The 142,139-nt window shown below is 50.4% G+C and overlaps 2 protein-coding genes and 1 pseudogene across 5 annotated transcripts; 2 read left to right on the forward strand and 1 right to left on the reverse strand.

Moving 5' to 3' along the window:
• Positions 1–6,629: 6,629 nt before the first annotated feature.
• On the forward strand, positions 6,630–6,832 carry LOC129403766 (small nucleolar RNA U3; annotated as a pseudogene).
• A 12,835-nt stretch (positions 6,833–19,667) lies between these two features.
• Positions 19,668–38,356, forward strand: PRKAR1A (protein kinase cAMP-dependent type I regulatory subunit alpha). Of its 4 annotated transcripts, none has more exons than XM_055130923.1 (11): positions 19,668–19,867; positions 23,005–23,186; positions 27,056–27,226; positions 28,015–28,106; positions 28,508–28,569; positions 29,999–30,045; positions 31,290–31,448; positions 33,094–33,154; positions 34,168–34,289; positions 35,557–35,638; positions 35,917–38,356. In XM_055130923.1, the coding sequence occupies exons 2-11, from the start codon at positions 23,013–23,015 to the stop codon at positions 36,087–36,089; spliced, it is 1,143 nt and encodes a 380-aa protein (XP_054986898.1). In that variant the 5' UTR covers positions 19,668–19,867; positions 23,005–23,012; the 3' UTR covers positions 36,090–38,356. The 4 variants fall into 4 exon arrangements, with proteins under 4 accessions (XP_054986898.1, XP_054986894.1, XP_054986896.1 ...); XM_055130919.1 differs by having other exon boundaries at positions 19,669–19,867; positions 23,002–23,186; XM_055130921.1 differs by lacking the exon at positions 19,668–19,867 and adding an exon at positions 20,155–20,314 and having other exon boundaries at positions 23,002–23,186.
• A 3,934-nt stretch (positions 38,357–42,290) lies between these two features.
• Positions 42,291–104,379, reverse strand: FAM20A (FAM20A golgi associated secretory pathway pseudokinase). Its single transcript, XM_055133757.1, has 11 exons — positions 103,507–104,379; positions 52,653–52,837; positions 51,842–51,892; positions 50,919–50,997; positions 48,690–48,782; positions 47,572–47,687; positions 46,850–47,030; positions 46,062–46,171; positions 45,123–45,204; positions 44,191–44,250; positions 42,291–42,885 (listed from the first exon to the last, which is right to left on the reverse strand). Exons 1-11 carry the CDS (start codon positions 103,884–103,886, stop codon positions 42,636–42,638), a joined length of 1,587 nt encoding a protein of 528 aa, XP_054989732.1. The 5' UTR covers positions 103,887–104,379; the 3' UTR covers positions 42,291–42,635.
• Positions 104,380–142,139: the final 37,760 nt, after the last annotated feature.

A 142,139-nucleotide genomic window follows, 5' to 3' on the forward strand; every position in this document is an offset into this window, starting at 1 on the left:
CTGTATTATTGCTCCAGCCTGATTAATTGCTGTGAATAATAGAGTTTCAGGCATACTATGTTCCACCTCTAAACCCGCTTCCATTTCTAGGGGCTGGAGAAATAGCCCCAGGAGCTGAGTTTATGCTGTGCATGCATGAAGCCCTAGCTTCAGTCCCCAGCACCCCAGGGTCCCCTAAGCACCACCAAAAGTGACCCCTGAGGACAGAGCCAGTCGTAAATTTGCCAGGTGTGGATCAAGAGACAAAAATAAAAACTCATGCTCTGATCACTGTATCACTGTCATCCCGTTGCTCATCGATTTGCTCAATCGGGCACCAGTAACGTCTCCAAGTGAGACTTATTGTTACTGTTTTTGGCATATCGAATATGCCACGGGGAGCTTGTCAGGCTCTGCCATGTAGGTGAGATACTCTTGGTAGCTTGCCGGACTCTCCGAGGGGACACAGGAATCAAACCCAGGTCAGCTGCATGCAAGGCAAACACTCTACCCACTGTGCTATCGCTCCAGCCATATATATATATATATATATATATATATATACACATATATATATGTGTGTATATATGTGGCTAGAGCCACATGTATATATATGTATATATATTTATTTATATGTGTGTGTGATTACAGAACTGAGAATGCCAAGTCAGAGGGGAGTGGGTGAGCAGAGTTGGGGTCAGTGAACTAATAGAAAATAATGATATTGGTGAAGTGTCTTGGGCATTTTGATGGGGATAAGGTGAGGTAACTGTGTACATCAAAACCATAACATTAACATTACTATGAACAGGTTACTCAAATTATAATAATTACTTCTTTAAAATGGGTTTGCCAAGGCCCTATGTGGAGTTATTAGAGGGGTCCTTGAGGTCTCGGTGGAATAACAAAGAATGACATTGGCAGCAAGTATCTGGAACATTAGCTAAAATGTTCTTATTAATGTTACAAATCACGGCTTCCAAAGAGATGTTGAGAAAAATAAAATACAAAATTTAAATCTTATGTGTATATATATATACACATACATATACGCACACATATATGTGTATGTATATTTATGTGTGTATATGTATGTATGTATGTATCTAGCTACACCTTTGATCAAAACTGAGAGAAAAACTTTCCCCAATATTTTTACATGAAGTATTCATCATTCTATAATTTTATAAATTCATAATTTTATAGTATGAATACTTGCTCTGATAGTTTATTTTATTTTATTTTATTTTTATTTTTATTTTTATTTTTTTTTTGCTTTTTGGGTCACACCCAGCGATGCTCAGGGGTTACTCCTGGCTTTGCACTCAGGAATTACTCCTGGCGGTGCTTGGGGGACCATATGGGATGCCGGGGATCGAACCCAGATCGGCCGCGTGCAAGGCAAATGCCCTACCCGCTGTGCTATTGCTCCGGCCCCAGTTTCTTTTATTTTAAACTGGTTTTATAGTCTCTGGATGCCAACATCCAGAGACAATAAAACCAAGCTCCTGGAAGAGAGCGATGCAGAGTCTCTTGCCCCCGCACCTGGCTGTCTTCACCGGGGCCCCTTGGAGGAGGTGGGTTGGGTTTCCTTCGCTGCCTCAAGCAGAGACCCCGCAGCCGAAGACCTCTGGAACCCAGCCACAGCCATGCTCAAGGCCACTCTCCACACATTCGGACGAGCCTCACTCACGAAGGAACCGGCAGAGAATTCCAGGTATGTGGGACCCAGGCCTGAGATCTCCAAGCCTGCTCAGATCAGGACTGGGCCTCTTCTGCCCAGATCCCCCATTTTTCAGTAGCTAGGCAGTCACACCCAGAAACTGCCCCCGGCACCGTGCAATCCCATCAATGGCCAACATCCAAAGACTATAAAACCAAGCTCCCGAAAGCGACATCTTATACCCTAGTTCTCCCTCTGGGAGAATCTGGCAAGCTACCGGGAGTTTCCTGCCCACATGGGAGAGCCTGGCAAACTCCCCGTGGCGTATTCATATGCCCAAATCAGTAACAAGCTGGGGCTCATTCCCCTGATCCTGAAAGAGCCTCTAATGCGGCACCATTGGGAAGGACGAGTAAAGAGAGCTTTCTAAAATCTCAGGGCTAGGATGAATGGAGGCGTTATTGAGACTGCTCGAGAAATTCGACGATCAAGGGGATGATGACGATGATGATGATTTTAAACTGGTACATTTAGGGCCAGGAGGTAGGGTACTTCCCTTGCATATGGCCAACTAGGGAACAATCCCGAGTACCCCGTATGGTCCCTTGAGCTCAGCCAGGAGTGATGCCTGAAGGCAGAGCCAGAAGTAAGGCCTGAGCACTGCTGGGTGTGGCTCCACATCGAGAGGAAAAACCCACCAAATAAACAAAAATCTCCAATAAAAAGTTCCCTGGGTCAGGGCTTGAGCGATAGCAGAACGAGGAGGGCGTTTTCCTTGCACACGGCCAACACGGGCTCAACTCCCAGCATCCTATATGGTCCCCTGAGCACCGCCAGGAGTAATTTCTGAGTGCAGAGTCAGGAGTAACCCCTGTGCATCACCGGGTGTGACCCAAAAAGAAGAAAAAAAAAATTCCCGGGGTGTGTGTGTGAGTGAGTGAGTGTGTGTGTGTGTGTGTGTGTGTGTGTGTGTGTGTGTGTCTGTGTGTGTGTTTTGCCTGACAGGGCCAGAGATAGTTCCAAGCATGGTTTGCACGCAGAAGACCTGAGCACTGCTGGGTGTGGCCCCCAAACCAAAAAGAGAAAGAAGAAAATACGGTAACCCTGAGATCCAAGCTTTGCACACGCTTTGTGTGTGCCAAATCGTGGAGCTAACGCCAGCGCGGCGACATATAATGCACTTCCGGAACCCATATGCCTTGCTTCGGACACTTAACTTTTATTTATTTATTTATTTATTGATTGATTTGGGGTCAACCCAATGGTGCTCAAGGTTTACTCCTGACTCTGGCTCAGGGATCACTCCTGGGGGTGCTCAGGGGTCTATATTGGGGTGCCAAGGATTGAACCCTGGTTAATCAGGCCCCCCATAACTGACACGTTAGACATTGAATTACAATATTCCATTCCCCTCCCCCAGCCCTTGCTGGGTGACAAATACCAGCGTCCTCCTGACCCCCCTCAACCCTCCATAGCCCGGTTTCCTCACCCCCAACTGCTGTATTCTCTGCTTCCCTGGGATGGATGTCCCATCTCAAAAGAACTCCTCCATCTAACGGCTTTTTTTTTTTTTTTTTTTTTTTTTTGCTTTTTGGGTCACACCTGGCAATGCACAGGGGTTACTCCTGGCTTTGCACTCAGGAATCACCCCTGGCGGTGCTCAGGGGACCATATGGGATGCTGGGAATCGAACCCGGGTCGGCCGCATGCAAGGCAAACGCCCTACCCGCTGTGCTATCACTCCAGCCCCTACCATCTAACATTTTTAATTAAAAAAAAATTTTTTTTTAAAGTTTTTGGACCAAGTCCTGGCAGCCAAAAACCTCCAGAACTCAAACGTTGCTAATCTCACACCTGGCCTCCACGTGCTCGGCCCATTTGCTGCATGTGCCAAATTTGCCTCATTTGCCACGCATTTGCCATGTGGTCCAGGAATAGGTTCACGCAAATGCGGCAAATGTGGCCGCATGACACTTTGCAGGCAGAAGACTTGAGCACTGCTGGGTGTGGCCCCCAAACCGAAAAGAGAAAGAAGAAAGTAGAGTAAGCCTGAGATCCAAGCTTTGCACACGCTTTGTGTGTGCCACATTGTGGGGCTAATGCCAGAACAGCACCATATCACACACACACACACACACACACACACACACATAAAAGCACACAAGGCTGAACCTCTAACAACATGCTAGTGATCTCTTATAGAAGGGCTTAATGGCCCCTGTGTGAAATACAACAATCCTCACATTCTTCCCTCTAAGGATACTTTTTTTTGTAGCATTTTCAGCAGTTTCTCATAACAAACCACACAAAATACATTACTTCGGTCCTGCTTTGGGGCAGGGATTGGGGTTCGGGATGGAAACACCCGAAATAGGGTGGCGGGAAGGTGTCATGGTGTTTGAACATTAAATGTAATCCAATATTGTGAACTACCATGTAAAATACAAAAATTATATAAAGAAAAAAAGATTGGGGGCCATACATGGTAATGCTTAGAGGCTATTCCTGGCTCTGGGTGCGGGGAACGTTTCCGGTGGTGCTTTGGCATCACATGCTGGTCGTTCAGCTGTGTGCTAGGCTGGCTAGTGCCTTCACACTGCACTCTCTCTCTGGCTCTCCATCCACCTCACTTCCTGGATCCCCTCTCCCACCCCCTCTTCCCCCACAGGGCTCTGCATCCTCTCTCCTTGCTTGGTGCTCATCCACTCATCCCCTGGTCCCCGCGTCTCTCTCTCTCTCTCAGTCGCCTGTGCACATGTTTCCTAGGGCTGATGGAACAGATTGCACCCACCCTCGCCGCCTGCCTGAAACCAACACAGATGAATTCTAGAAGTCGGAGAGTCCTAGCTTTAGTCTCACGAGGCTAGACTCAAACGGGCGGCAGGGCAACATGTGTTTCTGGAGGCCCCACGCGGAGGTTGCTCTCCTGCTTCCGTCATCACCGAGAGGCTGCCCCCGGCCCTGATTCACAGCCTCTTTCCTCTTCCAAGCCAGCGGCGTCTGACAGAGGTCTCCACCATCCCTCCGTGTTTCCCCTTCCTCCCACTGTCCCTTGGGATGGCCGTGGGGCCACCGGATAACCCTGAGAATCTCCCTAGCAGTAGCCTCAATTTCCCTTTCCATGTCAGCAAGCTCTTAGCATAAGTTCTGAGCAATAACACACAGACAAATCCATTCTGGGGCAAGTCTCACATACGCACAGACCACAGACTGTGAGTTCTTACAATGCAGAGCCTGACATTTCTGTCTCCTCTCCCTCCCCTGGGGTGTTACAAACCTTGCTCTGTCCTTGATACTCAATAATAGGCTTTTTTTTTTTTTATTCTGGTGGTGGGTGTGGTGTTAGAACAATGAAGGCATGGAACTATCCTTAACAGTATTATAAAAATCCTGACACTGGGCCGAAGCGATAGTACTAGCACAGCGGGGAGGGCATTTGCCTTGCACATGGCCGACCCGAGTTGAATCCTTGGCATCCCATAGGGTCCCCCAAGCACCGCCACGAGTAATTCCTGAGTGCAGAGCCAGGAGTATCCCCTGAGCATCGCTGGGTGTGACCCAAAAAATCAGAAAAAAAGCCCCAACAACCCAACAACAACAACAACAACAAAACACCTCAATAAAAGTGGGAGGGGGAGGCAGAAACAGCAAAACTAGTAAAATAATATACATTTTAGGGGGCTGGAGCCATAGCACAGCGGGTAGGGCATTTGCCTTGCGTGCTGCCAACCCAAGTTCGATTCCCAGCATCCCATATGGTCCCCAGAGCACTGCCAGGGGTAATTCCTGAGTGTAGAGTCAGGAGTGACCCCTGTGCATCAGCCAGGTGTGACCCAAAAAGCAAAAAAAAAAAAAAAAAAAAAAAGAATATGCATTTTAAGCTATTGAGCTATGAGTTAGATGGCGGATCTATCCAGAGGGGCACATACTCAGGAATTGAGCCCTCCAACTGTAAAACTCACCAGCTAAGGAGAACTTGCATCCTGTGTTTAAAAATTTATTTAAAAAGTTCTTGGCTTTGGGCGCTGGAGTGATAGCACAGTGGGTAGGGCGTTTGCCTTGCACGGGGCCAACCCGGGTTCAATTCCAAGGATCCCATAGGGTCCCCCAGCACTGCCGGGGTAATTCCTGAGTGTAGATCCAGGAGTAACCACTAAGTATCGCCGGATGTGACCCAAAAAAGAAAAAAAAAGTTCTTGGCTGTGGTGTGGCCATGTTGCTTCTGTCCTGTCATTAGAGAGACCATGACTAAAAAGTCTAAAATTATACAGAGGGGCCGGAGAGATAGTACAGTGGGTAGGGTGTTTGCCTTGCACACGGCCAACCCGGGTTTGATCCCATAAGGTCCCCCAGGCCCCACCAGGAGTCATTCCTGAGTGCAGAGCCCAGAGTAACCCCTGAGCATCGCTGGGTGTGGCCCCCCCAAAGCAAAAATAGATAAATAAATAATAAAATTATACAGAAACTCAAGCCAGTTCCTGCTCTTGGGTGAGCTCTAGAGAGAATGTGTGCTATCATGGAAATGTCCACCTCTGCGGCTGTCCACAGCAGTAGCCACTAGCCACGGTACCACTCGCAAATGCGGCTAGGGAATGTTGACACCTGATTTCATGGCCTGAAAGTCAATGGGAAGAGCTTCCCATGGCTGGTGGCTACGGCATTCGGCAGCTCCGTTGCTAGGAGAAGGAAGGTTGGTGAGAGAGCGGATGGTTTTTTGTTTTTGTTTTTGCTTTTTGGGTCACATCCGGCAATACACAGGGGTTACTCCTGGCTCATGCACTCAGGAATTACTCCTGGCGGTGCTGGGGAGACCATATGGGATGCTGGGAATTGAACCCAGGTCAGCCGCGTGCAAGGCAAACGCCCTCCCCGCTGTGCTATCACTCCGGCCCCGAGAGCGGAGGGTTTTATCGTGAGCTCTACAACCTCTAGAGCATCTCATTCCCACATGACAGAGAAAATCTGAGCTTAGAACGTGAGTGTGCCCAAGACGTTGCTGAAAGGGATCATTTCTCTAAGTCATCACTGGAGAAGTTTCTCCAATAGTGTAGAGAAACCAGGGGAAGAGTCAGGTCATCCGCCCAGCGCGGGAAGCCGGTTGTAGGTGTTGCTTTGGTGACTCCCTTTAAGCACTGAAGACTGTTCTCGTCCTTCGGAAGAGTGAGAGGGAGACGATGCAGTCTGAGTGGTTCCGGTAAAGGAAATAAAGAAAGTAAGCGCCTGCAGTCTCCTAGTCGGGGAGTGGAGAAGGAAGGAGTCTGGCTGGCTGGACATTGGGCCCGTACCCAAGTGGGGATCCTGCCCCCTTAAGGTAACACGCAAGTGGGACTGGGGCCATAGCACAGCGGGTAGGGCATTTGCCTTGCACGCGGCTGACCCAGATTCGATCCCCGGCATCCCATAAGGTCCCCTGAGCACCACCAGGAGTAACTCCTTGAGTGCAGAGCCAGGAGTAACCCCTGAGCATCGCCAGTGTGACACCCCCCCCCCAAAAAAAAGTAACACACAAGCACAGAGAATTAGGACCCAGAAAACAGTTGATAATTCCAGATGGAACAGAGGGCAGGGAAGTTCAGGGGAGCCAAGGCAGTTGACCCGGGAGAATGAAATGTCTGCCTGCGGGCCAAAGCCAGGCTCTGTAATTCTGGCAGTATTGGGGGTTCCAACTCCTAGAATTCAGGAGGACCGGGTGTCCTAGCCCTGTGGTGGCGCTGAGAAACTTGGGGGATGTGATGTTATCCAGCTTCAAAGGCCCTGGCAGCGCTGTACTACTCATGTCGGGACTGGAGCGATAGCACAGCGGGTAGGGCGTTTGCCTTGCAAGCGGCCGACCCAGGTTCGATTCCTCCGTCCCTCTTGGAGAGCCTGGTAAGCTACCAAGAGTATCCTGCCCGCACAGCAGAGCCTGGCAAGCTCCCTGTGGGGTATTCAATATGCCAAAAACAGTAACAAGTCGCACAATGGAGACGTTACTGGTGCCCACTTGAGCAAATCTATGAACAACAGGATGACAGTGCTACAGTGTTACTACTCACGTTACAGCAAATCATTAGGAAAAGAAGACAGGGCAGTGTTGGAGAGAAAATACAGAGGTTAAGGCACCTGCCTCAGGCAGCTAATCCTGGTTCGGTCCCTGGCACCACACATGGTCCCTGAGTACAGAACTAGTAGTATCCCCTGAGGACCTCTGGCTATGGCCCAAAAGTGAGGAGGAGGAGGAGGAGAAGATGGAGAGAAGGAGATGGAGGAGGAGGAGATGGAGGAGGAGGAGAAGGAGGAGGAGAAATAGGAGCAGAAGAAGGAGGAGGAGAAATAGGAGGAGAAGAGGAGGAGGAGGAAGAGGAGAAGGAGGAGGACAAGGAAGAGAAGGAGAAGGAGAAGAAAGAGAAGGGGAAAGGATGAGAAAAAGCAGGGGGGAGGAGGAGAGGAGGAGGGGAGGAGGAGGAGGGGAGGAGGAGGAGGAGGAGGGGAGGAGGAGGAGGAGGGGAGGAGGGAGAGGAGGGGAGGAGGAGGAGGGGAAGAGGAGGAGGAGGAGGGGAGAGGAGGAGGAGTAGGGGAGGAGGAGGGGAGGAGGAGGAGGGGAGAAGGAGGAGGGGAGGAGGGGAAGAGGAGGAGGGGAGGAGGGAGAGGAGGGAAGGAGGAGGAGGGGAGAAGGAGGAGGGGAGGAGGGGAAGAGGATGAGGGGAGGAGGAGGAGGAGGAGAGGAGGAGGAGGAGGGGAGGAGGAGGAGGAGGGGAGGAGGGAGAGGAGGGGAGGAGGAGGAGGAGAGGAAGAGGAGGAGGGGAGGAGGAGAAGGGGAGGAGGAGGAGAGGAGGAGGAGGAGGGGAGGAGGAGGAGGGGAGGAGGGGAGGAGGGAGAGGAGGGGAAGAGGAAGAGGGAAGGAAGAAGAGGAGGGGAGGAGGAGGAGGAGGGGAGGGAGAGGAGGGGAGGAGGAAGAGGGAAGGAAGAAGAGGAGGGGAGGAGGAGGAGGAGGAGGGGAGGAGGGGAGGAGGAAGAGGGGAGGAGGAGGAGAGGAGGAGGAGAGGAGAAGGGGAGAAGGAGGAGGAGGGGAGGAGGAGGAGGGGAGGAGGGAGAGGAGGGCAGGAGGAGGAGGGGAGGAGGGAGAGGAGGGGAGGAGGAGGGGAGGAGGAGAAGAGGAGGAGGGGAGGAGGGAGAGGAGGGGAGGAGGGGAGGAGGGGGAGAGGAGGAGGGGAGGAGGGGGAGGAGGGGAGGAGGAGGGGAGGAGGGGGAGGAGGGGAGGAGGAGGGGAGGAGGGGGAGAGGAGGAGGGGAGGAAGGAGAGGAGGGGAGGAGGAGGGGAGGAGGGAGAGGAGGGCAGGAGGAGGAGGGGAGGAGGGAGAGGAGGGCAGGAGGAGGAGGGAGAGGAGGGGAGGAGGAGGAGGGGAGGAGGGGAAGAGGAGGAGGGGAGGAGGGAGAGGAGGGGAGGAGGGGAGGAGGAGGGGAGGAGGGAGAGGAGGGGAAGAGGAAGAGGGAAGGAAGAAGAGGAGGGGAGGAGGAGGAGGAGGGGAGGGAGAGGAGGGGAGGAGGAAGAGGGAAGGAAGAAGAGGAGGGGAGGAGGAGGAGGAGGAGGGGAGGAGGGGAGGAGGAAGAGGGGAGGAGGAGGAGAGGAGGAGGAGAGGAGAAGGGGAGAAGGAGGAGGAGGGGAGGAGGAGGAGGGGAGGAGGGAGAGGAGGGCAGGAGGAGGAGGGGAGGAGGGAGAGGAGGGGAGGAGGAGGGGAGGAGGGAGAGGAGGGGAGGAGGGGAGGAGGGGGAGAGGAGGAGGGGAGGAGGGGGAGGAGGGGAGGAGGAGGGGTGGAGGGGGAGGAGGGGAGGAGGAGGGGAGGAGGGGAGGAAGGAGAGGAGGGGAGGAGGAGGGGAGGAGGGAGAGGAGGGCAGGAGGAGGAGGGGAGGAGGGAGAGGAGGGCAGGAGGAGGAGGGAGAGGAGGGGAGGAGGAGGAGGGGAGGAGGGGAAGAGGAGGAGGGGAGGAGGGAGAGGAGGGGAGGTGGGGAGGAGGAGGGGAGGAGGGAGAGGAGGGCAGGAGGAGGAGGGGAGGAGGGAGAGGAGGGGAGGAGGAGGGGAGGAGGAGGAGAGGAGGAGGGGAGGAGGGAGAGGAGGGGAGGAGGAGGGGAGGAGGGAGAGGAGGAGGGGAGGAGGTGGAGGAGGGGAGGAGGAGGGGGAGGAGGGGGAGAGGAGGGGAGGAGGGAGAGGAGGGGAGGAGGAGGAGGGGAGGAGGGGGAGAGGAGGGGAGGAGGGAGAGGAGGGGAGGAGGAGGAGGGGAGGAGGGGAAGAGGAGGGGAGGAGGACGGGGAGGAGGAGTTTAGGCAGCTGCTTTTAGCTGCTGCTCTGTTCTGCTTGTTTGTGCGTAGGTGCGGATGCATGATCTAACATCATTTTATTAAGGTGCTTCTCTAGTGTCGTGCTTCTTGCGTCCTCTGGCAAACGTGTTTGGGTGTCAGGACTAAAGTTAGGCTCCTGGCGGGAGGCTCGTGGGTGAGCGCAGGAAGACGAGTCTCCAAAGATGAGTTGCCAGGCGCTGCAGTGAGCAAGGGCGTGGGTGGGCGGGGGGTGTTTCTGTCTGGAAGGAGCCTTGGGCCGGCCACACTCACAGGCTCTTTCTTGCACCAAACAGCTCCCCCGTCCTTGGAATCCTGCAGTCCCCGTCCCCGCTAATTTCATCCTTGCTGCCCTCCCACCCCACCCCTCCCCGTCCTGTCCCCGTCCAGGGCTGGCTCTGAGGCCTGCTGCCTGCGGGCATGTCTCACGGTGTGAATCCCAGTGTCCTCAGAGAACCTACTGGCCTCCCTCAGTCTCCCCAAAGCATCCCCCGCCCCAAGTGGTCCCTGTGTTCCTGGAGGTGGGTTTCCACCGCTCAGGGCTTCCGAGGGAAGGCTGAGCCCAGTGACTGGCAGGAGCACCTGTTCAGAGTCCAACTCTACCTCCTCCTGGCCACAGGACGCGCCTCCCTGTGACTGGCATTCCTGCGCTGCCAAATGGGGTATCTTTGGCCCTGGCCCAGCGTGCTCCGGGGACTGTGTGAGGGCTCCCTTGCCGTTCCTGGGGGGAGGGAGTCCAGGCTAAACGGGGAGCTGCCCTTCAGAGGGCAAGGCCCGGTGTAGACAACAAAGAGTGTGTCCGAATGATGCGGATCTGAAATGAGATGACGCTCCTGCCACAGGACGACGAAGCAGGGGTACCTCGGAAACTTGGTTCACACTTTGCCACTTGGTGGTAACGCTTTTTTCTTTCTTTTTGGCTATTTGGGTCACACCGGGCAATGCACAGGGGTTACTCCTGGCTCTGCACTCAGGAATTACTCCTGGCAGTACTAAGGGGACCATATGGGATGCTGGGGATTGAACCCGTGTTGGCCACGTGCAAGGCAAACGTCCTACCCGCTGTGCTATTGCTCCAGCCCCGGTGGTAACGCTTTTGCTAGTGACCAATGATATCCGTGGGTCAGCCCACCTTCATTTCTGTCTTGTGAACGCCGAGAGTGCAACTGGGGGTCCCCTGTGGGGCCACACTGATCTGAGAGGGGAGGGAGAGACAGTACAGGGGTGGAAGTGCATGGCTTGTGTGCAGTCAGTCATGGGCTTGTGAGCCTGGGATAGCCCAGGAGGTCCCCGAGCACCGCTGGGGTGGCCCAGACAGTCACATCCTAGCTTGGCGGGGCCTCAGTGGCCAAGAGAATCACCAGGAGTGGCCCTTGAGGTCTTAAGCCTAGCTTGGGAGATCTCCAACACACACACACATACACACACACACACACACACACGCACACACACACACACACGCACAAACACACACACGCACACACACAGATGCGCGCGCACACACACGCACAAAGCACAAACACACACACGCACAAACACACACACGCACACACACAGACGCACACACACAGACGCGCACACACACACACGCACAAACACACACACGCACAAACACACACACGCACAAACACACACACGCACAAACACATGCGCACACACACGCGCACACACACGCACACACACGCACACACACACGCACAAACACACACACTCACACACACATGCACACACACATGCACACACACGCACACGCACGTGCACGTGCATGCGCATGCACACACACTCCAGAGGGCTGGAGGTCCTGCAGGCTGGAGAGAAAAAGGGGAGGAATCAGGTAGGTAAGACCAATGCAGAAACAAGAAGGAGGAAACACTCAGAAACGGGCCAGGAGTTTTGGCGAGAATCCACACCTGGGAGCAGACGTCGCTGGAACAGCAACCAGGACTCACCCAGGCAGTGTTGCTTCAGGGGGCTTACCGGCACCGAGGCTCACTGCCTGGAGAACGTCTGTCGAAAAGGGGAGGAGATCCACAGGGGTTTTCACGGCAGAGGGTGGAAAATGTTCTACCTCCAGACTCTGTGATTGGGAATCGCTCCTAAGGGTGCTCAGGGGACCTTGAGGTTCTGGAGGTCAAATAGGGTTGGCCTCATGCAAGGCAACTGCCCCAACCCTCTCTGAGACCCTGGAGGTTACGTCACTGTCACTGTCACTGTCATCCCGTTCATTGATTTGCTCGAGCGGGCACCAGGAATGTCTCCATTGTGAGACTTGTTGTTACTGTTTTTGGCATATCGAATACGCCATGGGGAGCTTGCCAGGCTCTGCTGTGCGGGCGGGATACTCTCGGTAGCTTGCCATAGGAGAATTTTTTTTTTTTTTTTTTGCTTTTTGGGTCACACCCAATGATGCTCAAGGATTACTCCTGGCTCTGTGCTCAGGAATTACTCCTGGTGGTGCTTGGGGGACCATACGGGATGCTGGGGATAGAACCCAGGTCAGCCACATGCAAGGCAAACGCCCTACCCACTGTGCCATCTTTCCGGCCCTATGTAGGAGAAGTTTTGGTACTGACTCTACAACTGAGATGGCTTCTGTGCTGAAGACCGATGAGTGGTTAAGTCCACAGGTGCACGCTCCCAGCTTCAGGTATGGCTGGATCAGGGTGGGGGCAAGGGTGGTCAGCCAGCCTGAGCTCTCCATGCAGTTGTGAGAGTCTTGCTTTGTTTTGACCTTTGAACCACACGCAATGGTGCTTAGTGGCTCTTCCTGTCTTAGTGTTAAAAGGTCACTTCCAACAGTGTCCTGGATCAAAGTCGGGTCTCTTACATGCAGAGGATGTGCTATTTCTCTATCTAGTTTTTTTTTTTTTTCTCAATGCACAGAGGTTACTCCTGGCTCTGCACTCAGGAATCACCCCTAGCGGTGCTCAGGGGGCCATATGGGATGCTGGGAATTGAACCCGGGTCGACCGCGTGCAAGGCAAACACCCTACCCGCTGTGCTATTGCTCCAGCCCCTCTATCTAGTTCTTAACTGTGACTTTCAGCTAGCAGGCCACCGTCATGCTTTCATGCTCTTCCCTTCTCAAATGACATCATGTTTTTTTTTTTATTTTCTTGTTTGTTTTGTTTTTGCTTTTGCTGTTTGGGTCACACTTGGCAATACTTAGGGTTGCTCCGAGCTCTGGACTCAGGAATTATTCCTAGCAGTGCACGGGGGACCACATGGGATGCTGTGGATCAAACCCAGGTCGGCTGCATGCAAGGCAAATGCCTACCTGCAGTACTATTGGTTTGGCCCCACACATTAAGTTATTTCCTGATGATCCAAACAGGACTCTAGAGATTTTTTTTTTCTTTTACTTTTACTTGGAAGAGGGGGCTTCCCTGACAGTGCTCTGGAAGCCATGTGATGCCAGAGATCAAACCTGGGGGTGCCTAGAATGAATATGCACCAGCCCTCTAAGTCATCTTCCTTGGCCCCAGAGAGTCTAAGGATATTATTTTCCAGGACAAGATGAAGGACTGATAACAGTAGTTGGGACTCTTTATATCAATGTCATCCCGTTGCTCATCGATTTGTTCGAGCGGGCACCAGTAATGTCTCTCATTGTGAGACTTATTGTGACTGTTTTTGGCTTATCGAATATACCACGGGTAGCTTGCCAGGCTCTGCCGTGCAGGTGCGATACTCTCGGTAGCTTGCCGGGCTCTCCGAGAGGGGCGGAGGAATCGAACACGGGTCAGCCGCATGAAAGGCGAATGCCCTACCGCTGTGCTATCGCTCCAGCCCAGCTGGAGCGATATATATATTTATATTTATATATATATTTATATATATATTTATTATTATTATTATTATTTTTTGCTTTTTGGGTCACACCCAGCAGTGCTCAGGGGTTACTCCTGGCTCTGCCCTCAGGAATTACTCCTCACTTGGGGGATCATATTCAATGCCGGAGATCGAACCCAGGCCAGCTATATGCAGAGCAAATCCCCTCCCCACTGTACTGAGGTCTTAAGCCTAGCTTGGGAGATCTCCAACACACACACACATACACACGCGCACACACACGCACAAACACGCACACGCACATGCACGTGCACGTGCATGCGCATGCACACACACTCCAGAGGGCTGGAGGTCCTGCAGGCTGGAGAGAAAAAGGGGAGGAATCAGGTAGGTAAGACCAATGCAGAAACAAGAAGGAGGAAACACTCAGAAACAGGCGCTGGGATTGTTAACCGTAGCAAGGAAATCAATCCTGCGTGACCAAGGCAGGAAAGGGATTTATTGAACGTAATATGTTGGGGAACTCACAGAACTTGGCTTAGGGAGGCGGCGGAGGGGAAACGTCAGTGGTCAGCCTCATAACTCACGGGGGCGGGACTTGGATCCTCTCCCGGGGAGATGCAGAAAAACTGTCAGAGAAAGTAACGTAGCCTTGGCTTTCTGCCCAGTTTCTTTGGATACATGTTTCAAGTGCCCATTAAATAACAGGAGCTCCTGAGTCCTTCATTTCAAAACTGTTAAAAAAAAAAAAAGAAGAAGAAAAGACTCTGGCTAGAGCCAATGAAAGTAAGGAGCTTTATCCCAATCATAGAGAGAATTCTTTTGTGGAGGTTCAGCGTCCCAGGTGGTGCCCTGGAGACCCTCGGAGAATGCGGGGTGGAGTCTTGGATAACGGGGCTGGGGATTTGTGCTGTGCCTCTCAGGTCCTGTGGAGTGGGGGCATCAGAGTCACACTGTGGCGTTTCCCCGGGGCCCCCCAGGGCTACACCCAGGGGTGCTCAAGCCCACACTCTCTGCATCTTGGGTTCAGATCGTTAAAAGGGCTGAAGGCAAAGGATTCCAAAGCCAGATGAAATTCACGTAAGCTAAGATTTTTGGTGGGGGAGCGGGAATGGGAGGTTGGCTTTTTTGGTCACACCCGCCAATGCTCCGGGATTAATCCTAACTCTGCACTCAGGAATCACTCCTGGTGGTGTTCGAGGGACCATAGGAGATGCTGGGGATAGAACCTGGATTGGCCGCTTGCAAGGCAGATGGTCTACCCGTGGTGCTGTCTCTCCAGCCCCTAAGCTGAGATATTTTATTTATTTGTTTGTTTTTAAAAAACGAGGCCCCCTGAACCAAATGCCTTTTTGTTTTTTTGTGAATATTTCTCAGTAGCTTGCCGGGCTCTCTGAGAGGAGCGAGGAATCGAACCCCGGTCGGCTGTGTGCAAGGCATACCCCGTACCCAAACTACTGAGTATCTCGCCTGCACGGCAGAGCCTGGCAAACTACCCATGGCGTATTCAATATGCCAAAAACAGTAACAACAAATCTCACAATGGAGACGTTACTGGTGTCCGTTTGAGCAAATCGATGAGCAATGGGATGACAGTGACAGTAAACATTTATTTATTTATTTATTTATTTCTCTCTACTCATCCTTCCCAATAATGCCATATTGGAGGCTCTTTCAGGGTCAGGGGAATGAGACCCAGCTTGTTACTGGTTTTGGCATATTAATACACCATGGGGACCTTGCCAGGCTCTCCCATGTGGGCAGGAAACTCCCGGGTAAGGAAACTACAGGAGAACCGATAGTTTGCCAGGTTCTCCCAGAGGGAGAAGTAGAGAGAGGCTTCTAAAATCTCAGGGCTTGGACGAATGGAGACGTTACTGAGACCGCTCGAGAAATTTGACAATCAACGGGATGATTTATTTATTTATTTATTTAGCTCTTTGGGTCACACCCAGTGATGATCAGGGGTTGTTCCGGGCTCTACACTCAAAAATTCCTCCTGGCAGTACTTGGGGGAACCATATGGGATGCTGAGGATAGAACTCGGGTGGCCGCGTGCAAGGCAGACGCCCTACCCACTGTACTATCTATCGCTCTGGCCCCTACGCTGAGATACTCACAGTATCTGAACCGACTTGATTTTTCGCTGGTGATGCTTTATTTTGTATGCCAGCTTTTATTTATTTATTTACTTATTTTTTTAACGTTGTGGCTACCTCATGTCCCTCCTCTTCAATCAAACACTGGTTGTTGAAAAGGTCTTCTGCAGATGTGAGCATCCTCTGAGTTGAGCAAAAAGCCACCAGGTGGGCAGCCTAACCATTTGAAGGCCTCAGGGACTCCAGGCTTGCACTGACTTTGCTTCTGGATTTCCAGCTGGACCCTGCCCATCCCGGGGGCCCCCATCCTGTAGGTTCTGACTAGCTCTGTTGGAACACTGTGCCTCGACATAAGCTATTTCAGATAAAGACGTTTGCCCACTTGGAGAATTCTTGGGTAACTGCTCGGGCTTCTCACTCCTCGGGGTCTGTGGTTAACGTTGGTAGTCGGTGCCCCAGAGCAACTGGCATTTGTCAGAGGGAAAGCAGGATGACTCTGGGCATTCGCACCCCGGCTGGAATCTGTTTGAAACCACAACTGGGGAACCCACAGGAAGCTGAAGCAGCTGCAAATAGGTGGCGATCATCTGCCGAGTTCTCCCTGGAAACCTGCAATGCGCCAGCGAGAGGCTCTCCAGCCGCCGGAAACGCTCAGAGCGAGAACAGTAAGAAGCCGGCCACTGCTTTTTCTGCACTGGCTCCGGCTTCCGTTCTATTTCTGCTTGCTAAAGGCCAGGCCGATGCTTATTCGGCTGTCCTGCTGTGGGCTGATCACACGAGGAGGAAAACACCAATCAGAGAATTCATTTTTTTCCTTTTGTTTTGGGGTCACACCTGGGGACTCTAGTACTCCCAGTTCTGTGCTCAGGGGACTCTGCATGATGGGAGGTTGAAGCCGGGCCTCCTGCAGGCAAAGCTTTTGTGTGGCAGCTGGCCGAGGTCTCTCCTGCCTGAGAATTTCACTGTTTACAAGAACATTTGACTGAGCACTCTGCAATCTGAGAAACGTACAATGTTGAGCTTTAAGGCAAGGCCACAGGCCTGGGAATCCAGGACAGAAAGTCTCTGGGGAAGAAAAAAAAAAGACCAAAAATGACGTGGAGGGGCTGGAGCGATAGCACAGCGGGGAGGGCGTTTGCCTTGCATGCAGCCAACCGGGTTTGATTCCCAGCATCCCATAGGGTCCCCTGAGCACCGCCAGGAGTGATTCCTGAGTGCAGAGCCAGGAGGAACCCCTGTGCATCGCCAGATATGACCCCAAAAGCCAAACAACAGCAACAACAACAACAACAACAACAACAAATGATATGGGAACATTGTCATTCCTGAAATGCGTCATTTGGGAGCCACAGAGACTTTGGGGCTACACATGGCGGTGCTCAGGGCTTACTTTTGGCTCAGTGCTCAGGAGTCATTCCTGGTAGGGATCCTCTAGAGTGCCAGGGATGGAGTCCGTGTTGGCTGTGAGCAAGGCCAGCACCTTTCCATCATTCTGGCTGGGCTGACGGGCTTCTCACAACAGGGACCACCAGAGAGTTTGCCCCAGGCTCAGCTCTCTAACGTCTGTGTGTTTTGGGCCACCTGGTGTGGTGCTTGGGGGGGTAATCCCGGCTCAGTGCTGGGGGGCTTTGTTCCCTTGGGGGAGACCCTGTGCTGCTGGGGACCAAATCTGGCGGTCCCGCCTACAAAGCCGGTGCTCCGGCCTATTGAGCTCACGTTGGGGCTTAAGTCTTTTAAAGCCCTGGTGTCCCCTGAGAACTTGGTGGCTGGGACAGGGTGAGCATGACTAATACAGGAAATGACCCCGGCCATCAGGACAAGCATCTGAGTGCTGCTGAGCGGGAACATGCACCCAGCCCTTTCAGCTGACACTCAAAGATCAGGCTCAGGGCCAGAGAGAGAGAGAGAGAGAGAGTAAAGCAAGGTGGGGGTGCTTGCCAGGTTCGATCCCCAATACTACATATGACTCCCCCCCCAGCTCTGTGGGGGTGATCCCTGAGCACAGAGCCAGGAGAGAGCCCTGAGCGTGGGGCCCCCAAACAAAACCAAGCAAAACCAAACAAAAAAAGATCAGGCTCAATGTCACCCAGTTTGCTTGTGTCTCAGGCAGGGAACACTCGCTATGGGACATAGTGCGTCTTGATCTGGGAGCACTTTAGGAGGGGAAGGGGAGTGGAGGGAAGACTGACACTTGTTTTCTGTAACACCCCCCCACTCCCACCCCGCCCTGGAACCTTGCATAGATGCTGTATCTGAGAGGCAGTCAGATTGCGGGGCGGAAGGCCCCCGTGAGTTGTGTTGCCGTTGACAAGTTACTGAACTTCTCCCCCTCTCTGCTTCTTTCGGTGGCAAGTCTCACCACCAAAAGCGCGGCCAGAGAGTCATTCTGCTGGTTTAGTTCATTGCAATGCACGATAAACTTAGAGCTGGGCCCTGAGTGCAGTCACTCCCTCGGAGGTGACTGTCCCCCCCACCCCCCACCTGTTTATCCTTTTCCCACCAAGGAAACCGAGGCTCATCACATGGAGATTAAGCCAATGCCCGGACATGGTGGAGTCTGAAACCAAACTCAGATTTATCCGACCTCTGTGTGTTTCTGCTCGGAACAGGACCGGACCTGTTCAAGGCTATCGGATTCCCTCTCCTGCTTGCCAGTTTAGGGTTCAGTTGGTTAAGCTCTTCTTTGTACCGACAAGGATGAAACATTATATGACAGAGTCTCTGTGTATAATCCCCCTTCCACTCATCGCTCGTGAAGTATGGGGTGTGTGTGTGTGTGTGTGTGTGTGTGTGTGTGTGTGTGTGTGTGTGGTGGAGAGACAACATTCCCTACACCCCCTCCTGGAGGCCTGAAGGCCTCTCTGCTGCCTTTTGCCTCCTCTGACTTCCAGAAAGCCAGGGAAAGCCCAACTGCACAAGGGAAATACGCTGATGAGCAGGGCCCTAGCCACAGACTCGTGTACCTAGGGAGGGGGCAGTTGGCCTCTCTGGCTGGACTATGCAACAGGACGAGAACTGGAATCACACACGTAATTAAATATTGCTAATAGCTATAGTAGAACAGCAAAAATAAAAAAGGTAAAATTATCTTTCATACTTCAGCTAATCCTAACCAAAATATAACCATGTCATCCCAGAATCAGTATAAAAATGAATGCCATAATATAGATGTATTAGGTTAAATCCTCTGCGGATTGACCTGCAAGGCTCTGGACAGCGATCCCAGCTGGACGCGAGCACTGAGCCGGCCAGTCTGTGTCCAGAACTAGTCTTCCTCCCTCTGCAGCTTCTCTGATGGGGGGAAAAAAACGGCCGAAGGAGTAAATTACCCGTCTCCCTCCCCCGATTTTGCGCTCAGTTGAGATTTCTAGCGCGATCAGAGCTTAGGTGTGGACATCTGCACGTCCTGTGCTTCTCAGGCGTGAGAATGGGGCGGAGGAGGGGGGTGGGGGGGCTGCATCTCGGGCCTCTCCGGGACCCCGGACCCCGTCCTCTGCAAAGTCGTGTGGCCTCCCCCCGACGTCGGCCCCCGCCCCGCACCCGCCTCGGGGTGGGGAGGGGGAGAGGCGCCCGCGCGGCCCGCAGCCCCCGGCGGGGCTCGGGTGTCCCGCACCGGAAGGCGGCCCGGAGCCCGGAGGCTCGGCGGGGCACAGGATGCTCGGCGCGCGCCTCCCCTCCCGGGCCCCCGCCGCCCCCCGGGGCTGGCGAGCGGCCGCGTGCACCTCCCCGGCCCGGAGCCCGTCCCCCCGCCGGGGGCCGCGGGGCGGAGCCGGGCGCACCTGTCATCCGAGACACCCCACGTGGGCCGGCCCGGGTGGGGTGGGGGCTCGGAGGGAGGGAGAAAAAGCGGAGGCGGCGAGGAAGGCGGGAGTGCGAGTGGGGAGCCGAGGAGAGGGAGAGACCCCCCATAAAGCCGCCTGGTGAGACAGAGACACACAGACACAGACAGACAGAGCGCGGAGGAGCGCGCCTGGTGCGGAAGGAAGACGCTTAGGGGGCTTGAGGCATCCGGAGAGGAACAGGTAAGGGTGGGCAGGCGCCGAGCGAGAGCGAATCGAGTGGGGGGAACGGAGCTCGGGGAAGCCGGACGGGGCTGGGGATCGAAGCAAGGGGGACCGTAAAAGCACATCGAGGGGACGATGCCCGGGTGAGGCGCGCTGGGGGTCCTTTTGCGAGCCGCGTTGGCGGTGATGCTTGGCGGAGGGGGAAGGGGGAAGGAGGAGGAACCGGGGCCGCGGCGCCTTTAAGGTTGCCGAGGCGACGGCTCTGGCCAGAACGAGGCGCATTGACGTCAGCGGCCGCGCGCTGATTGGCTGCGGCCGCGCCGTTTCCGGTGGAGCCGCCGCCGCCGCCGCCGCTGCCGAGCCGCTATCGCGGAGCGGGATCCGCTCCGGGAGGGAGTCGCCGAGAGCGCCAGGCCCGTCGCAGGTCGCCGCCGCCGCAGCCCCGTGCCCGCCCGCCGCCCCCAGGTGAGAGCGCGGGCACCCGGGGGGCCCCAGCCCGGCAGGCCCCGGGCTCCGGCGCCCGTTTGGGGGCGCTGGACCGATCCAAGATGGCGGCCCGGGGAGCGGCGGCCCGCGGAGGGGGGCACGGCCGCACCCCCTGCCGCCTCCCCGGGGGCCCCGCCGCCGCGCCGCCCGGGACCCCCGAGCCCCCGCCCCCAGTCCCCGCAGTCCCCGGCTTCCCCCGCAGCCTCCGCCCCGCCCCCCCTCGGCCTTCGTAACCCCCCCCCCGCCGCCCCTGCCCCGCCCCCCGGTCGCCCCCGCAGCCCCCGCCCCCTCCTCTGCCCCCAGGCCGCCCCCGCCGCCCCCGCCGGCGGCCCCGGGCCGCCCCCATCCCAGCCCCCCGCAGCCCCCCGCCCCCAGGCCGGCCCCGCCGCCCTCTTCCGGAGTCCCCGCCCCCAGTCCCCGATCCCCCCGCCCCCCTCAGCCCCCAGCCCCTCGGCCGCCGCCTCCCCGCCCCCCCCCCCCCCCCCCCGTTTCCTGCAGGCCGGCAGCTGGGCGCTTCCCCGGGGCCGCTGCGGCCGCTGCAGCCGCGGTGCTGGTTTCCCTCCTCGCGGCCTGGCCGGAGACGCCCCTCCCCCCGTCTCTGCCCTGCCCTCCGCCCCCGCGTCCAGCCCCCCGTGGAGGGTGGGGGGGGGTCTCCTCGAGTCCCTCTCCCTTCGCCCCTCCCACCGTGGCCACTCGGGCCCGAGGCGGGTGGACGTCCCTGCGGGCCCCCGGCGTTGTTGGGGGGGATGGGGTGGACCCCCTCCCCCCACCTCCCGGGCTGCGCACTCCGCGGCCCCCCAGCCCGCACTCGCCTCTCGGGCCGGCCGTGGGGAGCCCTTCCCGGCGTCCCTGTCCTCCGGGGGGAGCGCGTTGGCGTTTTGCTGCAGCGCCACGGACTGACGCGCGGCCCCTCCCTGGCCGACCCTGGGGAAACGGGCACAGCCGTGTTCCTGGGCGAAATCTAGGGGGTCGGTTGGGGTCGGGGGCGGGGGGCGGGGGGAGGCGGCAAAATATTTTTTTTTTTTTCCTTTTTTGAGTCACGGGTTCCTCCTGGCTCTGCACTCAGGAATTAACCCCTTGGTGGTGCTCGGGGATCGAACCCGGGTTCGTGCCCCACTATGGGATGCCGGGGATTGGGAATCGAACCCGGGTCCTGCCGCGGGCAAGGCGGCTGTGCCACCGTTCTGGGCTCCCAGCCAGCAACTGTTGCGTCTGGGCGTTTGGGGGGGGATGGGGGATGGGCGTTTGGGGGGGATGGGGGATGCTCCCCAAGGATTTTGTAGCTCTTCCTTGCCTTCGAGCTTTGAAGTCTTTGAAGTCGGAAGGTCCCGGGCGGGGGCGGGGCGGGGGGACCTGGAGGTGGACAGTCGTGGCCTGAGGCTTGGAGTGCGTCTAGGAATGCTCGGTTGTCACAATTATTCCGTTCCCGCATCGGGGCGATGCCGTTTGTTTCGGAGAGCGCGGGGCTTCCCCGCGACTGCGTTCATCCCCGGGGCCTTTTCCTGCACACCTTCTGCCCCAGCCCTGGAATGTTCTCCGCTCCCTGGTTTCCCACCCAGAGGTGCCCTCGGGCCGCAGGGACGCGGGTCTCCGGTTTCTCCCCACCCGCGGCCTCAGGTTGGAAGGATCCCTGCCCGTACACTCATTTTTGAAGAATGCCCCAGTGCCTTAGCGCGTGGAAGGGCCTCGCCGTCCCGAGCCTTGGGAGGGCCTTTGCATCGCTTCGGGCGCGGAAAATTCCCCGGAAACGGGAGTCTCAGGCCCACGAGAATGGGTCTGACCTCCCCCTAGCACCCTGCAGCACGAGAACCTGCGGGCGTGTGTGCGTTTCCGTAGGGAGCAGCGGGGCCTGGGGCCCTGGGCTCTCCGGGTTGCGAGTTGCGTGCGGTCGGGGTGCTGCAGAGTCGCGGCCTGTTGGTCTGCAGCTAACCGACCCGTGTCCTGACGTTGTCAAAGCACAGTGAGGAGGAGGGGGCCCTCTCTTGGCTCCCTGCCCTGGCGGGGCTTGCTTCTGCGTCTGCACGTTTCGCGTGCGTTAGGCATGGAAAGGCAGGATTGGCCTTGGGCGCAGAGTGGGCGCTTGGGGTCGGGAGGAAAGAGTGCGAGGCCCCGCGGAAGCACTGAGCTTGCAGCCCTCGCTGCTGTGTCTTGTGTTTTGCATCAGGGCAGTCGGGGCCTCGGTAGATAGAATTATGTAAGCGCAAACAGCGGTCGGGGATCTTTTGTCCCGATGAAAATAATTTGATGACCCTCTGCCGAGTGCTTCATAGCAGATGTCCCCCCTTTCCCTCCCCACTGCCCCTGCGTATCAGCCGTTTCTAGTGCGCGTGCGATCACTCAGGATTGGAAACTGGGGGGAGATTCTGGAATAGGGTTGTTTATTTACAGCTTTTGAAGCTCTTTGAGGGTTCCATTGTGTTTTTGGACGTTTCGGTTATGCCAGGGGTTGACTAATCAGATCCCTTGTTCCCGGGGCCTGCGGGGTGACATCAGGCGGCCCCCGGGGACGGGCGCTAACGTGGCGAGGGCGCAGATGCGCCCCGTCTGCTTGCGCGCCCAGCCGGGCCCACGTCATCGCGCGTGGGGGGGGGGCTGGCTCTGCAGGGGGTGGGGGAGGGGCCGAGGCCCCCCCACGGCGCTGACCGCGCGTGGCCGTCTCCCCGCAGCAGCAGGAGCCATGGCGTCCGGCAGCAGCGCCTGCGAGGAGGAGCGCAGCCTGCGCGAGTGCGAGCTCTACGTGCAGAAGCACAACATCCAGGCCCTGCTCAAGGACTCCATCGTGCAGCTCTGCACCGCGCGGCCCGAGCGGCCCATGGCCTTCCTCCGGGAGTACTTCGAGCGCCTGGAGAAGGTAAGGGGGCGCGCGGGCCCCCCCAGCCCGGGGCGGGGACGGGTGGGGCAGGTGGGGTAGCGTCCCGAGGTGCTTGGAAGCCGCCCATGGTAAACCTTTCCAAGTGTCAGGGACCTTCTTAAAACGGCCGCAATGAAATTTTTTTAGTTCTGTCTGATCATTCTGAATTGGTATGCACTTCTTTATTATGTCTCAAATGAGTCGGCGGTTCAGTATGATGGTGCTCATCCGCTGATTCAGCTTATACAGTTTTTTTGCCACAGAAAGTTGTGGTCAGGACCTGTTTCTTCTTGAAAAAACGAACTCAGTTTTTGTGGTTCAACATTCTGGTCCATTCTGGGTCATTGTGAATTGTAGCTATAAGCTATAAGTATGTGGTAGGTGATGGTCACGAACAGATGGACGGCAGAGCCTGAATTGCTAACTCTTTTGAGTAGTTTGATTTATTCTGTAAACTCGCAAAAATAAATGTACAGGTTTTTTAATGCACGTGGAAGTTGCGATGTGGTTCATAAAGATGATGAACCGGTGGAAGCGTGTCTTAGAGATGGGATCGTTAGTTGCATAATAGAAATGTTTGTGATATTTTCCATTGGTTTGGGCTGTTTCAAGACAATTTGCTGCTAAAGTAATCTGCTTCTGTTAAGATTTAAACAGTTTGGATGATTCTGTGATTGGCTGTTTTCTCTTATTTCCACTCTTTCCTTGAAGAGACACTGATTCAAATTGAAGTTTTGTACCATGATTGGAACAATTTCAAAACAGTCGGTGAGACGCAGCCGGCCTGTCATCTAGCAGTGCTGTCTTGGAATTGTCACAGTCTGCTTTTCTCTGAAGCAGTTTCCACACAGTGAAGTACTGTAGAGCCAGGCTGCCGTGGGTGTTCCTTGTTTTGAAATAAATGCGTTCCTGGAGATCTGATTCTGAAATGGGTCACTGTAAGGTGATCCCTCTTCCTTTGGACATCAATAGAAACCATCAAATGAGGGGATGAAGGTGGTGAGAACATTGAGTGTGTCTTTTTTTAGGGAGTGTTGAATTCCCCGTGCTGGTTGCGAAGGGTGCACTTAAGATAGCACTGTTTCAGCAGCGAGGAGGAAAGCAAAAAACGATGGTTAATTTCTTTGCAGTTGGGGATTTTAGATTATATTTCGGCTTCTTTTGCCTACAGCTTAACACTTCTTTGTGATTCATGTCTCTTTGCTAACATTTAAATTGCTTTTGCCAGGATCAGATATAAATGTCTGAACTTTCAAGTAACTAGATTCTCACTTTTCAGGAGATCGTTATTTTATACATTAGGTGTTAGGTTTTTGTAACTGAAAATATGCACATTCACTCCCCCTTATTCCCAGTGTTAACCGGACTCGTTTTTCTAGTTCCCTTTTAACTGTTCAACACCAAAATCCCATTTATACTTGACCCGTAGAAAGCTACTGCATTTTAGGTCAGCCTACTGGAAGTTGGAGTATCTGGAATTTGAGACCTCTTTCATGCAAATGTACTTATTAGGACCTTGCCAGTCTCATAGAACAGAGACAGTTTAATAGCTACAGCCACTGAGTATCTCTCCTGCGCTCAGCCTTCCATATTCATTACTCCACATGTGTGAGGCAGAGGATTAGCACCGGTTCACAGAGGTAGCAGATAAAAAGAAATTAAGTGACCGAGAAACATCCCCAGCCTTAGCGTTTTATTTTTAAAATGAATTTACAGTGAATAAATTTCTGCATATGTCATTTCACGCATGTGCACACCGGAGAATAATTTTGGGAGTAGAGCTTCTCGATTATTGGACCAAGAAGTCAGTGTATTTATAATTATGTAAAAATACTAAACTTTTTTTCATTGTTTTTCTCGATGTATTTTTTTTTTCTTAACAATTTTCACATCTAGAGAAATGAAAATAAGTTGTTGCTGTAAAGTCTGATGTGATTTTACTAATGGGAATAGCACAGTTAATTCCTTGATTATTTGATTCTAGATTTTCTACATATGTATAGTTTTCATATTTTGTCTTGATGCGAAGAGTAAGACCAAGAATGATTCAGGGAACCAAATAGGCATCTTAATTTATCTTGTAATTTTTTTCCCCTGATGGAGAGAGAGAGAGAGAGAGAGAGAGAGAGAGAGAGAGAGAGGAGAGAGGAGAGAGAGAGAGAAGAAGAGGAGAGGAGAGAGGAGAGAGAGAGAGAGAGAAAGAGAAGAGGAGAGGAGAGGAGAGAGGAGAGAGAGAGAGAGAGAAAAAGAAAGAAAATACAGGGCCTTAGGCATTTACCTTGCACGAGGCCAGCCCTGCTTCTGCACCACAGGGCCCTCTGAGCATGGTGTGAAAAACCAAAGAAAAAACTCCCTTGTGAAACAGTGAGTATGCTCAGTTTATTTAGAACTTAGGTTTTTGTTCCGGCCAGGGCTGGGAGCACTGCAGTGCTCTGGAGAGGACGCTGCTGGGATGAAAGCAGAGGCCCCGCCCTGTGCAGCGGCTGGGGTCCAGCCCTGGAGCGCTCGCCCGGGCCCTCAAGTTTGTTTGTTTTGGGCTTATACCTGGCTCTGTGCTCCAGAGTCTCTCCTAAACTGTCTTCCGTGTGGCAGTTGACCTGGGAGATTCCTGGCACTGGCATCTCCCCCAGGTCAGCTGTGCGGAAGGCAGACTAAACGTTTGAACTCCTGTGTCCTCTCTGGCCTCTCAGGCCCTAGGATTTGATAGATTCTGTGGAACAGCGATGGAGAGAGGCAGATGAACATGAAAGACTCTTGGCTCTGACTCAAACAGCCGCTCTCTGCTTGGGAGACCATATAGGGTGCTGGGGATCGAACCCGGGTTGGGCGTGTGCAAGGCAAGCATTCTTCCTCCTGTTAGTATCTCTTGGGCCCCTTAAATTTCTTTTTAGTCATCTAGGTTTTAATAAAGAATAAGATGATAGGGGCCGGAGAGATAGTACAGGGGGTAAGGTGCTTCTTACACATGGCCAACGCAGGTTCCATCCCTGGTACTCCACAGGGTCCCTGAGCTCATTGGGGGGTGATGGAACCCACCAGAGATCAAATCCGGGTCGGCCATGTGCAAGGCAACTGCCCTGCCCACTGTACTATTGCTCTGGCCCCTGAACTAAGGTTTTAAAAGCAGGTGGATTTGTTTGCTTTGCCTTCAGTTGTAAACCCTGAAGGTAGAGAAAGCTCCCAGCCCTTTAGGGAGAATCACTAGCTCGTATTTATAAACTCCTGGTTCCCATCACACATTTGTTAGTTTCTTCCATTTGAGGGGGGCCAGCTAGGACCCGGGGTCTTCTGTTGCTGTGTGCACGCCCCTTGTAGATGCAGATCCTCGGTAGGACCAGGACGTGGCTTGGTGCCGGAGCACATGCCGTGCATGGGTGATGCCCTCGATTCTGTTTGCAGCACCACAGAGTTAAAAACCAGTGCAGGGTGCTGACTGAGCTAATGAAATACTCCAGTTCTCTAGATATTCTTGGCTCCCTGCTGTGACCCACTTGCTCCTTCTAGAGAGCATCTTTGTTTGGGGTAGCAGGTCTCCCCCCGCCTGCAGCAGCTGAGCGAGTAAAGAACCGGCAGGCACTCCCAGGAGTGTGTCCTGTGCTTTATTGCTGTTGTCGGTGTAGCGAGTTCCTTTTTCGTGAGTGCGTTTCTCCTCGCGCTAAGGGCTTTTGTTGATTGATAAGTACAGCATCGTTGGTCATCAGAGAAACCGTGTGACCTTACCAGACCGTGTCCTTCTGAACTCGGTGTTTCTGGAATTTAGCCCTTCCCCCTCAACTCCCGGTTACAGAGGAAGCGCTCTGATGTGATTGCCGAGAGCCGTCAAGTGTATGCGGAAGGATTTCATCTTGTGCACCTGTGATTGCTTTCAGGAGGAGGCAAAACAGATTCAGAATCTGCAGAAAGCAGGCTCCCGGGCTGACTCGAGGGAGGACGAAATCTCTCCTCCTCCTCCCAACCCCGTGGTGAAGGGCCGGAGGCGACGCGGGGCCATCAGTGCCGAAGTGTACACGGAGGAAGACGCTGCATCTTACGTTCGAAAGGTAGCTCGAGACCCAGTTAACGAGACGTTTCCAGGACCCGCTTGGTGGAGTCTAGTCTGATGAATGCACGTGCTGCTTATAAGGAGCAGAGCAGGCTGGGGGACTCTCTGTGCATTTCCTGGACACGGGAGCAGATTTCTTTAATAACACGTCACCAGAATAATCTAAAATACTGGATAATCAGCATTGTTCAACACCAGTGCCCAGTAATTGCATTGATGTGCATTTTCTTTCCCTCATTTTGCAATAGGAATAGGAATAGGAATAGGTCGTGCTCTTTTTTCCCCTGAATTATGGTGATGATCTTGAATGCCATGTATTCCTGTTGTAGCTTTCAAACCTCTGTCCTCAAACCGTGACTCATCTTCATGTGCCCATCCTTAGAGCCGGCCTGCCAGGTTAGGCTCTGCCTTGAGGAGGAACAGAATGGCCCTGGCAGGAGGCTTATGAAACGCTCACCGTGCGTGATCACAGTTTTGAAAAAATGTCATAAAATGGGCTTGGTTTTTCCGCAGCAGTTACCTTGATTAAGATGTTTTTGGTTGGTTTCTTCCCTTCCTGATGGGGAACCAGAGATGAGCCTTTTAGTACCATCCTGGCTGTGTAGGCAGGGAGCTTAATTAGCCACTGTGTGTCGAGTACTTTGTGAATCCGAGGATAGTACATTTTGTGTTGTATAAAAAATAATGAACTCAAAGCAGACTCGTTTAAATGCTACATTGAATTGAAAGGCAGCTTCTGAAAATGCGGTGTTTTTGGTTTATGAATTAGCATGCGTTCTTTTCTAGGTTATACCAAAAGATTACAAGACAATGGCTGCTCTAGCCAAAGCCATTGAGAAGAATGTGCTGTTCTCACATCTAGATGATAATGAGAGAAGGTAGGAACTTGTCTTCTGTTACATTTTTAGTACAGCTGTGGTGCCAAACAAGCCTCATTGTTGTACATCTTTTATTTTTTATTTTTTTGCTTTTTTGGGGGACACACCTGGCGATGCTCAGGAGTTACTCCTGGTTCTGCACTCAGGAATCACTCCTGGCGGTGCTTGGGGGTCTATATGGGATGCCGGGGATTGAACCCAGGTCTGCCGTGTGCAAGGCAAACGCCCTACCTGCTGTGCTATCGCTCCGGCCCCTTGTTGTACATCTTAAGGGTGTTGATAAATCATTTTTATCTGATACCAGCCCGGGCTGAAGACCTGGGAGCTTTCATTCTAAGGGTAATGTTTGGAATCCACAGAAGAGGCACCTGGAGGTAACCCGAGGCCCCTCTCTCTTGCAGTGATATCTTCGATGCCATGTTTCCCGTCTCCTTTATCGCTGGAGAGACAGTGATTCAGCAAGGTAAGGGCTGCTGCTTGGGTGCGCGCAAAGTCAGCTTGAGGAGGCCTGAGACTAGGAGTGTCCACTGACGCTCATTGCCTTTCTGTTAGAGATACTTTTTTGTTTCGTTAAAAAAAAGTTAAAGTCTTCTTAGCTAAAATGTGAACTTTACCTAAAGGACTAACATTTTTCTATGGTCTGATACAATGTTATTCATGATTGCTGTTAAAGGAGATTCATGCATTTTAATTTTGAATGTTGCATGAAATTTTAAAACCATATAGGTCTCACTTTTATCTTTTTGTTTGTTTAGTTTGATTTTTGGGGCACACCCAGTAGTCCTCAGGGGATCATGCAATGCTAGAGATTCACGTGGGCCTCGTACCTGCAAAGCATGTGTGTGCCGAGCTGACGGGGCTCTCTGCAGTCCTCACGCTTTTTACTGATGGGTACTGGAATTTCCTACTTGTAATTTGTTTTTCTTTTTTAGGTCACACCCTATAATGCTCAGGGCTTACTCCTGGCTCTGCACTCGGGGATTACTCCTGGCGGTGCTCAGGGACCCTATGGGATGCCGGGTATCAACCCGGGTCAGCCGAGTGCAAGGCAGCTCCCCTGCCCGCTGTACTATCTCTCCAGGCCCTATTTCATCCTTTTAAAGTGGGAAATGAAATATTTCTTCATTATATCACACATTTATATGTAACATTTTGTGCCTCCCACTGATTTTCACATTTCTTTGCCCACATTGACCAATCTTGTTACCCAGTTCTTTGGTAAGAAATTTTAAAGATTTCCCTTTACCTCCCCCTTATTTTCATGGGTCTTTATGTAGTTTTTATTTAGTGAGTCTATACTTACTATGTGAGGTTTTTTTTTTTTAATTGTAGGTACTATAGTTATTTTGGTATACATACGTGACTTTTTAAAAGTTATTTTTATTAGTATTCTTCACAGAAAGAAATTGATCAGTTGTAGGACCTTTAAAATACAAATTTTGAGGTTTGGATAGATATTGCAGTCGGCAAGACCCTTTGCACATGGCTGGCCTGGGTTTGATTCCTGGCACACCCTAGGGATTAAGTTTTGTACGCTGCAGATGCCAGTTTGATCCCTGGCACGGGGTAGTTCCTTGGTCCATCACTGTGTGGCTTCGGAGTAGCCCCTGAGCAGTGGCGGTTGCCTTGGGTGATCCCTGGCGCCATGTGATTTAGGAGTGCCCCATGGGCCCTCACATTGAACCACGGACCCCGTGGGCCGAGAATTGCCAAGAAGTGTGCCTACCCCCTGTGGGAAACCAAAAATAAAAATTAAAAGAAACTCTTAAGGCATAGATGTTTCCTGGAAAACTGTGTTAATTGCTAACGATTCTTTTTCTTACAGCATTACTGTAAGTTAATTAGATGGGTCGTGTTTCTTTAATTTTAATGTGTCTTTTTTACTCTCTTAGGTGATGAAGGGGATAACTTCTATGTGATTGACCAAGGAGAGATGGATGTAAGACTTAATAATAGCAGACATGCTGATAATCTGAAAAGTGAATGTGTTGATAGAATTTCTAAGAGTTTAAGGGATATTATAGAGCATTTAAGTTTGTGTGTATGTGTATGAGAACCAAGAAAGTTTTTGTTGTTTGAAGCTTATTTAGAAAGATGTGAGGAGAGAGAGGGAGAAGTCCATGTTCGAGGGCGAACACAGGCATCTCCAGAGTGGAAATAGACCAGCAAAGAAACAGACCGTGGGATCCATGTGCAGGGAGAACCTGGGCTTGAAGTGCCGGCCCATTGCAGTCAAGTGTGATCAACTTCTGCCAGAATAAAGGTGGATTCTAGTCGAGGTCGTTGGCCTGCCACAGTAGTAGAGTCGGAGTTGCTGATAATGCTGTATGAACAGTTACTGCATAGCCCCCGTCCCCCACCCTTCCCCACAGTGTCCAGGACCCTGTCCCCTTGTCCATTGCTAGGCCACCTCTAGTCTGATGTCCCTTCTCTCGCGCCTATCCCTCCATTATTTTTGATTGACAGCTGTGGGGGTTGTGCACTGTTAGCTCCCTTAGCACCGCCCATGTGCTCGAGCACCTCCACCCCTGCTCCTGTGTCGCCTCTGGTCACCTTATTCCCGCCCCTCCCCCAAGTCTCAAGAACTGACCCTCCAGTTCTCTGTTCCAGTATCCAGGGCTTACTTTGGGTTGGTTCTCTCCAGACCCTCGAGGATGTCTTCTCTATCCCACGGAGGAGTGAGGTTATCCTGTACTTGTCCTTCTGCCTCCGGCTTCGCCTGCCACCTGTATTCATGATGCAAAATCTTAGCTGTCTCCCTGGCCCAGTTGTGATTTTTCAGTTAGAACAGGCAGTTTAAACCCAGCCCGAGTAGTAGTGGTCCAGAAACTCTTCCCAGAGTGCTCAGCACAGTCCTTGGTGAATGCCAGTGGTGATTCTGCTGCATTGAACTCAGCTTTGAGCCCTGAGCACCCTTTCCAGAGCGTCCCAGGCCTGGATGCTCCAAGCTTGGTGACTTATTGGAAGTCAGCTGTTCAGCTCTGCTGTATACTGAAAGTGAAAACACCGTTTAGAATCCTGACTCCATAAAAAGGCTTAACACATCGATGCCAGTCTGTACTGCTGGTGACTCACGTGAATTTGGTTTGCTACGGATCGCAGTGCTGGTGTCCGGGTGTGACGGGGTGTACACGCTCGGGTTTGTGTGCTGGCAACCAATTCTCTGCTCTCATTGCATTCTAGGTCTACGTCAACAATGAGTGGGCCACCAGCGTCGGGGAAGGAGGGAGCTTTGGAGAACTCGCTTTGATTTATGGAACCCCTCGAGCCGCCACTGTCAAGGCAAAGACAAACGTGAAATTGTGGGGAATTGACCGAGACAGCTACAGAAGAATCCTCATGGTAAGTAAGACTCCACGGGTTTTGGAGTGTGGGTTAGAGTTCATCTGTGTCAGCAAGTGGATGGATACTGATGTGAAGTTAAAATGAGAATATTCCTTGCTTTCCGAATTGACTTGGATGACTTTGCATTAAGGCCCAGTTTGGCGGCATACATCCTATTGTTTGAGACAAAAATGGTCAAAAATTGGGGCTGGAGCGATAGCACAGTGGGTAGGGTGTTTTCCTTGTGCGCAGCTGACCCAGGTTCGATTCCCAGCATCCCGTATGGTCCCCTGAGCACTGCCAGGAGTAATTCCTGAGTGCAGAGCCAGGAGTAACCCCTGTGTATCACAGGTGTGACCAAAAAAGCAAAAAAAAAAAAAATAAAGGTCAAAAATAGCATAAGGAATTTTGAGTAGCTGTGATGGTTAGCTCATGTTTGGGAATTTCTCCATTGCTGTTAGTCTTCATTTCCCTCGTCTGTACACATTGCCGCTAATACATAAAAGTTGTTCTAGGCTGGTCAGAAGCAGTCAGCATTTTTCACAGGAAGGCGTTATCAGCAGTGCAAATGACATACTGCCTCTCCGAGAAGAATAAAACCATGAGGACATTCTGATAGCAGTAGAGCTTGAGACCTTTCTAACCAGTTCACAGAGACCCACCTTTGACAAAATTCCCCACTAATCCATTTGTAATCTGGGATGTGTCTCATCAGTGTTTGCAGTCTGTCTGACTCCGGCTGTGGTCTTGTGTAATTCTGAAAATTTTGTGTATTCAGAAGTGTATAAACTAAGGTAATTTGTGAGGAATAGTTATTACGGAGGCCCGTGTGCTTTCATCTCCTTCCCCAGCTAGGTCTGACAGACCCTGTAGCTGTGACACCTTGATTTGGGGGCCGTGGCACTTTCATGTTTTGGTTTTTGTCTTCAGTGGCTGTGTGTTTGTGGGCGCGTGTCCCCCGGGGTGGGTTGATGTTTGGAGAAGCGCCGTGGGCTGGAAGTATATTTAGTTACAGTTGCATCTACTATTTGCTTTTGGGGGGGAGGTGGGGGGGCCCGCTAATGCTCAGGGACCCGGGGTCCGCTCCTGGTGTTCACTGTTGGGTCCTGAGGCTGTACTGGCCAACTCTCCTCACCCACCTGGTGTGGCTCTTATCTCTTATCCCCCTCTCCCCCAGTAGATCACTTGCTAATTGGCGTTCACACGGTGGTGTTAGGAACCTCCCAGCCACAGGTTGTGTCTGGTCTTTTTAGGCCCCGTTTACCCAGAGCATTTTGTTGAGCTCGGCAGAGGGGCCATTCCAGCAAGAATACTAGCCGGCAGAGGGGCCATTCCAGCAAGAATACTAGCCGTAGGCCTGCCCCCACCCCCCAGCTTACTGAAAATATGTAGACTTCTTTTTTTCTTTTTCTTTTTTGGGTCACACCTGGCGATGCTCAGGGGTCGTTCCTCCTGGCTCTGCACTCAGGAATCACTCCTGGCAGTGCTTGGGGAACCATGTGGGATGCCGGGGATTGACCCCAGGTCAGCCGCATGCAAGGCAAACGCTCTACCCGCTGGACTACCACTCCGGCCCCAATAGTTATACGTCTGTATTTACTGTTGCACAACATTATGTGACGCACAGTGTTGAGATGTGACTGTGTTACCTTTCTGTTTCTAGGGAAGCACACTGAGGAAGCGGAAGATGTACGAGGAGTTCCTCAGTAAGGTGTCCATTTTAGGTGAGTTTCTGAAGATGCACAGAGAATTATCACATGCTCAAGCGTTAGTGATCTTCCAGCAGATCTTACTGTATTTCATTAAAACTAGTTCAGGTTTCTTAATTCATTGGCGGTTTATAGGCAGTAACAGAAAGCTTACGGGATTTTTATTTGCTGGAGTTGAAGTGGGACTCAGGAGTTCTCTTCAAGTCTGTTGAATTGGGCGCTGAATGCGACAAGCCTCATAATGAGAGATGACCGGGCCTGGGAACGGCTTTCTGGGTCTCTGCAGCCTCCGTTCTGGAGAGAACAGGAAGGCGAAAGCCCTGCGCTGGCTGAGGCCATTGTTCTTTCCTGTGACGTCCGTGTCTTGCTGAGTCACGAGTTCCTGGATTCAGCAAAGAGAGTGTTTACAGGAACACATTTTCTGTGTAGAGAGCCGTCTTTGCTGTCTGCTTGTGCAGATGACACAGCGGGCCTTCTCGGAGGGAACGTGTAAAGCGGTCTAACGGGAGATAGTTCGGTGGGTCGTGTGTGGACTCAGACATTTGGTTATAGCCTGCTTTTCCCTGGGAAGGGAAACGGCGAGTTCCAGAAGGTTATACCGCCCTGTGAGAACAAAAGGTTTTTTTCCTCATTCTTCATTCCGTAAATAAATTCAACTGGGGAGTTAAATTGATAAGGTATTTCTCTGAACCTTTAGAATCGAATGGATGGTGACCCTGGGTTTTAGTCCTTTGGTGTGGTGGGTTTAATTTGCACTGATGGTGGTGTCTAGGCCCAAAGGGCCGAGTCTTTAAAATTCCTTTGCCATTGGGTGCCGTTGGCTTCTTTAACCCGGTGAGTGGGCTGTTCGGGTGGGGACATCAGCGGGGTCTTTCGGTAAGAGAATGGAGCACGGGTGTGCCGTGTTGGGCCTGAGATACTGTAGGAAATTGAACGGACTTAGCTGTTGGGTGAATCTCTACAGTTTGTGTTCTGAAGCTTTTTGCGATGTCAAATGATGTGAAGAAATTTCCTTCTGATTCTTTCAGAGTCTCTGGACAAGTGGGAGCGCCTCACGGTGGCTGATGCCTTGGAACCTGTCCAGTTTGAAGATGGGCAGAAGATCGTGGTTCAGGGAGAACCAGGGGATGAGTTCTTTATTATTTTAGAGGTAAAGAGCTAAAGAACTGTGAGGGGATCACACAGGGCTGATTTCGACTTATGGCTTTGGTCTTCTAAGAGTACCTCGTTGTTTTATTTAAAAACAGCCCTTTATTTGGAAATGGCATTCTTTGGTCTTCTGCCTGGCCACTCCACTTCTGTGAGTGCGAGTCGGAATTTTGCAAGGTTTATTTACTAACTCATAGCCCAGTTCTGACTAATCACATTCGTCTTTATTACCATGCAAGTGGTAGCTCTCGGAGAGCCCGGCAAGCTACCGAGAGTATCCCGCCCGCACGGCAGAGCCTGGCAAGCTCCCCGTGGCGTATTGGATATGCCAAAAACAGTCACAACAAGTCTCACAATGGAGACGTTACTGGTGCCCGCTCGAGCAAATCAGTGAACAATGGAATGACAGTGCTACCATGCAAGTCAAACAAAATTCAACAGTGTTAACAAAAAAGTGTGATGGTTTTAGATCATCCGTGTTAAAGTCATATATTTGGGCTACTGGGCAAACTGAGATCAAAGGTCATGCTTCTGCTTTCTAAATCTTGCAGGTACTCCTTTTGCATTTTTACAGTTTGGACATGTTAGATGCTCTTGCCTGCCGTGCAGCTCCCCGCGCAGGTGTTCTGTGACTGTGGCTCTGATGCTCTCTGGTTTGATTTAAACCAGGAGTCAAGCGAATGATAAGACTGGGCCAGATGTTAGTGAGTTAGGTCTGTGAGCCAGCAGGTTTTTGTCAAGAACTCTGTCCGGCAGTAGTAGTTTTGGCAGTCTGGAAGTGACTTCAGTGTATAATTCCTGTAAAGCTGTATTCAGGGGCCCCAGTGATAGTGCAGCGGGGTAGGGCTTTTGCCTTGAACGCGGCTGACCCCGGTTCGATTCCCGGCATCCCACATGGTCCCCCGAGCACCACCAGGAGTAATTCCTGAGTGCAGAGCAAGAAGAAACCCCGGAGCATCATCGCCGGGTATGACCCAAAACAACAACAAAACTGTTTCTAAAAAAGTCATCCAAACAAGCAGAGCACTTGGATGTGGCCCTCCGGCTGTGGTTTGCTCCCGAGTCTGAACGCGTCACATCCCTGGGCTTGGTCCTCAGGTGCTGGTTTAGCTAGGAGGGATTGCGCAGGGATCTTCTTTCCCTGCTGCTTTCATCATGCTGATACGGGAGATTCGCAGTCGGGGCCTTGTGCTGCTTTGCTTTGTGCGCAGGGCGTGTTTTCCGTGCTGCCGGGGACTTGATCTGTTTCGCTCTCGGGCTTGTTTCAGGGCTCCGCAGCCGTGCTGCAGCGTCGGTCAGAAAACGAAGAGTTTGTGGAAGTGGGAAGACTGGGCCCTTCGGATTACTTTGGTACGTGCGTTCCCGCGGCGGTTTCCTGCCGGCACCCCTCAGGCCGCAGGGGAGCGGAACCCTCCCCAGCGCGCAGAAGTGGGTTTCCTGAGTTGCACCCAGTTGCCGTCCCCAGGGCCCGTAGAGAAGCTGCCGGCCACTAAGCTGGACGCTGCCGAGGGGCAGGCTGCCCGTGGCGGCCCTGGAGCGTGCGGCTGTAGCTGTCGCGCTGGCGGGGGACAGAGGCGCCCTCCCAGGGCCCGCGCCTGCTCTCACAGCCTGTGCCCCTTCCCTCCTAGGTGAAATCGCTCTGCTGATGAACCGCCCTCGGGCGGCCACGGTGGTGGCGCGGGGCCCGCTGAAGTGCGTGAAGCTGGACCGACCAAGATTCGAGCGCGTGCTTGGCCCTTGCTCCGACATCCTGAAGCGGAACATTCAGCAGTACAACAGTTTCGTGTCTCTGTCTGTCTGAACTCTGCCTCCCGTGCCTCTCCGCCCCGCCCGCCCCGCACTCCGCTCTCTCCCCCCCTCGGCAGTGCCACGCCGCCCCGGCACCGCAGCTTCTCGTCGGTTTATATTCAAAAGTTGCTTTTCTCGCACCATTTTTAATTTGGAGCACTCGCCGAGTGCTCGCACACAGTTAAATAAATAGAAAGAGTTCTCTGGAGACCTGGCTGTTCGCGCTTCTCTTTGTGCAGTGTTAGTGCCCTCCCGGCAGTGCGTGCCAGGCTCCGTGGTGCGGGCACCCTCCTGCACCAACTGAGTTACTGTTGAGTAATGATGTCACAGTGCAAGATATCTCTAAGTGACACCATTTTTCCAGTTCCATGCATAGTTTAGACTGTGGCCATCGATGCTGTGTTTCTTATAGATTCAATGATTTCTCATTAAGCTATAAGGAAAAACTGGTATAGGAGAACCTTAGTAGGAGGAAGACATCTGCCTGTATTTAGTCTTGAGTAAGGGTGGAAAAATGCACATTTTTTGGCTAGTTTCTAGATAGACAGGATGTTTCTGTTTTGTTCTTCCCTCTCCTTTTAACCAGAATTTATATTGTTGTCAAGCTACTTTGCCTGGTGGTGTTGTTTGCTCCGATTTCCAAGTAGATTTAGATGGTGGCTGTCTTACCTATGTGTGCTTTTTTTGAATTTGAAACCAAATCATAGATTGGGTTCTGATTTACCTACGCCTGCCTCAGCTCACAAATTCTGATTAGACCTTCGTTTATCCAGCTAGTGCCAAATACTGATCATCAGATGCTGAGCCGAGAATCAGGACTTGAGGTCTGCAGCTCTAGATGGTTAACTAGCCTTTGGTTCACGGCCAGCTTCAGTTAACTCCAGGGGATGCTTCTGCTGGTGACACACCGATCCCAGGAGACTGGTTATGCTGGGAGTAGCCCGCCCCGATGGCCTGAAGGAACATCACAGAAAAAGGGAGTTGTGGTCTTGCTACAGGGAGAAAGGGCAGGTGCACCGGAGCTCAGTGTTGGGAACTCTGCCCTACTCGTTGGGGTATGAGATTTGGGAAGAAATTCTTTGCTTGAACCTATTTCCTCCTCTTTACATCACCAGGACTTTATTGGGGGGGGGGGGTTGGGGGGATGGGGGGATGGGGGATGTGTCTGCATTGTATCAAATTGACCTAAAAGGCTATCCTGCTGAAAAGCTGTTTTTCTATCTTAACAACCTCTTTGTCAAACTACTTCTTTTTTTTTTTTTAAAGTCAGCTTGTCTTTTGAGTCTTAACTGTTTTTCAGTATTTTCCAGCCTTATCAACCTTTATGTGTTACATTATTCCATGTGCACCAGTGATACCTAATGGTTAACTTTTTTTTGTTATTTTTTTAAACAATCTTTCACAGTTCTGTAATGTAGGCACTTTTATTTTCATTGTGATTTATACATACGTAGGGTTATATTTGGGAGTGACTGCAAGCATTTTTCCATTTTTTGTGCAACTGGCTTTGATTACTAATCCTTTCCTGCCCTTTCCCAGGTAAATTAATCTGTCATGGTAGCTTTCTTTCCCATAGATTTGAATATTTTTTTGGTTGTTACTAAGTTCGGAGTATAAATCTGGGAGAGGAGTCTTACATTTTAGTTTGAGATAGAAAGTCACCTTATACGTTTTTAATATTCAAAATTATTACATGAGGGTTTTCTGATCTGTACTTAACCATTGTGTTTAGCTACCTTTTTATATTTAAAGTAAAAATTATGTTCTTATTAGCTTAAAGCTTAATTTGATATTTGTTTAAATGCCAAAACTGTACTTAAATGAGTTATTTAGAATGCCATAAATTTGCACAATTTCACATATGTACATAATCATGTTCTTGTATATTTAGGTCCGTATAATGCTTTCAAGATGAGTTTTGCTTTTAAACCATTGACTTGCTGTTTACTCCCTTTTGTAGTTTCTAAGAAATTTTCAGTCTAAATTGACAAATTATCACATTTAAAGCTTTATCTTTGTGCAATCTGAGTATATGTGAGAAATTGCTATCGGTATAATTTGTTTTGTTGATATCCAAGGCTTTAGAAGTCATTAATTTTGGGCTTGGTAAGTGACTTTATGAGACCTGTTGCTTTAGGAGGTATAGATGGCCAAAGGACCATTTTGTATTGTTTCCTGGTTACTAGTCTGATTATACTGTGTGTGCTAATATATTCTATTCTTTTTGTTATAGATTGTCTTAATGGTAGGTCAACTAATAAAAAGAAAAATTAATTTAAATTCTTCAGTGAATCAGTTTTTCTTCTCTTTCCTTTCCTGCTCTCTTCCCGTTCCCCCAGAATCTCCTAGCCTGTGGGTAAGAACGAAAATCGAAGTGAATTATGAATCAGTTTTGAAAGAGTAATACATGTGTTTTCCAATTCAGGATGTTGAGGAATAACCCGAATACTTCCCTCAAAGGGCAGTTGGAATGTAGCAGATGTGTTCTCTGGGTAATGGAAGGAAAAGGTCAAATGAAAAGCCAAAAATTTTCTTGATTGTGTAGACTGTTCTCTGGCCTTGGACTTCTACAGACTTACCGGGGGAACATCATTTCTGGATTAGCCTTCTCTCTGGTTTAAATTTAGGATGTGTACTTCAGTATTTAGGTGTGTTCGTAGATTTTGCATGTATACAAAGTATTTTACTCAGATTACTTTTGAGAATTGAGGTGGTTACGACAAAATCATGAATATATTGGTATTTGTTTACTTCCAATGATGTTAAAAAAAATAGGTCGTACTCTAGAACATTCTTTAATCTGTGTGTACCATGTGCCCCTTGTCCAGATTCAGTAGTCCCCTTGAACCCTGCTGACGTTGGAACCATTTTAAGTCAATAGATTGAACTAAAGAAAACTGTTCTGTGTTGGCTGTTTCCGGAGGGGGAGGGGAAGGGGAGGGAGGGATGCAGTGGAAGCTGGGATAATCCTGGTAGGGGAGCGTGGTGAGTGAATTTTTTTTTTTTCCTGAACAAAGAGGTCTGTAGGCCAAGTAATTTCTGGGAAATCTCTGGGTGAGAATTAAATTCGCCCCCTTAAAATACTGGTTCTCCTAGAATCATTTCTTTGCTTTTTTCATTGACTTAAATGCCAACCTTTGAAAGTTGAAGTACCGTGTTGTCAGACCTTGGTTCATTTGTTTTATTTGGGGACCACACCTGGCAGTGCGGAGGGATGCCCCCAGTGGTCACACCTGGATGCAGAAGTCTGTTAGTGCTCTCTCTGCACCCTGGTGCCAGCTGGCTGTGTGCCGGTTTAGGTCTAGTTTACGTTCAGACCCTAAGAGCCGAATGAACTCTTCTGAGTAGTGTTTTTAGGCACTGGCGCTGTATCTCTAGATGGACTCAAAACGGGAAGAAGCCATTTAATGTGAGATGGCTTATTAAATCTTATTTTTACCCTAGGGTTTTTTTTTTTAACATGGGGCACTATATTGTGCACGTATTGCGCTTAACATTTGTTTGTTGGTATGAGTTCAAAGCTGTGATTGCATCCTGATTCTGCCTAAAACCAGTACTGCTAATGAGTCATTTTTTTCATTTTTAACTGAGTTTGGACAAGAAAGCTTTTTCATGAGCTTTGTGACTAGAAGTTACCACTAGGTGGAGACTTTTTTTTTTTTTTTAAATTCATCGTTGTTACTCTCACTATGAATTTGTTAGTCCTGTGATCTTGATTACTTGTTTATGCTGATTTGCAAAATGCGGGCATTTTTCTCACTTTAGACCTCTGGGTCCGTCCTCTGAGCTCTTGCCTGGTGCTGGAGCCCAGGTGGGAGCGACAGACATGGCTTGTGCCCAGGCTGGGTCCAGTGAAACGACACTCTGACTTGGCTCGCACTTGAATCAGATGTTTGGTGTCACTTTTTTGCATACTTGAGCTTTCTGTTCAAGATTTCACAGTTGAAGATAGAACCTGATAGCATCATGCTAAGGGCAGGAAGGCTGTGGCGTGCCTTGCAGAGAATAGCTTCCTCCTGACTCACGTTAGAATATTGTCGGCCCTGAGGTTGATGTTAATGAACCAACCAAATAAAGCCTCTTTCTCCTTTAAGAGCGGATGCTTCCGTGTCTGTGGATTCGTAGGGACTTTTGAGACCACAAAAGTTACACGAGTAAGAGAATCGACTGCGGGCCATTTGGACTCCAAACTCAAATGGTCCTCCAGAGTTTGAGGAAGGTTAAGCTGAATTCCGCCAAAACTCCTTTCTCCCACGGCCCTCTCAGAAACAGAGCAGGTTAGCTGTCCGTAGTAATGGAAATGTTGCCATGGAGACAACGCTTGTGGCTGTGGACCACACACAGCTGGGTGCTGGGGATCGAACCTAGACCTCCCGTGTGCAAAACTTTCGCTCTTAGGTCCTTGGAGCCATCTAAGATTTTTTTTTTTTTTTTACAGGGAGCACTCTCACTGGCCTGGCAGTGTAGAGCTGGTGGCTTTGGGGTCTAAAGGATTGAGCTCAAGCCATGTATGCTCAGGGCCAGGCGCGTGTGCTCCCATCCGAACCATCTCCCCGGCCTAGGGATGAGAATTTGGATGTCAAGGAGAGTCACACACAGCCCGAGATGTTGGAAGAATTTGATGACTCAGAGTCCTAAAAGTGAAACCTTGCCCCCTTTTTGCCATCTTGACCAGTGATGGTGATGACGGCGTTAGCGGGGGCAAGAATGGAGTGTTTAAGGGTGTTGATTTGCTCTCTGTGTCCTAGGCCCCATTCTTGCTCCGTGTGTAACGGGCACTCCCACATGTGGGGGCGGGGGCGGGGGGAGGCGGGCAGCCCTGCAGACACTGGGTTCGACTCTCTGAGGCGCTGCAGTGTGTGCCGGGTCTTTGCCTGAATGTTTGTTTTTCCGTTCCAGGTATAATTACCCCGTCTCTCCTCCGAAGGGAGATCCTCACCTGAGCTGCTGCAGAATCCCCTCAGAACCAGACGCCTCTGGGTTCAGGCTCCTCTGTTGAAGAGCCCATCTTTTTATTATTATTATTATTTTTTTTTAATTTTTAAAGGGCATAAATAAAACTTCATAAGCCGGCTGAAATCCTGTTGGGTTTTTGTGTTCCAGTGAAAAAACCCCTTGCACTAAGCTGCAGACACAAGCCGCGGGGGTCCCGTGGATCTCCGCCTGGGCACTGTGTCCCCCCCGGTGGGTGGGGCAGGGGGCGGAGTCCCAAGTGGGTTCCTCCGTAGCGGGAGGGGGCTGGTCTTGGTGAGCCCTGCCCAGAGGATGGTGGCAGGTTCTGGGGACCGTGACCTGCCGCTGGTACCCTCCTGCCTCTGGACTGCCGCACATAGGTGGCAGAAGCTGGGAATGATCTCTCCAGTTCCTTACCTTGTCCCGCCTTGGGGCCAGCCGCGGCCCTCCTAGGTTCTGAGCCCCTCTTCTTGGGTGGGGTAAGGCGGGGGGAGGGGGGTTCGGGCCAGACCTAGGCTGCTCAGGGGGACCGAGTGGGAGTGACCCCTGGCAGTGTTTGGGGGGCACATGTGATGCGGGGATGGGGCGGGGAGGCCTGGCCCCAGGCCCTCGCCTTTGTCCGAGACACACACACTCCCCCACGTCTGATCGTGGCAGAGGGCGACTGCATTGTTGTTACTCGGGATTGCAGTCAGTAGGGTAAGAAAGGCTGCCCCGATAAAGGGGCTTAAGAAGGGGTCTAAGTTTCGGCTCTCAGCCCCACAGTGGGGTGATGAGGAAGGGGGGGGCCCTCCTGCTGTGAAGGGAGGGGGGGCAAGCAGGTCTTGGGAGGCCTGAGCTGGCAGCTAGGGACGGAGCCGGGCTAGAGTCGGCCAGTTCCCTGCTCCTTGGGGCCCCTGGGGGCACCCCTGGGTCTGATGAGGGGTACCCTGAGGGTCTTGGTCCTGGCTCCTCTTTCTGGACACTAAAGTGAGCATCCCCGATGGGATTTTACCCTTCAGATGGGCGGGTATGAAGGTTCTGTTAGGGCCCACCCCATTTCCTGGGGCCTCCTGTTACTGTTCCTGAGAGACGGGGGCTGGCTGGCGGGGGCGTCTGCACACAGGCCCCAGGGCCTCGTCTCAGGAGAAAGTGAAAGTGGTGCTGGGCCCCGGTTTGAGGGTTTCCGAGTTTCGATCTTTGGGATCTGGTGCCAGGGCAGATGTTCTATGTGGATCGGGAATCCCTCTCGGAGGAAGAAAGTAAGAATCCCAAGGCCAGCTCGGGTTCCGCTTGCTGTCCTTTTATTGTTACAGTTAACGCGCCTCCCGGCCCGGGGCTTCCAGACCTTCCAAGCCGACCCGTGTGAGTTCCCGGGAGAACGTCTGTGGCCTGGCGGACGCCGGTGCTTTCTGGGCGAAGGCCACCAGGGCCGTCCACGGGAGGAGCGGGGGTGCCTCGGAAAAGGGGGAGTGGTTCCCGCTTCTCTGCTAGAAAATTCCAGGGCCATCCTGCGTCCCGAGCTCAGGACTCGGCCTCCAGCCTCCATCGGGGAGGGCCGCGTGTAGCCGAGCCTGCTCTTGGCTCCGCGCTGAAATGGGCCACGGTGCCCCCCGCACCCCCCCCCTTAGCTGGTCACATCCGGGGTCGACTGTTCTTCGGGGCCATCGGCCAGGACCCACTGCTCTCCGTGGTCCTCCACGCAGCCGTCCACGGTCTTCAGGACGATCTGGAGCCTGCGGTCCAGGGCCAGCAGGTGGGGCTCGGTGAGGACGGGGCTGAGCGGGTCGTGCAGCAGGGACTCCCGCATCACGTCGCTCAGCCGGTAGTCGTCCTGGGCCAGCAGCTTCAGGTGCTGCAGCGTCTTCTTCTTGATTCTGGAAGAAGGACAACGTTAGGAAGCAGAGGGACGCAACAAAAGCCAGGAACCGGCCTGGACTCGCGGCGGAGGTAGCCCGTGGTAGCCCCGGTTCCGAGACCCAGCTAGGGCGCCTCCCCGGGGAATGGTCAGGCCGCCCGAGGCTTTGGGCTGGCAGAGGCCTTGGTATCCGCATCATTCGAACGCCTCATACCAGCCCGGCCCAGCCTGAGCGCGTCATCTGCCCTGGCAGACAGAACCGGTGCCACCCAAGGACCTTCCCAGGAGACTGAAAGCCGCTGAGACATTTCTGGTTGGTGAAATGATGCCGCATGCCTGGCTCTGGCTCTGCCTAGTGTCAGCCTCTGGCTTGTTTCTTGTCAGCTTGATGAGCGTGACAGATTCTAAAACCAGAGCGGGAGGCTGCGGTGGGCTAATCGACTTGGGGATTTTGATGTCTCTTTAAGTGGGAGTCTGATCTGGACTAGAGTTACAAGCAGCCTAATTGCCTGTTTTTTAATCCATTTTTTGATTTTCTTTTTGGGTCACACCTGGCGATGCTCAGGGGTTACTCCTGGCTCTGCTCTCAGGAATGACTCCTGGCGGTGCTCAGGGAACCATATGGGATGCTGGGAATTGAACCTGGGTCAGCCACGTGCAAGGCAGATGCTCTACCCGCTGGGCTGTCGTTCCAGTCCAACTGCCTGGTTTTTGTCATGATGATCCTCCTCTTCCTCCTCCTCCCTCTCCTCTCTTCCTCCCGCCCCCCTTCCCATGGAAGTCAGCCTAGGAAATGAGTAAAGACAACTTATGCCTTGCTCAAGTTTTTCAGCTGAAAATAAGGTGTTTGGGTTTTGTTTTTTCAGTGTATGAACATGTCTAGTTGACTCTGGGCATCATCAGTGGACAGTGGGTCAAGTCTGCCCAGAACACTGGTAGGGTATGGCATCAGGTTTGAGATTCTTCTGAGAAATGGTGGCCAGGCAAAGGTCTTCAGTGCTTCTTTTGAAGCTGATGAGGGTTTATGGGGACTTAACCAGGGTGTTGCTGAAAGGATGAGCAACTCGTGTTATTTATGAGCTGTGAGTCGGTTGGAGCAGAGGTCTGATGAGTCATATCAAAGACGCAGGCTCTGTGAAAGTGGGTGAAGGGCAGTTTCAAGCCGGCAACTGGAAGGTGTCCCAGATCACTGTAATTCACTGTGCTGCGTCTTCCTGGGAGCAACCTGGAGTAGGACTCGGTCCTGTCTCCTAGTGAGCACTTAGTTGCAGGCAGGATGTGTGTCAGAAGTGTGACCCGTCCTTGACCCCGCCCCACAGCTTACCTGCAGCACTGGGAGAGTGGCGAAAGGATGGAGAGCTCGTCGTGGGAGTGTCGACCAAACCTAGGAGAAGAAACAGCTTTCACGGTGGCCAGTGGCAGCTTCTTCCCTAAGGCTTTCGGGCTTTCTCTTGACATCACAGTGAGGGTGAAATGGCCGTGGTTCTGCCATTTCATCTCCAGACTGTCCTCGGGTCACAAATGGCAGGATTTTCCATCCATCCACCCAGCCATTCACCTACCCATTCATCCATCCCACTGACCCATCCATCCATCACCCATCCATCCAATCCATTTCTTTCCCACCCACCCATGTAACCATCCATCCATCCATCCATCCATCCATCCATCCATCCATCCATCCATCCATCCATCCATCCATCATCCATCCATCCATCCATCCATCCATCCATCCGTCCAGTCCATCTATCCATCCCACCTGCCCATGCACCCATCTGTCCGTCCATCCATCCATCCATCCATCCATCCATCCATCCATCCATCCATCCATCCACCCATCCTCTATTGATCAGTTCACCCACCCATTGATCCATCCATCCACCCATCTATCCACCCATCCCCCATCCACCCATCTAGCTATCCATCATCCATTGATTCATCCATTCACCCATTCACCCACCCATCTGTCCTTCCATCCATACTTCCATCCATCCTTCTATCCATCATCTTCTATCCTCCAACTATAGTGAGCTGGGGTCCTGTCGCTAGGAGCAAGCCAGAGTAAGTTATGAAAAGCCCTTGATTTCCACCAGTTCTCCTGGGCTCGAGGAGAGTCAAATGGTACTTAACTGAGAGCGAGAGAGAAAGGCAATGGAGCAAGTCAGGCAAAAGGGGACAGAATGGGACGGCAGAGGCCACTGGCTCTCTGCGCCCCTCCCCCCAGCAGCTGTGCGGCAGTGTGGCCGGGACACTCACCCTCTGGCGTTGTCGAGATGGATGAGGAACCCGTCATCCCCAAATTTGGTGAACATCTCATAGTGGTGACGGTCCATATTTCCTGTGAAGAAGGGGTGACACTGGGACAAGGGCCAAAGGGCCAGGGCCCAGGGCCACCTGACGTCATGAGAGGCCGAGCCTGAGCCTGGGGCCACAAGCTGCCGCTTGCCGGGTGGCTAATGTGGCGCAGAGGGAGAAGCTGAGCAAGCAAGTAGACCCAGAGTGGGGCCTGCGGTTTCCGCCAGCCGGGGCTGGAATCTGACCCCCTCTCAGCCCACAGCCCTCAGCTGGGACCTGGTACCACAGACAGGACAGACTGTCCCAGGGGGCCAGAATTGGAATGCGCGCCCCGTGACACCAGCTCCAAGTGCGTGTGTGTGTGTGTGTGTGTGTGTGTGTGTGTGTGTGTGTGTGTGTGGACCCCCCTCAGAGTCGTCTGCTTCTCCTTGTTGGAAGCTTCTCCCTAGGGGCACTCCCCTGCCCTCCCCTGCCCTCTCCCGCCCCTTCCCCTCCCCCTGCCCTCCCCAGCCCCGCCCCCTCCCTCAGGTCCCAGCTGCTGCCTCTCTACTTTTTTTTTTTTGCTTTTTGGGTCACATCCGGCAATGCACAGGGGTTACTCCTGGCTTTGCACTCAGGAGTTACTCCTGACGGTGCTCAGGGGACCATATGGGATGCTGGGAATCGAACCCGGGTCGGCCGCGTGCAAGGCAAACGCCCTACCTGCTGTGCTATTGCTCCAGCCCCATCTGCCTCTTTACTTTGTGACGGGAGAAAATACTTCAAGTTCCAGTCCCCTGGCCCCTTGTGGACCAGGTTGTGTACCCCCCAGGGTCGAGACGGCCTCTCCAGCAAGGGGAGCACGTCGACGTCTGTCCCCTGGGCCCACTGGGCTGCCCTCTGAGGTTAGCGGGGACCTACCGATCAGGAAGTCGAAGATGGCCATGTCGATGATGTGGAGTAGCCGGTGGCTGCTGTTGTACGGGTACACCTGTCGCACGGTATCGCAATACAGCGGGTTCACCTCCCACCTGAGGGGGAGAACAAATCCTGGGGCTGGAAGAGCCAAGATGGCAGGGTGTTGGGGGTCCTTGACACATGGCTCCTGTACCCCACCCCACCTGCTTCTCTCTAATCCGGTCCCAGGAGGAGCCTGGACAATGGCCCTGGGTTGGTGGGGGGTGGGGGGAGAGGCAGGGCTATAGTGTGTACACGGTGAGAAGGCTCTGGATCTTTCTAGAAGGTTCTAGATCCTTCCAGAGCTTGTTCCCTGGAGCATCCACTCCGTGGGGGTGCTCTCGTGGTGGCTGTGATACCTGCTCTGGTTCCTTCCCACCGTGACTGAGGGCACTCATGGATGAAGCGGGCTTCAGTGGGTGCCTAGTCTGGGTCCAGGAGTGGGCTAGGCCCTGGGGCACCCTTCAGAGGCTGCAGGGGGACCACCTGGCTGCAGGCTCTTTGCCTGTTGTATCCTGGCCTGGCTCCACCTGGGCCCAATGGCTGCTGGAGGGGCCAGCCCGAGGCTCATTTCCGTGGCCCCGGTGCGGGGACACACCAGGTTCTTCCTAACTCGGAGGAGGAGAGACCCGGCCAGTTGGGTGCACCCTGAGACAAAGCAAAGAAGGACCCAAGAAGGCAGGCGGGGGGAGGCGGAGGGGGGTTTCCGGAGCCAGGCAGGCCTTGGCCTCGGGGCTAGGGGCTCAACTCACTCCTCTTTCCCTGCCAGCGAGTAGGAGCGGATCCAGGGGTTGGGCATGGCCAGGCGGGGCGCCAGGTTGAGGGACGGCAGGAAGGCGGACAGGGAGCCCTCCAGCAGGTGGGGGTTGCCGCACACGGCGTACTCGGTCTTGCACATGTACGGGCACTTGGCGAAGAAGCAGACGTTGCTGGCTGGAGGGGGAGGGAGAAGAGGGGGGGAAGAGAAGGCTCGCGAGGCCGGGTCCCCCAGGGCCCCCCGCGGAGTGACGGGCACCCCTGAGCTTCCAGCGAGAGAGACAGAGACAGAGACAGAGAGACAGAGAGAGACAGAGAGAGAGAGAGAGAGAGAGAGAGAGAGAGAGAGAGAGAGAGAGAGAGAGAGAGAGAGAGAGGGCAGAGGCGGAGAAGACTCCGCCCCTACCACGGAAAGGGGGTGCGAGAGTTGAGGTTGGGGGGGGGTCCCAGCCTCACTGCAAGACCCCCTGGGACTTGAGTGTCCTCGATTTGACTGGGCGCTCTCGGGGCCCGGGGAGGGGGCCTCTCATCTGGCTCCTACCCCTCGCCCCCATTCGTCTTGTGATGTAGGTGGACCGGGGGTGGGGCTGGGGGGCCCACCCTATGCACTGTCAATGCTCCCAGCAAGGGAGACCTTCACGGGGAGAGGCCCCTGCTCCCCCCTGCCCCTCGCCCCCCATGACCCAAGCCCAGGGGGCTGCCCTGGCGGGGGCTCCACCTGGAGAGACGAAGAACACGCTCTGCAGGATTTCGTTCTTGGTGACCTCGAGGATCTCCTTGGTGACATTCACCAGCCGCCCCACGGTGGGGGGCACCCGCCTGAAGTCCAGGATCCTGAAAGAGAGGGAACCCGGCTCAAAGGGCAGGCCAGGAGGTCGGCGTTCGGAGGCTTGCCCTGACCGGGCCGTGACGGAGGGTTCTCTGAAGGGCAAACCTCATCTCAGAAGGGCGGGGAAAGGGGTCCTAGAGCAACCCTGCCCCTCTGAGCTGGCTTCCGGTCAGAGCGCCACGCGCCCACGTGCCCGAGCCACCTGGGGTCCAGTCCAAGGGCAGGATCTGGTTCTGCAGGGCCCAGGGGGAGGCCAGGATTGTGTGTTTCTGGAAAGTTCCCAGCTGCTGCCTATTCTCCCCACCCTACACCCTGAGGAACAATGGCTGGGCAACGGGAGGGAGGAGATTAAATATTTTCTTTTTCTTTTCTCTTTTTTTTTGAGGGGGGGGTCACACATCATAACCAGTGATGCTCAGAGGTTACTCCTGGCTTATGCATTCAGGAATTACTCCTGGCAGTGCTCGGGGGACCATATGGGATGCTGGGAATTGAACCTGAGTCAGCTACATGCAAGGCAAATGCCCTACCCGCTGTGCTATTGCTCCAGCCCTGAGATTTAATGTTTTCTATTTCAGTGGGTGTTTTATTTGTGTGTGTGGGAGGGTGGGGGGTGGCACACCTAACAGTGCTCAGGGCTTACTCTGGGCTCTGTGCTCAGGGATCAGTCCTGGCAGTGCTCTGATGACCCTATTCGGTGCTGGGGTTTGAACTTGGTTGGCCAATGCAAGGTACCCACGGTACTATATCTTGGGCCCCTCCTTTCCTTCTTATCCATTTCCTTCTGGGACAGGGGCCAAAGGTGCCTGAGAGGACAGCACTGGCCCAGTCTGAGCCCCCCGTGCCTCCAGGAGTGACCCCGGCAATGAACCAGGCGTCATCCCCAGCACTACTGGACGCGGCTCCAAAGCCAAGGGCGGGTGGCACCTTCCGGGTGGCATGGGCACCTGCGTCTTTGGATTCTAGGGGTGTGCCGAGGGCCGTGGCAGGCGGTGGGCCCGGCCTACCTGTCCAGGTGGAAAGCCGCTATCTCGGCGTTGTGTCTCTGAAAGTCGATGAAATAGAAGAAATCCTCAGGCGTCTCCTCATCTCGCTGCTGTCTGGAGGGATGGAAGGAATCAGGCCCAGGACCCAGGCCCCAGGCGTGGGTGCAGGAGGAGAGCTGCTAAGCACGGCGGGAGAGAAGGGAAAACGCTTTGAGTTCCAAGGGGCTCCTCGGGCAGAACGCCTGCAAGGTGGGCACCACTCGTGTCCGATTCCCAGCATCCTATAGGGTCCCCTGAGCGCCACCAGGAGTGATTCCTGAGTGCAGAGCCAGGAGTAACCCGTGAGCATCGCTGGGTGTGACCCAAAAAGCAATAAATAAATAAATAAATAAATACATAAAAGGATAAATGAGAGAGGACTCATGCCCAAGAGATGCCCTTTCTCCTGAAAGAAACAGAACCACTGCGATTCCTTTTGGGTTAGCCCTGTCGTGCCTCGGAGTCATGAGTTTACAGTCTAGGAAGAAAAACATGCCAGACCTCAAGGACATGGACATCAAGGCCCAGACATCTGACCACAGATAGCAAGGATGGTTTGAGCGTCGCCAAGTGTCTCAAGCGCTCTGTATGCTGTTTTGCTTCTATACCTTGGCTTCCGTGAGAATGAGGCTGGCAGGGGGCACCCTGACACGCAGGCATACACCCAGGCATGTAGGCAGGAGGGCCAGGGCTTAATATACCTTTAATCCAGTTCATGATAATCATCCCATAATTAATATTTTTTTTTAGGCATCTGAACATTTCTTGTTTCGTATCTTACCTTGGTTACTATTTTTACTTAGGTTCTTTAATCAGCTAGATTCAAAACCCTTTTTTTTTTTTGTAAAGTCATTCACGATGAGTTATTACATTTTACATTCAATATCCCAACACCAAGTGCTATGTCTGACTCTGTGCTCAGCAGTGACCCCTGGTGGCGCTGAGGGGACCATATGTGGTGCCAGGGGTTTGAACCTGGGTGGTGGCCACCACAGCTCCATGCCTTCCTTACTGTCCTATCTCTCTGGTCGTGGTGGGGACAAGCTTTAAAGGCATCCACTCGCTGTTATGAATGAAGTAGGAGGGAATTCAGAGGTGTCACTGACTTTGTTCTAGCGTTGCTTCACTCTCTACTTTTGCCATCCCGACCAGTAGAGGCCGGAAAGAGCAGTAAATGTCTGGAGAGTGAGAGCACTGGGTGGGAGCTGGTGTCAGTCAGAGTGGGAGAATGTGGATTCACTCAGTCATCCGACCGCTGGGCCTGAACCTAGCTCCCCTGGCCACAGCCAGGAGATGGGAGTTGCTGGCCCCTCTGGGTGTGAGCAGCTACTGAAGTGGACATCACCACCAACGGCCTGGCTCCTGGACTTATCAACGACCCAGAGACAGCCATGCAGGGTGTGACATTTCTGCTTAATTCTAGCTCTTCTGTTTCTGGTTATCTCCACCCTCGATAGCTCTAGGCTTGGGAAATTTGTGCATATACTTATCACCGTGTCACTGTCATCCTGCTGTTCATCGATTTGCTTGAGCGGGCACCAGTAATGTCTCCATTCGTCCCTGACGTGTGCTAGTGTAGCCCAGTGGCATATTGGGGGCTCTTTCAGGGTCAGGGGAATGAGGGACCATCATTGTTATTGTTTTTGGCATATTGAGTATGGCACGGGTACCTTGCCAGGCTCTGCCGTGTACATACATATACATATACACATACATATACATATACATACACATACATATACATACACATACATATACATACATATACATATACACATACATATACATACACATATACACACATACATATACACACATACATATACACATACACACATACATACATATACACATACATATACATGTACATATACATGTACATACACATATACCTATATGCAAATGACTTTTGGGCCACACCCAGCAATGCTCAGCACTTACTCTGCACTCAGGAATCACTCCTGACGGTGCTTGGGGGACCATACAGGATGCTGGGGATGGAACCCGGGTCAGCTGCATACAAGGCAAACGCCCTAACCGCTATATTATATCTCCAGTCCCAGGTTGGGTAAATTTGTCCCAGAGTATTCCCTGAAATAAATGGCTTGAAAATTTTTGGACTTTTTGAGGTGGGTGAGAAGCGGTGAGGGGGGGCGGTCAGGGGATTTTCCACTCCCTGCGGGTGGAGGGAGGAGGAAGGCAGTCACTTACCTCATGGGTTTGAACATGGCCTTCCCAAAGTCCGAGAACCTCAGGACCAGCTTCAGGTGGACCCCACTGGGCTTCACGACTGTCAATACAAGAGGGGTTGAGCCACATGTCCGGCCCCAGCGCGGGGCTGCCCCGTCTGCTCACTCAACAAACCCCAGCCAGCTTCTTTTCTCGGAAGGCCTCTGAGACTCGGGACTGTTTTGCAAGGCCCGTGGGGCAAATTCCTTCACCTCAGGCCGTGATGGGGAGTCAGGGACTTGAGACAGTCTTGTGTGTGTGTGTGTGTGTGTGTTTTTTCCTTGCTGGGAAATGGGCAAATAACGTAGGTTTTCTTTCCTTTCTTTCTTTTTATTTTTTTGCTTTTTGGTCCACACCTGCTGTTGCACAGGGGTTACTCCTGACTCATGCACTCTCAGGAATGACTCCTGGCGGTGCTCTGGGAACCATATGGGATGCTGGGAATCAAAGCTGGGTTGGCCTTGAGCAAAGCAAATGCCCTCCCCGCTGTGCTATTGCTCCAGCCCAGTGGGTGCCATATTAAAAGGCCAGTGCGACGCCTCGCCCACACCTCAAACGGGATCCAGCATCCCTGGGGGACTATTGATGCCCGGTGCCGAGCCCCCGGCCTGGACCACTGCCCCTGACATATAGAAGGGCACTTTCATCCCTGAAGGAGGAGGTCCAAACTCCAGACTCTGATCGAAAAGCAGAGTGGGGTCAGGGATCCTGCATCATTTTGCATTTGGGGGCAGGGTAGGGAGTGTGGGGGGCCCAGTCCTGGGTCTGTGGAAAGAGAGCCTGGAGGCCTCATGAGCTCCTGGGGCGGGGGTGCCCGGGTGGAGGGGGAGCAGCGGGGACGCTTGGCACATCCCGGGCTGCGGCGGTGGGGGGCGGGGCCTCGCGGGCGGGGCGGGGCTACTTACTCTGGCTGCAGTCACACGCCCCCAGCAGCGCCTTCTCGTCCTGACTGTAGTCTGGAAGTGGGCAGAGGGGGCCAGTCAAGCCGCGCGACTCCGGAATGCTGCTCGCCCGGGGGCCCACGCTTGAGGACACGCGCGGGGAGACCGAGGCAGCCTGGAGACCCCAGTGACACCCCCCTCCCCCGCAACACCGAGGCTGTGGTCCCTGCCTTCCTTCCTCTCACACCCATGGCCACAAGCTGCCAAACTTATTTATTTTATTTTGAATTTTTGGCTTTTTTTTTTGGGGGGGGTCACACCTGGCGAATTGCTCCTGGCTCGGCACTGAGGAATGACTCCTGGCAGTGCTCACTCAAGGGACCAGATGGGATGCTGGGCATCGAACCCGGGTCGGCCGCATGCAAGGCAGACGCCCTCCCCTCTGTGTTATCTATGGCTCCACTCCCTTCTGCCCAAATTTATCTCCAGCAGTCCCCGGCGTGGGATGCACCGGGCACGGACGCACACAAAGCTGACGGGGGCTGGAGTCCCAGCCAAGAGGCTCAGTTTTCCCATCTGCAAAGTGGGTGTGAGAAGGTCCCCTGGCTGGCAGAGGCCTTTGTCTCTTCAGTGACAGGGCTCCTTTGCCCCCCTTCCTGGGGCTCGGGGTGACAGGACCCTCAGGGGGGGCTGGATGGCTTCCAGAGGGGAAAAGGATCACTTGGGCTCCCCAGGCGAGAGGCGTCACTTCAGCCTTTCCCCCTGGAGCCTGGACACAGACGCTTGGCTCGGAGGGAGCCCCCCACCCCCTCCCCGCCGGCACCCTGAGCCTCACCGGCGCTGATGGTGGGAAACTGCCTCATGTCGTGGAGGAGTTGGCTGACCACGGTGCTTGACCGGGGGTACAGCCCATGGCGGTTGATTCCCAGGTGGAACTGGAGCCAGCTGGCCCCGGTGCGGAGCTGTAGCGGGGGGTCCAGGGATGTGAGGTTCATTTGTTCCTTATAGATCTTGTGTCGTCTGAAAGAACCAGAGGAGTTCGGGGTTTTTGTTTTCTGGGTTTTTTTTTTTTTTTTTTTTGCTTCTTGGGTCACACTCAGCGACACGTGACACTCAGGGGTCATTCCTGGCTCTGTACTCAGAGTACAGAGTACTCTGTACTCCCCCTGGCAGTGCTTGGGGGACCCTATGGGATGCCGGGGATCGAACCTGGGTCAGCCATGTGCAAGGCAAACTCCCTCCCTGCTGTACTGTCGCTCTGGCCCACTTTTGCGGTTTTTTTTTTTTTGGCTTTTTGGGTCACACCCAGCGATGCTCAGGGGTTACTCCTGGCTTTGCACTCAGGAATTACTCCTGGCGGTGCTTGGGGGACCATATGGGATGCCGGGGATCGAACCCGGGTCGGCCGAGTGCAAGGCAAACACCCTACCCGCTGTGCTATCGCTCCGGCCCCCAACCAGTTTTGTGTTTTTTAAATGGCAGAGACCCACCCTGTCTGGATTTTTCTGTTCATCCTTGCATCCATTTCACAAGAATAGATGACAAATGGGGACAAGGCTCATGAAAGGCAGGAGCAGAGGGTGAAGAGTCAGGGGCTGGGGAGATGGTTGGAATTGTCTGGGGTGCATACCAGATGAGCACTGGGTCCCGAGTTCCATCCTCGGCCCTGCATGGTCCCTTGAGCACTGTCAGATGTGACCCATGTGGCCCCCAAAGACCTTCCAGTAGAGCCACGCCCCTCCCCTTGCCCACTCATTAAGCCAAGCACTGCCAGGAGTGACTCCTGGGCCCCCTGGCACAACCTGGGGATACCTTCACCCCAACCCCCGGCCACGTGGAGTAATAGTTAGGAGCCAGCCCCCGAAATATGCATCTTAGGAAGTGGTCCTGGACCGCTTTATGAACTTGGTCATGAAAATGTCTGCATCTTATTTTTTTTCCCCCAATGTGTTTTTTTTTTTTTTTGGATCACACCCAGCAATGCACAGGGGTTCCTCCTGGCTCTGCACTCAGGAATTACTCCTGGCCATGCTCAGGGGACCCTATGGGATGCTGGGAATCGAACCCGCGTCGGCCGCGTGCAAGGCAAACGCCCTCCCCGCTGTGCTATCACTCCAGCCCCTCCCCCAGTGCTTTCTGATCTAAGAAGCCAGGAGAGGCAGAAAGAAGGTCACTGGCAAGGATGGCCAGAGAAGGGAGGAGTGTCCATCAGAAGGGCCGAGGAGCATGAATTAGCCCCCAAATGTTGTCTTGCTGTGGTGGCTTCTCTCCCCAGGTAAGAAAGAAAAATGTCAAACACCACAAAGTCCTCGGGGAGGGGGTGGTGGTGAGAGACTCTGGTTTAGTTTGGGCACAAGCCGCGGGCACAGGACATGACCAGAGCAAAAGAGAAGGCAGATACATCCACGGATGGAGTTGGGGTTGAGACGGCAACATCACAACATTTGGGGGAGGGAAGATTCGGGTGGCAGCCTGTGGCTTCTGGATCGGGACGATGACGAGGTGGTATTTGGTTGCAGGGAGCAGAGTTGGTTGCAGAGTTGGTTGCATTTGGTTGCAGGTTGCAGCCTGCCTGAGTGGGGGACACAACGAGCCCCAGGAGAGGTGGCCGGGGGCTGCACTTATGGTCTTTCGCAATTGCTGCTCAGTGACTGGGTTTCCATCTTGGTGGTGTTTGAGTCTGAGGTGACCGAGCAACGTTTTCTTCAAAAATTAATTTGATCTTTAAAGTGATTGAGTACCTCCTCTGCCTATTTATCTTAATTTTTTTTTTAATTTTAGTTTTTTATTGAATCACCGTGAGATAGCCCATGACAAAGCTGGTCATGATTGGGTTTCAGTCACACAGTGTTCCAACACCCAACCCTGCACCCGTGTACATTTCCTTTTAAAATTTTTTTTTTAATTCTTTTTCTTTTTTTGCTTTTTGGGTCACACCCGGCAATGCACAGGGGTGACTCCTGGCTCATGCACTCAGGAATCACCCCTGCTGGTGCTCAGGGGACCATATGGGATGCTGGGACTCGAACCCGGGTCGGCCGCATGCAAGGCAAATGCCCTCCCCGCTGTGCTATTGCTCCAGCCCCGCAGTGTACATTTCCTACCACCAATGTCCCCAGTTTCCCTCCCATCACCCTTAGCTCCTCTTCCTCCAGTCTGTCTGTATGGTTCTGCTCTCTCTCTCTCTGTCTCTCTCTGTCTCTCTCTCCCTCCCTCTCCCTCACCTCCCTCTCTCTTTATCTGCTCTGCCTATTTCTTAATATAAAGGTAATCTTTGAGACTCGGTACCAAGAGTTGAGAACAATTGGCACACCAAGAAGGTTATCCTCTTTGTCTGGCGGGGGAAAGGTGATGTCTCTCCTTCTTGGCCTTTGAGATATCGGATCAAATTTTGAGTAACCCAGGGGGGCGGGGAGAGAAGCTTCCAGAACAGATGTTTATTTCTCAGTCCCGGAGGTTACCAAGTCCAAGAGTGAGATGCTGGCAGCTTCCATTCCTGATGGTCCCCCAGGCTTGAAGGCAGCCTGGTTCTTACTGTGTCTTCCCGTGAAGAGAAAGAGAAAACTCAGGTGTCCTCCCCCTCATGGGAAGACACTGAATCTCCTCCTGGGGGATTGCCCGTGTGACCTCATCCATAAACAAATTCCTTCCCCAGGGCCCTTATTTCCAAAACCTTCCCACTGGAACCTGGAACTTCAACACAAGAATCTGGTGGTGGTCCCTCGGCGCCATCTTGCCGCGTTCAACAGAGAAGAGGCCAGGCATTCTGGTGGGCAACTTGGCCGGAGAAATGCTCCGGACCCAAAACCGGGCCAACAACACCGGGGATCCGGACGGAGGAGGTGCAGCCACAACACCTTCTCCAGATGGAGCCCTGGCGACACTGAGCAGCGACTAACATGGCTCCGGCTTGCGGGACTGGGACACATCCGAGCCGCGCGGCCGAGTTAGCCATGTTTTAGACCTTTTCTAAAAACTGAAAACATGCAATCTTTTAATGGAAAACCAATTATCAGATGCTTCCTTAGTAGGGCTGTGTTTCTTTGGGGGAAACCCCAACAACAATAGTGAGTTTTGTGTTGCAATATGGAACGTAATCAAGGTAAAGAGAAAATGAAGTGAAATTCTTCAGTTACACAGTTTGGGGTGGGGGGCGGGGGCGGGGGGTATACTGGGGATTTGGGTGGTGGAATATGGGCACTGGTGAAGGGATGGTGTTTGAATATTGTATAACTGAGAATAAACCTGAAAATTTTGTAACTTTGCACATGGTGATTAAATAAAAATTAAAAAAAAAAAATAAAATATTCCCTAAAAAAAAAAAAAGAATCTGGTGGTGGTGATGGGAGGTATATGAACCTTTAGTCGATCACGAGATGGGTTTTCTTTCTCTACCCAGCATCTCTGCACAGAGCACTCAAGGAACGCATAAAATCTGACTGATCAGCGTTAGCTTTAGTCGTTTCAGAAATGGGTGAGGCTCTTCCTCCCGAGAAAGGCCGATGGATTCTGAGAGAGAGCAAATTTCTCTGGACTCAGTCAGAGAACGTTTCCAGGAGGCCCGAGGAGGTGGCTGAGCACCTGTGTTGCATGCATGAGGCCCTGACTTCCCTCTCTGCAACTGCCATTGTGGTCCCTGACACCACAAGTGTGCAATCCCCAGCCCCCAGCAACCACATGTGGGGGGGCACCCCGAGCCCCTAGAACATGTGAGAACAACACAGGGAAGGGAAGGGGAGGGAAGAGAAGGTTTCTAGGTCCTTTTTTTGGAATGGGGTGTCAGAATACTTTTTGAACCCAGGGAGGGCAAAAATAAATCAGCGGTGGACAAAGAAACCCAGAATGTTCCAGGCAATGCCTGTCTACCCTTTTTCTGCTTGTGGAGGCGTCTTTTGGGTCCGACAGTCACACTCACAAAACAGCAGTCTATCCTGGCCCTCTCCATCCGTGATGGCAAGTCTTCTAGTTGTTCATGCCGTCAAGAAGAGGTAGAGAAAAAAAAAATCCAAGTTCTGTGGCTGGAGCAATAGCACAGCGGGTAGGGCATTTGCCTTGCACATGGCCAACTTGGGTTTGATTCCCAGCATCCCATATGGTCCCCTGAGCACCGCCAGGAGTAATTCCTGAATGCATGAGCCAGGAGTAACCCCTGTGCATCTCCGGGTGTGACCCCCCCAAAAAAAAATCCAAGTTCTATCAAATCAGGAGGTCGTGGGTGTCAGTGTACTCTGGGAATCTGGGGACTGAGTTCAAGCAGTGCTCAGGGATTACATCTGTCTCCGCACTCAGGGGTCACTCTTGGCGGAGCTCATGGGACCATATGGGGGAGCTGGGTATGGTACCTGGGCTGACTGTGTGCAAGACAAGCACACCACCTGCTGTCTTGTCCTGCCTCAATTTCCCAGTTGGTGCCATGACCAGCAATGACAGGATCAGCCGAGCGCTGTGTGTTTGGTTCAGTATGTTTGGGAGAAGCAACACGTCAAGGGACCTGATCATGGCCTCAAATTTAGACTTCTTATTGGGCACACCCCCAGCGGGAAGCAAGATCTGGGGAGCTGGACTTTGGGTCCACTGTTTCAGGGATTGGGTCTTGATCCTGATTTCTTGTTTACTTGTTTTGGGCCACACCTCATGGGGCTCACTTCTAGTGGTGCTCAGGGGACTGTGTGGTACTAGGGATCAAATCATGGGTTCAGCCCATTGGGCCATCTTTCTGGCCCTCTTGTTGATTGATATCTCTCTCTCTTTTTTTTTTTTTTTTGCTTTTTGGGTCACACCCAGCGATGCTCAGGGGTTACTCCTGGCTTTGCACTCAGGAATTACTCCTGGCGGTGCTTGGGGGACCATATGGGATGCCGGGGATCGAACCCGGGTTGGCCGCATGCAAGGCAAACACCCTACCCACTGTGCTATCGCTCCGGCCCCGTCTTGTTGATATCTCTTGTGGAGGCCCCTTTGATGGCTGGGCTCCGGGTCTAGTTTATATTCCTTGTGTTTTTTCTGCCACCTACTTCCTGGATGTTTGAATTCAGGGTTCTACCAGCTTCCCTGTGTGGATAGGTCTCACGTGCCTCCCCAAGGTTTAATCATCTGACCAGGTCCAGCTCCTTATGTTTCATCGATCATATTCCTTGTGTCCTGGTTATGTCTGTCTAGGACCCTGAAGTGTCTTTTTTTTATTTTTTATTTTTTTATTGAATCACCATGTAGAAAGTTACAGAGCTTTCAGTCTTAAGCCTCCGTTATAGGGGAGGATATGTTCCCAAGCTCAACACCCATCCCATTACCAGTGCACATTTTCCACCACCAGGAGCCCCAGTATACCTCCCTCCACCTCCACCCCCGCCTCTGTAGCTGATAGATTTCACTTTACTTTGATTACCTTCAATATTTCAAAAAAAAAAACTCACTATTATTGTTTGGAGTTTCCCTCCAAAGTCAGACCTGCTGAAAAGGAACCATTTGATAATGTTTTACATTGCTGACAATTAAGAGATATGAGGTATTTATATGAGGTAGCTATATGAGATATTAGCGGCCGCGCGGCTTTGGATTTCTGTATTTTAGTAACAAAGTCCAGGGGATTTTCTGCCAGAAATTACATCACTGCAATCTTTCACTTCCCTTTCGTGGTGCTCATAAGATGGAAAAGCCGAGAGAGAGAAACCCTTCCCCGCTGGCGCCGCATGGGGCAGTGGCTCAGTTCACAGTCTAGAGACATTTCTGCGAGCTGCTGGGGCCCAAAGTAGTTCAGTTGGCCTCTGGGATCATGCTCGTGCAGCAGTGGAAAAGTAGGACCCTGAGTCTTTTTTTTTTTTTGCTTTTTGGGTCACACCTGGCCACGCACAGGGGTTACTCCTGGCTCTGCACTCAGGAATTACTCCTAGCGGTGCTCAGGGGACCCTATGGGATGCTGGGATTCGAACCTGGGTCGGCCGCGTGCAAGGCAAACATCCTATCCACTGTGCTATCGCTCCAGCCCCGACCCTGAAGTGTCTTGACTGAGTCTGAAAGCACCTTTCTCCTGCTGACTCTTCTCCTGCTGTTTTTTCCCTGTCCTTCGCTCTTCCTGACAGATGACCCGATGACCATCCCCAGGGAAGCAGCCTCACTGGCTCAGTACCTGTATGTCCATGTAATCTGGCCAGTCTTCCTGAGCGCACCCTTTCTTCTTCTCACTCATCCTGCCATTTCGTAGTTTCTGTTACTTGCATCTTAATTCTAAAAACGACCGACTGGAGAGAAAGACTTGGCGAGGCTGAACTGCAGTCTGCGATACTTGCATCGCGGGTGAGAGCCAGGGCGGGCATACCGGGTAAGAGGAGACACAACCAGCAGGAACAACGGCCGAGGAAGCCAAGAATGTTGGAAAATGACCTCAGGCTTGGAAGGAATCTGAAAGACCATTTAGCTCAACCTCCTGCTTCTCTCCTGACATTCTTATTTTATACTTGACCAGCTCCAGAGAAAAGGCACACCCTATGCAGAGTAGCTCAATCAATCAGCCCAGCAATATTAGAAAGCTCTTTCCAATAGTGAGCCAAAATCTTTCTATAACTTCCATCAATGAGTCTTGGTTTTATTCCCTGGTGTGGCGTGTTTTTACATTATATTGCAGTCGTTTAAATATTTGAAGATTGTCGTCACATGACACAACCTTCTTCAGGTTAATTTCTTCTTTTTTTTTAATTGAATCACCATGTGGAAAATTACAATGCTTTCAGTCTGAAGTCTCAGTTATACAATGCGGAAACAACCATCCCTTCACCAGTGCCCATATTCCACCACCAAAAAAACCCCCCAGTATACCTCCCATCCCTCCTCCCGCCGCCCCCGCCCCGGGTAACTGATAGATTTCACTTTACTTTCTCTTTACTTTGGTTACATTCAATGTTTCAACAGAAAACTCACTATTATTGTTAGGAGTTCTCCACTAGAGTCAGACCTGCTGTGAAGAGATATGAGGTCGCAATAGCGACCTCGCGGTTTTGGATTTCTGTATTTTAGCAACTAAGTCCAGGGAAATTTCTTCCAGAAATTGGATCATTGCAAGCTTGTATCTCTCATTAGTGATCCTTATAATATGGTGGTCGCCACGCCCTCCCCCCCGTCCCCCGGCAAGGAAAAGGCGAGAGAGAAAAACCTTTCCCCTCCTGGGCAGGCATGGGGCCTCGGCTTAGTTCTCAGCCTGGAGACATTCTGCAAGGAGCTGCCGGTACCAAAAGTAGTTTAGCTGGCCTCTGGAATCATGCTCGTGCAGCTGCGGAGAGGCCGCACACGTGCAGCCCCGGGGATCACATCTCGGCGGAGGGCCCTTCAGGTTAATTTCAACCATCCCTTCTCTGTCCTTCATAGGACACAAATGTGCATTCGTTTGTGATCGTGTAGTGGGTCTTCATTTCCCTCTTCTTTCTTTTTTTTTTTTTTCCCTCTTATTTCTGACACTTGCTCTGAAGGGCAATATTCTAACATGGGTTACCCAGTATGCAGGGGAGAGAAGGATAACCACCACCCCACTTGAGATGTTTCTCTTCTCTCACTGTAGCTAAACTCGAGGTGTTTCATATCAGTGCAGCTACAGAATGAATTTGTTCACGGAACTCAAATCATGCACTTCTGAGAAAATATGAAAGAGTTCATGGTTGATGGAGTTCTAAAGCTGGTCCCCATGATGCCATCACTTCATGCCTGGAACCTGCAGAGGGCACGTTCACCTGAGTCAGGGAGATTAACCTTGCAGAGTTCTTTCTGACTCGGAGGAGAGGTAGAGGCAAATACTGAAAGCTTTACAAGGCTTGCATGCTCCACTGCATGACTTGAGAGATGGAGGGGACCAAGGGCAAGTATCACATTGCTGAGAGTAGCAATGGCTGGCGGTTAGCCAGGAAAGAGGGATCCCAGTCTTACAACCCAAGGGAACTGAATTCTACCAGTTATTGAGGTGAGCCTGAGAGCAAACCTTGGAGGATCAGATGAGGATGTGGTCAGTGGTCAGCACGTTGATTTCTGTTTTATGAGATCCTGGCAGAGCACCCGTTCCACCGCCCAGACTTCTGGCCTATAGGACACGTGGTAGGTCATTTCAAGTTATTTGTTACATAGAAGTAAAAGCAGGGCTGGAGTGATAGCACAGTGGGTAGGACATTTGCCTTGCTTGCGGCTGACCTGGGTTCAATCCCCAGCATCCCATAGGGTCCCCCGAACACTTCCAGGAGTAATTCCCGAGTGCGAAGCCAGGAGTAACCCCTGTGCATCGCCGGGTGTGACCCAAAAAGCCAAAAAAAAATTAGCAGGTACAGATTCTGTTCACAGGAGATTAAAAAGTGAAATTTTTTCATTTGAAGCATATTAATATATATCCTAAGTCATCTATTTCCTTAAATCTAGAAAAAAGTTTACTTAGAGTTCTGCGGGGCTGGAGTGGTAGCACAGCAGGTAGGACGTTTGCCTTGCACGCAGCCAACGGAGGTTCGATTCCTCCGTCCCTCTCAGAGAGCCCGGCAAGCTACCGAGAGTATCCCGCCCGCATGGGCATGGCAAGCTACCCATGGCATTTTCGATATGCCAAAAATAGTAACGATAAGTCTCACCATAGAGACGTTACTGGTGCCTGCTTGAGGAAATCGATGAACAATGGGACAACAGTGCTCCAGTGCAGTGCTAGAGTTCTATTGTACCTTGAAAGGGTTCAATCTTTGCTTTGAAAAATTTGTGTTTCTGAGTTCTCCAGGACCTTTCGCTTAGGCTGCAGAACTGTCACAGTGAGAGGGACCTTGGGTTTAAACGGCTAAAGAAACCAGGCAGGAAGCAAACATGAGTGAAAAACATAGGCGGAAGGTGATGAGGAGGAGTAGGAGAGGGTTAGCCCAGGAGCCACCGCTGCCACAGCACACGGCGTCAGGTCTGTACTTGCTCACTCACTCATTTATTCATGCATTTACTCACTCACTCAGTCACTCATTTACTCACTCATTTATACATGCATTTATTCACTCACTCACTCACTCATTTATTTATGTATTTACTCATCTATTCACTCATTTATTCACACATTCACTCACACATTTATTCATGCATTCACTCACTCATTTTTTCATGCATTCACTCATTTATTCATGCATTCACACATTTACTCACTCATTCACTTATTCATTCATTCACATATCCACTCATTTACTCATCCATTCATCCACGTATTCACTTAGTCATTTACTCATTCACTTAATCATTTACTCATTCATCCACTTATTTACTCATTCATTCACTCATTTACTCATCCATTCACTCATTTACTCATTCATTCACTCATTTACTCATTCATTCATTCTGTATTTGCTAGCAAACAAACACCAGACTTTCCTCGCATGAAACTGAAATTTTCCTGGAAAATCACTTATCCTGGGTTTACAGAAGAGACTAGAAATCCAAGATTTCAATCAAGAATGCATCACCTCCTTTTTAAAAAATGTTGATTCCAGTCACAAATGTGCCTGTGTGGGCTGAGACTTTATCCAAAGGAAATGAAACAAGAGTGTAGACGTCTTGGAGAGATGTCTACACTCCCATGTCATTGCACCATTATTCATCAGAGTCAAGATAGGAAAACAACTCAATGTTGGCTAGTGACTGAACTGATAAAGAAAATACAGTACATGTACAATGAAATATTAGCCAACTTAAAAAAAAAGAAGATAATCCTGCCCTTTGTACAACACGCATAAACTTGAAGGCCATTATGCTAAATGAAATAAGCCAGACACAGCAAGACAAGGATCGTAAGATCTTACTCATATGTAGATTCTGAAATCATCAAGCTCACAGAAGCAGAGAGGAGAAGGATGGCTTGCCAAGGGCTGGCAGGAGGGGAAAAATGGAAAACATCTGTCAAAGGGTACAAAGTTTCCAGAGGAATATACCACACCAGATCGCTAATGCATAGCAATGTCACTCTAGTTAATGATGCAATTTCACATACCAGAAATTGTTGATCTTGACTGTTTTCAACACACATGGTAACTCTGTGAGCTGAGAGCTATGCTAATTAGCTTGACTATGGCAGCTATTCCATTACACACACACACACACACACACACATATGTATATATATACTCATGCACTAAGATAGTAAGTTTTAGAAAGTTTTTGGGCCAGAGATACAGTACTATACTTGCATGCACCCAACCCTGGTTCGATTCCTGGTATCCCACATGGTCCCTTGATCCTGCCAAGAGTGATTCCCTGAGCACAGAGCCAGGAGTAATGCCTGAGCACCGCTGAAGGTGGCTTCCCCACCCCTCCACCACCCCAGAAAAACTTACCATCTTCACCTTTCAAGGAAGCTGGAAAAATGAGCAGTACCCACAAGAGCCAAAGCACGAGCAACACGGCAGCCAAGTCAAGCTCTTTGCCTGTGGTGCTAAAAGCAAGTGCGGAGTGATATCAACCCGCCTTCTGCACATGCTCAGCTCCGGGGAAGGAAATTTCTACAGGAGATAAGGCCGTGCAGCAGCTATGAAGACTTGGATCTCCAAGCAAGTAGAGAACAAGAGGCCTGGGGCTTCTGGCAGAAGAGAGCAGTGTAGGAGCTCGGGGCGGGGGATGGCTGGGAATGCCTGATCTCATGATTCCAAGTAACAAATGCAAAACGAATGTTTTATAAGAGTCAAGGGAGAAGGCCAATTGTTGCCCCGGTCTGGGGCCCGCCTCCAGCTTTTCCTGATGCGATTCGCATTTGTTTTTATTTGAAGAGATGCTCAGGCTGGGATCTAGTTCCCAAGGCTACTTCGCGGCCAAACTATGTGCCAGCCGAACTCTCTTGGGAGTCTGGTGGAAAGGCTGGAAAATCCTGAGCTAAGTCAGCCCTCCCGGACTGGGAACACAGTGCCCCACAGAAACGCAAGGAGAAAGGGAAGTAGCGCTGCTGGCCGCTGACTCAGCCCCGCCTGGGAAGAGAGAGGGGAGAGAGGGGGTGGAGTCTTCTGAAGTGGTTGATGAGTTCCAGCTACAACAGCAGCGCGGGACACAGCAGCCACCTGGGAAAGCAACTGTGGCAAATTGGCTGCAACTTCTGGGCAAGACAATGGCTCTGTAGAACATCCCCATTTCTCCCAGGGGCGGGGATGCAGGGATGCTTGGCTCTCGGGCTTGCTCTTCTGCCCTTCCAGGGGCCTGGGCCTCCCACGGGGGAGGAGGGAGGAGAAAGCAGGGTACCGGGGCTGGAGCAATAGCACAGTGGGTAGGGCGTTTGCCTTGCACGCGGCCGACCCGGGTTCGATCCCCAGCATCCCATAGGGTCCCCTGAGCACTGCCAGGAATAATTCCTGAGTGCATGAGCCAGCAGTCACCCCTGTGCATCGCCAGGTGTGACCCAAAAAGCAAAAAAAAAAAAAAAAAGCAGGGTACCACTGTTTCCTTTCTCTTGTGGGGCGGGTGGTTGGTGTTGCTAAACTAGAACGATCAAGAGTCATTTCTTTCCGGCCAGGAGCTTCGCTAGGGTGTCCTTTGCCTTGGACACCGTCCAGCAGGGTTGACAGGGAGAGTCATCCTAGCCATGGGGGAGAACTCACATCACTGGCCTTGACACAGGCAGACTGGGGAGGGGGGGGCTTCCTCCCTGTCCTCCGACACACACCGGGGCCACCAGCTCTGCAGCACAGTGTGGGTCTATCATCTGATTGCGGTTGTGTGCTTGCGAGAACTTCCCTGCTCCCCCTCACCCCTGCCCCCTTTGTGAATTTAAGAGGTGGGGGGAAGGATTTCTGTGGACCTGCAACAGTGAATCTCTCTTTTTCTTTTGGAGTCTCTCTCGATAATCCTAGCTTTAAAGCCGGTCTCACTTTCTTGTTGTTGTTGCTTTTTGGGGGTCACGCCTGGCTAGGCTCAGGGCTTACGCCTGGTCCTGCACTCAGAAATGACTCCTGGTGGTGCTCAGGGGGACCATCTGGGATGCCAGAGATCAAACCTGCATTTGCAAGGCAATATGCCCTCCCCGCTGTACTATCACTCTGGCCTCTATGCATATTTAAATGCGTCTCTTGGGACGACCGGGAAAGCTGTGCACTTTGCATGGGTCCGAGGCCTTTATATTTTCCTTCGCACACATTTCCATAGAGATGGCAGTCCTCTTTCCTGTTGGTAAGATCCTTTTCTCTGATACAACGTGCAAAGATTTTTCTTTCCCCACTTTTGTTCATCTTTGGACTTGCCTGAGGGTGATTTTATTTTGCGTGAAAGTATTGATTTTGGAGGGGAGGGGAGGATCCCAGGGATGGTACCCAGACCTCACACCACATGCAAGGTGTATCGGTATATGCTCTATCACTGAGCGGTATGCTTTACCCCATGCTATTTTCTTTTTTTAATAACCAGTCCTCTTATTTGTGGCTCTGAGTACTGTGTTTCTCAAATCATTGTGTCTCCTAGTATCTTATGGTATCATTATTTTCCCCATTTGGTTTTTTTTTTTTTTTTTTTTTTTTTTTTTTTTTTTGCTTTTTGGGTCACACCTGGCAATGCACAAGGGTCACTCCTGGCTCTGCACTCAGGAATTACCCCTGGCGGTGCTCAGGGGACCACATGGGATGCTGGGAATCGAACCCGGGTCGGCCGCGTGCAAGGCAAACGCCCTACCCGCTGTGCTATCACTCCAGCCCCCCTTCCCCATTTGGTTTTATTTTAAAATGGTTCTTGTGGGTTTGGGGACCCCACCCAGAAGATCTCAGGGGCTACTCCTGGCTTTATGCTTAGGGCTCCCTCCTGGTGGGCCTCAGGGCACCATATGTGGTACTGGGGTCGGAACTGGGGTAGACCACATACGGGCCAAGGGCCTTAATCCTTGTATTATCTCTCTGACTCTCATTTTTTTTTTTTTTTTGGCTTTTTGGGTCACACCCGGAGATGCACAGGAGTTACTCCTGGCTTTGCACTCAGGAATTACTCCTGGGCAGTGCTCAGGGGACCCTATGGGATGCTGGGAATCAAACCCAGGCCGGCCGCGTGCAAGGCAAATGCCCTCCCCACTGTGCTATCGCTCCAGCCCCCATCTGACTCTTATTTTTCCACTTAAATATATGCCATGTCTAGGACTTATTTGGTAAAATGTGTTTGAAAAGGATGTCCTTTCCCTCCTTCCTGTTGGCTAGTCGGTTCTCTAAACACCATTCATCAAACAATCCAGGTTTTTATTTCCTTGGCTCGAAATGTCATCTTTATCAGGCACAAGTTGCCATTTATATTTGGGTTTGTTTCTGGGTTGTTCAATCTTCTTAAGTCCTGTTGACCCGTTGACCCACGCTCCAGTGTAATACGATTTGGGCTCCCCCCATCCCTTCCGCCTGCTCACTTAGATTTAGAAAATCTTTGACAGCTGGTAGGAGCGCTGCCCTTTCCTGCTCTTCTAAAGAGTTTTCCTATATAATCTATCTGACTTGAGCAGGCATCTAAGTGACTCTTGCAACCATAAAAGCGCCTTCAAAAATGGAAGCCTTGAAAATTTCTAAACAGGCCGATCACGTTGCATTATTATAAAGCCCTCTTGCATTATTAACGAGAATATAATTGGCTCGTCTTCCGAGAGGGCAATTTTCCATTTTGAACTTTATAATGAGTTTACCCTTTGACTTAGCAATTTCATTTCTGAAGCTTCGCCTCGAGAACTCTTTGCAACAATGGGACGAGAAGACAATACTCACTCACAGGGATGCGTGGAACAAGAGAAATGGAGAAAACACAGCTCTCGTGACCCGGGGATGACTGTATTGACAGAAAGTGTGTCTTATCCAGAATAGCACATACAGTGGATCTCATTAAAAATAAGATAGATCCTTGGACGTGGACACTGAATACTTTTGGGTCACTTGAAAGGAACCTTGCCAATGGTCATCAGCAACTCTTTTTTCTACTGTAGGGTATCAGTGGGCTGGAGCGATAACACAGTGGTAGGGTGTTTGCCTTGCACGCAGTTGACCTGGGTTCGATTCCTCCACCCCCCTCGGAGAGTCTGGCAAGCTACCGAGAGTATCTCGCCCACACGGCAGAGCCTGGCAAGCTACCCCATGGTGTATCCAATATGCCAAACACAGTAACAACAAATCTCACAATAGAGACGTTCCTGGTGCTCGCTCAAGCAAATCGATGAGCAACGGGATGGCAGTGACAGTGACAGTGCCCGAGTAACAGTGAAACAGCTGGCATGAAGAGTTGGCTGCTTCTGCATCACTGCCCTGCACTCTCCTTGGCTCCTGGTCTAACACCCACTTTCCTCTCTTATTTCAGCCTCCCATCTTCTCACTGGGCTTCTCCTTCCCTGGCTTGACGGACAAGCACTTCTAGCTCTCGGTTGGTCCGTGACCCACAATTTCAAATTCCAAGGTCCCGCAGTCGGGGCCCGTGTTCGGTTCCGGCCGGCCGGGTTTTCGGCCCCGGCGCCCATGCCCCTGCAGAGCCGGTGGATGTGGAACAAGCGGGAACCAGAGACAGCTTTAGGAATTGGGGTTCCAGCAAGTGCTTGCACCCATGTATGGAGACTGTGAACTAACTTTGGCTACTGCTGTTCCAGGAAGAGAAATGATTCATTTTCAAACTTAAATCTTCACGGACTTAATTACTATAATACAGAAATTGTAAACCGTGCGGCCGCTGCTGCGGCCGCGTGACATTTTATCTCTTCATTCTCATCAATGGAAAACTTATTATCAAATATTTCCCTATTAATAGAGCTGTATTCTTAGGGGATAAATTCCAACAAAAATAGTGAGTCTGTTTTGAAACTCTAACAACAATAGTGAGTTATGTGTTGAAATCTGGAATGTAATCAAGGTAAAGAGAAAAGGAAGTGAAATTATCACTCACCTACGGGGTGGGTTGGGGGGTGAGGGGTGGGATGTAATCTGTTTTTTTCTTTTGTTTGTTTGTTTGTTTGTCTGTTTTGTTTTTGCTTTTGTTTTTGTTTTTATTGGTAGTGGAATATGGGCACTGGTGAAGGGATGGGTGTTTGAACATTGTGTAACTGAGATATAAGCCTGAGAACTTTGTAACTTTCCACTTGGTGATTCAATAAAATAAATTAAAAAAAAAAAACAAATTCCAAGGTCCCATCCCCTCAGCCCGACCGGCTAATTCCAGAGCCCCTGATTGGAGCTGTGTTCCTTAGAAACTCTCAAAACGTTTTCAGGGGTGCCCAGAGGACGGTGCCTCTTTCCTGGGATTCTCGGCTAGCATGAGGCTATGGCGAGGAGTCACTCACAGACAGAAGCATCTCCCTCCTGTTGCCACACTGAGAAACACTGAACTCCAGGACGGGTGAGAGTCCATGGGGCAGGAGGTCACCCCTGACTGGAAGAGGCAGCAACTGGGCCACTTTCTGGGGGAACAAGCCCATCCTTGGATTTCCATCACTTGTCCTGGGCCCGTGGGAGAGCCCGGTGGGCAGGATGCGACTCAGAAACTGAGTTAGAACCCCCAGACTCTGCTGAGTGTAGCCCTGGAGGTTCCCAAGTGTAGTTGGGGCAGCCCTGCTGGTCCCCAGAACTGCGTGGTCCCAGCAGCACCCTGTCCCTGGGGCTGAGCCTTCTTCAACCATCTGACTCTGTCGGCCAAGTGCAGCTGGGACAGGCTCCAGGGCCCCGAGCACGGTTCTGGACACCCCCCTTCCCGCCCGAGGAGGCGGGTGGCGCTTGTGTCATGCTACTCCCCTGAACGGACAAAGGGTGTCAGCATCCCACCGCCACCCCACCCCCACCGCACACACTCGGTGCAGTAACTGTAGCTCTGAAACGGGGCCTGGGTTTGGTTCCCCATGTCTACCATTGTTAGGGGCTTTTTGTTTGTGACAAGCAAGACCCTGTCCCTAGCCTAGGGGATCTACGTATTCTAGGTGGGTCGACAGCAGAGGTACTTTCCTTGATTCTCCCAGTGCTCTTCATTTTTATAAGTTAAAATTTCCTTTTTCCTTTCTTCCCTCTTCCTTCCCATCTCTCCCCTCCCCACCCCTTCCCCTCTCCAGCTCCCCTCCCCTCTCCTCCCCTCCCCTTCAGCCCTTCCCTCTCCTCTCTTCCCCTTCCTTCCCTTCCCTCCTCTTATCTCCTCCCCCCACCCCTTCCCTTTCTTTCCCTCTCTTGCACTTCCCTCCTTCCCTCCCTTCCTCTTCTTTCCTCCCCCACCCCTCCTCTCCCTTCCTCTCCCCTCCTCTTCTCCTCTTCCCTTCCCATGCTTAGGAGACCAGTGCCCTCTTGGCCAACCTCTGCCATTCCTATGTATGTGGCGCTTCTTGGGCTGGAGCGATAGCACAGCGGTTGGGCTTTCGCCTTTCACGCCGACCCGTGTTCGATTCCTCCGCCCCTCTCGGAGAGCCTGGCAAGCTACCAAGAGTATCGTGCCCACACGGTAGAACCTGGCAAGCTACCCGTGGCGTATTGGATATGCCAAAAACAATAAGTCTCTCAATGAGAGACGTTACTGGTGCCCGCTCGAGCAAATCGATGTGCAACGAGATGACAGTGACAGTGACAGTGGCACTTCGTGGGTCCTTCAGTTCTGGGGACTACATGGGAGACACCAGTAGTGCTTAGGGACCTCTGGGGCACCTGGACGTGCTCAGAAGATTCCAGGGCTGTAGTTAGTGGTGTTTGGAAGACATGGTACCAGGAATCCAACTGGGCTTGGCTGTAGGAAGACCAGCGCTTTAATCTGTCTTATCTCTCTGGCCCCAAATACTCTCCATTATTACTTAGGGCCTCATTCAACTCTTAGTCTATTTCTAGACTAAATGGAGTTGTTTATTTTCCCCCAAATAACAAATTTTTTTCCTTGGGATGCTTCCAAGACTCCAGTCTTGACTCCATTTCCAGCACACACACACTTCCTGGACTTTCCCCCAGAAAGAACGAAACAGCTTGAAAGCACACCAGGAGGCCTCTCTCAGGTGGTGACAGACGCCAGGACAAAGCCCATACCTCTGACAGGAGGCGAGGGCGTCCCGAGCGCAGGCCTGAAGAACTGCAGCCCGCAAAGCAAGGATGACGCAGGATCGCAACAGAAAGGAACCGGGAATTCCGTGTGACAGACCCCGTCGGCTTCTAACCTGCAGACTGACCCTGAGGTATGGCCCAGGGCTGGACCCACAGTGCTTGCTGTGATTCTGCCTCCATGGGGGGGTTTCATGTCTGAATGCCCGTGGGCAGATATCTAGCCTGGCTTATAACAGCCCCTGAAAGGACCAGAGAGGTTGCCTTGTGCGCGGCTGACCTGGTTCAGTTCCTGGCACACTGTATGGTTCCATGAGCACCAGCAGGACTCATCCCTGGCCGCAGAGTCAGGAATCAGGAGTGAGTTCTGAGCACCGCCGGGTGTGGCCCAAAGTGGCTGAAGCCCTCTGGGGTGTCAGTTTACCTCACCGGGGAACAGCCCTGCCGACAGGCGCTCATTGTATGGGGCCAGGAGAGGAGGATCCACCCACCCAGCCGCCGTTGCTGTTTGTCATGATTGTTCTTTCTGTTTATGCCAACCAGCGACCTGGGGTTGTCCTCAGACAGTCGAGCTGGTAGCTGGAGGCAACCAGCTTTGCAAGCCGGAGCAGATGCCCTTGGCGTGGCCCGCCAGCCAGGGCCCGGCATCCCTGTCCCCCTCATGGAGGAGACGCATCAGACACGCGTGCCTCTGCATGTCTGCCCTGTGGAGGCTCACGGAAGGGGCACTGGAGACCCGCTGAAGCTAGTCTTCGAGCTGTGTGTGTGAGAGTGTGTGTGAGATAGTGTGTGTGCATGTGTGTGAGTGTGTGCGTGTGTGTAAGAGTGTGTGAGGTAGTGTGTGTGTGCATGTGTATGTGTGAGAGTGTGTGTGCGTGTAAGAGTGTGTGGGATAGTGTGTGTGTGCGTGTGTATGTGTGAGTGTGTGTGCGTGTAAGAGTATGTGGGATAGTATGTGTGCGTGTATATGTGTGAGAGTGTGTGTGCGTGTAAGAGTATGTGGGATAGTATGTGTGCGTGTGTATGTGTGAGAGTGTGTGTGCGTGTGTGTAAGAGTGTGTGAGAGAGTGTGTGCGTGCGTGTGTGTGTGAGTGTTTGTGTGCATGTGTGTGTGAGTGTGTGCGTGAATGTGTGTTTGTGTGTGCATGCGTGCACGTGTGTGAGTTTGTGTGTGAGAGTGTGTGTGTGCGTGTATGTGAGAGTGTGTGAGAGAGTGTGTGTGCATGCATGTGTGTGTGAGAGAGTGTGTGTGCATGCATGCACGTGTGTGTGTGCGCGTTCGTGTGTATGAGAGAGTGTGTGTGAGTGTGTGTGAGAGACTGTGTGAGAGAGAGTGTGTGTGTGTGCATGCGTGTGTGTGTGAGAGACTGTGTGAGAGAGAGTGTGTGTATGTGTATGCACATATGTATGTGCATGCAGAGCACATGTGACAAGGTGCCACGCCAGAGGGAGCTGAGCTAGGGTGGAGCCATTGGAGGGAACGGCTGTTTGCCCTCCTTGGACTGTTCAGTAGTTGGGTATCCCGGAGGGCGGCCCAGAGCTGGTGTCCCTAGAGATGGTCTCCACGGGTTGAGTGGGAGCCTGGGTCCTCCCTCAGCAGCTTCCCGGCTTGTGTGTGGGGGGGAGGATGGGGCGGGGTGAGGGGGGACGGGCAGAGCCACTGGGTGTGGCGCTCATCAGCCAGGTGCTTCAAGCACATCCACACGGCACCGGAGACAGCTCTGACTCAGAGGCTTCAGGGCGGGTCTGGAAGGTTCTTAGGCTGGGGCAGCCCCCCCCCCTCTCGTCCCTTTCCCTGTGCCCTTGGGTCTGGAACCCCCCTCAGAGCTGACAGCCCCTTGTCTGGAGGGGTGAGGAGGACGCCTTCCGCCTTGTGGTTTCAAGGCTCGGGGCCCTTGGGCATGACAATGGCACCAGACCTCCCGGTCCACACGGCTGCCTCCTGTGCGGGTGGCTTGGGTGGGGAAGTAGCAGGGGGCATCGGGGAGCGGGTTGCTTGTCTAAGGTCCCCTTGGGATAGAGCATCCCATCCCTGGCCCCTGGAATCTCTCAATCTCTCTCTTATTATTATTATTATTATTATTATTATTATTATTATTATTATTATTATTATTATTTTTGCTTTCTGGGTCACACCCGGTGATGCTCAGGGTTACTCCTGGCTCTGCACCCAGGAGTTACCCCTGGCGGGGCTCTGGGGACCCTATGGAATGCTGGGAATCGAACCCGGGTCGGCCGTGTGCAAGGCATACCCCCTACTCGCTGTGCTATTGCTCCAGTCCCTCAATCTCTTGTTTTAGGGAGCCACACCCAGCAATGTTTGGGGCTCCCCCTGGTTTTACTGAGGGTTCCTTCTGCCTGTGCCCGGGGGACCATGCTTTGCTGGTGCTGTCCTTCTGAAGTTCTGGATTTCTTCTTGAAAAGTCTGAGCTCAGCGCCTTGAATCCTCCCTCTGGCCCTCAGTTATTGTTTGATTTGGGGTGACACCTGGCAGTGCTCAGGGGCTACTCCCAGCTTTGTGCTCAGGGTGTCCCTTCTGGGGATGCTCAGGGAACCAGATACACTGCTGGGGGCCAAGCCTAGGACCCTCCCCCCACATGCAAAACGTGCTTAAACCAGCCCCTGAAACTTGCTCCCTGCTCCCCCCCTTTCTGCTCCTGAAGTCTCATCCGGCAACGCCTGTTGGTTCTGTTCCACTCAGCCCTCCCACCTCTCCCCGCCAGAGACCTGGGAGCCTTTTAGCTGGCGCTCAAATCTCAGCCGCAAACCCTACCCCTCCCACCCTGCTTTACCCTGGACCTCGAGGCTGCCCACTCAACTGGGCCCAGCGGGATTGCAACTATCTCTCCTCCTGGGGACACTGGCTATCCCTGAGCTCTCATTACACTTAATTTATTGATTTTTATTTTTATTGCTTTTTTGGGTCACACCCAGCAATGCACAGGGGTTCCTCCTGGCTCATGCACTCTGGAATTAGTCCAGGCGGTGCTCGGGGGACCCTATGGGATGCTGGGAATCAAACCCGGGTCGGCCGTGTGCAAGGCAAAAGCCCTCCTCGCTGTGCTATCGCTCCAGCCCCTCTGATTATACTCTAGACACAGCATTTTCTTCTAGAGCTTCTTGGATACTTCCCCCCTCCACGCCCCCCTCCCCCCCAGCCCCTGCCACCTCATCCCATGCTCCTCCTAATCTCCCAGTTTAACATGTCAAGACAATCCTTCCTTGGAACGGGGCTTTCTTCTGCATTCTCTCCAGAAATCCTTCCCTGCTGCCAGGACCCTACTCCCACAGAAAGTCCCCTTTGAAGACTTGCCAGTCCCGTGCCTGGAGATGATCTTTCTCTCGCCCTCTCCCCAATTCCCAGGGAACTCCTGCTTCCAAGGCATCTGCTAGACTCTGAGTGGTACTGCGTCTTGTGGCTACTGAGAGGTCCTGGCACATCCCCATTCCTACAACACCCCGTGCAGCCCCTCGTGTGCATTTAGACTGATTATCAAACAAGCAGCATTCAGCCGGCACCAACACCTGCCCCGTAGATGGAGTCTATTTTTGGAACAAGTGGGTCACAGAATACTGGAGAGATGTGGAGGTTATAATTCAACATGAGTCTGGTTTTCAGATTTTGTTTCGCCCCTGGTATTCTACAACAACCCCCTCTCCTTATTTTTCGGTTGGGGGCTATGGTACTGGATCCAGAATGACTTAGTAGCTCCGATTACTCATCACAGCTAGATCATTGGGTAACTGGCCATGAGTTTGCCTAATTCCTCGTCACATGCTCGCTCAGAGAACTGACTCTGTGAGAAGGGAAAGGAAGGTTGGGGGTAGGTGATTCTGGCCATTGCTGAGAGGATTCACTTCTACCCTTCCTGGAGGGTCACAGACATTCAGGTCACAGACTAAGGTCACAGACCCCAGGCACAGGAAGAGCGTCAAAGAGTTAAGGAAAGGAGAGAGTGAGTTTCAAATTTAGTTGGCTATTAGGGCTGGAGCCCTAGCACAGTGGGTAGGGCGAATGCCTTGCACGCGGCTGACCTGGGTTCGATTTCTCCACCCCTCTCTGAGAGCCCGGCAAGCTACCGAGAGTATCCTGCCCACACGGCAGAGCCTGGCAAGCTACCCGTGGCGTATTGAATATGCCAAAAACAGTCACAACAAGTCTCACGATGGGGACCTTCCTGGTGCCCGCTCGAGCAAATCGATGGGCAACGGGATGACAGTGACAGTGATTTATCATTAGCCTTCACTCTGTTAAGAATATCTGGAGCCGGTTTTGGGAAAGATAACTTCGCTAGCTCAGCTTGGTCACCCTGGGGAAATTTTCCTAAAAATAATGTTTATGGAAAAAGGGCTAGAAGTATGTGCGTACAGAGCAAGAAAACATCCTAAAAAAGGGAATTCTGTGGGCGAGGGGTGAGGCCTCATGAGTCAGGATAAATAACAGAAGGTTCTCTCTCTGTCTCTCTCTGTCTCTCTCTCTCTCTCTCTCTCTCTCTCTCTCTCTCTCTCTTTCTCTCTGTTTCAAGGTTACACAGCTTTTAAGGTACATCTCTCTACGTTGTTAGTTACATTGCCCTCCACTCTCCCAAATTAAAGCATGAAGATTGGGAAATTTTTGGAGAAAACACACTTTTTGGATGCATAGTTGTATAGGCTGATTCTCCAGAAGGAGATAATAGCTTTCAATGTCCTGAAAGAAAGAAGTCAGTGGGCAGCCATGAAGACGCTATTCTGGCCTTCGGAATGGGCGGGCTCACTCTTGGTTTCTGCTCCTACAGCTTGGAGCTCTTGGTCTCTGGATTCCAGCTTCCTTGTTGGCGTAAGATGCTCATGTTCCTCAGGGCGGCTCTGCCCCCGTCTTTCTCCCTCTAGCCGGGCTCCTGACACGCTCTGTGCTTTTGATGAACGTGACTGCCCAGGACTTTGTGCATATGCCCCGTGCCCTGGACCTGCCAGCCCGCGTGTCCAGCCAGCTGCTTATCTCCAGAAAGGACGGAGAGCAAAGATGTTCACTTTTACAAGTCAAAGGTCTGTGTTTCAACACCTCAGCTCTGCTACTGAAGAGGGAAAGTGCCCGTAACGCATAAATGAACAGGTAAGACGGCTCTAGTACAACCTGGTTTCTCTAAACAGGGCATCACAGGCCCCTTATGTTCCACAGGCCCTGGTTGGCCGAGTCCCGGTTTAAAGGCATCTAAAGACCTGGGCAAGTGGCTCGTGAGGAAGCACCTGGTGGCAAGTGTGGGCTCTGATTATTTTTTCCCTTTTCCTTTTTGGGTCACACTGCGCGATGCTCAGGGGTTACTCCTGCTTCTGCACTCAGGAATCACTGCTGGCGGTGCTCAGAGGGCCCTATGGGATGCCGGGGATCGAACCAGCATCGGCCACCTGCAGGGCGAATGCCCTACCTGCTGAGCTCTCGCTCTCGCCCCAGGTCTCTGATGTCTACCCCCAGAACTGCATGGTCTCCTGAGTGCCACTGAAAGTAATCCTGGAGCACAGGACTGGGAATAGCTCCTAAGCACAGCTAGGTATGGCTCCAAACCCCAAACAAATAAGTAAATTTGCAGAGAAGAATTCCATTAAGCATACAGACCACCGTCTCTTTATCTGGCATCTGCCAATGGGCATTTAAGACGGGTTCCATGTTCTGGTTGTAGTGATTAATGTTACCACGAAGGTAGGGATGCAAGTATCCGTGTTTTCCTATCCTCCTGCTAAGTGCCCGAGAAGGGTTTAGGGTCATATGGAATTTCCATTTTTATTATTATTTTGAGAGTCTCTTGCCCGCGCACCTGGCTGTCTTCCCCGGGGCCTCTCGGAGGGGATGGGGTCTAGCTTCTCTCCCCGCCCCGAGCAGAGCTCCTGGTGGCCAAAGACCTCCGGAGCCTAGCCACAGCCATGCTCAAGGTCCTTCTCCACATGTTTGGACGAGCCTCACGCATGAAGGAACTGGCAGAGGAACCTAGGTGTGTGGGACCCGGGGCTGAGACCTTCAAGCCTGCTCAGATTGAGATTGGGCCTCTTCCGCCCAGATCTCCCATCTTCCAGTAGCTAGGCGGTCACACCCAGGGACTGCCCTCAGCACCGTGTAATCCCATCAACATACAGAGACTTAAAAGCAAGCTCCCAGAAGCACGGCCACAAAGCTGCTGCTCGATATCTTATAGCCTACTTCTCCTGGGAGAAACTGGCAAGCTACCGAGAGTTTCCTGGCCACATGGGAGAGTCCCGCAAAATCCCCATGGTGTATTCATATGCCAAAACCAGTAACAAGCTGGGTCTCATTCTCTTGACTCTGAAAAAGCCTCCAATGTGACATCGTTAGGAAGGACGAGTAGAAGAATGGAGACGTTACTGAAACCGCTCGAGAAATTCGACAATCAACGGGATGATGATGATGGTGATGATGATTTTTGCTTTTTGGGTCACACCCGGTGATGCACAGGGGTTACTCCTGGCTCATGCACTCAGGAATTACCCCTGGCAGTGCTCAGGTGATCATATGGGATGCTGGGAATCGAACGCGGGTCGGCCGCATGCAAGGCAAATGCCCTCCCCGCTGTGCAATCGCTCCAACCCCTATTTATTGCTTTTTGGGTCACACCCAGCAATGCACAGGGATTACTCCTGGCTCATGCACTCAGGAATTACCCCTGCCGGTGCACAGGGGACCATATAGGATGCCAGGAATTGAACCCGGCTCGACCTCGTGCAAGGCAAATGCCCTACCTGCTGTGCTATTGCTTCAGCCTGTGTATGTCTTCTTTAGAGAAGTGTCTGTTCCTGTCTCTGGAGAACCAGTTTTCTAAGCAAGATATAAAATTCCCAGGTACTACTGACTCCTAAGGATGACACTGAGTCTTATTTGTGGGCACAATGCACAGAACAGCCTGAGGTGGATGGGGGAGAGAAGTTCTGAAAGGGAACCAGTGACGGAGACCACTGTCTATCTGGCGGGGGTGGGGAGATGGTGAGCCATGTTCCTAGAAGTTATCCTTGGTGTGTCCACTGTCTCATCTGTTCACCTAGATTTGGTACAAAATACTGATGTGTTAGATTTGGTGAGGGAGCAAGGCATTTCCTGCAGTCTTTCTATGAAGACTTTGCACATTAAATCCAGAATCCGGAGCAGGTAACTGTGATGTTTGGGCACCATGGCTGACTCTGTTGTTGTAACTAACCAAGGATCTGCAATTCTTCATAAGGAATAAAAATAAGTAAACAGTCTTTCCCCGCCTCTTCACTCTGCCCTTTCACTGGGACTTTTGCATAGCCCTCTATGGGACAACTTCCATTCTGACTCCCTTTAATAATTTCCTCTAACTCTAACCAAAATCAGCCTTTCCAAAGGCAAACATAATTCTGTCAGCAACCTGTCCAGAAACATTCCAAGCTCCTAAGCTTTTAAAAACATTCCTTGCTGAGTCCGTTGGAGTGAATGCAATAGTGAGAGGATACAGGTGACTACTTACATTTAATTCCATTTTGTTCTGGTCTCATTTCAACGCCAAGTAGACAAATATGACCAGCGGTAACCCTGTTGGACAGAGCCAGTGACACAGCATTCCATCATCATGGAATGTTCTGTTAAACAACTTTGTTCTAAACTCCTGTTCTCTCCATTGCATCCCTGGGGACTGGAACGTGCTCTGTCTTCTGAATCCCCTCTTTCCTGACTTAAATTATGTGTGTGTGTCTGTGTTTTGGGGGACACCAGGAATCAAACCCAGGACATCATACATGAGAAGTCTGTGCTCTTCTAGTGAGTTCCATTCCTAGCTGATCTGTGCTCCTTCTTATCTGTCCTCTATCTCTGCCCTTATTTCCTTGGAAGCATTTTGTTATTTTGCTGACCTGTAAACAGGACCCAGGTGCCTATTCTGCTTTCTATTGAATTATGTCTTCTTCTTCCTACAGGTTTTATCTAGAAGTTCACATTTACTGACTTTTGCCGACTCCACCCACCACAAGGATAGAGCTTTGTTTTATTTTTAGTGACTTTGGCATGTCACGGTGCTCGATATATATCAGTTGAATGAATGACTGTCTCCCAGTGTCACTCTTCCATAAGAGCTGTTTTCTATTGGGGGGCGGGCGGCAATAATAGAAGCAATGATCCTCTGGAGTTTTCTCAAGAGTTCCCGGGAATCACGGATTTATTCAAGAGAAGGTGACTGACTTGCCTATTTACTGGAGATCAGATATCTGCTATAATGCTTAAAGTTCCGCAGATCCTGCCTGCCATCCTTTTCCCCTTTCTGTCTCATCTCTTAAATTTCCAGCTTCTCTGAATCAGGGTGCACTGATCTGGGGAAATCTTAGGACTTACAACTTCTGCTCTCTCTACTGGAATGGTCAGTCTCTCTTTGGCATCTGAACTCCAGCTCTTCTCCAAAAGCAAGGACACCAAGCCCTGTCAAGCACAGCTATCCAAATTGCATAGCTCATGTGGAAGATCAAGAAGTCAAACACATAGACTCACACACACACACAAACACACACACACACACACACACAAAACATAAGACAAAAAAAAAAAACTCCCCAACCCTCCAAAAATCAAAATCAAAACCAAAAAAACCAGCGTGGAAACAAATGTAGTTATAGAGAACATAGCATGGTTGTCAGAAAAGGGGGCTGGGAGGCCTGTGAAACTAGCAAAAGGGGCCCCACATATGGTTATGGAATGAAACTAGACTTTTCTGGAACTCCCAATGTATGTCTCCAGATGTAGGATGTTAATTCTGCATGCCCCCAAACATCCATGTCATAAATCAAGGTAACCTCAGGCAGTTTTCATTGAAAAGAAATAGGTAAGCACGTGCCACAGAATCTGTTTTGCTCAATTCCCGGGATGCAGAGCTGTTAGGAGAACGGAGACAGTCTCTCTCCTTTGAAAGTTCACACCCCGCTCCCCTGGGGGAGAAGTTCGTAAGACTCCATTAATTATTTTTTAATTGTTGGACTTGCCAGATCATTTCCTGGAGCTGTTCACCCCTGAGCCATTCTCAGTGGTGCAGGTGGCCAGACTCCGTCCCCTGGGCCAGGCAGGATGAGCTGGGAAGGTTCACGGAGCCTCCGTCACCTGTGTCCAGACCCGTGAACCCTGGGAGGAGGGCGGAATACGGAATACTGGGCAGTCTGGCCAGCATTCTCTGTTGGGAAGTCCCTTTAAGGCTCAGTCTGCCATAATTCCCAAAGAGAGATGGGAAAGATCAACAGTGCAGGGTTTCAGAGCCAGTGTTTGCTCTCCAGACAGGCTCTAATTTTCTCGAGACATGCCTTGCATGTCTGCTCTTTCCTCCCTAGAACTTAGCAGTGCAATACACAGCAGGACAGACGCCACCAGCTTGGTGACCTGGTTCTGGGACGCCCGCACTAGCTTCCTGGTGCAAAAATTCCATCAGACTCCCAAACATCAGTGTCAGAGCATGGCAGAAAGTATCTCACAAATGTAGAGATGAGACCTGCCAGCTCTCTCTCTCTCTCTCTCTCTCTCTCTCTCTCTCTCTCTCTCTCTCTCTCTCTCTTTCTCTCTCTCTGTTGGCCAGCAGTTTGTAAAGTTAATCTCACTCATGTTATGGATTTCTGAAAGCACAGATCCCAAGGAAATTATAAAAGCGTTCCAGGGAGCTTCTTTCAGACTTGCCTGTATAATTCAGTCTGTGCATCTCTCTGAGCCATATGCCGTTTTCACATTCTTACCCTGGAATTTGGTCTTAGAAAGAACATTTTCTTAGAATTGTTCCCATCCTGGTGGTGTGAAATTAAAAAAAAAAAAAGACAATCTCTTTGGCATTGTCCTTTTTTTTTTTTTTATGAGTGGGAAGGATTTAGATCTTGTGGACTCTGATGTGCATATAATCTGGGGGGGGCATTTCAAATAAGAAACATGAATTGTGAGTACACAAGTAGCTATGTGCACCGTTCTTTGTTTAGAATGTTTAGGTCTTGAACTACTAGTGTCCTAAAGACTTAGGTGCCTTTTCCCCTGGGACTTCAGACTTAAGTAGATGTTTGTCTGGATTCAAGCTGGCCGGCCCCCCACTACGCCTCCCTGTAACCTGGGAAAGGGCCCGGGAACAGTCTATATCAACTTCACAGTAACCCCTGCCTGTGTCAGGCAAGTTTGCCTTGTACAGCGGGTTCACTTGACAATCGAGCCACTTTTTTTTTTTAATCTTTTTGGGTCATGCACAGGTGATGCACAGGGGTTACTCCTGGCTCTGCGCAAAGGAATTACTCCTGGAGGTGTTCAGGGGACCCTATGGGATGCTGGGAATCGAACCCAGATCAGCCACATGCAAGGCAAACACCCTACTCACTGTGCTATTGCTCCAGCCCCTCGAGCCACTTTCAGACCTGGCAGTTAAGGACAGTCGGAGACACAGGCGGTGGAGGGCAATGTCTGGCCTGTGGGACATATAATGCCTGTGAAATCCTGTGGTCTGGCTCTGGGATGTGACGGGACAGACAGGGATGCTTCTCGCCGGCTGCCTGCAGCCCATCTGCCTGAGGATGATGTTATAAATACCCAAACGGCGCTTGGCAGGAGAAAGCTTCCCCGGCCCTGACTGAATGGAACCTCTTGATTCTGTTGGCCAGGACCTGAACAAGAGATGGTTAGAAAACTAGCGTCGAGGAACTGGAGGGATAGCACAGCGGGTAGGGCGTTTGCCTTGCATGCAACTGACCTGGGTTCGATTCCCAGCATCCCATATGGTCCCCTGAGCACTGTCAGGAGTAACTCCTGAGTGCAAAGTCAGGAGTAACTCCTGTGCATCGCCAGGTATGATGCAAAAAGCCAAACAAACAAACAAAAAGAAAACTAGTGTTGAGGGGAGGAAGTGATGGTCAGGAAGGGCACGGGCTTTTGGAGATGGTTCTTCTGTTCACTATGTGCATGGACTTGATTTTGGAGCCCTGAGCACTGAATTCCTGCTTCCTGCATGCGCTCACTGCAGATTGATAGAGGAGGGTCAACTGTCTCCCACCGGCTCCATGATTGACAGCTTAACTCATCCTCAAAAGCCTGAGGCTCATCCTCAGCAGACCAGAGAAGGCTGAAGGGCTTTCTCCCTGCTCTAGCCCAGGGCTCACAGCACCCGTAGGTCTCACTGCAGCCAGGGACCCAGTACAGTGCACAGAAGTTGTGAGGTGACATCAGAGGGTGGAGCTGCCGTGCTCCCCACGGTCTGCAGTGCTGAGAGCCACAGAACTGTGAGCAAATCAAGCACTTAATCCTCTGATGAGGGCCTGAAAGTGGCGATGATGGATTCTGGGCTCTGTGCAATTTATCATTTTCTACAGACAGCAGGAAAGGCCTCCTCAGGGCCTCCCACACACCTCCCCTCAGCGTCTGCACAGCAAAAAAAAAATTAAGAATGTTATTTAGTTGTTTTTAAGAAAACAAGTGTAAGTCAGCAATCATTTAGCTGTCAGGCTTAGACCCCCGCTCCCAAGCATATTCATAAAACACAAACATGTGCTGTTTGCAAAAGATGCAACGCCAATGTTCTTAAATGTCATCATTCGCCAATCGTGTCATCCCGAAACAAAGGTATGTTTTTCTCTCTCACACACATGCACTCGCACTCTCTCCCCCTCCCTCTGCTCCCTCTCTTTCCATACAGACACATCACATACACAACACCTGACACATACTATTGTACTACACACACACACACACACAGAGCATATTCACACGCAGTGTGAACGAAAGATGCTGATGGTAGGAAGACCCGTGTCCTCTCTCTTAATTTTCCTGGGCACAGAGATATGGTTTAAAGGCAAAACTCTACTCAAACCAAGAGAAAAGAAAGGAGCCTTAAAAATAAATTCCACTTCTTGGCATCTACCCCAAAGGCCCCAAATCTCTTATTCTGAAAAGCCATTCTCATGTTGATGTTCATCATAACACTATTCACAATAGCCAAAATCTGGAAATGACCCATGTGTCCAAGAACTGAAGACTGGACAAAGAAAGGTGGTGTAGACACACACACACACAGAGGAATACACACACATACACACAGAGGAATACATATGAAAAATGGAATGCCACTCAGCTATTAGAAAAGATGAAATCGTGCAAGTTACTACTGGTGAAGTTATTCAGAAGGTGGGCAACACATACTGAATGATCTCTCTCATGGCTGGGTTACAGGGGAACAAAGGAAATCATAGATGACCCAAAGACTAAACAACCGAACCCGAGATCTGGACTTCAGTCAGAATCTTACCTTGTTGGGAGGACGAAGGGTGGGGGGTGGGCAAGAAGGAGAGGGGGGGCGTTGGGATAATGTGGGATAATGATGGGGGGGGAGTGGCGTCCTGTGGAGTCTGTGGTCCTAGAAGGCTTTGTGTATGAGACCCTACCATGGACAGTCTAGCAAAGCACAATGCCACAAGAATCCACTCCTGGGCCCTCTGAGAACCGAGGATATGCCAGATGGTATTTTTCGTTCAGAAGTTCACTCTTTGCCTGTCCTCAGGGGTAGAGGCCGCTGAGGAGAGGGAGGGAGAGAGGCCCAAGTTTTCCTGGTTCCTGGGTCAACGCCCTGTAAACAAGGCCAACGCCTTACGTACGCACAGATAACATTCTTTCCAGTCCCTGGTCTGTGAACTGGCACTAATTGGCAGGGACTTATTTTTCCACCCGATTCCGCAGCGGAGAGAACGATTGCGGAGTCGGTCCTCTCCTTTGTCAGGGGGATGCTGACCCCCACGACCATTTACTGAGATGTCACTGCGTGTCCCCAGCCTGGCCTTCAGAGGGGTCTTTTGTTGCTCGTCTCTGAGGGAGTTTCTGATCCTCTCCGGCTTTTCTTTTTTCTTGATGTCTTGGTCTTGACATCTGTTTTTCTTGGTCAGGGGGAGGTGGGGGTCTTTCTGGCAAAGCCTAGTTCAGAAAAGGGGTGGGCTACACCAGGCCGGGGAGGCGGGGTCGGAAAAGACAGGAATGGATTAGAAAGCAGACACTTTGGGGGCAACGTATAGTTTCTCCCAGATGAGCAAAGCGGTTCTGGGATCTGGACTGTTTCCTGGAGGTGACCCCGGGGCGTGGGGAAAGGCTGTGTGGAGAGGGTGAGAAATGAAGAAGCAGGATTTTGGCCACTGGAACACCCCCACCTCCCCTCCCCGCACCCCCCACTCTGCCCCCGCCCCCGTGCCCCACCACACCATCGGCTCTATTTGGTATTGTGGCTAAGGGAAACCATGAGTCAGCCAACATGAGACCAGGCGATAGAACAGAGGCCAGAAGGGCCTTCTGGAATGTTCTACCACCTCAGAGTCTCAGCATATCCCCCGGACTCCAAGGTGAGCAGGAGTAGGCACTTTGATGATGATGGATATCAAATTTCCAAGCAACCTACAGGGGTCAGGGGTTGAGATCCCCCTGAGGTCTCACTGCAGCAAACGTGTGTGGATGCCTTTCTTCCGCCGGGGAGTCTGGGAAGTAATCTCGGGTCTGCTCAACTAGCAACTAAATCCTGAACTCGCACGGCCACCTTGCACCACTTCTCTTGAGCGTCTTTCCCCTGAGTTGGAGGAGGGATGATGTGCCCTAGAAGGACTTAAGGGGCCACTTGTTCAGTGTCTCAAGACCCCAGCACAGGGCCTCATGTCCGTAGGGCGAGGAGAAAGGAGCCAGAAGCCACAATCTGACTCTTAGACAATCAGTGATGCCAAGTCACCTGCGTCCTGGGGTGCTCAGGGAAACACCTGATTTTGGAGTCCTTGCCCCGACCTTCAGGTACTTTCCTTTCCTTTTTTTTTGTCCTCCTTTTTTTTTTGTCCACATGTAGTGTTGCTCTGGGCTTCCTCTTGGCTCTGCTCAGGGATCATTTCTGGAAACGCCAGGGATTGAACCCGGATCGCCATGTGCAAAACTGTGCTCCACTTCCTGGGACTGTCTCTGGCCCTTGAGGTTACTTTCCGAACGTGGGAGGAGTCTTGTGGGACAGTCACTGCACAGACCTCGAGGGGGCTCTTGCATGGGTGACCATCTTCCAGCTCTCTGAAGAGACCGTCCCTCCCATCTAGGGGAGGGAAGAACCCATGCACTTTGCCAAAGGTTAATTTAGAATATGGGAAGAATTCAAGCTCAGGCTGGTACGGGGCGGGGTGGGACACGGAAGCTGCTTATCGGTCTGTTACTGAGGCAGCCATGGTTCTACCCAGACTTTCGTGTGATTTGGTCAAACTGACTGATTTCCGGATTAACTCCTTCCCTTCCGGCGGAAACACAAGCACTTCCTCCTCTCCAGCCTGCTTTCCTGCTATGTAGTAACAGGCCCCTTGTTCTCCCTGCCTCTAACTGGGTCCCCACCCCCTCCTAGCCTCACGGGGACACCGTTCTGGCACAGGGATGGAGAACGACCTTCCCATAATGACTGGTGGTTTTTGAGCTGGTGAACCAGAGGGAGAAAGAAGGGGCGTCTCAGAGATGGTCCCCGGGGTCCAAAAGCAGACCCCCGCCCCCAGGGAGCAGCGAACAGGAGGGACGTACTGGGCTGGACAGTGAGAAGAACCTGTTGAGCTTTGTGGGGCTCGAAGGCTGAGCCGCACATGGGGACACGTGTTGGCTTTTCACAGACGCTCCTCACGAGCGTGGATTATTGTTACAACCCTGTGCACGTGGACCCATATTGGCGGCTCCCATCACTGGCCCAAGGTCACGGGCTAGAAAGGGCACGAACCCAGGAAACCCAAGCCCAGACTCAGAACTCACAAGAGATTCTCCCGGCAATCAATGACGCATTCTCTGCTAAGATAAAATTAAATTTTCCAGGTGTAATAATGAAAACCAACATATCAATAGCCTGAGTATGAAGGAGTCAGGCTCTTTCTCTTTCTTTCTTTCTTTCTTTCTTTCTTTCTTTCTTTCTTTCTTTCTTTCTTTCTTTCTTTCTTTCTTTCTTTCTTTCTTTCTTTCTTTCTTTCTTTCTTTCTTTCTTTCTTTCTTTCTTTCTTTCTTTCTGTCTTTGGTCACACCCAGTTATGCTCAGGGGTTACTCCTGGCTCTGCACTCAGGAATTACTCCTGGTGGAGCGATAGTGCAGCGGGTAGGGCGTTCGCCTTGCATGCGGCCGACCCAGGTTCGATTCCTCCTCTCCTCTCGGAGAGCCTGGCAAGCTACCAAGAGTATCTCGCCCACATGGCAGAGCCTGGCAAGCTACCCATGGTGTATTCATATGCCTAAAACAGTAACAAGTCTCACAATGGAGATGTTACTGGTGCCCGCTCGAGCAAATCGATGAGCAATGGGATACAGTGACAGTGATGGTCAGGGGACCGTATGGGATGCTGGGAATCGAACCTGGGTTGGCTGCGTGCAAGGCAAATGCCCTATCTGCTTTACTATCGCTCTGGCCCAGAATCAGGCTCTTTTAAATGCTTTTTGGTGTTTCCTGTTGACGTTTCCTCCAGGACGACCATTGTCGGCTGGACTTGAGGAGCAGACAGGGGGAGGACCTGTGTCCAGTCACCCCTCTCCTCCAGAGCTCTTTTCCTGGCTAACAGCCTATAACAACTCTTGCACCCAGATCTCAGGCCAGACTCAGCTCCAGGAACCCAGATAAGGGCATATGGGGGTTCAATGTTGACTTTCTGCCTTTGCTCTCTGGGCCCTTTTTCTGGAAAGGGAAATCTCTCCTGGATGGAATGGGATGGGACAGAGTGTGGCTGGTGGGGGCCCTCACACAGATCACGGTCTGGTCAAGGGTCACCACCTGTTGTTCTGTCACTGACCCACCAGGTACCGTTGGAAGGAAACGGTTCCCAGAGAGCAGAGGTCCATCCATTCACATGGATCCATACGTGCTGTGTGAAAAGAAAGGAGAAAGGATCATTTTGGGGACCTGCAGAATATTTGCCATTTCAAGAAGAGGCAGAGACAGAGAGAAAGTTTCTGTGACAGACAGACTCCGTGTGGATTGAGCCCCGCTCTGTGTCTCCCCATCGGTCAACACTGTGGACTGGGTTTCCAGGTGACGGCGGGGAACCCAGACACTTGCCTCTTCTCTCTGAAAGTGACTAAGGCTCAGGCCAGCCAGGCCTGAGGTAGACTGGATGTCCTGAGCCTTTCCACAGAGACAGGACACCATCACAGCCTCATCACCTCCTCCTCCAGGGACACCATCACAATCCATGGTGAATGAGGTGCCAGTCACCCCCATGGAAGAGTCTGGAATAATCACCTAGTTATGATGTGTCATGTGGCCCAGGCGCCCTGCCCTGGGAGTTCCAGATGTGAACTCTCATTGGGTTAGGCGTGACCCCCATTCTACAAGCCGAAGAACTAACCAGTAAACGAATAAGGTAGCAGTCAGCCCTCTGGAAGAGTCTGGAATAACCACCTCGTGATCCTTCGCTGCTTGACTATGGGTCATAGTTGATAAAGCACCCTGCTCTGGGACTTCCAGACGTGACCGTGCACTGGGTTAGGCATGACCCCCACTCTACAGACCAGGAAACTGAGGCTGGAGGTCATAAACCTCAGGGGGACCATTGCTTTTCCGAAGGGGCAGGGCTGAAACCCAGGCCCATGAAGTCTCATGGGGATCCCCCCCCCCCATTCACTGTGATTCTGGGCGGTTCAGCCGTTAGCATAGAAGCCAAGAAATTCCATCCTTCATGAGTTTCTTTTTCTTTTCTTTTTGGGTCACACCCGGCAATGCTCAGGGGTTACTCCTGGTTCATGCACTCAGTAATTACTCCTGGCAGTACTCAGGGGACCATATGGGATGCTGGAAATCGAACCCGGGTCAGCCAAGTGCAAGGCAAACACCCTCCCCACTGTGCTATCGCTCCAGCCCCTTCATGAGTTTCTTGGGGCTTCACATGAGCACTCACTTGGGAGCTTTACAGAAACAGAATCTCCCACAGTTCTAGAGCCCAGAGTGCAGGGGTAAAAGCATCAAGGAGTCACAGGGCGGGGGGGGTGGTTCTTTGGGGTAGGGGGTCTCCACTGAAGAATCCAGCCTTTGCTTCTGCCAGTTCCTGGGGGCTGCCGCCCTCCCTTGGCCTGGTCTCTCCCTCTCGGCTCATCCCCTGGTCTCCTCTTCCATCTGGGTCTAATGTCACTCTGCTTGGCTTTTATAGGGACTTTTGTCATAGGACTGAGGCCCACAAGCAAGCCTGGAATGGACTCCTGAACATTCTTAATTTTCTCTGCAAAGATGCGTTTTTCATTTCCTCCAAAGTAGATGACAGTGACTGGTGTTGGGGATTAAGATGGAAAACACCTTCCAAGGCAAAGCATTGTAGCACTGTCATCCCATTGCTCATCGATTTGCTCTCGTGGGCACCAGTAACGTCTCCATTGTGAGACTTGTTGTGACTGTTTTTGGCATATCGAATACGCCACATGGAGCTTGCCAGGCTCTGCCGTGCAGGCGGGATACCCTCGGTAGCTTGCCGGGCTCTCCGAGAGGGATGGAGGAATAGAACCCTGGTCGGCCGCATGCAAGGCAAACGCCCTCCCCGCCGTGCTATCGCTCCAGTCCCCAAGGCAAAGCAATCCCTAGAAATTCACAGTCCAGAGAGATTATTTATCTTCAGAGCAAATCAATCGGCCAAGGATGCACAATGTTCTGAAGACGCTCAAAGGGACCGGGAAGAGAGACTTGGGACCGCCTCACAAGGCTGGTGGGACAGGGATGCTCTGTCTGAGGGGGCAGCTGGGGAAGGAGACATTCAGGGCAGGACCTGGGGGTGGGGTGGGGGGAATGGCAGCTGGGCATTGCCAGGAGGCCTGACATCCTGTCCTGTCCACTGGTTAACTTCTCCCTCAGTGACGACGGCCTATTTTTGGAGGAGCTGGGCATGGCTCCTTGCCAGGAGAACGCAGCATTTTCTTGCATGCAGATAAGGTGGTTTTAGGATCACAAATCACAGCAGCTGAAGCCGGGCTCTTGCTCTGCCCCAGAGAAGGGCTTGCCACGAACTGCTGACTCAGGACTCCTTGTTTTTGTCCGATCTCTTCCCTGCTCAAGGACCGGCAGATCAGCTCGCAGGGCACGGACCCCTCATCGGCGAGCTGGGGGTGAGCTCTGTACCTTGCCTTGAATCCGGAGGCCCCCACGGAGTGGATCTGCTTTCCCCAGGCATTCAGGGGTCGCTTCATGAAAAAGGGATTTGATATCCGAGAAGCACATTCGCCTCCAGTTGGCTCCAGCAGTTTTCCAAATCCATTTTGCTGCCACATCCCATGCTTAAGACGTCAAGGTATTCACGGCCTTTTATTTTGAGCTTCACAGCAAGCCCCCAGCTATGGTCTGCGGGGGGGGGGGGGGCGGGGAGGGGCGTGGAGGGGAGGGCAGAGCCAGGCTGTCCCCACTTCTCTTGACCCTAGGGCTCATTTCTGGCCAGGGTCGGTGGCTCTGCATTCTCTCACCTGCTCAGTTCCACCATCTTCACAAAAAGCCCTTTGTTCCCACCGCTGAGGTGCCGCTGACCGCCAGGGTGATTTCTCAGTGCCGAGTGATGGGCTTGGCGAGCCCGAGAGTCCAGGTGCTGCCGGGGGACCAGTCGAGAATGCGCCGTCATCACTCACCGGTCATCAGCAGCTCTGGCAAAGGGCCAGAGGGAAGGAAGAGCGCCCACAGGTGTGCCCGCTGCTCAGGTCCTGCAGCCTCACTGCTTCAAATTCTCTCCTTCCGCCCCGCGCCAGGCTGTTTCACGTGGGGTGGCCCAGAGGGGGGCAGGTGAGAGCCCTCCCCACCCCAAGGGACCCGGCCCTCGAAAACCTCCAGAAGTCAACCACTGCCATGCTCATGGCCGCTCCCCACATGCTAGGGCCAAACCTCACCCACGAGTGAACCTTTTCCTGGATCATGCATGACTTCATAGGACACAAGCCTACCCATACTCCAAGAGTACAGCACCACATTTGATGGGATGCAAACCAGGAGGCAACAACCTTCACTGTCACTGTCATCCCGTTGCTCATCGATTTGCTCGAGCGGGCACCAATAACGTCTCTCATTGTGAGACTCGTTGTGACTGTTTTTGGCATATCCAATACGCCACGGGAAGCTTGCCAGGCTCTGCCGTGCGGGCGGGATCCTCTCGGTCGGTAGCTTGCCGGGCTCAGAGGGAAATATTACATTATTTTGGTTCTGCTCTGGGGCAGGGATTGGGGTTCTGGATAGAAACACCCAAAATAGGGTGGTGGGAAGGTGTCATGGTGGTGGGATTGGTGTTTGAATGTTACATGGAATCACATATTGTGAACTACTTTATGAAATAAAAAAATTAAAAAAAAACTTCTCCTTCCCTCAGAAAAGCCAGCAGGCCTGAGTAGCCATGACGGGGTCTTCTGGGCATATAGTCAGGATGGCACTAAGCCAGCAGCAAGGGGTAGGTCTAAGGCGGAGGACGCTCGTCCTGCCAGCGCAGTGAGCCAGGAGGTGGAGGAGGAGAGGGGTGCAGGGAGCTTCTCTTTCTGGGCCACTCACTGGTGTTTGAAGTGAGTTAAGTCAGAGGGGAGGCCCCCGGCAGAGTCATCTCTGGACGGGTTTCAAAGCAGCATTCTGAGGAGTTCTTCATCTGGACTCTGTCTGTCTTACGCATCACCTATTTTCCTCTGATCCATTTCTCCCAACTCTTTTTCTTTTTTTTGAGGGGGCAGGGGTTTGTTAGTTTGCTTTAGGCCACACCCACCACTGCTCAGAGGTGGGCACATTCAGGAATCACTCCTGGCAGTGCTTTGGGGACCATATGGGATGTTGGGGATCAAACTTGGGTCGGCCTCATCCAAGGCAGGTGCCCTACTCATTGTACTGTCTCTCCACCCCTAAGTGATAGAGTTTATTTTGGATCACACCCAGCAATGCACAGGGGTGATTCCTGGCTCTGCACTCAGGAACCACCCCTGGTGGTGCTCAGGGGACCATATAGGATGCTGGGAATCGAACCCGGGTTGGCCGCGTGCAAGGCAAATGCCCTACCCGCTGTGCTATTGCTCCAGCCCCTAAGTGATAAAGTTTTTTTAAAAAATAAAAGCAATAACATCATCATCATCATCATCATCATCATCATCACCCCGTTGATTGTCGAATTTCTCAAGCGGTCTCGGTAACGTCTCCATTCGTCCTAGCCCTGAGATTTTAGAAGCCTCTCTTGACTCGGCCTTCCCAACGATGCTGCATTGGAGGCTGCTTCAGGATCAGGGGAATGAGACCCAGCTTGTTACTGGTTTTGGCATATGGATACGCCATGGGGAATTTGCGAGGCTCTCCCATGTGGGCAGGAAGCTCTCGGTAGCAATAACAACAATAACAATAACAGTAACCACATGTGTTCTAGTCATAAGGGAACTGCATGGCAAAGTGGTCCTTCACCCCGAAGAGATTAATGACTTCTTTCCCTTGTCTTAGCAGGAACCAACCCTATTGATTTAGGACCCCACCCTGATGGCCTCAGTTAAGCTCCCTTAGCCACTTAAAGGCCCCATCTCCAAATGCAGTTATCTTCTGAGGTCAACTAGGGGTAGGGCCTTGAACATGGGAATTTAATGATCATGCAATTCTGTCTAACCAGACTCATTAGATTTGTGAAGGGTTCTATTAGATTTCTTTCTCATTGTGTCCTAGGAAAAAGTCTTACTGCGTCTTACTGCTTGACAGCTAACCGGCGCTTGAGGTTTTTAGTTTTTTTTTGTTGTTGCTTTTTGGGTCACACCCAGCGATGCTCAGGGATTACTCCTGGCTCCACATTCAGGAATTACTCCCGGCGGTGCTTGGGGGACCATATGGGATGCTGGGAATCGAACCCGGGTCAGCCAGGTGTAAGGCAAACGCCCTACCCGCTGTGCTATCGCTCCAGCCCCAGCGCTTGAGTTTTTGCTTAGTACAATAGTAGTCCCGTTACACAAAGTACCCTCAATGAACTTCTTCTTTTTTTTTTTTTTCTTTTTGGGTCACACCCGGCGATGTACAGGGGTTCCTCCTGGCTCTGCACTCAGGAATTACTCCTGGCAGTGCTCGGGGGACCCTATGGGATGCTGGGAATCGAACCCAGTCGGTTGCTTGCAAGGCAAACGCCCTACCCGCTGTGCTATAGCAACAGCCCACCCTCCCCTCCCCCTACAATGAACTTCTTCAGTGGCTGGGTACCAGAATCTTCCCAGATGCCTTTGGTGTATTTGGCCAACTGAATGGGGCAGAAGCCAGACTTAGCAGTTTCTGATCAGGACCTCAGAGACTGGGCACACGTGCTCTCTCTTCCTCAGAACCCTGAGACTACCATGTGTGTAAGCTTGGTAATGAATGGGGCGGGGGTGGGTGGGGTGGAGAGTGGAGAAGAGGAGTTGACACCCTCCTCTGTGGAGCATGAACAAGATCAAAAGGGTTTATGCAGCCGTTGACCACAGGAACCTGAGCGAGCCAAGCAGAGATCAGAAAAACCACTTGGCTGCATCCAGCATAGCTGGCTGGCAGGATCATGAGCTAAAATAGATTAAAAAAAAACAACCTAAAAAAGTCATTAAATTCTGGGGTGCAGCAAAATCAAAGAGGACCTCCAGGGCCTAAAAGAAGCTCTCTTTCACGTAAGGGGCTGAAACATTGGCAAAAACATGGGTTGGGGAGTTTTTGGAGAGAAAACCCTTAAAAAGAGTGGAGAAAGGGGACTGAGGCGAGCAGGAGGCTTGGGTTTTCAGGTACACCAACTTTATTTCACTGTCACTGCCACTGTCATCCCGTTGCTCATCGATTTGCTTGAGCAGGCACCAGGAACATCTCCATTGTGAGATTTGTTGTTACTGTGTTTGGCCTATCGGATAAGCCACGGGTAACTTGCCAGGCTCTGCCGTGTGGGCGAGATACTCTCGGTAGCTTGCCAGGCTCTCCAAGAGGGGTGGAGGAATCGAACCTGGGTCAGCTGCATGCAAGGCAAACGCCCTACCACAACTTTATTTAATTAAAAATTAAAAATTTAATTATTTATTTTTTTGCATCACACCCGGTGATGTACAGGGTTACTCCTGGCTTTGCACTCAGAAATCACTCCTGGTTTAGGGGACCCTATGGGATGCTGGGAATCGAACCCCGGTCAGCCGAGTGCAAGGCAAATAGCTCTCCCCGCTGTGCTATCCCTCCAGCCCCTAGGCATATCAACTCTAGAGAGAAAAAGTTTACTCCATTTCCGTATATTTCGAATGGGAATTTTTGTTTTCAAAATTGTCTAGAAGTGTGGAAACAGAGATAAATAAATGGGACTATATTGAACTAAGAAGCTTCTGCACTGCAAAAGATACAGTGACCAAAGTACAAAGACAATCTACAGAATGGGAAAGAATATTCACCCAATACCCATCAGATAAGGTGCTGATATCAAGGATATACAAGGCACTGGTTGGAATCTACAAGAAGAAAACTCCCAACCCCATCAAAAAATGGGGGATGGAAATGAGCAGAAATTTTCTCAAGGAAGAAATACGAATGGCAAAAAGGCACATGAGAAAATGCTCTTCATCACTAATCATCAGGGAGATGCAGATTAAAACAACTATGAGATACTACCTCACACCACGGGGACTGACACACATCCAAAAGAACAAAAGCAACCGCTGTTGGCATGGATGTGGGGAGAAAGGGACTCTCCTTCACTGCTGGTGGGAATGCCGGTTGGTTCAGCCCTTTTGGAAAACAGTATGGTTGCTTCTCAAAAAATTAGAAATTGAGCTCCCATTTGACCCAGCAATGCCACTTCTGGGAATATACCCCAGAGAGGCAAAAAAATACAGTTGAAATGACATCTGCACTTGAATGTTCATTGCAGTACTGTTTACAATAGCCAGAATCTGGAAAAAACCCGAGTGTCTGAGAACGGATGACTGGTTAAAGCAACTTTAGTATATCTACACAATGGAATACTATGCAACTGTTAGAAAAGATGAAGTCATGAAATTTGCATATAAGTGGATCAACATGGAAAGTATCATGCTAAGTGAAATGAGTCAGAGAGAGACAGACATAGAAAGATTGCACTCATCTGTGGAATATAAAAGAAAATAACAGAATAGGAGACTAACAACCAAAAATAGTAGAGATAAGTACCAGGAGGTTGGCTCCAAGGCTTGGAAGCCGGCCCCACATGCTGGAGGAAGGGGCAGCTCGCATAGAGAAGGGAACACCAGGTAAAGTGTAGTTTGAGGACCCGCACGGGATGGGAGATGCACTCTGAAAATAGAATATAGACAAAACACGATGGCCACGTAGTGCCTCTGTTGCAAACCACAACACCCAAAAGGAGAGAGAGAGAACAAGGGGGAATGCCCTGCCACAGAGGTGGGGTGAGGCGGGGGGGGGGGGGGGATGGGGTGGGAGGGTGGGAGGGATACTGGGAACATTGGTGGAGGGGACTGGGCACTGGTGGAGGGATATAAACAAAATGCAAACATGAAAGTTCATAAGTTTGTAACTGTGATTCATGGTGATTGACTAATAAAAACATTTAAAAAATACTATAATATTATATACATATAAAAAATTGTCTAGAAGTGCAACCGTCTTTCCCCAAGAAAGAATCTCTGGAGTCAGAACCTAACATTTGCAATTCACTTCAGAAGCTACGAGCAGGCCTTAGATGGCAGTCAACAAGGACAAAGGGGACTGTCACCCCACGGCCAGCCGCAAGAACATAAAGTCTGCCAACCAGAGGAAACGAGCTTGCAAGCGGAGTCCCCTCGGCCCAGCTCCCCCGCCTCCAAACAAGAGCTCCACCCAGACCAGGCCCAACTTCAGCCTCCTGAAGCGGGCAGAGAACAGCACGGAGCCGCCTCCCCCGGACTCCTGACTCCTGGCCGGCGGCACGGTGAGCCAATCAAAGGCCGCCCTTTGAAGCCACTGGCGTGGCGGTGATTTGCTGCCCAGCCATAGAAAACAAACAGAGCTGCTGTTGATTTTCACTTTCTAGAGGGGACCGGGGATGAAAAGGTTATTGAACTCGCCTTCCAAAGCCAGGCGGTTAGCAAACCGCAGGCAGGCTCTCTCCCCTGGGGAGCTGGCTGCAGGACGGATGCCTCACCTCGCAGCCGCCTTTGAAGCTCCCGAGCCTTTGCCTTCCCTCTTCTGGGAAAGACTCTCCCAGCTCCACCCAGCCCCTCAGGACACCTTTCCAGTCCCCTCCCTGACTAGGGACGCCCTCTCCAGGCAACGCTACAGCACTTAAAAAAACTTATTTTTTTTTTTCCCACCTGGTGAAGGGATGTTGGGGATTGGGGGCATGATGGGGCTGAGATCCAATCATGGACGACTTTGTAAATGTTGTAAATTGCTGTGATTTGGTTAAAAGCCTGATACTTGTTAGTTTTAGGCTGGAGCGATAGCACAGCGGGTAGGGCGTTTGCCTTGCACGCGGCCGACCAGGGTTTGATTCCTCCGTCCCTCTTGGAGAGCCCGGCAAGCTACCAAGAATATCCCGCCCGCACGGCAGAGCCTTGCAAGCTCCCTGTGGTGTATTCAATATGCCAAAGACAGTAACAATAAGTCTCACAATGGAGACGTTACTGGTGTCTGCTCGAGCAAATCGATGAACAACGGGACGGCAGTGCTATATTAGTCTCCCAAGCAACACTCAGGAGCTCTCGGAGACACTCCTGGTAGTTCTTGGCTGACCAGGCCAGCATCTCACTGTGAGGGACCCAGTATGTGCCATGCCTGGGGATTCCGGGGGACCAACAGTGCAGGGGTGAGGGGGCCTCCAGGGTCATACCTGGCATAGCTTTGGGGCTTTAGGGCTGTGCTCACCCTAGTGCTTAGTACTTCTGGGTGACTGGCACTGCCCAACCTCCTGGCATCTCCCGAGTTGGAACCTCAGGAGTCGCCACTTTCCCCCCAGGCTGCACGTGACCGCAAGAACGTATCTGCCTGGTGGGTTCCCAGAGGGGAGAGCCAGAGGAAATATCTGGGGAACAGATCACTGGGGACAGATGCCACCCGGACCTGGGGGTGGTTGGTCAAGGGCTCATTATCTCCCCGCGAGAGGGAGAGTCTTGCACAAAAACAACCCCGGCTTATAAAATCCTTCCTCCTGGAATGGCTCGGCTCCTCCCTCCCACGTCAGAGCCAAACCGCGCGGCTGAGACTGTCTCAGCGTTGGATTTGGGCTTCCTCTGCTTCATGACGGAGCCAGAAGTCAAGCCCCTTCTCGAGAAAAGTCCTCCCAGTGAAGGAAAGCCGAGAAGGGGGCGTTTGCCAGGAAGCGTTCGTCCCCAGTTCCCTGTGGAACAGCCGCCAAGGAATCTTGCTTCCAGGAACGCCAGAAGCACACAGAGACCCTGCCCTGGCCGGTGCCAACTCCCCCACACCCCCCCTTCCTCTGCTCTGCCCTCGGGGCAGGTGCTGACCTGTGTTTTTCCTGATTATTCATTAAGCCGAAGCTGACGAAAGCCTGCGGATTCTGCTGAAGTCGGCTGGTGTCTGGCTCTTGACCCACCAAGGAGACGCGTCTCAACAGCTGGGGCGTTAGCGGGGCAGAGGTTATTAGACGGAGGAACATCTGTCTACCTGTTCGTGGTGCACACACATACGGGCCTCCAGGGAGGGTAGCAACGAGAAAGGGTGTTGTTGCCTGTTGGTGTCCAGGTCCGTGGCAGACTGGCCTCTGTGGAAATGTGGAATCTGGGCAGCGCCAGAGGCTGCGTGTTGCACAGATGGCCAGCACCCGGGACGGTCAACCCCTGTGGGCTGACTCGGGAGCCAAGAGCTGGGAGCCGCCAGGAGAACCGGGCTCAAGCAAGAGGCAACGTGAAGGACGGGGCACGGAAACGGGTGGCTTTGCTTGGAACTCACCAGCCCTAACGCAGACCCATGTGGGAAGCCCCAGGGACTGGAAAAGAGTGGAGACGAGAGTTTCTGAGACGCCGAGAGTCTGTCATAAACTTCACGAGAATAGAGAGCATCGGAGAGGAGCTTAAGAAGTGGCTGGGACAGAAGCCATGTCCACTGAGACCGCAGGAAACAAGGCAACCTGGGAAAAGAACGGTCTTTCCGACCGTTCCCACAACCGTTCCAACGACCTAGTCCTTGGGCTAGGACCTGGCTGGCTGGGGCAGAAAAGATCTCAGTTGGCAGAAGAAACGGAAGAGTTCAATCCTGGGAGGTGTCGGGCAGCCCTAGGATAACACACTTGCCTTCAGCTGTCATCTGTCAGGATCTATTGTTTGGAGGGGGGCAGTGTTTTTGCTTGATTGTTTGTTTGCTTTGGGGCCACACCTAGAGGTGTTCAGCCTTACTCTGGTTCTGTCTTCAGGGATCCTCCCTGGAGGTGTTCAGGGGACCACATGGGTGCCGGGGATAGACTAGCTGTGTCCAAGGCAAGCGACCTCCCCGCTGTGCTATCTCTCTGACTCCAATAGGCCAATATTTTGGGTGATGCTAGGCTCCGTAGAGCATGTGAGATCTGCTTGTCTCTCCTGGTCTGTGCACCCACCACCTCCATCCTGGGTTCCAAAGTCATCAACCCGAACGAGATTTCTACATCTCTGACTCATTTTCCTTAGCAACGAGACTTAAAGGGAAAATGTCCTTCTTGCCATTCATAGCTTAGCTCATGTTCGTTCACTCTACTGTAAGAGTGACACGCAGAGTAACCGTGAGGCTATAATGGGGTCAAGTATCTTGTAAAACAACGTGGGGCTTTTTGTCCATGGTCCTTAAGGCCCTGAGTTAGTTAGGAGGGCCACGTGTTTTCCTAAAGTTTATGTTTATTTTCCCTGAAAACAGTCCACTGTATTTGCAAAACATTGCCCATGTTCATCAGATCAGAGTGCTTTGCTTTCAAACAACAGAAACCCAGCTCACACTAACACAGGGAAAGGAAACAGAATCTAAAGTGACCCAAACCCTATTCCCTATTTTATTTATTTTATAAATACATAAATTAATTAATTTTTTTTGCTTTTTGGGTCACACCTAGCGATGCACAGGGGTTACTCCTGGCTCTGCACTCAGGAATCACCACCCCTGGCAGTGCTCAGGGAACCCATATGGGATGCTGGGAATCAAACCCGGGTTGGCCGCGTGCAAGGCAAACGCCCTACCCACTGTGCTATCGCTCCAGCCCCCCCTATTTTATTTATTTATTCATTTAAAAAAAAATTGAAATGATTTGATTGTGTTGGGCATACAAATTATTTCTGGTTTCTGTACTCAGTTTTCACTGATGTCTCTTCTCTATTTTAATCTGCCTCTCTTAATCTTGTCATGAGGCATCAAGCCCCAGAAGCTACGGGCACTGGAGAGAATCTGGTAAATTTGTTAATTTACCAAAATTAATAAATAAATTAAAAGATCCTGGGTAAAGATACTGATTGGCCAGGTCTGGGTTGCAACCCAACAACGGAGTGCTGTGATTGGCCCACCTGTGGTGTGGCCACTCGCCTCTCAACCAATCCCTGACAAAAATCACAGCTTCCTTTCCGTTCACATAACTACAGGGAGTCCTACTTCCAAGTCAGCAACAACACGTCAAATTTGCCTTGTAAGCTGGAATCTCACTTCCTCTTCTTTTATCAGGTGGATGAAACACCCCACTCCCGACAGGCACACCTAGATAGCTCCCACCTCCCCGGACCACTCGGCTGGGCTTTAGTTGCAGCAGCGAAACCCTTTCACAAGCAGCCCTTCATTCAACATTGGCTGCCAGAGGGGGAGAGAAGGGGCGTCTCCACCCAGGCTGGGACTCCGGGAATTCGGTCTTCCGCACACTCCTACTTCCAGGGGAACCGTGAGGGTCGCTTAGCCAGTGCATTTTCCAGTTCCTGGCCTCTGCCAAGGCAGATCAGGCGGAAGAATCTGCCTGCAAATAACTAGCCAGCTGAGTTCCCAGAATGGAAGTGAATTGGGTTGGGAGTGAAAGAAGAAGGCGAGGCAAACCACGGGGCAGCTGACAGACAGACATCCTCCCATTGCTGGAGCAGCATATTCGTTCCAATATACTAGAGTGATAGCACAGTGGGTAGGGCGTTTGCCTTGCATGCAGCCGACCCGGGTTCAATTCCTCCATCCCTCTCGAGAGCCCGGCAAGCTACTGAGAGTATCCCCGCATAGCAGAGCCTGGCAAGCTACCTGTGGTGTATTCAATATGCCAAAAACAGTAACACCAAGTCTCACAATGGGGACGTTACTGGTGCCCGCTCGAGCAAATTGAGTAACAACGGGATGAGAGTGAGAGTGACATACTTGGACACAGGAAGTGCCTATATTCCTTGGATACAACCACTGATTTCCTTGAACCCTGGGCTCATGGCAGTGAAGACTAGGGGCTTGGGGATGAAGGAGAAGAAACCTCAACGTGGTCTCTCGATGGGTCCTCTGAGAAGTCATCTGTTCGGAACTGTTGATTCTCTTTGCTCAGGGAATTGAGCAGGTACTCAAAGCCTCAAGTCTTTCCCACCAGCCAGTCAAGCCCTCAGTGCGAGGGAGAAATGAGGGCTGGGCGTTAGCACCACCTCAGTGCATCCCCTCCCGCTGAGGGTCCATGAGGACCCTCTGGTGAATCTCTGGAGGTGGGGTCCCGTCTTAGCCTGGTGTCATGGGCAGGAGAACCATCAGGGGGCGCTGTGAATTCTGGGAGAAGCCCCTGGGGTTGGCCTCCAGGACGAAGAACCTTCACTTTTATTTGCATTGTGGGTTGAGCTGCCTGTTTCCAATAAACCCACGTTCCAAACAGAGTGGGGCCAGCATGAGGTAAGCAGGAAGCAGAGAAACCATGGTGGGCAGCTGAAGGGAGAGCAGGGGGGAGGGAGAGGGAGGGAGAGAGAGAGAGAGAGAGAGAGAGAGAGAGAGAGAGAGAGAGAGAGAGAGAGAGAGAGAGAGAGAGAGAGAGAGAGCACACTCCACCACTGTGCTGCAAGAAGAAACTGTTTTTTCTCAGAATCCCCCAGCCCAGATAACTCTCCCATCTAGCGGAATTCTTCCCCATCTCTCCGAGCTCTTTCTCCCCACCGCTATCTTTTTTATTTGGTGTCTGGATCTTCTCAAGACTCCCCCCGATCCCCATCCCCCCGGAAACACTTGAGCCATTGATGGGAACCACACCCCTTGAACCACTGCCATCTGGGAACGCTTCCCGGGTCTTCGCTGGGATTTTCAACCCAGGAGCGAGGGCTGGGTCTTTCTCGAGGGACAGTGAGGAGTTAGGAAGGAGAGAGGGGACGGCGGGAGCTCCGGATGATGGAATGAATACATAGACACACACGCTTAATTCTGAGAAATGCTGACTTTGGAATTGCAGGAAAACACTTCCTTCCTGACACCCAAGAAGATGTCACAAAAAGAACAAGTGGACCGTGGGTACATTGGGGAGAGAGAGGGGTGGCCCACCTCTGTACCCCAACGGCAGAGCCAGTCACACCGAGAGCAGAAGATCCAAACCACAAGAACCAAGCTTACAAACGTGCCTGTCCAGGGAACCCAGGGACACTGGTGGAGGGAAGTTGACCGTGGTGGTGGGATTGGCTCTGGAACATAGTATTCCTAAAACTCAACAGTGAACCACTGTCAATTAAGATGTCTTCATCCAAAAAATTAAAACGACTTCTAAAGAAATAAAGGAAGGGGTGGTGGGTGGTGGGAGGGATACTAGGGACATGGGTGGTAGAAAATGCACATTGGTGGAGGGATGGGTGTTCAATCATTGCAGGACTGAAACTCAATCATGAAAGCTTGGTGACTGTATCTCACGGTGATTCAATAAAAATAAAAAATAAACGGATAAAAGGAAGAAGGAAAGGAAGGAAGGAAGGAAGGAAGGAAGGAGGGAAGGAAGGAAGGAAGGAAGGGAGGGAGGGAGGGAGGGAGGGAAGGAGGAAGGAAAGGAGGGAGGGAGGGAGGAAGGAAGGGAGGAAGAAAGGAAGGAAGGAAGGAAGGAAGGGAGGGAGGGAGGAAGGGAGGAAGAAAAGAAGGAAGGAAGGAAGGAAGGAAGGGAGGGAGGGAGGGGAGGGAGGAAGGAAGAAAGGGGGAAGGAAGGAAGAAAGGGAGGGAGGGAGGGAGGAAGGAAAGGAGGGAGGGAGGAAGGAAGGAAGGAAGGAAGGGAGGGAGGGAGGGAGGAAGGAAGGGAGGAAGAAAGGAAGGAAGGAAGGAAGGAAGGAAGGAAGGGAGGAAGGGAGGGAGGGAGGGAGGGAGGGAGGGAGGAAGGAAGGGAGGGAGGGAGGGAGGGAGGAAGGAAGGAAGGAAGGAAGGAAGAAAGGGGGAAGGAAGAAAGGAAGGAAGGAAGGAAGGAAGGGAGGGAGGGAGGGAGGGAGGGAGGAAGGAAGAAAGGGGAAGGAGGGAAGGGAGGGAGGGAGGGAGGAAGGAAGGGAGGAAGAAAGAAAGGGGGAAGGAAGGAAGGAAGGAAGGAAGGAAGGAAGGAAGGAAGGAAGGAAGGAAGGAAGGAAGGAAGGAGAGTGGATACTCAGATGGGGGGGGGTGGCAGCTAGCATGTCTACACTCGGGAAATTGTTGGCCTTTGCGTGTGAAGACAAAAATAACAGAACAGCTGCTGAAGACAGAGGACAGGTTTCTGATGAGTTTGAGAGGTGGAGAGAAAGAGACAGTACAGGAAGGAGTCCTTAAGTCCAATCTTTCTTGGGGTGGTGCTGGGAGGTGACTCCTGGCTCTGTGCTCCTAAGGACCCTTCCCAAGGATGATATGCTGGGATGAGACAGTGGCGGGTATGGCACCCAGGCCGCCCCTCTGCAGAGCCCGGTGAGTTCTCTCTCCAGCTCCAGGCTCAGCCTCTCAAAGGCAAGTCCCGAGTGCCACGACCCGTGCTACCTCCCGTCCTGGCCTGGAGAGACAGGGCATTCGGTTGACCTGTCACTTGGCGTTCCGGACCGGTGACACCGAGTTCCGTTCCGTTAGCCCCAGGTGCTGTCTCCTCCTCATCACTCGTCAAGGCGGGTGCCAAATGCACCATCAGTTCCATGGCACTGGAGCTGGCTCAATCTGCCGTGATCCCTGGCGACAGCCTGACGGAAACGCTTTCCCTAATGACATTTCTGACTTGGACTCTGCCTCGTTCAATCCCTTCTCCGAGGCAGGGCAGGAGGGAGAGCCCGCGCAGCCGGTCTGCAGAAAGCCTGAGCGTCGGCTGTAGGTCGAATGGCTAACCCACCCAACCGGTGGGTCTTGGGTGGTCCAACTCCACACTGAGATCCTGACATCTGGGACCCCCCCCCCCAGGGATGGAGGGGCTGAGCCATTCAGAGCTTGTATCAGCTCCAGCTTCTACTACGTGAACTCAGAGAGGGGACGGGAGATGGCACTGCTCTCTGGCGGGAGCTCAAGTTGCAGAAATGATTTCACACGGTTCCTACTTATTAGTGGGGTGGGTAGAAAAACCACTCATCCCGACTAATGGTCTTTGCTGGGCAAGGGGGGGGGGGAAGACTGCTGATTTGGCTCCTGCTATTACCCGGAGAAGAGGCAGATGGTTGGTTTGCGGATACAATCACTCTGGAGCGTTGTTGACATTAGGCAATCCTTTGGACGTTATGGCATCCGGATGTGAGCATAGAGCCCTGCCTCTAAAATAGCGGCGGGGTTGTGGCTACGGACGGGGAGGATTTGTCTGTGCAGGAGGCGGCTCAGCAAGGTCATTTGCGGCTCTGCTGTCTTGTCTGATTCTTCTTCTGTACTCTGATGTGGTGTCTGCACTGGTGAGCGCGTCACACGGGGCACGGGGCCCATCAGCATGACCCCGGAGGGGCTCCCAGACCCTTGAGGGCCCGGTTGCCCTTAAAGGGAACACAGCCCTCATTGTGGGACCCTGAGCATGACGCAAATCTATGCTGGCCACGTGTCTCCAGGGTTCCACCCCGACCGCCAGAGAAGGGATCTGACACACGTGTGAGCAGCTTGCTGAGTCTCCCAGTTCAGCTGGGGTAAAGGGAGGGTGTCTCTGCTTCTCAGGTCAGGTTTCAGCACAGATGGTCCCCCCATCCCAGCCCATAAGTCTTGCTTTAGGTGTCCGGTCTCCGAAGGAAGGGGTGAGTATGTGTCACCATCGTCACATTCAACCAACCACAAGGGGCCCTGCCCTGCAAGTTTCCTTCCCTCCCCCAACGCTGCAAGGTTCCAATTTCCATGGATTCTTTGTTCAATGACCTACATCACTTCTGCTCAGTGAATGTCTTTCTTATATATTTTTTAAGAATAGGTTTTTTTTTTTGGGGGGGAAGGAGGTGGAGAGGTTTTGGGTCACACTCCGTGGTGCCCAGGACTTACTCCTGGCTCTGTGCTCTGGGCATACACATTTGGGGGCACCCTCTGCAGTGCTGGGGTTTGGACTGGGATTGGCCATGTCAAAGACAAGTTCCTTTCCTCCCGCGCCATCTCTCCGGCTCCTAGGTGACATGTGCTTTTGTGGCAGAGAAGTGGCAGAACAACCCAGGCCACTCTGGGACAGATGACGACGAGGAAAAGGGTTTTGCTTCTCGGCCAGGACAGTCCCCTGAACTTCCCTCCAGGACCCAAGTGACAGAGACTGTCAGGCCGCAGACATGTGCTCCTCTGCACACCCAAGCATCAGTGATCTACCCACGGTCCCCCCTCCTCAGACACATGGTTGACATGCGGATGCTCGTCTAAGGGCAAAACATCTCAGCTCACGGGTGCACACTCCCAAGGTATGGACGAAGGAAAAGCTATATTGAAAAGGACAGCGTCTGAGAAGCAATTTCAAACTGCCTTTTTTTTTTATCGCACAATTAGCACCCCTAATGGTGTGCTATCAAACGACTTTCTTCCTAATATGAAACCATCAGCCGGAGAGCTGCAATTGAATGTCACCACCATGCTTTCGGCCAGTAATTCCTCACTCTGCACGCCCACAAGGAACCTCCTCCCCGAGAAAACAGCTCAATTGGATTAGCACTGAATTTCTGGCCTCGCCATCCTCCTGGGTGCTATGAAACCAGCCCAGGACATCTCATTGGAAAAATCTCTTCTTGTATTAAGAAGCAAGGGGGGAGGGAGCCAGGCCATGACAACGAGAACTGTGCAGGGGGCACTATTAGCTGGACGAGTCTGTCTCAGAGGCGTAAAGTCCTCGGCCACACTCCTGGTTGACCTCTTCAGCGCTGACCCTTCCAAAGCGTCCCTCCCCTCCAGTGCAAGCATTAGGCCTGACCGGCTAAGTCAGTCCAAATCACCACGGATAAGTCTTGTCTTCCAGCTGTAAGCTCCCTCACAGGAGCAGAGCTGTTTCTGTATAACAGAGCAGGGGACCCGGGCGGGGCCGGCTCCTTCCCTACTGCCTGCGCTTTCCCCGCGGGAGAGAACTAAACCCACAGACCAAGCCACCCAGCTCTGCCCAGAGAACAGAGGAAAGTGCTCAACGTCCATATCCACCCAGATCCGTTTGGAAATCGACTTAAGCAAAAGCAAAATCCTGCAGCGGCGGCTTTCACGAGAGAAAGCTAGGGGTGACAGTCCCAGGAATAAAAGTGGGGTGAAGGAGTGGCCCAAGTGAAGGAGCCGCGCGCCTTTCGTCTGGTCTGGGTACTGCCTCCTAGAAACTTTGGCAGCAACTGGGGTGTCCCCCGGCTGGGGTGGGGCAGATGGAGTTGCACACCCCGAGTCCGGAGCTCCGGCGGCCCGGACGTGTGCGTGTGTGTGTGTGTGTGCGCGCGCGCGGGTGCACCATGTGTGTGCATGCGTGTGTGTGCATGTGTGCGTGTGTGTGTGTGTGTGCGCGCGCGTGTGTGTGCGCGCTCGGGGTCCTCACCTGTTCCAGCGCGCCACCTTCCTCCGATAATACCGCAGCGCCTCCTGGCTGGCCAGGAGCGTGTCTTCGGGCCCGGCGAGCGGCGGCTCCTCGGGGACGTTGTACAGCGGGTGGGCGAAGAGGGCCCGCAGTTTGGAGCCCGCGGCCCGCGCCCGCGGCCCGGCCCGGGAAAAGTTGTGCGCGGCGGCGGGGTGCGGGGCTGCGGGGGCTGAGCCGGGGGTGGCGGACGGGGCGCGGGGGGCGCACGGGCAGCCCCGCGCCTGCTCCCGGGGCCGCAGCTGGCGCTGCACTTGGGGCCAGAGGTGGAAGTAGAGGTCGGCGGAGAGCAGCGCGCCCAGCAGCAGCAGGGTCAGCAGGCGGTCCCGGCGCCGCCCGGGCATGGCCCCGCCGGGGCGCGCGGGGCTCCGAGGGTGATTGCCGGGGTCCGAGGAGCGCTCAGCGCGCGGGGCGGCCCCGGCGGCGGCGGCAGGCTCGGGGTGGCGTCCTTGAACTTGGGCACCCGGGGCGGGCGGGCGTCCGGGAGCGGCGCCCGCGGCACAGCCGGGACGGGGGTGGGGTGGGGCGGGGGTGGGGGGCTCCCGGGACCCGGGTTCCCGCGCCTGAGGCAGCCGGCGCCCGGGAGCCCGCGGCAGGCGCGGGGGGCCCCCCGGCGGGAGCGCAGCGAGCGCGCGGCTGGGCGGGATGCTGGGGCGCGGCGGCTCCCTCCGGGTGCGGGCGGCGGGGACGCCGGTGCCCCCCGCTTCCTCGGGGCGAGCAGCTCTGCGCGCGCGGCTCCTGCAGGCAGAGGTAACGCCGGGCCTCCCCCGCCTGGCCGGGCGCCCGCACCTCCGCCCACTCGCAGCTGGCACCTGCCTCTGGCGCAGCTCGCCAACCAACTCCCGATGCCTCTGCGGGCGCGGCCCTTCCACCTTGTCGCCCAGCCCCCGCCCGTCCCGGGCCTCCCGCCGCCCGGGCGCAGCGCCCAGCGCGGGCACTTTGGCGGGGCGCGTGCGGGGACGGGGGGGGGGTGGCGTGGGGGGTCTGGGGGGAACTCTTCGTGTACATTTTTTTTTCCTTTTTGGGTCACATCCGGCGATGCACAGGGGTTTAGTCCTGGGCCCTGGCTTTGCACTCAGGAATTACTCCTGGCAGTGCTCAGGGGACCGTATGGGATGCTAGGGGACCATATGGGATGCTGGGAATCGAACCCTGGTCTGCCGCGTGCAAGGCAACCGCCCTCCCCGCTGTGCTGTCGCTCCAACCCTCATGTACATTTTTAGAGAGAGCCACGAGCTCCTTCCAACCCTTTCTCCTGCACATCTTCCCAGATACTGTGTGTGCGCGGTGACTGCTCTGCCCGCAGCCCAGGACACCTTCTAGCGCCGCAGTCACCACGTAGCACGTGCCTGGCACATCGTGGGTGCTGCTGAAAGAACCTATTGAGAGGAGGCAAAAAAAAAAAAAAGAGAAGTTCGACCTTTCCCAAGAAACACCCCCCCACCCCCCAGCCCCCGTTTTACCTCGAATGTGGCCATTTCCTGCCTGAGGGCGTCTGCAGCTGACTATACCCTCAGGCGCTTCACAAAGAGGAACTTTTTCTTTCCGTGGAGATGGGAGAGGCCTCTGGTGACCCCACTCTGAACCCTGGCATTTCGCTGGGTGTGCGAGTGGTCCACCCAATGGTCCACCCAAATGAATCACTGAGGGCCACGCGTCGCACTTCGCCCTGCTCCCTGGGAGGTCATTCATATGTCCCCCCACCCCCCACTCCCTATTTTCCTTTGGAGGACTCCGAGGAGACCAGCACTGCCCTGAGTCCTTTAATGACCAGCGAGAAGAGCCTTGTGGGAGCGGGAATGGGTGGGATGTAGGAAGGATACGGCTGATGATGGAGGAAAAAACGCATCTTTGCTCTCAGCCGCCTGTCTGGCCGCTGAGCCCCCAGCCCTGGGTGCCACCCTCCTCTTGGACCCCTCCCGCTGCCTCTCAACTCGGGATCCTGTACACAGTTTGGGCTGGTAGGTTCAGAGTCCTCCTTCCCGTGGGCAGTTCTGGCGGTCTCTGCCCTCGGCTCCTCTGCAAATAAGGATGGGGCTAGAGTTCACCCGATCCGTTTGAACGCGCTCCAGAATATAACTTGCTTAGAGCAGGCCCTTGTGGGGGTCCGTGTGAAAGACATGCTTGCAGGAAATGGAATCGCTTCTTGGTACCTGGAGGACACTGGGTTAGACGAGACGGTGTTGGCGAGTGGACCCACAACAGTGACCACCGCAAAAACAATCAAGTCCAGAAGAGGAAGGTTCCAGAAAGGAGCTCAGTGGGTTCTGAACGTCCAGTGTAAGGGACAATCCCCAAGCAAGACTGTCCTGCCAGCAATGCCACTTTGCTGGGAAAGGGGGTGTGAGCTTCTGTTTCCTGGGGCGCATCAACCTTCGTCTTCTTTTTTGGGGGCCAGGGAGAGCCAGGCAGTGCTCTAGGCTCACGCTGATTCCGGACATCCAATTTACAGCTTCACACACATGCCAGCTAGGCAGGTGCTGGACCCCTTGAACTCTCTCCCTGGCCCACCCTAGGATGAAATTCTAATGGGTCTCCAGTTCCTGCATCACCTCTCTGTGCCTGTTTTGGCGTCAGGACTGGTGGATGGAGAACCCGGCCCTTGTGCAGCGTCTGTGATAACTATGTGGCCAGTTGACTTGCATGTTTCTGGGACGGCAAAGGCCATGGGCAGGCCTTCCAACCTCAGTCCTTCCATGCTCCTGGGACCACCAACTCTCTCAGTAGAATTTTCTGTTTGGCTACCATTCAGGGAACATTGATTTTCTTTTCTTTTTTTTTTCTGATTTGATTGGAGATTTTCTCAACATATTTCCCTTACCCTATGAAAGTCAAGATTTAAATAGCGCATGGAAGTCGGATAGTAAGTGAAGGAGGTTGGGGCAGAAGAGTAGAAATTCTAGAGATGGACATGGTCTGTCAGACTCCATGATGCTGAGGTTGTTGGTCTGATTCTCTCACCCCCTCACCCCGCCCCCCAGAAATGATCTCTTCCTTCCACCTCTCCTAGGTGAGACTTACTAGGAGCCCTCAATTTGTTTGAAGCTCCTCTTGCAAATCCATCCCTGCCTTTCTCATTTCTTTTGCTCTTGAAATGCTTCTAGGTCCCAAATATTTTGTTTAGATTCAGGACTGGAGCGATAGCACAGTGAGTAGGGCATTTGCCTTGCATGCGGCCAGCCCCGGGTTTGATTCCTCTGTCCCTCTCGGAGAGCCCGGCAAGCTACCAAGAGTATCGTGCCTGCACAGCAGAGCTTGGCAAGCTACCAGTGGCGTATTTGATATGACAAAAACAGTAACGAGTCTCACAATGGAGATGTTACTGGTGCCTGCTGGAGCAAAGGGATGGACAATGGGATGACAGTGCCACAGTGCCAGATTTAGGCTTCAGATATGGCCCTGAACAGGGTACACCCACATTTCTTTCAGAGAACTTTCCAGAAGGCAGATGCTGTCACAGGGGCTGTCACAGGTGTGTGTTCTACTCTGCTAGAATAACCCCCCTGGGGCTGACCCATCCTGTGACATGCCCCTCCCTGGTTTGCCTTTTCTCTCCCTTCCTGTTTCCATCACCCCCCCCCCCCATTTCCTTACTGTCCAGTTTTCACTCCACCACACGTTTTTCAGTTCTGCAAACCTTCGTTCTCTCTTTTTGACTCAAGATGTGCCTTTAATCCGAGGTTCTTTTTCATTTCTGCCTCTGGACGATGGCCTACCCAAGTTTTGACTTCGCATTCTCACTTTCTCTGATGCTTTTCTTTATTATTGTATTTTATTTTTTGCTTTTATTGGTCACACCCAGCAATACTCAGGGATTATTTCTGACTCTGTGCTCAGGAATTTCTCCTGGTGGTGCTTGGGGGACCATAAGGGATGCCGAGGATTGAATCTAGGTCGGCTGCGTGCAAGGCAAATGCCCCATCCACACTATTGTTCCGACCCTTTTAGTTATTTATTTTTTATTTTATTTTATTTTTTCTGATGCTTTTCTTACCTCCTTTCCATGTAGAAATTTAGCACAGCGGGTAGGGTGTTTGCCTTGCATGTGGCCAACCCAGGTCTGATTCCTCCGTCCCTCTCAGAGAGCCCATCAAGCTACAGAGAGTATCCCGCCCGTACGGCAGAGCCTGGCAAGCTCCTCGTGGTGTATTCCTATGCCTAAAACAGTAACAAAAAGTCTCACAATGGAGACGTTACTGGTGCCCGCTTGAGCAAATCAACGAGCAATGGGATGACAGTGCTACAGCGCTACAGTGGTGTAAGTCTAGACACCCATTCCACTCAGTACCACATGAGGGTACTTGGGAACTTCAAATGAAGCATGGACCACGATGTTATGCCCGGTTGCTGGTATGTGTTATGGGTTGAATAACGTCCCACCTGCACCACTCCTGCTGCTTTGGTAGGGTGAAGTCCCACTTCTTTGGACAGCGCCCTTATTTGAAAAGCGGGGAGTTGCAGATACAATTAGTGAAGACCCCCTGATGTGGGAGTAGGGGGCTTCTTCGTCCAATAGGACTTACATGCTCATGAAAACGGGAGGTTTGGATGCCGAGATAGACCCCCGGGAACAGCCTTGGGTGAAGACGAAAGCAAAGAGCCCTAATGATTTCCATGCAAAGAGCAGCCCCGAGTGTCAGCCGAGCGCCAGGAGCTAGGTCAGAGGCAGGCAGCGCCTTCTCCTCCATGGACCTTGAAAGAGGCCAGCCCAGGGCAACGTATTGATCTGTAGCCTCCAGCTTTGTGAGCTAGACAACCCGCTGTTGTTGAAGCCACCAATGTGTGTCTCTGGGGCCAGTGGCCCTGGCCAACAGGGGCAGCACACACGTCCACCTGCCTCACTGGACCGTGACCTCCTGGGTGTGGGAGGGCGAGTGCTATTTATCTAAGGAGCTCTGAGAACAGGGCTTCCCCGTCAGTAGCCCACTAATCCTGGGGACCCAGTAGGGGCTCAGTGGGTGGCTGCAATCAACTAGCAACGCTTTGGATCCGGTAGGAGACCTAGCGGAAATAGAAGACGCAGTTTCTGCCGTCAGGCATCTTTTAGGATTATGAGACACATGGAAAGTCAAAGGCAAGCAGGACGCTGAGCAGATGAGAGACTCCGTTTGCTGCCCGGACGGGGTTGCACACGTCCAGGGCTCTAGGGTTTCCTCTCCGTTAGCTAACTACCCAGCACTCAACTTCCAGGAATGAAATCAAGAAAACAACAGAGTCAACATTTAAACACCAGTGTTCTTAATCTGCCAGGGTTAGACTCTATTTTTATCTCGTCCAGGTTTGCATGTTGCTTAAGACACGACTAGTTGCTTCTTGCGTGTGTGGTTGGTTCTCTGCGCAAGATTATAACTCCGTGAGTCTGAGCCACCCCCCTTCCCCCCGCACTCCCACCCCCCTACTTTCTCCTTTCTTTTCCTGTCTTCCCGGAATTTGTCCTTAGCAAGACACTCTGCTGTGAATGAACAATGTCCGGTAGAATTTGTGTGTGTAGTCTGAAGGTCCTCATGTGGAGAGGCAGGAGTTTTTAAATTTTATTTTATTATTTTTATTTGATAAAGTAGTTCACAATATTTGATTACATCTAATAGTCAAACACGCATCCCACCACCATGACACCTTCCCACCACCATATGTTGGGTGTTTCCGTCCTGAACCCCAATCCCTGCCCCAAAGCAGATCCAAAATAATTTATTTTGCGTTGTTTGTTATGAAAACCCGCGAAAAATGCTACAAAAAGTTTCCTTAGAGGAAAGAGGGTGAAGATTGTTGCATTTCAATCTTCAGGGGCCATTAAGTCCTTCTATAAGAGATCACTAACATGTTGTTAAAGGTTGAGCCTTGTGTGCATATGTGTGTATATACATATATATACACATATATTTATATATATATGTGTATACACACACACATATATATACACACATATATGTCATCATCATTATCCCATTAATCATTGAATTTCTCAAGCGGTCTCAATAACGTCTCCATTCGTCCTACTCCTGAGATTTTAGAAGCCTCTCTCTACTCATCCTTCCCAACGATGCCGCATTGAAGGCACTTTCAGGGTCAGGGGAATGAGATCCAGCTTGTAACTGGTTTTGGCATATGAATACACCACGGGGAGTTTATCAGGCTCTCCCATGTGGGCAGGAAACTCTCAGTAGCTTGCCAGTTTCTCTCAGAAGGAGAAGTAGGCTATAAGATGTCCAGGAGTTTGCTTTTAAGTCTCTGTTTGTGGGCCGTTGGTGGGATTACATGATGCCACGGGCAGTCCCTGGGTGTGACCACCTAGCTACTGGAAAATGGGAAATCTGGGCAGAAGAGGCCCAGTCCCGATCTGAACAGGCTTGGAGGTCTCAGCCCCAGGTCTCACACACCTGGGTCCTCTGCCAGTTGCTTCATGTGTGAGGCTTGTCTGAACGTGTGGAGAGGGGCCTTGAGCATGGCTGTGGCTAGGCTCCGGAGGTCTTCAGGCACTGGGAGCTCTGCTCGGCGTGGGGAAGGAAGCTGGAGCCCATCCCCTCTGAGGGGTCCTGGGGAAGATAGCCAGATGCGAGGGCAAGAGACTCTCTGCCATATATATGTATATGTGTGTGTGTGTCTGTGTCTGTGTCTGTAAAAAAAAAATCCCTCTAAGATTGGTTGCCTCCTACTTTAAACCCCATCAAATGTGGTGCAGTATTCTTGGAGTATGGGTGGTGTGAGGTATGAGTTGTTGCGTGGGGTTCAGAAATTGATTCACACGTGGGTGAGGTTCGGCCCGAGCATGTGAGAGCATGTGAGCATGGTGTAAGCATGGTGGCAATTGAGTTCTGGAGGGTTTCAGCTGTTGGAGCTGGGTCCCTTGGGGAGAGAAGGGGTCTCACTCGTTGAGGGGCAGGATTTTTTAAACAAATACCTAGACTTAAAACATCTGGCCCCTGAATCAATGTTATTCTATTTTGTTTGAATAACTGTATTTCAGAAACTTAATAACCCTAAGAGCCCTATCCTGGAAGAACAGTGTCAACTGCTGATATCTGAGTTTTTGTTACTGTAGGATAACATTGGTTTGTCCTTTCTCCCTTGCCACAGGGAGCTTAGGTTTATCGGGTTATACCCATCACAGTGCTCCCGAGTCACTCCCATTCCTCTGTGCTTATCTGTAACTTCTCTATGCTCTCTTCCCCAACCAGCTAATCAGCTTTCCCCCCTAATCAGTTTCTGTTAACTTGTAAGGTCAGATCCTTCTAGGACACTGAACTTGTATTGTAAGTTAATATTGCCTTTCTCCCCTCCTTATATCTTTTGAATAGTTTACTTTAAAGCAATTTCCTTTTTGTATGGACAAAGGAAGACAGCTAATATATGCTTTTGTAACTTGAGAGTAAACTGTCTCCAAACAATTCAAACTCCAGGGCATCTGCTTCCTCGACTTAAGCCTCAGTTGCCCTTAGTTCCTAGCACCCCAAAAGCAGAGTCCTGACGAGGGACCGAATGGACCCAGGGCAAGCTGTGAGCTACACTGGCATAGCAATGGGCCAGGCCAAAGTGCCACGATGCTCAACTATAAGTTGAGAGCATGGTCATGGACAAATGCTGTCATGATCCAAAAGTAACGACGAGACTAGGATCCTGCTAGGAATAGGAAAGACTAATCTGGTCTGGGCACTGTAATCTGAGATTGAGATGACCCCAGGAGAGCAATTCTATAAGCTTAATGTATCTCTTACTGTGTCCATACAAAATGATTAATATCATGGATGTTTATATGCTTGTTGGACAAGGAGAGGAGAAACACACCTAGAGTTGGAATTTCAGTCTTGGGAGAGTTGTCCTGCTTAATTTCTAGAAGAAACTTCCCAGAGGAAAGAACTTTACCCCTATTGATTGTGACCACACCTATGTGTCGGCCCCAACCCCTCATGCTTTGGGATTTACCTAGGCTGTTAGAGGGGGTTGGAAGGCCCAGATCCAGAGCGAGAAGGAGAATGAGAGAGCCAGAAGGAGAATGAAGGGAGATCCAGAAGGAGAATGAAGTAGCATGGGGGAGGAAGAAGCAGGAGGAGAATCAGAGGAGAATGGAGATGAGATTGGAATAAACTGCAATTGAGACCAACTAGCCTGGCCCTCGTTCCTTCCTTTGCCTTCCCATTGCCATTGACTTCCCCAGGGTGGGGGAAGCGGCCCGAGACTACCGAATGCAGGCGGTGGGAGAGAGAGAGAGAGAGAGAGAGAGAGAGAGAGAGAGAGAGAGAGAGAGAGAGAGAGAGAGAGAGAGAGAGAGAGAGAGAGAGCCGTTGAGTGGCCCTTTTGTAATTTATTTTATTTTATTTTATTTTTTCTTTTTGGGTCACACCCAGTGATGCACAGGGGTTACTCCTGGCTCTGCACTCAGGAATCACTCCTGGCAGTGCTCAGGGGACCATATGGGATGCTGGGAATCGAACCTGGGTCGGCTGTGTGCAAGGCAAATGCCCTACCCACTGTGCTATCGATCCAGCCCCTATTTTTTAGTAAATACACAGTTACTGCCTAAATGTGTGCAGGGTGGGGTGGGGGAATACTACCTTACCCTGTTAGCTGTCTCAGTTGTCAAAGAGAGAAATAGGCAATTAAAATACTGTGACAGACAGCTCCAGAAAGGAGCAAGCTTAGAGAAACCTGACACAGCCAGTCTCTTCTCTTATTCAAATCTAGGAACTCCAGAATATTCTGTTCATGATCAAAATATAATGCCTCGGCTTATGACAGAGGTTACTCAAGGTTCAAAATGAGGGCTGGAATTACTTGGGAGTTTTCATTAAAAAAGAAAATTTCAGAGTCAGACTCTTAAATTTCAATCGAAGTCACGTGCCCCTACCACAGGGCTGGAGCAATAGCACACGGGGAGGGCATTTGCCTTGCACATGGCCGACCTGGGTTCGATTCCTCCGCCCCTCTCAGAGAGCCCAAAAAACTACTGAGAGTATCTCGCCTGCACAGCAGAGCCTGGCAAGCTACCTGGGGTGTATTCAATATGCCAAAAACAGTAACAAGTCTGACAATGGAGACGTTACTGGTGCCCACTTGAGCAAATCGATGAGCAATGGGACGACAGTGATACAGTGATACGGTGATACCCCAGGATATTCCAAGCGGCTAAAAATTGCATCAATATAGGCTGACAACATGAGACGAGAGGGGCATATGATTGGATGAGGGGGTCGAAAGAAGGAGGTCATGGTTGGAAAAAAGGTCACAAAACACTGTCCTAGATCTAGTAAATTAGAATCTTTGGAAGCGGCCAGGAAAATATACTGTCCACAAGCTGGTACCTACCAGCTTATAAAATCCTGTAAAATTTGAGGATTCTCCTGAAGTTTGGGAATCGCCAGAGAGGATAGTGCTAAGGAGAACAGAGTCAGAGATTTGACTCTAGTCTCGCTGGAATCTCTTAGGTAGGGCTGACTGTCCATCTGGATCCAGCACTTCATCCCTCCTGTTGGGAAATGTTCACACACAACCCTTCCAGTGCTTCACAAATGGTGGGGAGTTGTCATGATTTTTCTATGACGTCACGTCTATTTTAATAGTGTATTTCCCTTGAGAGGCCCAGCTGACTTCTCTGAGCCTCTATTTCCACGTCTGAATCATGGGACACAGAAATAAATGATCTCTAATGGTCCATTTCAGACCAGTCACTGTCACTGTCACTGTCATCCCGTTGCTCGTCAATTTGCTCGAGCGGGCACCAGGAACGTCTCCATGGTGAGACTTCTGGTGACTGTTTTTGGCATATCACATATGCCACGGGGAGCTTGCCAGGCTCTGCCATGCGGGCAGGATCCTCTCGGTAGCTTGCCGGGCTCTTGGAGAGGGAGAACGCTTTAGCCTCCCCGTTGGGGAATCAAACTCTGGTCTCCCGCGTGACAGACGGGGGATACTCACCCCTAGACTAACGAGGATGGTACTTTCAGACCAGAAAAATAATCATTTTACATATCCTTCTTTGTGCCTAGCATATAACAAACCAGGTTATTTTTGCACAACTTTAATCCTAGAATAAGCAGAATAAATGAGCTAGAAAACCAAGGCACGGCTTAGGAAGAGTGATAGTGGGGAGCTGGGAGTAGCCTTACACCTCGATGCTGACTCAGCCTCACCCCCAGCAAGCACACCAACTTATGCAAGTGTTGAAACACTCCGGACTGTATATTACCAGAAAAAGGTTAATTTTGTTGGCGGTATTATTCTTGTACATGTTAGAATATACTAAAATGAAAAAAAAAGTATATCTATCCACATGAGTCTCCTTGTAGCCTCTTGTGGAGGCTATACCCTCCCTTATAGCTTCCCATCGCTACAAAGCCTGCCATGTCCCTTTGCAGGGATAGTAATACAATGGGGAGGGGCAGTTAAAATGAAGAAAATTTTCTGTTTCTTCCAATGTGGCTACATCTTCAAGGTGTAAAAGGATATAAATACAAATACAGGTTAGTGAGAGCCTGTGTTGCTGTCTGTCTGAGAGCATTAAGATAACATTTAAAACTGGCAAGATAAGCACTGTTCACAATAGCCAAAATCTGGAAACAACCCGAGTGCCCTAAAACAGATGGCTGGTTAAAGAAACTTTGGTACATCTTTATGTACCAAAGATGGAATACTATGCAGCTGTTAGGAGAGATGAAGTCATGAAATTTGCTTATACATGGATAAACATGGAGAGTATCATGCTAAGTGAAATGAGTCAGAAAGAGAGGGACAGACATAGAGGGACTGCACTCATTTGTGGAGTGTAGGGTAGCATCACATGGGGCTGACACCCAAGGACAGTAGATACAAGGGCCAGGAGGATTGCCCCATAGCTGGAAGCCTGCTTCATGAGTGGAGGGGAGAAGGCAGATGGAATAGAGAAAGGATCACTAGAAAATGATGGCTGGAGGAATCAGTTGGGATGGGAGATGCATGCCAAAAGTAGATAATGGATCAAACATGATGACCTCTCAGTATCTGTTGCAAGCTATAATGCCCAAAAGTAGAGAGAGAGTATGGGGAATATTGTCTGCCTTAGAGAGAGGGGGAGGGTGGGAAAGGGGGGGTATACCCGGGATATTGGTGGTGGGGAATGTGCACTGGTGGAGGGATGGGTGTTTGATCATTGGGAGATTGTAACCAAACATGAAAGCTTGTGACTATCTCATGGTGATTCAATAAAATTTAAAAAATTTAAAAAAACCTGGCAAGATATTGTTAATATATATTATTCATGGATATGTCATCCATGAACAACATATAATTATTTATGGATATGTATATATATATATATATATATGAAGTAAAGTAAGGTAAAATAAACTACATGAGCTTGGTGGACACCAGAATCAGTTTGGTCTTCACCTCCATGAGATTTTAGTTGGAGATGAAAGGCTTGTTGAAGATAACATACAGGACCAAATAGGTTTATAGTAAAAATATCTGAGTGATATAAATAACCAACATTGAAAGTGGAAAACTTGGGGCATTGGCACTGGTGGTGGGAGTGATACGGTAACATTGTACCTCTAACACATATAAATATTTACACTCTTATGAACAATTGTTACCTCAGTTTTTTTTTAATTTAATAGTTTATTTTTAATTAGTGAGTCAACGTGAGGGTACAGTTACAGATTTATACATTTTTGTGCTCATGTTTCTCCCTTACAAAGTTTGATAACCCATCCCTTCACCAGTGCCCATTCTCTACCAAAAGTAAACCCAACATCCCTCTCCCCCCTCCCCAGTCCCGTCTCCCCCCACCCCACACTGCCACTATGGCAGGGTATTCCCTTTTGTTCTCTCTTTCTGATTAGGTGTTGTGGTTTGCAATAAAGGTGTTGAGTGGCCATTGTGTTCAGTCTCTAGCCTATATTGGGCCCGCATCATCTTTCCCCCACATGACCTCCAATCACATTTTACTTGTGTTACCTCAGTTTTTAAAGAACGGAAAAGTTTGGGTACTGTGTATATGAATGTTGGTCATATTATTCTGTTTACTCTTTAGTAAATAATATTTCATTGGAAACTTGGTTTACTGGGTAGTCTTATCTCAGGCATTCTAGCTTCTTGAATGCCAATCGAGCTAAAGATCTGGGATGTTGCTAGTAGTGTTGAAAGTTTAATAAAGTTCAGCAGACTGAAAATGTGCATCATTAAAAGAATTTTTTTTGGTAGGACCACTTCCTGTGGCCCTGGAGGTCACACCCAGCAGTGATGGGGGACATACACCCAGTATGGGCTAGTACAGGCTGAACTTACGCTTCACCATTTGACTTTTCCCCTCGTCCTACACCATTTCTTACTAGAAGGGATAGCTAATAAATTTCCAAGAGTGTGTGAGCAATTCCAAGAGCTGTATCACTGTATCACTGTCATTCCATTGTTCATCGATTTGCTCGAGCGGGCGCCAGTAACGTCTCCATTCGTTCTAGACTTGAGATTTTAGCAGCCTCCAATTCAGGTCTGTGAATAATAACAGGTCTGTGATGCCCTTAGATGTCTGGGGCTGCACGTGTGCTACACTGACTGGCTCAGCATGTTTCCTACCCTATGCTGGCAGGCACACGTAACCTGTTGAGCCCCATTCGTGATGGGGATCAGGGATTGCAACTATTCCCCATGAACGAGGAATTCCCAGTAAGTACGGGTCATAAGCTTGCGTTAAGTCCCTGCCCTTTGTATACAACTTCTTAGAGGGACAAGTGGCGTTCAGCCACCCGATATTGAGCAATAATTCCAAGAGCAACTGTCTTAAATGAGTTGTAGTTATGTTTTGAATTAAAGAAATTCCTAAACACACGTGCTTTGAGGTCATGTAATTCTTCTATGCAACATACCTATGCATGCTGTGGAAACTTTATCTACCAGGCAGATGTTATTTCCTGGGTCCTGTTTTCACTCCTTTTGACAGCACAACTATTATTGTGAGAGGGTGGGAAGTTGGGGTTTTGGGATTTTCAGAGAGTCACATTGGAAGTATTTTAACTCTTGTCTAGCAACTTTGAAGCCAGTCGATGAATCCGTGCGTCGTGAGTGGGTGAGAGCAACATTAAACAACGGGAACACGCATAAATATCTTGTTCTGACTCAAAATTCAGAACATTGAGATAGCTCAACAGAAATGATTTCCAGAAGAAATAAACGCCTTCTCCTCTGGGTACTCACTCACCCAGAGCAGAGATGATATGGCTTGCGCTAACTAGATTTTCCACCGTCTCCTCTAATCCAAACAACTTTGCCTCTGACAAGGAAGAGGTAGGGATGTGTACATTTGGGAGGAGCACTGTGGATGAGGTTTCAGGGAGGAGGAACAGAAAGGGGCTCGGAATCAGGAGGAGGAATCGTGGCTTTCTGAAAGCAAGGGTGTCCTGGCTATAAGGAGGCGGGTCAGATGGATGGTCAAAATGATTCTGCTTTTACACATGTTGGTTGGGGAGGGAAAGAGGAGAATGAAGATTAGCACAACTAGGAATCAGAGAAAATGTTTTTTTCTTATTTGAAGTATAACCAGGGTCAGAGGGATGGTCCAAGAGCAAAGGCACTTGCTTCCACGTGACTCTCAGCTGCAACCCTGGTTTGAATTCCTGACCTGACATGTGGTCCCCTGAGCACAACCAGGGGTTGTTCCTAAATAAGAGCCAAGCAGAGCCCCTGAGCTCCTGAGAGTGTTCCCCCTCCTACAGAAAAAAAAAGAAAATTTCTAGCCATACATACTCTTATTGTTTTCCTGGCAATAAAAATGTTTATGTATATGTGCCATTAAAAAAAAAAAGATTTCTGGAACCATTGAAAATTAGCATGTCTCTTTTCTATCCTTTTTTTTTTCTTTTTGGGCCACATCTGGCGATGCTTAGGGGTTCCTCTTGGCTCGTGCACTCAGGAATTACTCCTGGCGGTGCTCGGGGGACCACATGGGATGCTGGGAATCGAACCCAGGTCGGCCACGTGCAAGGCAAACGCCCTCCCCGCTGTGCTATTGCTCCAGCCCCAGCATGTTTCTCTTTTAAAACAATAATTATTTCTCCTCCTTTCTTTGTTGTTGCTGCATGCCTGGGAGCTCACACACTTGGTGGGGTCCAGAGATTACACATTTCTTGTGGCGGCAGGTTCACACTTGGCAAGGGTGTGTGTGTGTGTGTGTGTGTGTGTGTGCTGGGAATCAAACTCATGGCCTTATGCCTACCAGGCAGTTGCTGTGCCTCTAACACCACATCCTTGGATCTTTGAATGAACATTTCTCTTAAGCCAATAGCACTTGAAGGATACAGAAGTGAGAAATACGTATCTGATGCAGGTGAGGGTTGTAAGCATTCTCAATACAAGTTCTCACCCTGTGTGCGCTGGAGGACTCACCTTTTCCTTCTCTCCTCGTCTCTCTTCCATCTCCACCAACTCTTCTTGCTAGACTTGTGCTTCTCTGCATTTCCTCAAACCTGGGAGGTCAGTGTCAGTAGGAGAAGTTGTGGTGCTCTGTGGATGGCCTTTCCCCTAAGTACCTAAGTGTGTCGTTTTGGGGGAGGCCAATTTGGGAGATTTGAGCCACACCTGGCACTGCTCAAGACTTGCGCCTGGCTTTGTGCTCAGGGATCACTCCTGGTGGGCTCAGGAGACCATAGGAGATGCCAGGAAATCGAACCCAGGCAAGGGCCTTCCCCGCTGTTCTATTTCTCTGTGTCTTATCTGGTACAGCTGAGCTGAGCTATAGCCCTGGCTGGGTAATGAATGAATCTTCTTTCCTGAAAGGAAGAAAGAGTTCATGTAATAACACCAGACTGTAATCCTTGATCCTGGACAAACAAAAGGTTATCAAAATAAAAGTGTGCTAAGTGCATGATCTTTACTCTCTGCATGCCGTGTCTGTTCACTTAACTTAGGAGCAAGGACGAGAAGTAGAAAGCTGGCTCTTTTGACAGACGGTAGGGAACACTGTCCCCTCTGGGAGGCACTGGTTATGTCATCCTCTCTCTGGGTTGCTTTCCTTGTCACGTTTCATTAGCTCCAGTGGCTCAACTGGCGTCAAGGAAAGACCAAAGGGCCCAATAATCTCTAACTTTCTCCAGGAGTAAAATGATGATGGTTTGTTTGGTTTTTGGGCCACACATGGCAGTGCTGAGGGGTTACTCTTGTCTCAGTGCTCAGGGGTAACTCCTGGTGGAACTCAGGGACCATATAGGTTGCTGAGGATCTAATCAGGGTCTGCTGCATGTAACGCAAGTGCCCTACCCACTGTACTATTTCTTTGGCCCTGCAGTTATTATGTTTTATGAAGGAAAAGTCTGAACTTCGTTACCACCTCATGGATCAACACATGCTTTTGCAAAGAGCTCGGGTATAAAAATATCATATTAAAACTTTCTTTAAAAATTGAATCACTACCTCTGTAGCAAACCACAACACCCCAAAAGAGAGAGAGAACAAATGGGAATGCCCTGCCACAGAGGCGGGGTGGGGTGAAGGGGATAGGGTGGGGATGGTGGGAGGGATGCTGGGACCACTGGTGGTGGAAAATGGGCACTGGTGGAGGGATGGGTACTCAATCATTGTATGACTGAAATGGAAGAATGAAAATTTGTAAGTCTATAACTTTGTCTCATGGTGATTCACTAATAAAAAAAATTTAAAAAAAATGAAATGAGACAGTATGTTTTTTCTGTTAGATAGAATCAGTCACTCTAATGGGCCACTTTGTAAATAATTATGATTATCAAATGTAATGCATGATGAGGAATCATATCATTGCACTTGTGTAGTAAATATAATTTATTAAATAATATGCTCATTATAAAAATTATTATACACTAAAAAATAAAAATAAAAATGGAATCACTTTGAGATATACGTGACAAAGCTGTTCATGATTGGGTGTCAGTCATACAATGCTCCATCACCCGTCTCTTCACCAGTGTGCATTTACTACCACCAATCTTCCCCAGTTTCCCTCCCAGCCCCCTCCCTCCAGCCTACCTTCATGGCAGGCACTTTTCCTCCTCCTCCTCCTCCTCCTCCTCCTCCTCCTCCTCCTCCTCCTCCTCCTCCTCCTCCTCCTCCTCCTCCTCCTCCTCCTCCTCCTCCTCCTCCTCCTCCTCCTCCTCCTCCTCCTCCTCCTCCTCCTCCTTCCTTCTTCTTCTTCTTCTTCTTCTTCTTCTTCTTCTTCTTCTTCTTCTTCTTCTTCTTCTTCTTCTTCTTCTTCTTCTTCTTCTTCTTCTTCTTCTCTTTCTAACTCTCTCTTCCCTTCTCTCTCCCTCCCTCTCTTTCATTTTGGGCATTGTGGTTTGCAATACAGGTATTGAAAAGTTATCATGTTGCTTTACCTACTTTCAGCACTTTCAGAGTGATTATTTCCGATGACCTTTGGCATCATGTTCCCTCCTCCTTCCTAGCTTCCCACCCCCACCACCACTTGGGGCAAGCTTCCAACTGTGGACCATTCATCCTGGCCCTTGTTTCCACTGCCCCTGGGTATTAGTCTCATACTATGTTTTTTTATATCCCACAAATGAGTCTAATCACTCTATGTCTGTCCCTCTCCCTCTGACTCATTTCATTCAACATAATACTCTTGAAAAATCATGGTTTTGCTCCAGGATTACTGCACCACCTTAGACAGGTTTCAAAGTAGGAGGCAACCAATCTTAGTGGGAAATATACATTTTTTACAGATATATATAACACAAGGCTCAACCTTTAACATCATGTTAGTGATCTCTTATATAAGAGCTTAATGGCCCCTGGGTGAAATACAACAATCCTCACTCTCTTTCCTCTAAGGATATTTTTTTTCTAGCATTCTCAGCAGATTTTCATAACAAACAATACAAAATACATTATTCCCGTTGTGCTTTGGGGGCAGGGATTGGGTTTCAGGATGGAAACATTCAAAATAGGGTGTTGGGAAGGTGTCATGGTGATGGGATTGGTGTTTGAATATTAAATGTCATGACATATTGTGATCTACCGTATTAAAATAAAAATTTTTTAAACAAATTTTTTATTTTATTGAATCACCGTGAAAAAAGTTACAAAGCTTTCAGGTTTAAGTCTCAGTCATAGAATGATCAAACCCCCATCCCTTCACCAGTGCACGTTCCACCACCAAGAACCCCGATATACCCCCTCCCACACACCCCCTCACCTGAGTGACTAATGCTCTTCACTTTACTCTCTCTATACTTTCAGTACATTCAATATTTCAACAGAGGACTCACTATTATTATTTAGAATTTTCCTCCAACAATCAAACCTGCTGAAAAGGCATCATTTGATAATTTGTTTTCCATTGCTGAGAGTGAAGAATATATGAGTGGTTTGGGATTTCTGATATTTTAGTAATTAAGTCCAGAGAGATTTCTGCCAGAAGTCACCGAAAGACAAGGCCGAGAGAGAAAAACCTTTCCCCTCCCCGGGCGGCCTGGGGTTGTAGCTCAGTTCACAGTCTAGGTGTATTTCTGTAAGAGGCCGCTGGGTGCCCAAAGTGATTAGTAGCCCTCCAGGATCATAGTCTTTAAGGAGCAGAGGAGCCATTTCGTGTGTGTGTGTGGCCGCTCCGGTTCTCGTCTGGGCGGGAAGCCTAAAAAAAAAAAATTAAAAAGAAAAATCACGGTTTTCTTATCCACCCCCCCCCCCCCCAAGCCTAAGCCTGATAGTTGGCATGATAAGGCGTCTATGCTGAATCCTCGTTTCCCTTTCGTGTCCAAGGTGCAGCCTTAAAGAGACGAGCCAGTGGTCAGGACTGGAGCCTGTGGTTACTGGGCTAGATAAGCCATTTCCAAAGGTGATTGCTCAGCTCTGCTAAAAAAGGCAACCACTACCTAGCAATAGCTATGTGCTGGCAGAGGGGCCGGTCAGCAGCACCTGGCTTGCAGGAGGTGTATATATATATACATTTACTCACACACATTTAACCACACATTTTCTCTTAGCAAAATGTCTGAACAATATACAGGACTGTAGAATGAGAAATGAAAGCCCCACTGCCTTTTCTGTCTTCCCTCTCAGTTCCTTCCCTCGGAGACATTTTTGGTTGCACACAGACCAATACAACAAAAAACTCAACTAGTTTTTTTTTTCCCTTCTGCTAGCAATCAAGGGAGTGCAAAGGAAAACACGGGACAGAGGGTCAGTTGTTTCTTATCAGATTTTGATGGCTGAAGGTGAGTAAAATGAGGCAGAACTGGTTGGCGGTCAGAATTGTGATGTGGACCAACCGTCCAGGGTGTTATTTGGTAACGAGGAGCTATGTCTCTCAGCCTTTTCCCACTATAGGTCTTGTTTTCTTTCCTTTTTTTTTTGGGTCACACCCGGCAATGCACAGGGGTTACTCCTGGCTCTGCACTCAAGAATTACTCCTGGTGGTGCTCAGGGGACCATGGGATGCTGGGAATCGAACCCGGGTTGGCCACATGCAAGGCAAACACCCTACCGGCTGTGCTATCGCTCCAGCCCCAATATAGGTCTTGTTTTTTTGACCTTGTTTCTTCCTTGTGGCCCACTTCCCCTCCCCAGCAGTTTAGTCCCCCGGTCATAGAAGGGATTTTCACCTCATATGGCAGACAATTTCCCCCTGTACTCTCTCTCTACTTTTGGGCATTATGATTTTTGCAATACAGATACTGAGAGGCCATCACGTTTAGTCCTCTATCTACTTTAGCACACATCTCCCATCCCAAACGATCCCTCCAATCATCATTGACTTAGTGGTCCCTTCTCTATTCCAGCCGCCTTCTCCCTCAGCTCGTGAGGCAATGCCTGAGTGGTTAGATGAAGAATAATTGTTTGTTGTAGGTAAAAAAGTAGAGTTAGGCTCAATGTTCAACTATCAAGACCTGCTTGAGCAAAATGGTCGTTATCTAGAAGATGGAGCCATGATTATTACCATGAAAAGACATTTGTATAACTACGTGACAGATGTGTTAAGAACAACTTTTCCATTCTGATCCATTAAACTGTAGGTACACTTCTAGTATGCAAACAAATGAAAAGGTTCGGTGTCTTATTCATACGTTTCTTAGTATAAAATCTGGCTCATAGTCCTTATTTTTGCACAAAAATATTTACTAAGCAAACATTTAATGTTCACTTCCTCGGGTTGCTGTAACAAATTGCCACATAACTGGTGGCTTACAGCAACAGAAATGCATTCTACTACAATCCTGGACACCAGAAGTCTTAGCTCAAAGCTTTCACTCCTGGAACCTCTAGGGAAAAACCTTTCATGGCTTCTTTCAGCTTCTGGAAGCTCCTTCCTTGACCCACGGGAACTTCTCTGTAATCTTACCAGCTCCCTTTTCCCCTGGCTTTTTCTGTGTCTGGGGTCAGCCTCTCCTTCAAAGAACACACATTGCTGGATTTAGGGCCAACCAGATAATCCAGGTAAAGCTCCACTTGATTTTCTTTTCCATATCTTGTGGTGCTCGGAGGCTCTGCCCAGCTCGGAGCTTGGGAGTCCAAGCTGGGAATAGTCCTGTTGTACCAGGGGAACAGTGCAGTGCTAAGGATGGACACACAGGCTTACTGTATGCAAAACACACCAAGCTCATTTTGAGATTCTCAGAGTCATTACACTTGCAAAGGATCTTTCCTCAAGTTAAGTCACATTTACAGGGTCAGAGTTGGACATACCATCTGGGAGAAGTGGGTGAGTGTCGTTCTACACTCTGCATGTCTTAGGGAAATATATAGAAACTGTGTCCATGGGTAGGAGGAGTTTTAGATCATTGGAATTTTTATTTTTATTGTTTCTTATCTTTGATTTCCAATGCTTTCATGGTTCTTTGTAGAGATAACTAGATGACTTTGTTTTGGCTTGCTTTTGGGGTCATACTTGGCGATGCACAGGGGTTACTCCTGGCTCATGCACTCAGGAATTGCTTCTGGTGGTGCTCGGGGGACCATATGGGATGCTGGGGACTGAACCCAGGTTGGCCACGTGCAAGGCAAACGCCCTACCCACTGTGCTATCTCTCCAGCCCTAGAGGACTTTAAAAGAAAGTTTAAAACAAGTCCTTGGTATATGAAAAAGGGACTATGCAGAGAGATGCTGATTTTGTCGTCATCTTGGTAGGGTTAACTCTATGGTTCAAGAATCTTCCAGTCAGAGCCATTGATAGTACAGTAGCTAGGGTCTTTGCCTTGCAATCTGATGACCTGGGTTTGCTCCCTGTCACCCCACATGCTCCCACAGACCAGCCAGGAGTGGTCCCTGACACTGGTGATGGGACTGGTGTTGAAAAATTGCATGCATGAAATTTGATCATAGACAACTTTGTAAAATCATGGTACTATGAATAACTTTGTAAATCACAGTATCTCAATAAAAAGAAAATTAGAAAAACACAACCAATAACTGTACCCACTTGGAGAAGGAAACAGTGGTGACTATAGAGATGTGCCAGGAGGAGGGGCCATCGATCCTGAGAAGATCCGGATTCATTTAGGCCCTTGGGCAAACCCACTGAACTTGGGGCTCAGCCTTCTGAATCCCCGAGAGAACAACATCGGGCCTGTGGAATAATCGTCCTCTAGGGCTGCAGGTGAAGCCTGGGGACTTTCTTTCTTTCCATCAGTGCAACACACTTCTTCTTTCTCCTCTTCCTTACCTCACTCCTCCTCCTCATCTTCTAATTCGATGATCCATCAATGGTGCTTCGGATGTTATTACTCCATGAGAGCAGAAAGGTGTAAGACATCTAGTGAGGTGGGGGTAAAAAGCTTTTCTCAAAGTCTGTCCCATTCTTTCCCTCAGATTTACTCTTTATAAAAGGGAGGAAGGAAGCTTGGGAGTGTGGACACGCTTACCTTATTATTTCTCATTAGGCTGTAGATTCTACTTCCAGTCTCTTTGGTGGGATAATATTTTTACCCTAAGGCTTGAAGTGTAAAGCTGTTCAATAGTATAGCACTTATAGTGTTGGGAAAAGAAGATTTTTGTTTAATTGGTTCTATTACTTTTCTTGTGAAAACGGAAATACCAACTTATTTGCCGATTTATTTGATTTTTTCTTTGAAGATTAATTTGGGCTGAATAATGGTCGACATAAACATAAAGCAAATGAAACTTTATCTTTGTGAAATAAATGACTAGACTCTCAGAAACAAGAATCTTTGCAATTAATTCTGTTGGCAATATATTTCTGGTATGATGTTCTGGTCACGGGTTTTAACACTTGCCTCATAAGTTCACCTAATTAGACAGACCTGGTACCATATGGAATTATGTGTTGAGTGAATGGTGGTTTTACCATAGGTGGCTAAACTTAGAAAATAATCAGTGATGACATATGCAAAGGTTTTGAAATAAATCATTTTCATGGTGATATATCCATTAATTTAATTCATTTTGATATACTTTATTGCAAGATAAAACTTAATCGGAAAGTATGATAACAGAAATGATTGATAATTTGGACATAAAAATGTTGATGAAATAGGGTTCTACTGTTGATTGAGGTGAATTTAATGAAAAAAAAAACAACAAAGTGGAAACTGATTATAAAATGAATCTCTTTGAGTAAGAATATTTGTATCTACTAGTTTGGGTAAATTGAGAAAATATTAATTTCTTATTTCACTAACTAAATCAAATAATATTCTTTAATTTGAGTAGCCTTCTAATAGGCTGTATTAGTCAGGTGACCTGAGAAGCAGATGCTGAAGTAGATTTAGGGGTGTAAATGATGCATGAGGCACAGGAGACCCTCTGACCCTCTTTTGAGGATCTGAGTCTCCATTGGCCCAGCCAGGAGCCCTGGAGCAAGCTGTCCCTCGTAGAGCTGTGCTGTGTGGTGAGCACTCCTACCATGCTTTGCTCAATCAAGGGCAGAGCGTTTCTCTGAAGAAGCGACGCTGATGTCTGGTATAGTATTCAGTAGTTTTAAAGTTGCGGTGGGCTATGATAAACTAACAACCAACCAGAAACCATCCAAGTTCCTCAGAAACATCTTCTTATTCTTCTTTCCCATTCTAGAAACTCCTTTCAGAAGATTTCTTCCACTTCCCGGGGTCGGATGTGGTCTCTTATTTATCTTCTGTGCCGAGGGTTCTCCATAAAGTGACAATAATCTGGTATACTAGTTAAGATCATATTTGGGACATAAAATATCAAGCCCAAATAACAAATAAAAAACAATAAATGTATATTGTTTATGTAATGCATATATGTGTATTATAAAGTGTATGTATATTGTTATTTGAAAACTGGGAGCCTTGGGATCTTTCTCTCCTACTACCCTGATGTCTGTCTTATGAATTTAAGCCCACACAATGACCAAAATGGCTGTTAGAGCTCCAGTCATCACATCCTTGATTTGCTCAGAGCGGACAACAGTAACGTCTCCATTGTGAGACTTGTTACTGTTTTTGGCATATCGAATATGGCACGGGTAGCTTGCCAGTCTCCGCCATGCAGGGGAGATACTCTCGGTAGCTTGCTGAGCTCTCCGAGAGGGACGGAGGAATCGAACCTGGGTTGGCCACATACAAGGCAAACGCCCTACCCGCTGTGCTATCACTCCAGCCCCACATCCTTGATAGCAGAAGAAAAGTGAAAGAATGGAAGAACAGGGCCAACATGGCATTTGAGACATTTTAGAGGAAGTTTATTTGAAGAAGCTTTCCTAGATGTTAGCTAGTGCTCAAGAACTCCTTTGACTTTTTTTTTCTTTTTGGGTCACACACAGCGATGTTCAGGGATAACTCCTGGCTCTGCACTCAGAAATTACCCCTGGCGGTGCTTAGGGAATCGAACCTGGATCAGCTGCATGCAAGGCAAATGCCCTACCCACTGTGCTATTGCTCCAGCCCCACTCCTTTGACTTTTAATGAAAGAAGATAAGTCCAGTCCTAGCTACTGCATTGAGGAATAGGAGGTAAAGGGAATTGCACATACAGATAAGGCAGAATCTAAGATTTGTGTCTTAATTAGACATATTGCAAGAAGTTTCCTAGATGTTCTACACAACACTCATACCTATGCCTTTGATCATAACATAGCCACACGAGGCACCCCTTCAAAGGAAGCTGGGAAATTTATATAGAAAAATATTCTTATCTCTGCAGGAGAGAAAAACATGCAGACACGAAATATCTTTGTCTTTTACACTACCAAATATGAGTTTCCAACTCATAAATGTCTTTGGAGTTTTGGATTCTTTTTGTGTAGTAGACATTTCTTTTGTTTGTTTTTATTTGGGGGGCTCATCTGGCAGCAAGGGCATCCCCCTTGCTTGGTGCTCAGGAATCACCTCTGGTGGGTCTCAGGGGACCATATGGGGTGACAGTGAATGAATCAGGGGCAGTCATGTGCAGAGGAAGTACCTATCACTGTACTAGCACTCAGATACTAGTACACAGTTCTGTGTGGAAGGAAACAGGTGTCGCAAAAGACAATACAATTTGAATCATACTAAACTAAATTCTGTTGTCTTTTTTTCTCTTTATTTTGGGTCACACCTAGTGATGCACCGGGCGTACTCCTGATTCTGCACTCAGGAATTATTCCTGGTGGTGCTTAGGGGACCATATGGGATGCTGGGAATTGAACCCGGGTCGGCTGTGTGCAAGGCAAACGCCCTACCCACTGTGCTATTGCTCCAGCCCCTAAATTCTGTTGTCTTGACCTACAATAATTATAGTTTCCTCTTCTGCACTTATTCCACCCACTACTTGGTCAAACTAGATCTTCCATTTTATCATGAATCTATTTCCCTTACCTCTTATATTGAACCTGTCTCTTGTTTTTGTGACATCTTTCCTAATTATTTTTCAAATATGCAATAGCACAGCGGTAGGGCGTTTGCCTTGCACTCGGCTGACCAGAGTTTGGTTCCTCCGTCCCTCTCGGAGAGCCAGGCAAGCTACCGAGAGTATCTCACCCGCACAGCAGAGCCTGGCAAGCTACCCATGGCATATTCGATGTGCCCAAAACAGTAACAACAAGTCTCACAATAAATACATTCCTGGTGCCTGCTCAAGCAAATGGATGAGCAACGGGATGACAGTGATACAGTGATACAGCCTTTTATCATCCATTGCAATCACCAGGATCCTGGTTTCCAGCCCTCATTATTTCCTATTGGAGAATTTTTATATTCCTTTGCTTACTTCCGATTCACACCTTCAGATCCATCCTCTGTGTCATTGCTAGAGCTATTTTTGTCAAATGTAAAGGTGATTACTTTGCTCCTGTGGATAGAGAGCGAGACTGTGCACTGTAACAGAAAACTCTTCGGGAAGGCACAGTCCAGTGGCTAAAGATCATTGGCTATGGTACACCTCATGTTTCATCCACATTGTTTCATACTACATGCCATTAAGAAACACCTGGTGCACGTGCACACACACACACACACACAAGTGTCTTGTTAAGACACAAATCTTCAATTTCGTCTTATCTGCATGTCCCTTACCTGAATGCTAGGTCTAAACTTAATTTCTTTCATTAAAGGTCAAAAGAGTTCTTAATGTCCAACTTTAGGGGAAGACTCATGAGTTTAGATTTGAACATGTTACAGTGAACTGAATATATTAAATCTGAGTAAAATATCTGGTGTTTTAGGAGGCTGGGGGTGGGAGGCCCACTCAATAATAAGGACTTTGAAGAGATCAGCGCAGATATCACAATATGTCCTGTGAGAGGTGTTTTAGGAAGAATGCCTCCTTGCTTTTGGTTCCAAGAAATAAAAATATGGCTAATGCTTGCTTGCATCTAGATCTGTTATTGGGATTCTTGGTGGTGGAATATGTGCACTGGTGAAGGGATGGGTGTTCGAGCATTGTATAAATGAGACTTAAACCTGAAAACTTTGTAACTTTCCACATGGTGACTCAATAAAAAAATTAAAAAAAATAGATGTGTTATTGATCATAAAAGGCCCTGTTCTCTCTTTCTATTGGAGTCACTGTCAATGGTGAGGCTGCTTCCTTATTATGTTATTAAGATCAAAAGTGACGATGGAGACACCAGGGTCCTGGGAAGGATTTCACCAGGATTCAGTATTGAATCACAGGTCTAGTCAATTTCTCTTGTCCTCTGCCTTCCTTTGACTAGTCACACATCTTGACTCAGGATGACACAAGCCCCACCAGTATTCCAGATTGCTCCATGACTCCATGGACTTCTGCTCCTGAGACTTATACTTGCAGTCTCAGCAGTGTCCTTTTTTTTTTTTTGAGTCACACCCAGCTTTTCACAGAGGTTACTCCTCCCTCATTCACTCAGGAATCACTCCTGGCAGTGCTCGGGGGACCATATGGGATGCTGGGAGTCGAACCCGGGTCAACCATGTGCAAGGCAAATGCCCTCCTACTCACTGTACTATCACTGCAGTCCCTCAAACAGTGTCTTTATTGGCACATTTTGCCATCTTTATTTGGTTCCCATTATGGACTTTTGACTACATAGGACACCGGTGTTAAGAACACTACCTGAATAATGCCGCCAACATGCTTAATTGTCTTTTCCTGGGTTTATGTTCTTTCTCTGAGAACTGATTGCAAGTGAAGGGAAAATTCAGGGGTTTTGCAAACAAGGGGATTTTGGTATGTTAAATAGGTATATGGACAGTGTTTGTATAAAGTGTAGGGGGAAATTTACATATGTAGACCTTACCTACTCCATGTTAACTCTAAAATTTATTAACAGAATTGCTTAAAAAGTTTTATCAATGACAGGTGAGACATGATTATTACCATGATGAGATTCATGTATAAAATTAAATTTAGTGCAATAACTTTTGATTCCAGAGTTGAAAACCTATATATGTGATATATAAGTAATATATTTGCACATATATGTAATATATATAAATGAGAACAGGCATTTTATTATATTGTATTAAATGGTTTAACTTTTCTTATTTCACTGTATCACTGTATCACTGTCATCCTGTTGTTCATCAATTTACTCAAGTGGGAGCCAGTAACGTCTCCATTTGTCCTAGCCCTGAGATTTTAGCAGCCTCTCCTTACTCATCTTTCCCAATGATTGGATCCTTCTTTCAGGTTCAGGGAAATGAGACCTGTTATTGTTACTGTTTTTGGCATATCAAATATGCCACGGGGAGCTTGCCAGACTCTGCCATGTGGGCAGGATACTCTTGGTAGCTTGCCGGGCTCTCCGAGAGGTATACATTTATTTCCCTCTATGATGTGTCATGCGGCTGCTTACATAGGTCAAAAATCACATGGCAATCACATATTGGTTCTTACTGATTTATTTTCTGATCATTCGACTAGCCCTTTCTAAAGATTTGCTGGATTAATAAGCAACAGTAGCACAGTCATCCCGTTGCTCATCAATTTGCTCATGCGGGCACCAGTAACGTCTCACAATGGAGTTGTGAGACTTCTTGTCACTGTTTTTGGCATATCGAATACACCACGGGGAGCTTGCTAGGCTCTGCCGTAGCGGATGAGATACTCTCGGTAGCTTGCTGGGCTCTCCGAGAGGAGCGGAGGAATCGAACTCAGGTCGGCCACGTACAAGGCAAACACCCTACCCGCTGTGCCATCGCTCCAGCCCGGAATAAGCAATATAAAGTAAATTTGTTATGTGCCTAAGGGGGAAGATTGGGATTGGGAGGGAAAGGGGATATTGGTGGAGAGAAGTCACATTAGTGCTGTTGGGACACTTGAATGCTGCAAACAACTATGGAATGAGCAACTTTGTGAATCATGGTGTTTTTAATGAACTAAAAAAAGGTGTATGGGAAGTCGACAGTGGACAAAAGTCCAGTAGAAGGAATGGGAAGAGGATGAAACAAAGTGGGTCCCTCAGGGGCCGTGGGGCAGGAAGGTCAAGGCTCAGACATGCTTGAGAAAAAGAGAGATAGATGAGCTCAAAATTGGGCTCAGAGTGACAGGAGGTTTAGTCAGCTCCAGAATTTTCTGAGGAGTAATGGAGAGAGGAGACTGCAGGGAGAAGGGCTTTGTCCAAATTGATAGATTTAAGGAGAGAGGGAAAGAGCCGGAGCATCCTAGAATGGGGGAGCTTTCTTTTTCTTCAAATTTACAATAGAAACTTAAAAATAATTCTCGGGGCTGGAGCGATAGCACAGCGGGGAGGGCGTTTGCCTTGCACACGGCCAACCCGGGTTTGATTCCCAGCATCCCATATGGTCCCCTGAGCACCACCAGGAGTAATTCCTGAGTGCAAAGCCAGGAGTAACCCCTATGCATTGTTGGGTGTGATCCAAAAAGCAAAAAGAAAAGAATTCTCTTAGGAAATAGAATTTGATAATCAAAGGAAAAGAAAGTCAAAATACCTTAAATTGTCCCGAGGAGGGAAGGGTCTACAGATCAAGAGAAATTTGACATGGAAGAGCCATTTTTGGCTTTCCCCAACCTCCCGATGTTTGGGAAATAACAAATGATGTTTCCCAAACCCCAAATGTTTCAATTTCCTCTGTCGAAAGAGCAGGTTGCTGTTAGACTATTTATAAAGAACAGCTTTGCTGGCTCCTCTAAGGAACCAGCTGAAAATAAGTCTTGGAGACAATTTATGTCATTTAAATTAAGGACATATTTAGGGTACACATGGTTTGTACAAGACATGTGAGAGAACCTAAAATAAATAACCCTCTACCCTGCCTCAACTGGAAAGAGTTGAAAAGCAAAACTGAGGAGCAGAAAACTATTGTTCCTCATGAAACCCTACACGGGAGGCACAGGCTAATCAGAATTATATATTATCTTATAGATTTGCTTGTGTATCCAACTCATCTCTCTCCTGGAGAGGAGGCCTTCCTTGCCAGAATGAGCCTGCCCCAACACAATTTCTGGAAGGCTAAAAGCACATGAGAATTCCAAGTTTCCTACAGTGGTCCGCTTTTTCAACGAGAGTGGAGGAAGCTGAGGGATGCAGGGATGCACACTCAACTACTTTTGCTAAACACATGCCTTGGGTAAGTCATCTTCCTCGGCATGAGTCAGGGAGAGAGAAAGATGGAGCCTTTTCCATAAAGTGCATCTTAAATCCTTCCCAAACAAGCTTTTGTAGTAGGCACAGAGGATTAGGGAACTGGACAGATATGTAAGAAATGCCCCAGATCCAAGGAACTTATAATCTAGTGTAAGGGAGAGGAAATAGCACCACATATATATTGAAATGGTTCTATTCCTCTGTTCTTCTCACAGAGCCCGGCAAGCAACTGAGAGTATCTTGCCCACATAGCAGAGCCTGGCAAGCTATCCGTGGCCTATTTGATATGCCAAAAACAGTAACAAGTCTCACCATGGAGACGTTACTGGTGCCTGCTAGAGCAAATCGATGAGCAACGGGATGACAGTGACACAGTGATGGAAAGGCAAGGATCTAGGGCAGGTGGTATGGGGAGGACAAAGGAAGAAATTGAAGTTGAAAAGAGCCAGAAGCTTGCCTAGGGAACTTAGTCTGTAGACCGGAAGAGAAAAGCCACGGAAAGTTTCTGAGCAAAGCGAACTATTAGACTGTAGTCAACAGTGGGCTAGTTTCGAGGAGGGACAGAAGGTCAGAGGCAGCGAAGGGAGAGAGAAAGATGGAGCCTTTTCCATAAAGTGCATCTTAAATCCTCCGCACCCAAGGATGCGGAGAAGGCAGGGAGTTGGGATTTTGGATCTGTTGGATTGAATGGGTTGAAGATTGGCGCTCGCTTGGCCTGGAGTTTAGAAGTAAACAAAGAAAAAGCGAATCCACGAGCACTTACTCTGCAGCAAGCCCTTCCGGAGGCAGATGCGAGTGCTAATGAGGTCAGGTCTTGTCGCTTATCCTCCGACAGTTCCTAGCTGCTACACACTGGTCCTCTCTCTGAGTGGCAGGACCCCAACCCTCGCTTAAATGATTTCACAGGAATGTAGGGGCCTCTCCCCCTGGAGGGACTCCAAAAGCGTGCTCTGCTCTGCCCTTCCCCACTGCCTTGGACCTGTATGTCCCTCCCCCCTCCACCCCCAACACCCACCTCCATCTCTGCTTGTCCGTTCTCTTACTCTGACACAGAAAGCTGTGCCCCGTGTCACGTGAATGGAAGTGACCGCGCCCCAGGCTTTGTTTGGACTTTGTGTCTCCTGCACGTGCAGCTTCTCCTTCTTCTGCCAGGACCGGCTCAGCCCCCATGGGGTCCTCCTTCTGCCAGGACCCCCAAGGAAACCAGGGCGCAGGACTTCCTTCAACACTTCTCCTGCCACCAAATGTCCTCTTTCAAATGCAGCTACAAATGCATGAGGCTCCAAGCATGTGGAAGAAGATGAACAGTGTAGTGTAGTGTAGTGGGGTGTGTGTGTGTGTGTGTGTGTGTGTGTGTGTGAGTTCTAGCTGCAGGCAGATCAAAGTACTTTGCTACTCAAGAAACAACAACCACGTCTCAAGGCACAAACTGGCACAGAGAGGTATGTGTGTGTGTGTGTGTGTGTGTGTGCATGTGTGTGTGTGAGTGTGTGTGTGAGTTCTAGCTGCAGGCAGATCAAAGTACTTTGCTATTCAAGAAACAACAACCACGTCTCAAGGCACAAACTGGCACAGAGAGGTATGTGTGTGTGTGTGTGTGTGTGCATGTGTGTGTGTGAGTGTGTGTGTGAGTTCTAGCTGCAGGCAGATCAAAGTACTTTGCTACTCAAGAAACAACAACCACGTCGTCTCAAGGCACAAACTGGCACAGAGAGGTATGTGTGTGTGTGTGTGTGTGTGTGCATGTGTGTGTGTGTGAGTGTGTGTGTGAGTTCTAGCTGCAGGCAGATCAAAGTACTTTGCTACTCAAGAAACAACAACCACGTCTGCAAGGCACAGACTGGCACAGGGGCACAGGTGTGTGTGTGTGTGTGTGTGTGTGTGTGTGTGCCGGGGCGGGGGGGGGGGGTTCCATAAAAAGGCCTATCGAGGACAGAAAACCCCAAACTTCCTCGGTTCACAACATTCATATTCTGATGTTTTAATAACAACCCTCCCCCACCCCCGCCCACCCCAAGTAGCTAAAGTTAAAATAATTCAGAGAGTTTGCTGAGTGGACAGGTATCCAAAACAGAACAAATATTCACTTCTTAAACAACATAGGGGCTACCTAGGAAATCACTTGCAGAAACAGAGAGAAAGCGCTTTCATTTTGTTCCTAGAGATGATTACTTGCCGATGACGTGTGACTGTCTCTGGGCCAGACCTTTCGACAGGGATCTCCATTGGTCCTTGATGACAACTTCCACTGGGTTTCCCTTGAAATTTAAAAATATCTCATAGAGAGTTCTTTGGGAGTTTACTAGAGTGTTCCGGGGCACCGAAAGACATTGGTGCTTGGATTTTACAGATTTATTTTCTGGTCATTCTCTATGCCATCTTAAAAAGTTTTATTGGAATAAGCCATCACGAATCATGAAAATACCATTAATCACCAATTTCTCGGGCGGGCTCAGTAACCTCTCATTTCGTCCTTTCCCTGAGATCTTAGAAGTCTCTCTCGACTTGGCCCTCCTAACAATGTTGCACTGGGGGCTCTTCAGGGTCAGGGGAATGAGATCCAGCTTGTTACTGGATTTTGCATATGAATACACCATGGGAAGCTTGCAAGGCTGTCCCACGTGGGCAGGAAACTCTCAGAAGATTGCCAGTTTCTCCCAGAGGGAGAAGTAGGCTATATGATATCTGAGCTTCTAGGAGCTCGCTTTTAAGTCTCTCTCTGGATGTTGGCCGTTGATGGGATTACACGCACCTGGGTTCCTCTGCTGGTACCTTCATGCGTGAGGCCTGTCCGAACGTGTGGAGAGGGGCCTCCAGCATGGCTGTAGCTAGGTTCCGGTGGTCTTCGGCCGCTGGGAGCTCTGCTTGGGGTGGGGAGGGAAGCTGGAGCCCATCCTCTCCGAGGGGCCCCGGAGAAGACAAGCCAGGCTTGCGGGCAAGAGACTCTCTGCCATATGATGTAAATTTGTTACGTGCCTCAGGGAGCAGGTTGGGGCCGGGAGGGAAACTGGGGATATCGTTGCTGGGAACGTCAGACTGGTGGGTCTGGAACAATAAATGCCTGAAACAACTGTTATACGAACAACTTTGTAAATCACGGTGTTTTAATAAAAATAAACACTAAAAAAATTAAACCCAAAAGATATTGGTGCTTGAATGTGAATAAAATGTCTGGGACTGGGGAGCAAAAGGATGTGAAATGAGTAGATTGACAGTGAGAAGGAGCAATGCAGGCAAAGGAATGTCTGGGCCAGTCTTCAGATGGTCTCATTCATGAAGGAATGTGGTGACTGGAGAACTTTTCAGAGCACTTGCTGATTCTACATAGTTACAGAATGACATATATATATATATATATATATAAAACTGTGTATTATTATATGTTATATTATATATAATAGTATATATTATGTATCTGTATATTGTTATTATATATTACATATTATTATATATTATATATAACTGTGTGTTATCTGTTTATATATCGATTCCTCCGTCCCTCTCGGAGAGCCCGGCAAGCTACCGAGAGTATCCCGCCCGCATGACAGAACCGGGCAAGCTACCCGTGGTATATTTGATATGCCAAAAACAGTAACAACAAGTCTCACAATAGAGACATTACTGGTGCCCGCTCAAGCAAATTGATGAACAACAGGATGACAGTGCCACAGTGCACACACACACACACACACACACACACATTTATTTATGTGTACAGACCCTCTATGCGTCTGTACGCGTGTGTTTCACCAACAGCACGTATGTGAATATACCTTCTCATGCAACTGTTTTCTCCCTGCTGTGGGGAAGGGAGAGTTTGCTCGCCGGGCGCGAGGCCTGGAGGGGACCCGCTGAGGCTGCAGATGTGGTTGCAGCAGCGTCAGCTGGCATGGGCTGGGACTTTCCTCCAGCAGTATTTGGCAGCCTGCGGGCAGAAAGAGAGAAAATGATGCTTGGCGTAATGCAGGGTCAGGAACTGGCCAAGTAGGTGTGGCGGGCACCGAGGCTTGGAAGGTGTGACGGTTGCGAAGTTGACGGTCACAACCTCCAAGTGTGATTTCCCCAGGGCCACGGGGAGGAGTGGCTGGCGGGAGGCCTGTGGCAGCAGCCCTGGCTAGCCAACTTCTGCACCCCGGGCCGGCCCTGATGGGGGTCGCTGCCACCGTGCTGGGCCCTGGCCGCCTCTCTCAGACTGGAGGGTCCTTACGCTCGGTGTCCCTCTACTTTCTCTTTGGAACTTAAGGCTCCCGTGCCTACGATTGCGCGGCTGCGGCTTCTAGATGGCTCCTTTCTCCCGTGTCTCTCAACACGCCCACCCCACTCCCCCACTCCAGTCCTTTTCATCTTCTTTTATTTTCTCCCCCCTCATCCCCCCCCCAAGAAACAAGGATGAACTTTATCTTCAAGTTCCTCTATGAAAACTTTGATTTCCTGTCTCTAACTTGAACTGTTGGGAACTCTTTGTTCCCTGAATAATAAATTCTTGTTTAATGGATACCTCGTCTTCTCATATTTCTCCAAGGATGTTATGATAATCTTTATGATTTAATAAGTTTTGTGTTTTTTTCTTTTTCTTTTATTTTTTATTTTTTGAGTCACACCTAAGCGATGCTCAGGGGTTACTTCTGACTCTGCACTCAGGATTTACTCCTGGTGGCGCTTGGGCAACCATATGGGATGCCAGGGATTGAACCCAGGTTGGCCGCATGCAAGGCAAGTGCCCTTCCTGCTGTGCTATCACTCTGGCCTGATTCTGTGTTCTTTACTTTTTACTGATTCTATCTCCCTCCCTCCCTCCCTCCCTCCCTCCCTCCCTCCCTCCCTCCCTCCCTCCCTCCCTCCCTCCCTCCCTCCCTTCCTTCCTTCCTTCCTTCCTTCCTTCCTTCCTTCCTTCCTTCCTTCCTTCCTTCCTTCCTTCCTTCCTTCCTTCCTTCCTTCCTTCCTTCCCTCCCTCCCTCCTTCCTTCCCTCACTCTTTCCTTTCCTTCCTCATTCCTTCCCTCCCTCCTTCCTTCCCTCCCTCCTTCCTTCCTCCTTTTGCATCTCTTCTCCTTTTTTCTTAATTATCCAAATTCTGAGCATATTGAGAAACAAGGCAAAAAAACAAAAAGGGCAGATGGAAGAACAAAATATAACTTTTATGAAAATAGCTTAGAATCTTGCTTCCATCTTATCTTCCAGCCTGGCCCCTCTAGTGCCCACACCCTGCAGGCCTTGTGTACCTTCTAGTTGTTCTGGAACAACACGGTGCTGTCCTTCCCCATTTGTGGCGAGCTGGTCCCCTGAAGTGTCTGTGCTGGAGACTTCATGTTTTTATCCCTCCACCATATAGAGACGTGCATCAGCAACACAAGATCTGGATTCTTCCACTTGCTTAGCCACACATTTACTTTGGACAAGCCATGGGACTTTTTTTTTTTTTTTAATTTAATAGTTTATTTTTAATTAGTGAGTCAACGTGAGGGTACAGTTACAGATTTATACATTTTTGTGCTCATGTTTCTCCCTTACAAAGTTTGATAACCCATCCCTTCACCAGTGCCCATTCTCTACCAAAAGTAAACCCAACATCCCTCTCCCCCCTCCCCAGTCCTGTCTCCCCCCACCCCACACTGCCACTATGGCAGGGTATTCCCTTTTGTTCTCTCTTTTTGATTAGGTGTTGTGGTTTGCAATAAAGGTGTTGAGTGGCCATTGTGTTCAGTCTCTAGTCTATATTGGGCCCGCATCATCTTTCCCCCACATGACCTCCAATTACATTTTACTTGGTGTTCCCTTCTCTGAGTTGCCCAGAATGAGAGACCAGCCTCCAAGCCAACCCATGGGACTTTTCTGCGCCTTAGATTCCTCCTCTGTAAACAGGTCAGTTCAGGTTTAGAGGTTACAGTCCTTGCTTGTATTATAGATAATGCTTCTAACTCAAGGGTTCAAATGCACACATCATGTCCAATATGCAGAGAATGTTCAATAAGGACTCGGCATCCTCACCCCAACCTCCTTATCTTCTCAGTGGAATTCTGGGAAGGGCAAGATGTAATTGTGAGTGTTCTATCACCATCTTTCAAGGGGTCTGCCTGGCTTTCATTTTTGAGTCTCATCTGGATTATAATTTCCATAGAGGTGGGGCCCAGGTCTCTCTTATTCTTTCCTGTAACCATTCCTTCCTTCCTCACTCCTTCCTCCTTTTCGTCTCTCCCTCCCTCCCTTCCTCCCTCTCTTCCTCCCTCCCTCCCTTCTTCCCTCTCTTCCTCCCTCCCTCCCTCCCTCCCTTCCTCCCTCCTTCCCTTCCTTCCTTCCTTCCTTCCTTCCTTCCTTCCTTCCTTCCTTCCTTCCTTCCTTCCTTCCTTCCTTCCTTCCTTCCTTCCTTCCTTCCTTCCTTCCTTCCTTCCTTTCTTCCTTCATTCCTCCTTTTCTTCTTCTTCTTCTTCTTCTTCTTCCTTCCTTCCCTCCCTCCCTCCCTCCCTCCCTCCCTCCTTCCTTCCTCCCTCCCTCCCTTCCTTCCTTCCTTCCTTCCTTCCTTCCTTCCTTCCTTCCTTCCTTCCTTCCTTCCTTCCTTCCTTCCTTCCTTCCTTCCTTCCTCCTTTTCTTCTTCTTCCTTCCTTTCCTTTTCTTCCTCTGGTGACAATGATAAGGGTGATCGTGGTAATTATGGTGATGACAACAGTGTTGGTCATGACCACAGGATAACAGCGACGATGCTGACAATGGTGCAAGTGATGAGGGTGGTTTATAGATGGGAAGAGTTGAAATCTGACCTGTCTTGTGGCATAACCTTGGGCAAGATGTATAATCTAATTAAATTTCAGCATCCTCATCTGTAAAACAGTAATGATGGCAAGGCTGTTGGGAAGTAGAAGAGAAGGTATAGTTAACATATACAATGTTCATACTTGAACATCTCTGGAATCAGGGCTGCCTCTTGTAATTACTGCTAGTTATGTACAGCATAAAATTGATATTTGTAAACTATTCATCATTGGGGAAATGCATACAGTTTCATGTTTTTTTTCTTACAGAGCAATGGCTTTTGTAAGAGTAAGAATATTCATGTGTAGATAAACTCATGCTGTTTATTTTTTAAAAATGAAATATACACAGGGAGATTTCTTATCCCATGCCAAGAAATGAAATTAAAGGCAAGAAAAATTGTGACATTTCACAGTTGACATGAGAGTAATTTCAAAGCAAGGAGAAGCTGTTGTGGCTGACTATACAAAGACAGACAGAACCAACATCAAAACTGCAGACCAGGCATCATAACTCAGAGAAAATCTTCGTGGAAAATTGTCGCTGGCACAGAAGGATGATTTTGTGTGGCAAACTGTGGACACTAATGACTGATGTGAACAGTGACTTAGAACACACTCTGAATATGTTTATTTCTCTTGTATTTTATTCCTCATTAAGACCCAGTGATCAGTGATAAGCTATCAGTAAACATAAGTCTGAAACACTTTGAATTAGTAGGCAACCAGAATCAAAGTGATAAAAAAGCATCAAGTCATAATAGATTTGGCATATTTAAAAGAAATTATTAAGAGGTACAGAAAATAACAGTATATTCTTGAGTCAACAGAGTTTAAGATTTGATAAAACATGTAAGTTTTATCAGGCATCTTGCCATCTTAGTTATTGGACTATTTTGCTTGAACAGGGCTGGAGCAATAGCACAATGGCTAACCCAGGTTCAATTCTTCCATCCCTCTCAAAAGAGCCCAGCAAGCTACCGAGAGTATCCTGCCCACACGGCAGAGCCTGGCAAGCTCCCCGTGGCATATTAAATATGCCCAAAACAGTAAGAACAAGTCTCACAATGGAGACGTTACTGGAGCCCGCTCGAGCAAATCAATGAACGATGGGATGCCAGTGCTACAGTGCTGGAATAAGATAAGAAAACCTAAGAAAAATAATTACTTCTGGTCACTAGACTTCAAACATCTCTGTGAAGTCTGTTTCCTGGTTTTCATGCTCACGGATTTCCCTTCTTCATAAAATAGGGGGATGTTTGGGTGGTCAACTGAATATTCCAGGCGTGAGAGCGCACAACTCCCACTCAAACATGGCACCTCCCTCTGTGACTCTGGGATCACATTCTGGGGGAAACCAGTTCCTGGGTCAGAGGGCACTCAACAATCCTAAGAGGTATAGAGTTAGCAGCTAAGTCTTCTCGTTCACAGCTAGAGTGACTGTCAGTATTCAAAACAGTGATTTATTTGTTCTTTCCTTCCCTACCCTGTTCCCTCCTATTGTTACTGTTGTCGTGGTTGTTGATGATCAGCACTTCCCCCACAGCAGTGCTCCCATATTTTAATCTGTGTTTGAGATACACAAGTGACCATGTAGTGCTTGCTGGGGATTCTGGCGCTGCTTATGGGTGCTCACCAGAGGTTGCACTTTCTGGCCACTTTGTGGCCGCCTCACACATCTTTTTAGTGGAGGTGCTAGCCTGCGTCACACCTGTTTTGTGGTGGTCACACACACCTGACTGGGTGTAGCCAGAAATTGCTTCCATTGCCGGGAATCACTGAAATGAAGATTGCCAGCTTCAATTAGCAGCTGGATACAAGTGGGACACCAGGGATTTGAACTCATGACCATACACCCACAAGGCAGGTACTCTAAGTCTCCGTGCTTACTCTGGGTCCCTGTGTTTTTCAATAACCCAAATTGTATAAAATAAAGTCTTGTGGATGCTGTTCTGTGTCCGTAAATATGGACCATCCATGGGAATGAATACAGAGTGTTCCTTTGAACATGTCTGCCATCTTTTGGTTTGTATTTACATAAATAACATGCAGAGAGAGAAACATGTAGTTACATTGTGTCAATTTTAATAGAAGCATAACCATACATACATGGCCTGAAGATTGTCTTTTCTACCCAATGTTACAAAACAGACGTTTCTCTGTGTGTTTTTTTAATCTTTATCTAGAGTGCTTTCATTCTTCCAGACTGATCTGCAGTGTCTCATAGCACTGATATGCCATAGTTTACTTAGTCTGTCTCAACCGAGGGACTATCTCCACAGTTAAAGAGATAGTGCAGGCAGTAGTTTGTGCACAGAGCTCTTTGGGGACACATTCTTTAAGGCAGATAATAGAGGCAGAATTGCTAGGTCAACGGAAAAATACATTTGGAAGATACATTCATTTAGATTAGTGCCTTCCCATCCCCCATTTAAAACGATCATTCCCCAAAGGGTAAAAAAAACCCTTTAAGTTAGTTCATTAAATAAATTGCCTAAATTCATTGCTTAAATTAATTGAAGTTGTGTCTCCCTGATGAAAGAATGAAACACCAAGGAATATGATTTGGGGGGAGGGGAGCCAGTGTTGAACTTTAGAAGATCACGAAGTGTGGTCAGAGCTTTCATTTATTTTGGCCCCAAGAATCAGTATTTTTCTCCAACTAAGAAGGCATGATTTAGGCTTACTCAAGCTGAAATTCGCTGTTGTTGTTGTTGTTGGAAGATTCCCTAGAGGAAAAACCTCATCCCTCATGAGTTCCGGTTAAGATGATGGTGGCACCGTGGCAAGGTACTCCAGCTGTCCCTTCCTGATAAAAATACTGCACGCCCTGAACAACCACGATGACCTTTTAGTGGCTGTGTTGTAAACCATAACGCACAAAAGGAGAGAGTGAAAGGAGAAAAGGTGCCTGCCAGAGAGGTGGGGGGGGGGAAGGGGTGGGGGGGTGGCGTGGGTCGTAGTAGGAGGGTGGTGGTAGGGAAACTTGAGTTGTTGGTGACGGAAGATACATACCAGTGGAGGGATGGGTGTTGGAACATTGTCTTACTGCAACCCAGTCATGAGTAGCTTTGTGATGTTCTATCTCACAGTCACTGTCACTGTCACTGTCATCCCGATGCTCATCGATTTGTTCGAGCGGGCACCAGTAACGTCTCTCATCAAGAGACTTATTGTTACTGTTTTTGGCATATCCAATACACATGGGTAGCTTGCCAGGCTCTGCCGTGCAGGCTCCATACTCTCAGTAGCTTGCTGAGCTCTCCGAGAGGGGCGGAGGAATCGAACATGTGGTTCAATTAAATGAAACGATGAGTAAAAAAGAAAAGCCACCCCTCTTTGTCCCAGGGTTGCAGGAGCCCTCTCTAGGTTTTATGTAAGCTTCCCAGCAGCTAGCATTGGAGTTCGCCTAGAATCCTCGGAAAAATATTTATTAGACCGAAGGTTGATAACCCAGTGTCCAAGAACATTATCATGCCACGGTGCAGAACAGGGAGACACTGCTAATCTGTGCTCCTTCCTCCCACATTAATAAGCGGCGTCAAGAATAGTCCACGTCTCCCTGGAGAATTCACAGAGGGGCACACAGGAAAGGACTAATTGGGCCAGAGGCTGTCACTCAGGGAGCTGCTTCACTCGCCTCCTTTTGGGTTCCTTTCCCAGATTAAGGAGAATGGACTCTGGCCAGAGGGGACTCACCCTGTGAAATATAGTTTATGACAAGAGGGGAGGCAAGACAACCAAGCTGTTTCTTCTCATTAAAAGAGAAAAACCTTGGTTACTTGGAAAGAAATCGGACCACTTTCTCACAGGAAAGCTGCAAAATGAGAACAATGACATTTCGAAATCATAACCTCTCACTCTTGCACATGAACTTAACACTCTTATGCATGGGAGAGGAAGGGCTTGTGAACAGTCACAAGAACAAAACGGAGGGGG

This window comes from Sorex araneus, chromosome 3 (genome assembly GCF_027595985.1).
Source record: "Sorex araneus isolate mSorAra2 chromosome 3, mSorAra2.pri, whole genome shotgun sequence".
NCBI lineage: Eukaryota > Metazoa > Chordata > Mammalia > Eulipotyphla > Soricidae > Sorex > Sorex araneus.

Coding starts and splice junctions, on each gene's coding strand:
- PRKAR1A (XM_055130923.1), top strand. CDS start 23,013: ATGGCGTCCGGCAGCAGCGCCTGCGAGGAGGAGCGCAGCCTGCGCGAG. Junction 23,187..27,055: donor ACTTCGAGCGCCTGGAGAAG/GTAAGGGGGCGC, acceptor GATTGCTTTCAG/GAGGAGGCAAAACAGATTCA. Junction 30,046..31,289: donor TTGACCAAGGAGAGATGGAT/GTAAGACTTAAT, acceptor ATTGCATTCTAG/GTCTACGTCAACAATGAGTG.
- FAM20A (XM_055133757.1), bottom strand. CDS start 103,886: ATGCCCGGGCGGCGCCGGGACCGCCTGCTGACCCTGCTGCTGCTGGGC. Junction 50,998..51,841: donor GGCGTGTGACTGCAGCCAGA/GTAAGTAGCCCC, acceptor TTGTATTGACAG/TCGTGAAGCCCAGTGGGGTC. Junction 47,688..48,689: donor GCGGCTTTCCACCTGGACAG/GTAGGCCGGGCC, acceptor CCTCTCTTTCAG/GATCCTGGACTTCAGGCGGG.